Source organism: Crotalus tigris, unplaced genomic scaffold (assembly GCF_016545835.1).
Source record: "Crotalus tigris isolate CLP2741 ecotype Arizona unplaced genomic scaffold, ASM1654583v1 scf7180000020085.749154, whole genome shotgun sequence".
Classification (NCBI taxonomy): Eukaryota; Metazoa; Chordata; class Lepidosauria; order Squamata; family Viperidae; genus Crotalus; species Crotalus tigris.
In genome coordinates, this window is record NW_024097852.1 from 515,665 (window position 1) to 627,846 (window position 112,182).

General features: G+C 39.0%; 2 protein-coding genes and 3 long non-coding RNA genes across 5 annotated transcripts; 1 reads left to right on the forward strand and 4 right to left on the reverse strand.

The window, feature by feature from the left end:
- Nucleotides 1-4,106: 4,106 nt before the first annotated feature.
- On the reverse strand, nucleotides 4,107-9,401 carry LOC120318159. Its single transcript, XR_005559426.1, has 3 exons — nucleotides 7,690-9,401; nucleotides 6,413-6,592; nucleotides 4,107-4,940 (listed from the first exon to the last, which is right to left on the reverse strand). It is a non-coding gene; the product is annotated as an uncharacterized LOC120318159 (long non-coding RNA).
- Nucleotides 9,402-14,523: 5,122 nt separating this feature from the next.
- On the reverse strand, nucleotides 14,524-24,752 carry LOC120318161. Its single transcript, XR_005559428.1, has 5 exons — nucleotides 24,127-24,752; nucleotides 22,679-22,699; nucleotides 18,088-18,230; nucleotides 17,317-17,455; nucleotides 14,524-15,183 (listed from the first exon to the last, which is right to left on the reverse strand). It is a non-coding gene; the product is annotated as an uncharacterized LOC120318161 (long non-coding RNA).
- A 639-nt stretch (nucleotides 24,753-25,391) lies between these two features.
- LOC120318162 lies at nucleotides 25,392-68,333 on the reverse strand. The gene is made up of 4 exons (XR_005559429.1): nucleotides 67,829-68,333; nucleotides 51,049-51,146; nucleotides 36,762-36,803; nucleotides 25,392-25,803 (listed from the first exon to the last, which is right to left on the reverse strand). It is a non-coding gene; the product is annotated as an uncharacterized LOC120318162 (long non-coding RNA).
- An 8,657-nt stretch (nucleotides 68,334-76,990) lies between these two features.
- On the reverse strand, nucleotides 76,991-82,175 carry ZIC1 (Zic family member 1). The gene is made up of 3 exons (XM_039365503.1): nucleotides 80,078-82,175; nucleotides 78,803-78,966; nucleotides 76,991-77,750 (listed from the first exon to the last, which is right to left on the reverse strand). The coding sequence occupies exons 1-3, from the start codon at nucleotides 81,060-81,062 to the stop codon at nucleotides 77,553-77,555; spliced, it is 1,347 nt and encodes a 448-aa protein (XP_039221437.1). The 5' UTR covers nucleotides 81,063-82,175; the 3' UTR covers nucleotides 76,991-77,552.
- A 12,757-nt stretch (nucleotides 82,176-94,932) lies between these two features.
- LOC120318158 (zinc finger protein ZIC 4-like) lies at nucleotides 94,933-101,492 on the forward strand. Its single transcript, XM_039365504.1, has 2 exons — nucleotides 94,933-96,292; nucleotides 101,038-101,492. Exons 1-2 carry the CDS (start codon nucleotides 95,086-95,088, stop codon nucleotides 101,490-101,492), a joined length of 1,662 nt encoding a protein of 553 aa, XP_039221438.1. The 5' UTR covers nucleotides 94,933-95,085.
- The last annotated feature ends 10,690 nt before the right edge of the window (nucleotides 101,493-112,182 follow it).

Consider the following 112,182-nt stretch of genomic DNA (forward strand, 5'->3'; position numbering starts at 1 on the left):
TGCAATGGCCAGCCGGGGAGTGGGTGATGGCATGGGGGAGTGAGACTGGGGTAGTGACCAATGCTGGAGGTCTCCCTGAGCTCTAAAGAATGGTCACCCAGAAGAGAAGAGGAGGAAAGGGGAAAGAGAAGATATAAAAGGAGGAGGGTTTTTTATAAATATTTTATTAATTTTCTAGTTTTACAATCATAAGTACTTAATAAACAATGTGTTATCTGGGTCCATTAGTAATTCAGTGGTACATATTAATTTCTTCAATCTAGACCCAATATTACACCATCCAGTGCTTCTTCTCTTCTTCCAGTAGTACACATTTTCCCACACTAGGCAAATACAATTCTTGTTGCTGTTAATACACATACAATTGAATATCAACATCTTTGTTACGGTTTCCTAATAATATCAATAATGTCAGTTTAAAATATATTTTCCAACCAAAATATATCTTAATTGCATTTGCACTTAATATCCATTTATTCAATTAATATCCTGTTTTTCATGCTTTATTTTTAAATTTTAATTTCCCATCAGTGTTCAAAATGTCTCTTTCGCTTATAATTTCTCATAATAAGTTATATTTGTGTAACCAAAAGCTTCCCTTATACAAACCCTCTTAGCATTTTCATGTTTCCCTTCTCATACCAAAATATAATATTATAGTTGCAAATCCTATCTTTCTAGTTATAATAATACTTCTATTTCTAACAATTACCTATTCTCAGCCATCTGATTAATGGTATAATATTCCATCTAATGGGTCAAAACCTGTATTTTCTTTAGTCTTACTCTAATTTTCTTTCTTTGCCAACTAACTTTCCAAGTCAACGCATTTGAATCATCAAGTAATTCTTCCTCTATTTTTATGTATATTGTTTGGAAAAAGAAAGACAATTTGATTAAAGTATTTTTGGAAGGACGCTCAGCCCATTGATATTCATTAAACAGCCTCCCTCCTTCTCCAATTTCCCCCTATTCTCCTACAGCTATATCTTCCATTCAATCAGCTTTTCTTTCTTATCCTCAGGTGTGTTCTGAGGTCTTGACAGGTAAGATATCTTTTCCATTTCCAATATGATCTCTGTCTTCTAATTCTTCATTTGTCTGAGTGTGTCTGCTAGTTCATTTCTTTAGGTCCTTCATCTTTGGATCTGCCTCCTCTGATTTTCCTTCTATTTTCTGGGTGGCTAGTTCCTTCTTTGTAGTCTTTTTCTGAGTTTGTAGATTTAGATTAAAAATTGTTCTTTTATCTCCTTTGTGTTATTTTTGGTCTCATCATGAACTTTCCCCTGCTGGTTTGGAGGGCTTCCTCAGATCAAACGGAAGGGCTGCCATCCTCCCATGATCAATGAGGGTCCCTCTTTCTCTATCGCCTCTTTGGGACAACTTTTGACCCTTTTTAAGGTTCCCAGTGGGGCAAAATCGAACGTGGAAGATGGAGCCCCATCTTCCTGCACCTATCACGCCACAATATCAATCCAGAACACCTTAAAAGGATGAGGTTTTGACAGGAGAGGGATAGAAAAAAAAATGACAGGGAAAGAGAAGGGGACAGAGAAAGAAAAATGGAGATGAAGAGAAGTTTCTATGAGATAAGCAATGCGGAGAAAGAGAAAGAAAGGAGAGAAGAGGCTTCTGTGAGACAAGCAGATGAATCAACAGAGTAGAGGCTGTAAAAGAGAGAGAGGAGAGAGAGAGAGAGAGAGAGAGAGAGAGAGAGAGGCCAACAAGACACCTGACCACCAAGGTACTAGTGCATATTAATAAATATTGATAAATCTATCATACATTCGTCAGGGCAAAGGGAAAGTGATTCAACAAAGGAACCACCACTGAAGAAATTAAAACCAGCACATTTTTCACTTTTTGGGGAGTCATCAAGTTTTTGACACCTTGCTAGGTATTCAAATATTGTCATGTCTTAAAAGTGGTACAATCTGTGAAAAGGTTGAAAAGCACTGCAATAATAAATTAAAGTACTTACTTTAGAAATTACATCAGAGTAAGGAGGATTGGTTGGTTGTTTGGCTTCCTATTTACAGCATTTCTACTTGACCTTTGTATGTGCACTTGGCTGAGCTGTTACTGATATAGCATTCTGTTCACAGATTTCCAAATGGGAATTTCCTAGGATCAGAACTAGGATTTTTCTATGCAGACCAGATCAGTATATTCATAATTCTGGATCTCTTTAATTAAGACTTAAAGTCTAGACAAGACCCCCATTTTGCAATAACTACCAACAGTGAGTATTATTAGAAAACTGTGGTAGAGTGTAGCATGCTTCAGTATGAAAAATGAGGATAATCCCAGCCAACTGAGTTACTTCTATCTGCATGATGTGTGGTTTTAAATGCCCCTGGAAAAGTAATGCCATTTCTTTCTTTCTTTTTTAGCCTTTTTTGTTCTGTGTAATGTTCCTAGAAAAGAAATAGAACTCACATTGTTTTCCTTCATAGGAGAAATGTAGAGTTTACAAATGTTCAGCTAAATTGAAAGAGGGAGAATAGGGAAAGACAAAAGAAACATCTTGGTCAAGTTGGTTGGCTATAGAACTTGAATAAATAAATTTCTCTGAAGTAAATGACAGAGAAGAAAGCAGAAAAGGAAGAAACAACAAAAACCACAGCAGTTCAGCTCATCTCAAAAGGAATTGCACACCGTAGCTGTAATACTTTATTTATTTTTAATTTAATTTAGGGGAGTAATGAAGCCTAGGTAATTAATGGAGGGGAAATTGATTTTGAAGAGGAGGCTGAATTCTATGGTGAGAAAATAATTGAGATAATAGATACAAGAACTGATCTGAGTGATCAGAAATGGGATGTAAATTAAATGTATAATTTATATTGGGACACTTGTGTCAGGAATTAATGTATTCCATGGACCAAAAGTCTTCTTAGTATATATTAATGCTTCAAAACTTTAGTTCCACAAGAGGCAAAGACCTAGTCAGGAAGAGCAGGATGTACATATTTTTGCTTTCAGTCATTTCTGATGTCTAGTCATTCTAGTGTGAAACAAGTTTGTCACAGGGGATCCTGATACAAACTCTCACATGGCACAGGGCCCATTAAGGTCAAATATCATACATTGTTTCCAAACTAGCTAAACTAGAAATGAAACACAAGTACTCTGTGATGACATAAATGATCCGTGCCAAAGAAACTGATTTCAGCTTCAGTTTCCAGTCAACATAGCTCCTAAATTACTGTCAGGTCCCTCACTGATAGCATAAACCTGCTTATACATGCACTTCAGCAATATCTGGAGGGCTACATATTCTTCCCCTCTGTGTCTGTTACCATACCTCTGAAGGCTGATGGGCTGTATGCTTATTTCCCTGACTGTATTCATTGTCCAGTTTTCATAAAAATCTCCAAACATTTGGAAATTCCAAAGATTGTGCATTTTTCCAAAATGAACGTATTAAAATGGATCCCATATTCTCCTTTCAGAAATCTCTATATTTGAATGGATCATGTTGAGTAAACAAGGCAGATTCAGTGCATGCTTCATTTTTAAAATTACTTAGGTTTTTAAATGCTCCAATATAGTAACCACTCCCCAAAATTAGTCAGATTATGACCAATTGCCATATGCAGTTATTCTAAAGATGACTGGAGATCAATAAATTGGGGACCAGTCAATCATTAAAAGTTGCCATAATAATAACAATCTTGGATTTTACAGCAAGCAACATATTGAGCTAATGTGGTGTAGCAGTTAAGGGATAGACTAGGAACATGGGATCCAAATTCTAGTTTTTGGCCACTGGGTTTCATTGGATGACTTTAAGCCAATTGCTCTTTTTCAATCTAGTCTCAGTCATAGCATTACTGTTATGGGGAAAATATACTATCCATAGATATACTAAAAGCATATCTATGCATAGTATTTTTGATATATATATATATATATATATATATATATATATATATATATATATATAGAGAGAGAGAGAGAGAGAGAGAGAGAGAGAGAGAGAGAGAGAGAGAGCGCAAAAATACTATTAAACCTAATATTGGTTTTAAAATATTAAATATTCATGAAAGAGATTGAAATAGCTAGTAGCTATTTAAAAATGGGTTTTAATCTTTATGATTTCACAGGCATGGTCATTCAACCATTTTCTTGGCAACATTGTGGAAGTAGCTATGTCCATTTTGGCAGCAATTGTCTGAAACTCTCCTCAATATGATCCCAGAATTTTAAATGTTCCCACTTAGCCAAATAATTGCAACAGATGATGAGAACATGAAATATAATGATTGTGGGAATAATTGTGATTTAAAATATTATATTTAAAAGTGCAGTTTTTTTTAAAATATATATAGAAAAGCAAAGCTGGAGCAAGGAAAGATGGCAACGAGTTGGACAAGGAAGTAGGAAAATCACTGCAGTTAATGATGCCCAACCTGGTAATACCATGTGATGGATTCCTTCATGTCAGTGTTTGACAAGTCCCTGCAGTTTTCTTGGCAGTGGGCTTTCAAAAATGGCTTGCCATTGTCTTACTTCTAAAGTTGAGAGAGAATGACTGGCCCAAGTCACCCAGCTGGCTTTATGCCTAAAATAGGACTAGGATCATAGTCTCACAGTTTCTGGCCTGGTGCCTTAAGCACTACACCAAATGCATCTCAAGACATGGTTAGGAGTATTAATATCATTGGTATGATGTTATGTCGGTATTGTTTCTTCTCTGTCGTAGCATCGGCAAAATATCAGTACTCATGGTTAATCATACTAGCTGCCTTCTCTGATGGTGGTGGAGAATTATAAGTATCAGGACTGCTGCAGGCAGGAAAAGAGAAATCCATATAACATGCAGCCCTGACCAAATAATACTTTTGGCTGAAATGATTCTCTACAGTGGGTTCAACAGGAATCTTTTTTCCTTTTCCAAAGGAACCACAATGACTGCCGTTGCAGGGGTCCCTTTGCTAAAAAAAAAAAAAATCTTTATTATGTCCCATCCTTACCAGATGTAATTTTTTTAAAAAAAAAATACACATTAAGTTTCTAGCCCTTTGATGCCTATTCAAGAACCGTATACACATGACCACAAACACACAGATGCATAAAATATGCAAAGGAAGTTAATAGCCAATCTTCATTTACTGCAACATGCACTACATGCTTGTACATGAACTCCAGGGAAAATGTGATCAGCCACAAGCATTCCATTCCCAGCATCCAAGCAGCAACAGCCTTTGCTGCCAGCTTCTTATATTGCACTTATCAGAGTGTGAGAAATCTCTCAATGGAAGAGAGTAAAACAAGAGTCCACTGTTTCTGCAGTCCAGTCTTGGCACACTCCATCTCCCTTGCCTTTAGAAAAACAGTTCTTAAAAAAAACATAAACCCACCAAGGGCAGATGGCCCCAAGGTATTAGATACATGTGCAATGATTAACTGACAGCACTATTTCACTCAGTCACTGTTAACAAGAAGGTGCACCCGATAAAGAATTGCTTTTATTTTGCTGAATCCCCAATCTCACTGTCTATTTTAATCAATATTATGTGGAAGGTCCAACCAAGCAACATTTGGGAGAATAGAAGCATTTCTCAAGCTGGTGAAACAGCAATACATTCTCTTTTCCAATTTAATCATTCTGCATTATATAATAGCTTAGATTTTTATTGTTTGTTTTGCCCTGAATTGCTTCTTCATGCATAGCAAAGAGTACATAGATCACTAGATTTTATGTAGAACACAGAATTCATTGTTGCAAATAAAAGATTATTATAATCAGAACCAGCTTCTACTATCACAGTGGAAGCAAAGAGATCTGATGAAATGCATGTGCAGAATTACTTATAAATGTATAGAACTCTTTCCTTCAATGAACATGGTAAATCAATAAATGAGTAACAGCAGCCCAGAAGTTTAAAAAAATCGTAATCACTTTTATATAAGATGTTTCACAAGACACATGCCTGCTGTTAACAAAACCTAGGATTGTTATGATCTAAACATTAATATCCAACTTTTAATAGGATAAAATCCAGAAGTCATGATGTGTGTCCACAAAAAAGTACACACTGTAGTAAAGCACTTGAAATATATGGGATCGCAGGGAGCTCACAGGACATTCTGTACATTGAGAGCCTAAAGAATGTTTGGCTGATAAATGATAATAACAGTCTAAGGGGACACATTAGTAAGCAGAGAGTCCCTAAACACAGCTGCTGGGAAAACATAGTTAAAGGCAGTCTTGTAACCAAAATAAGATAACAACAATTGAATACATGAAGAAACAGGGTTTTGACTGATTGCCTTGTAGTAGAATCATTGTCTTGTTCAATATTCAGTTTGTTTAAAACTTGCCTCTCTGAGCTGTCATCAAAATAGAAGGATACTTAAGACAAAAGATATTGGAAATCTGGCTACATGAGGTTAATAGTCTTACCTTCCTTCTCATTAATTAAACTTGGACCCTTTCCCTCAGGAATCTATGTTACTGTCCAGATAGTGCTCACAACTGAATATTTTCCAGATGCATTGGATGTGGAAAGTATAGAGTCCAACTAATACAAAGATCATCAACAGAGAAGTATAGCAGAAAGAAAAGGAATCAAGGCAGTTGTTCCTTTGAAAAAAAATAAAATAAAATGACCTTTTTTTTATGCATAACAAACTTATATAGGACAATCTTCAAGCATTCACTGAAATTTCCTATCAACAGCAAATTTCTGGAAACAATTTAAGTATACAAATAGGACATCTTAATGATAGTCTTCTCCAATACAATAGATGGATTGTGTTTAAATTATAGTATGTATTTATAAATGTGTATTTATGCACTATTATTTATCTAAATCCATGCTTTATCTAAGACTGTACTATGACTTTATTATTTAGTAATCATTTTCTTTTGTATGGTTACCGTATATGGGAAGGTATATCTGATTTGTCATCACAGGACTGTATGAGATAATAGGAGCTGTCTCCTGGGGCAGTAGCCTCAATAAATGCTCCATAATGTTAATTTTTGGCTTTACCATTTGTCTTAGTAGCAGAACATTCCAGGAGCAGTAAGGTATTAGTGTCATATGTATTCATAAAATGTATGTTGAACATAATAAGATAACCACCAAGCAAACAATCTAGCTTTATCTAGCTGCAGCTTAACTGTAACTGTAGCTAAGCTGTAGCTTAGTTCCAGCCTTAGTAGTGGCATACCTTTGAATTCCCTTTCACATATCCTGGAGATATACTAGCTGCAAAAATCCAATACTTAACTCCAACATGTCCCTCCCTCCCATTTCCACTCTATATTATGCATTTTAACTATAGATTCCGTGTTAGCTAACACAATAACATTATATACTATATGAACATGATAATGAAGACAGAGACCACATAACTAAAATAAAGATGTGGCTAAACAACAAAGCAACTAAACAACAAAGCCTATGATGCCTATGAGATGGATAGATTTATTCTTACTAAAACAGTTACTGCATCTTCTCTTGAATATATAAGATACCTTCACAATAGCTAATCAATGTATCTGTCTAAGAATAATGAAGAGTCTAGGCATACTTAGAGAGTTGCTATTGTCACCTACATTCCTACATGTATCCCAAATTATTAACAGTATTAAGGGTATCCCATAAAGAATCAGGACTATTTAAGGTTGGAACACCTCATGCTCCCCCCCTTCCCCTTCCAACACCTACTCACTTCACAAACAGTTCCTTGTGAGGTTGGGGGGATCTTCTTATCTCTTTTATCTGGAGTAAATCTCAGATTCATGATCTTCCAATGCCAGACTTATTGCCTCAGAAGAGTGGTGGGTCTGAAACTACAAAGTGTTTTAGACAAGTTTATCCTTTTTAAATAGGATTCATATCTGAGCATACAATGGCTGCTTTGGTGGGTAACAAAAAGGATCATACAAAATGGGCAACGTGTGCTTATTTTGATCCTTTTTGTCCACCATTCAAGGTAGGTCAGGTCAAGAAACAGACATCACAAGAACGACTCTTTCATTATAGGGTATAATAAGGAAACCTCTATTGTTATGGAGGCTACTCATCTAATCATTGGGCAATTATTAATCAAGTGTCAAACACAAAAATGGCTAGCCCATCAAATCTTGCTCCCATTGTTCAGTAAATGTTGTTCAGTACCCAAATACAGTACTACAAGTACTTGTATGTAACAGTGTTGCTTAAAGCAGAAGCTTTTCCATCTGAAATACATTAAGAGACCCTGGACAAGTTAAGAATCTTGGCAGAATGTAAATAAGTATAAAACTAAGTGGGGGTTTTTTCCTTAAAAATTGCAAATATTACTGCACAGCTACATTTTATAAGAAAAGAATTGTGGAAACCTACAAATAAAATTATAATTATGATAATGAATGTATAATTTATGCAGAGAAGATGGGAAATATGCAAGGTATATACAATATATCTCTATATTCTTTTATATCTATTGATAGGTTATAAATCTTTGAAGGATGCTGAAACTTTGCATTGGTTTGCATTATTTTCAAAGAGCAATGATTTCCAATTTTTTTCTTTTTGTTTGTAATTAAATTACATTTTTCTGCTTTGCAATGCCAAAGAAGCATAAGGAAATATAAACTTTGAGATGTTTCTGATTTATATGGACATCAGAGCATTTTGCTCCTGCGTAAACATTTCTGGTGACATGAATATGGATAACTTCAAATCTTAGCCGAGTTCATTACGATAGGTAGCATATGTTTTTGACTCCTGAACCAGGAGGGAAAATGAGAATACCCAGCTTTGCCAATAACCAATTTGCCAGTAAATTGTAAACAGTTGGTACCCCCGTAAGCAAAAGACCAAAATAATTACTGTAGCTGTGCCTTGAAGTAGCCAGCTCATTTTTATGTTTCCTTTCTGTTTGCTTGCCTTTCATTCTGCTGATTTAATGTTCTGCAAGTTTTGTAGACATGGGCTAAATATAAGCTTTAGGCTTGCTTCTTTGTACTTTTAAATGTACAAATGTCATTCTGCTAGATTCCTAGAGCAAATATAGCTATGAAAGAACCATGCATGTAAAAAACACAATCACCCCTTGGTTAGTTTTCAGTCAACTCCTACTTCAATTCCCAAACCATCCACACACACTTAGCTTACTTAACAAAACAAAACAAAACAAAATCTCACCAAATGGACACTTACTTTCAGGCTTATATGTGCCTGCTTGGAAAAAAATATATAAATGCGATAATAGGATTAAATAAAATTGTTTAAAAATATTCTAAAGTAGGGTAATAATAATGCCTAATGATGCAGAAGAGACCTTCCATGAAGTTGAGCTTGAAGGAAAGTAGTCTATCAGGCATCATTTGAGAAGAAACAACATTGGTAGATGTTTTGTTTGCATACAATGAATAAGGGTCTGTTTCTAGGTTTCTCTGTTTGTCTGTCTTTCTGGCTAGCTGGTTGGCTGGCCGCCTGTCTCTGTCTTTATCTCTCTCTCTCTCTCTCTCTCTCTCTCTCTCTCTCTCTCTCTCTCTCTCTCTCTCTCTGTGTGTGTGTGTGTGTGTGTGTGTGTGTGTGTGTGTTTGGCAAAGAAAATTGTCAGAATTCAGGAAGGTCAGGGGTTTTTTTATGTTCTTGTTATTAGAAGCATATGTGTATTCCTGTTCAGGAGGTAGGGAGCCCACAGTCCAGATCTAAAGGAAAGGAAAGAAGAAAGGAAAATAATAAAACAATTGAAGAAATGAAGTTACTTGAGAGCCTGCTTGTTATCCTACATCTCAGGACAAAAAAAAATATTTCAAAGCTACTAGTGGTGTGCTTCCTAAATAAAATGAGCACATGATATTACAATGCTAGAAATACTATGGCTGCATGATTATTTATGGATATAATAAGATCACTGCTGTAGAAATCCAGACATTAAAGAAATACAGAAAACTAAGTCTGTGGATTTTAGCAGTTCAGGTGTAGTAGCCCTAAGATCTAAAAGTCTAAACACAGAAACACAATACAATACATACATATGTACATACTCGCATGATAGTCCTGTTCTATAGAATATACTGTAGAAAAGGTAAAGAAACAGTAAACCAAAGAAATTAAAATTATAAGATTAAAAAAAAGAAAAGGGAGCATAGGTAAAACTAGATTAGGCCAATACAATTCACCATACTTGTCTATAATTTTCTGTCCATACAAATCTCCATTGCTTCCACACATCTACATACTACTATATGTACATTGCTTTTTGTTCTTTAAACTTACTTCTCTGTTTGAAGAGTTTCATCAGCTGCATTGAAACACATGCCAATTTTATTTTTCTATTGACTTATTTACTTTTTCTTCATATATTTATTTTTCAATATTCATTTATTCTCTCTGTATGATCAAACTATTCCAATGTATTTCTTTCATACTGTTGACTTATTTTTATATTAAATCCTCATTTAGTCATCATCCATTATTATTGATCCTAGTTTCTCTTTTCCATTCTCATAAGTTAAATATCATATTCACACTTTCTTTTTTTTAAATTTCTGTCTCTATTAAGGTACTCAACTTTTATTTCTTTGTCACAAAATGGGCCTTCTTATATACAGGGCTTTTTTTCTCATAGAACGCCCAGAATGGAGTTCCGACACCTTTTTTGAATGGAGCCTTGTAGGGTAGGCAAGGCGGGTTGTTTGACGTGTGTGAATTCCGGCACCTTTTTTTTTTTAAAGCACTACTTATATATATAAACATTGTAACTCTTTACTATACATACAAAGATTTATTATCCCAAGAGCTGGATTGTATCCCTGACCCAGCTAATCCAGGAATCTGTATTCAGTTTGGCCAACCAACTGCACAATGAAGACTTTTAGTGTTGTAACAGATTGAATCTCACTGCATCAAGTCGAATAACCATTGATCTACATGACATCAGTGAACCAGTCCAACCCTAAAAACCTATAAATAACTTGTATCCAAAACATTGTTGGAAATGTTGGATCATGTTTTCATACTTGGTAGCAATGTTATAAAGTTCAACATTTTTGGAAGGTGATTCACATAGAATTTATCAAATCTTAAATATCAAGTTTTCTTTTCTCCCAGTTGTTTTTCTGCTAATAATTCTTTATATTTCTATACAACTGCTGCATGGAATTGATTCTGTATATAACAGTTGCAGGTTATTGTATGCTTCTTATTGAAAATTACATATGGTTCTATTTAAGCTGGGAGAATATGCATTGATATGAAAAATAACTTTGTATTTAAAAATGAATATAATTTAGCCTGGAAATAATTTAGAGACTGGTTTTCTACATGGACTTGTATGTCATCCAAGGTTTGAGTTTCTCTCTACATAAGGTTTTAAAATATTTGTTTCGCCTGCTTTGTTATAATAAGGATACATTTTTAAAACAAATTACAGAGAAACTTATTTATTATGACTGATTATTTTTATTATATTGGTTACTTGTGTTAATATAATTCAATTATATTTAAATGATATATTTAATATTCATCTGTTAACTTTGAAAGTTTTTGCTCAGATTTAAAAAGTCTGTAAATTTATCTTTTTTTGTTTTTAATTTTTTTCTTGATAGTGCTTCTAAATAAATGATACAATAAAATAATATAATAAAAATATGAAAATAGTCTCCAGACTAATGATTCTAGCTTGCTTGGAATAACATCAATATGCTTCAGATAAAACCAGACTTTGTAGCATACTGTCAAAATATGCCCAAACTGATCAGTATTACTTTCACCATTAGCAAGGATTACTGTTTATTCTAGTAACCAACTCTATATTTTCTCCATATTATTAAAAAGTATTGTGTGAAAGCCTATCTCAGGATACACCCGCATTGTCATCTTATACAGTTCAACTTATTTAGCAGGGAACTATTAATGTTTTATTAAAAAATAAAAGAATTTGGTTCCCCAAATATTACGATTCTAGGTATTGATCTGTTATTAATTTTTGAGGAAAAGTGAATGAGGCTGAGAAAGATGTTTACTGTAAGATAACTGATTTTGTTTCCTTCCAAAATAATTCAAAATGTTCTTTTTATCATGCACTTTAATAATGATTATATCCATGGTCATTGTACTTGGAATTCAGTATCTTTAGAAATATATTCAAACATATAAAACCACTGGAGCACATCCTATTTACAAAATAAATCAGAAATCCTAATATATTATAATTTTGCTTCAGGCCTTTCTATACTTGTATGTGCAATAAAAAGTGCAATTGTTGTTAAATAATTGTGCAATATTCAAAGATCTTTCCATTAGCTATCACATCTGTTATAATATCACATCAAGAAACAGTATTTTCACAGCACCTAAGCAGCGATATTTTGTTAGTGGGAAAATGTATAGTTAGTTATCCATATTCATGAGATGTCCATTCAATTAAACTATATCCCTTAGCAAGATGTACATAATGTTTGAGGCACCTCCTTACAGGCACCTAGCTAATAAGGAAATAAGCTGTTGACCTCATTTATTCCTATACCATATAGGAATAATATACTTATTCCATACAGGAGTAAGTATTTAAAATACTTAATAGTATCTAAAATACTTAATTTTAATCTATGATATATCTTAGTACAATCAATTGGCATTCCTCACTGAATGTCAATAGTTTCAGACAGCAGTCATTGCAGATGTACTGTCAGAGACTGGATTTCCTCGTGAACTGAACATTGTTTCTGAAAGCAGTCATTGGTTAAAACAGAGTACGTCTCAAAGTAGAAGGTTATTTTTTTATTTAAATGTGTAGTACAAAATAACTTTTCCAAGACCAATAAACTAATCCATCTATATTTAACAGGGACTTCCATTTTCTCCCGATTTCCACTCTTGGTTTTGACATATAGCTTCCTTCTGTTTCTTAGCTTTGGCAGTTTCTTTTTCATTCATTCATGGAGAACTATTATTTCAATCCATAATGATTCTGTATTAATGAAATTCAAAACAATTCCTAATGTTCTGCTTGAAAATGGTAGATATAAGCTCAAGATCATATCCTAAAAGCTGACAGACCTTGATCTTCTGCTTTAGTTTGAACTAGGTATTTGCATATGAGTAGGTTGTGATTTGTTCTACATTTAGCTCTTAGTAATGTATTTGCTGTTATAAATGAGCTTTTCCACATTGTTGCATCAATAATATGGTCAATTTGATTTTTGTAAATGTATGTATGTAGGCATTGTTTTGGTTACATGAAGACTGTGTTAGCAAAAAAAAAAAATCATTAGATTTTCAGAAATTGATCTCTTTTCCTCTTTCATTTCTGTTTCCTAGGTCATACAGTCCAACTACATTTTCTTCTTTCCCAAGTTTGGCATTTTCTATTGATTTCAGATTAAACTTTAAACATAAAGTATCAATGTGAACAATTCATTTCATTTTTACTATGTTGAACTTTCCTATGTCGATGCTTCTTATAATCCATGTTCCTGCTGTCCTTCTTTCTTTGCAGCTTTAGATTTTTTTTTCCTGCATGGCAATATCAGCAACTGGACATCCTGAATGTTGTAGCCATAACATAAACTCCATTAATATTCTGAAAAATTCTGAACTCTTTCTGAGCAGCATGTTGAGTGCCATGAGCTGAGGAATACTTCATTGTCAATTACATCTTAGTAAAGTACATTCCTGTATTTTATACTTTGGCATCCTTTACTCACCTCTCTGAGGAACATCCCCCAATAAATCACCATAATGAGGTAGCATAGCAAGACTGGAAGGTAGATGTAGACACACACATACACTAACCTGCTGTAGTGGTTAAGTGTTGGTGTTGGACTTAGTCTGATCCACAATCAGCTAGAGAAGTTCACTAACTGATGTTAGCCTAATCTTTCCTAAAGTTACTGGTATTGAAAAACAAAGAGTCAGAGAAGATCATAGTCTCAAAAGGCAAAATACCAGGGTGATGAAAGAAACACATTTTGATTGGAAATGTGATTAATAATTTAAGGGATATCCAGCATTTTACAGATGTTAAAGCTACTATTAATTTATTAGTTCTTTTTTTAAAAAAAAAAAAAATTGAGATCCAGAATCTTTCAAGAACAGAACAGCATCTGATTTTAAACAGCGAACTGCCTATCATATACAGACACTTATATATTCATATATTTGTTTCAGGAGATCCTCTATTTTTATTTCATACAATCTTAAAAGTGAAACCACAAGTATTACTGTCAGGGCTTTTTTTCTCATAGAATGGCCAGAACAGAGTTCTGGCACCTTTTTGGGATGGAACCTTGTAGAGTAGGCAAGGCGGGTTGTATGACATGTGTGAGTTCCGGCACTTTTTTTTTTTTTTTTTTTTAGAAAAAAAGCACTGATTACTGTTAATTTAAAAGGATGCTCATTATTAGTAATCAGGAGCCAAATCAAATATAAAAGAAAATACAAACTTGACCTGAGATTAGAATTTTCAATGACACACAACATTGTGTACAAACCTCCAAGTGACTCATGCATCTACACAAAAAAGGTTTCATTGTTTCTAAGATAAATATTAGTAGAGTCCAGTATGTGGAAGACAAATGGTGATTCCTTTATTAACTGTTTAAATCTGCAGAAAAGGTTGTCAGGGTTGAAGCAATGAACTGAACTTTGAACCATAATATAACTTGCTTCTTTGGGCAAAGAAGGAATCAACTGCAAGTAAAAGATCAAACAGCAACAGACCATTGTTCTGACAGCAAAGAGTGTAACATGGTCTCTTTGTTCCTCATTAGTTCCATGCAGTTCTCAAGTAGAATTTGTTCCGGTTTTATTCAAATATTATTATGTGAATTTACTAAAAGAATGAGAACACAATGATAACTCAGAAACAATTGAAACTTTTGTCTCTTTCTTTTTTCTCTCTTTTAGCCTTCCAAGTAGAAACAGATACCAAAGTAACACACAATCTTTACTCACTCTTTTACAACCTGCTGCTGTTGTAAAAGACAACAGCAGGCTATCAGAAAACAAAAAGGATCTAATATAAGAATTAATGCAAAATATGTAAAAAAAAAACACTTCAGTATATATCTTCATAAGTTTTCACAGGAAATACAAGATTAACTGTTTAAAATGCAACTTTTTATATTTTATGCATATTATGATTTTTAGCATATATCAAGTTTGTGTATACAGGGTTTTGCTGTTGAATATTTTCTGAGCAGGAAAGAATTCCATCATCCATTGCCTGAAAATAGAAAACAGAAAACAGAGGTTAACCATATAGTAAATCCTTGCTCTAGTTAAGAGAACTAACAATCAAGATTTAGAAAAAGACCACATCCAGTAGACTAGTCAATGTTGCTTCTAGAAGTACTTACTCAAAATGTTGGTGGCTTTAAATTCTCTCTCTAGCCTTCCTTCTCTTTACCCAGTTCTCAAGGTTTACATCTTCTTTCTATTCTTCCCTCCATCATTCATGCCTTACTTTCAAGTTCATGTCAGTTGTAAATGAAATGGCCACACTGTTTTCATATTCAATAGCAGAAGTTCTGTTAACTTTAGGGCTAGCACACATGAGCTGCAACAATTTGAATGAGCAAGAATGGCAGCAAAGAGTTAACATTTTTTGTATCTTTTTCCTCCTGCCAAGTATTGGTCATCTAGATTTTGCAACCATGATACAGGAGCTGCAAATTATTTTTATTATATTTATTTCCCCCTCCCCATCTCATTTTGAAGCAACTCTGGGCAACTTAAAACATTAAGAAATCTTAGAAACTCAAAATCTGCAAGTGATGTTACTGTAGTTCATCAAATAGTCAACCAGATTTCAGACTGGATTTGGCATTTTTATCCACCTTTCGAGTCCTTGCCATGGACCTGGGATGGGCAGATGTGAATGTTTGATGATGTTACAGGTATCACTGCAGGATGTAAGCTGTTCCAAGTAAAGTGACTTTTTGCAATTGACTGATGATGATTTTTATAATATCAATTATGTTCAAATAGTGTTCCAGTTGTTTTAAGATTGCACCCAAGGGGCCTATTACTATTGATACAACTATTATTGTTGTATTTTTACTCTGCCCTTTTGGGGGGTGGGAGGTCAATTCAAGGCACAGAACATACTCAATATTCCTGCCTCCTATGCAGTGGGTTGGGTTGAGAGAAAGTGACTAGCCTAAACCCATCCAGGTGGCTTTCATGCTTATAGGAGACCTAGAAGTCACTGTCTTCTGATTTCTAGGCCAGTACCTTAACTATCACTCAAAGTGGTGGTACACAATATACAAATTGCATTATAAATATCTCAGATATTTATAATGTAATTTGTGTATTGCATTAGTTTTTAAACCCTAATATACATTATTCTGATCAAATTCTGTAACTTTTTGTCAGATGTATGCAAAACTCTTATTTTATCTGATTAGATGTCTTCCAGTCAGTTTTAAACCATGAGAACCTTTTCATCACTATAATCAATGGATTATATCTGTGTGTGTGTGTGTGTGTGTGTGTGTAATAATTACAAAAATACCAATGGAGGTAAAGAAGGCAGTTGTGGTTTCATATACTAATGATAAAAACTGGAATGTAATACAGCAGATTCTTCAGTATTTTTCTCTGTGAATTAAAGAACACAGAAGTTTGAATTGGTGAAACTGAGCTTCATCTTATAGAAATTTAGATTGTTTGACTGATTGATGAGATATAAAACAAATTACATTGCAGCAAATTGAAAACAAAGCCAAGCAAGTATATGAATATAAGAAAAGAGTACTGCTTTAGTTCTTAATTATAATATAAGACCATTTATAGATAATCTGTTATAGAAGTGGGATTTTTTTTCATGCTGTTGACATTATGAGAACCCTTATTGTGTCTCCTCATTATCCTACTTTTATAATGTGACCTTTTAGTTGCATGTACTCTTTTGCTTCAATAACAGTAGGATGAAAGGAAAATACTGCATAGGCCCCTAGCTGCTGTATAAGCTCACCTATAGTGAAGGAGGATGCATAGTACTACATATGCCCATTTTTTAATACTGTAGTTATAAGTAACATAGATATTTGCTTATAACATATCACAATCATGGAAAATCAAAGCTCCAGTTTTCAAGGAACATTCTGAAATCCATGAACTCAGGTCGAATGGAACATGAGGTACAATCTCATGCAAACAGTATGTAGACTTTTCTATACTTATGATTATAGGGCAACTTAAATAATAAAAACATATTTTCAATTAAAAAATATCAACAAAAGCAATAATAAAATCTGTGGCAAAACATAATTATAACTAAGAAATAAAGTTAAACCAGAGAAGAGAATAATATATGGATGGAATTCTCACTGCCAGTGAGTTGCAGCCTTACTTGGAACACCTTACATCTTGCAATGAGATCTTTATGTCATCAAACAACATCTGCCTATTGCAGGTCTGTGGGAAGGACTTAAAAGGTGGACAAAAATGTCAAATCCAGTCTACATGTAGCATTTGATAACAACCACAAACTGTTGAAAAAGACATGAGATATGCATTTGCTTAATGATAAATTATACTTGCAAACCTTAAATAATATTCATGACTATAACCGCTAATTACTTAATATTTTAGCTGTAGTCAAGCAGATTACTAGGTTATATTTTTAAGACAAAGTAGTCCTGAATGAAAAGGTTTTCAAACTCTGTCACAGTAATCTTTCTTCAACCTAATTCATAAGACAGATAAATAGGGGGGTGTGTGTGTGTGTGTGTGTGTGTGTGTGTGTGTGTGTGTGTGTGAGGGAGGGAGGGAGAGAGAGAGAGAGAGAGAGAGAACAGTAATAAATAGTTCAGCTACAGAAACTTTCATTTATGTCCTTATTTTAAGAGCTTGCAAAGACAATCTGTTAGGAGTGAAGGAATAAATAGATCAGTCGTTCTGACAGGGCATGTTCCTGCCTTCCAGAGGTGGCTTAGATACTGAGCAGCAATGGCAATGAAGCTCAGCTTCCCATTCCATCTCTAGTTATTGACTCCTCTTGAAGGACAATATTCTTCTACACAACTGAAACTGAGTAGTCCTCCAAAGCATGCTGGGGATGTTACCTCAACATCACCATTAAAGCCATTTTAATAATTAATCTGCCAATCATGTCCTTAACTCAGAGTTTTTGTGGACTGCAGCCTTAATTCTTTTCCAGATTTCAATTATTTTGTCCACTTTCTTCATAAAGGAGTTCTGATCTTCTGTTAGGCCACATTTACTATGGTTGACAGATTCCTCTTCTTCTAAATTGGTTGAAGACTGGAAAGAGAAAATAAAAGACAAACATTACAATTCTGCCATTTTTCTTCTCCTTTTCTTCATTAAGGAGAAAGATAGGATTGGACCCTTCTTTTGCTGTCCACTGGTCCATCAATTAAAAAGTCTATTGTTTTTTGTCCCATCAACTGTAATTTCCAATTCATAAATCTATTGGTGAACTTTGAAAGGAAAAATGGTGGTGAATGTCAGTGATTGCAGGGCAGGGGATTATTCCTACTGGATTCAATAACCAATTAGAATGAAGTTTTGTTCACAAAAAAATGAAAAGCAGCATGAATTCATTATTTGAATTAACCCATCCAATTCACCTATAACTAATTCCACTGAGTTCAGTGGGTCTTATTTCTGACCTAACGTGCATCAGATTATCCTTGCCATCAGCGGTTTTTATCCCAGCATAGTTTAAATTCTCATGTAATCTTTTAGTTTTCATCTTCAAATTATTACATCAGTTTCACTAGTATATTTTAGAAATATTGATATAGAGATATTTAACTGCTTTTACTGATTTATACATTCATAAATGCATATCTCTGCAGAAGTTTACTGTATTTCATATTCCGTTAATAATAAAACTTAGCTAACATATGTTTTTGTCAATCTTCAAGTTTCTAGAGTTACCAGCCTATAAAATCTTGAATGATTAGACTGTCATATTCTCAGAACGTATGCATTTTTGAGCAGTTATGGCTGATGACCTTAAAACTGACTTCATGTAAAAACAATTTGCCAAAGTATATTTAGATCCATTTTTGTCTATTTGCCAAGCTGAGTAGGGAAAATGACATGGAGAATCAAATGAATTATAACTGGATAATAATTTTAAATGTGTGAATGGATAAATAGGAATAACTGACATATTATTAGGAAATGAAGACTTTACCAGTCTGTGTTTCTGAAACTGTAAAATGTCTAGATACAATTCCTTAATCTCTTTCATCTGGTTCCTGATTCTGATACTAAACTTCAGTTAAGATTTGGTTTAAGTTTTGTTTTTTTTTCTGAAGAAAAAAAAACCCTAAATAGACATGTAATGTACTAAGATTGCATACGTGTATCTTTTCAAACTTTATTATTATTAAATGGTAGATCGTATTGCGAAAGTTTTGTTAGAAGAGCAGCCAATAAATTGTCTATGTTATTATTAATTCAATATTGTTATATATTAATGCTAGTTATAATTTTAAGGGAAAGTTTTATTATTAAGAAGCAGCTAAGGATATTTGAGCTGGATGGACCAGAGACAATGACCGCAGTGGGTAATGGCGGATCTGAAGCCATTGTGGACTTTTTGTAAGTTAATTACAATAACAGATTGCTTAATTGCAGGCTTTGAAGTTTAGTTTTGCTGGTGGGAATATCTGTTAACTTTTTTTTCACTAGATAGATAGTAGGTCAAACTGTTTGGGTAAATAAAGTTGTAGAAGCTTATATATTGCAGATCTGTTTCACAAGGTGGGAAACCACTAGTGTTGAAATATATTTACCAGTATTCCACTGGTGGGGAATATGTGTATTTTTTTTTCTTTAATGCACATTTCTTTTGTTTTGTCCTTTGGTTCTTATGTTTTTGGGTTTTTTGGGAGGGGGAAGTTTGTATTTTAACTTCTGGATAAAATAAAATAAAAATTTGACAAAACATGTCATTACTAACTCATAAATGGGCAGAATAACTTTACAGCAACCTGACCTCATCTGGATTCTGGAGAACAGAATATAGCCAAGTATTTGCCCCTGTTTATTCTTGCTAAAATGTTTTCTCATAGAGCTTCATTGAGCTATGGGCATAACTATCTCAGTTTCTAGGGACATTAATAATTTATGGTTCAGAATTACATGCCAGTGTGCCAACTGAACATTCATTGAGACAATGCCCTACAAAATAAGCAAGCCTGTTGGTGAGGTCAATATCACTATGGCAGATCGTTACCCAATGCTTTTCTGCAAAAGGTAAGTAATGTGCTCTGCTTGGCACCAATGTATCCATGAATCTCCTCTTGGCACCTGCCAGAATCCCTGGCCCAAATGTTTAAATTCTTTTTAGATTCTTTTGTCTTAAGGGAAAGTGGCATACTGCAAACAGAATGCCAGCCTATAGCATCATCTTTACTTTTATCCATGCCTTTGGGGTGAAGGTTCTATAAACTTTCATAGAAAATAAGAAATGGTAGGTGGTTGTCTCTCAAAGGAGTTTTGCAGATGTGCTACCTGCTTAGAAAGCAAAAAAGGAGATGAAATGTGAAGCAATAGAAAGCAATACAGGAGAACAGGGAGGGGGAAATTTTTCAATAAATTTAAGTTAATTAACTTAAATATAAAATTTAATAAATTTTAATAATAGGGATTTTGGGATAAACCATAGCTACCATGGCAGCCATTTTATGGGTAGGCAAACTTTCCTATAACGGCCATTTTATGAGAGCACTCACAAGATACTTTTAAACCAAGCCAAAAAAAGTTATATATTTTTTCAAAATAAATGCAAAACTTTAAAAGAGTATGCAAATGTGGAAAATTTGCACAGCCAAGAATATTATCATGAAAACAGTTCAGCCCCATCAGGCTACCTAACATGAAGCACATTTAACTAATATTGCAATGGTTTTTTGTTCCATGGAAATTTAATTTCATTTGTCAAGAATGTGACCATATACATGAAGGAATTTTCTGTGAAAGAAACTGATGGATTGCTGTAAATGTTACTACACAAAATAATGAAAATACAAATATAGCTGTGGATTTGTGATACAAAGAAATGTATCAGGAAGAGACAATGTTTCCTTGACAAAATAGTCACATCACATTCTTATATCTTACAGAATTAATGAAGGCTAAATTCAATAGTATACAATGAAATATAAATCCAATCATTATTTGATAAATTATTTAAATAATTGTGGTAATTAAATTACTAATCATTAAGCACATATAAATATCAGTATAACATTCAAATAAAATAAATATAATTGGGCTGCCGTAGCCCCATTTTTATTGAATATTGGCTAAGTTATTTCACTGATATTTATAAAAACAAATTCCAGAACAATTTGAAAATGTGATGGGCAATAGAAATGCCATGCAAATAAACTAATTCCTTTTCTTAAATGCAAAACACTTTAATCTTTCATTAAGATTCTCTCTAGGTAAATAGATTTGTTGAAATTATAGTGACCTTAAAAACTATCATCAACATTTTTGACCTTACTTCTTCATGGTGCTATTTTAACAAAAAACAAACAATGTTGATAGAGGGAAGGAATGCTGAAGAGAACATCTAATAAAAACAATTCATTCTGATGAAAAAAACAAAAATAACATTTTTAATCCATAATAGCCCACATTTATTGTCCTATTAGTTCTAACTCATCCCTTAAATATAATATCTGTATAAAAATATAATCATAATTGATTATAATCAATTATAATATAATGTAATCATAATTGAGCTCCTTTAAGAAATATTTATTAATTGCACCTATGATCAAAAGATGCTAATTTTTTACTTGCATTCAATAGTTGTTTCAAAATGATTAGGTGACTAGGAGGGAAATGTTAAATAAAGTCTTATGGTATATCAGAAGTAACAAGTATTTTGAGTCCAGGAACTGCCCTATATATTCCAGTCCTTGATGGCAAGAGAAAGTTGTCTGTAAACTGCTGGTATTACTAGAGAGGGAAGCAGGGCGTTAACTTCTGATTCTATTGCTCTATTGTTTCTGAATCAGGAAATGCCCCACCGTGACCAATTTGCAACAGTCCACTCACCGCAACCAACTCACTGCTTGACAACTTGCCATAGCCAACTTGCTGTGGAACAACTTGCCGCAGGACAAGAGTTACACTACCATGAAAAAATGGTGGAATAAAATCATTAAAGAAAACAGGCAAAAGGAGAGATAAAATGAATGAATGACAAAAATTGTAATAATTTTTAAATTATTTTAAATAATTAAATTGAATTGTTGAATTGATCCATAGCAAGTTGTCCTGCAGTGAGTTGGCCATGGTGAATTGGCCATAGTGAGTAGGGAGCGGTGAGTTGGCTGCAGCAAATTGTCCCATTTTGACCTAAACTCCCTTTATTTTCTGGAATGCCACCATGTACACAAGGAATCTTTAGATATAGTGGGCAGAATTTCATTATCATAAAGAGGAAGAAGAATCTTGTCCATTTCAAAGACCCTGAACAAGTGGAGTCCAAAGTACCAAGAATTTTTTTTTACAAACAAATTGATCTGCCAGCTACTGTGCTCATCATCAGAGGTTGTTATAGTTAGGGAAGAGGTATATCTCTAGAAATAAGTCAAGTGTGTATTTGTTATGAATGAAATACAAGCTGAATTAATCTTGATGTTTGATATCTCCACATTATGTCATGTTATTCATTGGTTTTCATATACAGTAATGAGCAGCACTGATGATGTTACCTTGTTTGGACAATGAAATGTCTGCAAGGAAAAAAGAGAGAGAACTCAGAGAGCTCAGAGAACATCAAGGACCCCTTACTTCAACCTGAGCTACAAATATTCTTCTTTATTGGTATCTTATTTATGTATTATATATGATCGTAATCCATTACATTTATACTATGCTTAATGTTATATTTTCCCAAGATGTGTGGTATGAGGGGAAATAAATACTGTATTTTTTTTAAGGCTGAAGGTTATGCAAACAAAACATTTTCTTGCATAGATTTTGCTATTCATTTCAAAGCAATGACAATCTTTCATCCTTCCTTCCTTCCTTCCTTCCTTCCTTCCTGCCTTCCTACCTTCCTTCTTTCCTTCTTTCTTTCCTTCCTTTCTTCCTTCTTTGCATACTAAATATGACAGATTTACATTTCCCTGTAGAAAGTGAGAATCTTCTGTGCATATAATTGAAATTTGCTATTATGAGCACAACAGAACTTAACATAGAAAGAAAGATAACATAATCTCCTCTTGTATTGAAATATGTAGGAGGAGAGACGTTATAAACAATGTAGGCTTTGTTTCTTTTCTCCAAATGTTTTAATTCAGTAATGTAGAGGTTTTTAATCTGCTGTGAAAGAAATGGTACATAAATGTATTGCACTAGATCCAGAATTAATGGAATTTAATTAATCCCGTTAATCAGAGGGATTTAAATTAGTCCTCAAAATATGACTCAAGGCTCCTCCAAATGCAGCATTTGCACTACTCCAGGGTGGGCTCTGTATTTGTATAATCACATTCTATCTTCACCATTGGGCTATAGAGACGATTAATTTCTGGTTCATCAGCACTGCAGAAAACCTAGCTGTAAACAAGAGTTCTACAACTGAAACATTGGAACTCTGACCCATTGAGAGAAGGTCTCGGTTCACCCTCCTCTTGAGTTTTCATCTTTCCTCCTTCTGTGCAGGGATAAGGCACTGCATCATATGATGTCTGCTTTAGTCTTTTTAAGTAGGGTGTGTGGAGTAAGGGCGTGGCATTGCAGCCTTTCTCACAGTGGCAATTTTTTTAAAAAAAGATCATATGAAAACAAGTTTAGGACATTTAGGACGATGGTGAGACACAATCTGATTGCTGATTTCTGTGCTGCCCGATTGGTTAGCTCAAAAAAGCCAATGAGATGAGATGGAGAACAATCTGGGTGTGATTCATTGGTTTGTGAGAGTGTGGAAATGGCTAAAGTCCGGATATAATGTAGATTTATGAGATGGTATTATATCTGAAATCATTATTTATTTCTAATAAATTCACTAAGATTTAAATCCATTTTCTCTTTGCTTATAACCATATAAGAACCTGATCTACTTCTTTTCCACAATTTCCTAATATAACCTGTTTAGTTTATATATTTCTTTATATATATATAAGGCTGGTGGTGCTGTGCTTGTTGAAAAACTTACCCAGTTGTTCCGATCTTATCTGGAAACAAGGTTCCATTCCCCAGGAACTGAAAGATGCGTCCATTATGCACCTCTACAAGAGGAAAGAAATCGACAAGTCTGCGATAATTATAGAGGAATATCACTTCTCTCCATCGCAGGCAAGATCTTTGCACGAGTGTTGCTAAATTGCCTGACTGACCATCTGGAACAGGGCATGCTACCTGAGACACAGTGTGGTTTCCGCAAAGTGCATGGCATGGTGGACATGATCTTTGCAGTTTGACAGGTCCAGGAGAAATGTCAGGAGCAGAATTGTGAACTATACACCACCTTTGTGGATCTCACCAAGGCTTTTGACACAGTTAGTCGTGAAGGATTATGGTGCATTATGTCGAAGTTTGGGTGCCCTGACAGATTTATTCTGATGGTATGGCAGTTCCATGATGGCATGGCAGCTCATGTTCAGAGTAACGGTGGAGCCTCAGAGGCCTTCCCTCTCACTAACGGCAATAAACAAGGCTGCCCTGTTTAGCAGGATGTTTTCAGCCATGCTGTCAGATGCCTTTTAGAACAGCTCAGTGGGAGTTAATCTGAGGTACAGAACCGATGGGAAATTGTTCAACCTGCGAAGACTTCAGGCTGTCACCAAGGTAAAGGAGACTGTGCTACGAGATTTCCTCTTTGCTGATGACTGCGCTCTTAATGCAGGATCGGAGCAGGAAATGCAAGCCAGCATGGACAAATTCGCAGCTGCTTGTGACAACTTTGGCCTCTTCATCAACACAAAGAAAACTGAAGTGATGTACCAGCCAGTTCCAAAAGCCCAATATCAAGAGCCTACTATCACAGTAAAGGGACAAAAGCTGCAAGCAGTGGACCAATTTACGTATCTTGGTAGTACCCTCTCCCGTGCAGTGATAATTGACAATGAGGTCAACTGTAGAATTGCCAAGGCAAGTTCTGCATTTGGCAGATTGCGGACTAACATGTGGGACCGCCATGGAATAAGCCTTGCTACTAAGCTTAAAGTTTACCAGGCAGCAGTGCTAACTACCCTGATGTATGCTAGTGAGACCTGGACAGTGTACAGGAGGCACGTTAGGCAACTGAACTACTTCCACATGACTTGCCTTCGTAGATTTCTGAGGATTCGATGGCAGGATAAGATACCAGACACAGATGTCCTCTCCAGGCCTATCATCAGTTTACACTCTGTTAATGAAAGCCCAGATGCGCTGGGCAGGCCATGTTGTAAGGATGCCAGATCATCGCATCCCTAAACAGCTCTTCTATGGTGAGCTGTCTCAAGGAAAACGATTGCACGGAGGACAAAAGAAGCAATACAAAGACATGCTAAAAGCCTCTCTTAAGTCCCTGGACATTAACACCATCTCTTGGAACCATGGCACACCTTGAGTTCAATAATGCAATCGTCGATCTCCGGGAAGAGTATAATCTAGTTATTTATTGTTAAAACAATATTTAAAACAATAAAAACAGTTATATACAAAGTTAAAAACAACTTAGCTTTCGCTGATCCTCTGCCAGCATCCTCAGAGTGAGGCTCAGGGGGTGGAGAAGTTTTTTTTATACCCTTGCCGATCTAACTGCTTGCTCATTGCTCGTGTGATAGGGCCACTCTTCCACAGACAGAATCAGCAAGATCCTCCACAAACATAACATCAAGATAGCATTCTGCACAAACAGAAAAATATCCACCATCCTAAGAAACCCCAAAGACAAAATTGAGTTAGAAAATCAAGGAGTATATGAAATCCCATGCACCGCTTGTCCTACCACATACATCGGACAAACCAACAGAAGAATAAGTGCATGCATTGAAGAACATAAGAACTCAGTCAAAAAAGAGGTACCAACTTCTTCCCTGGTCCAACACCTTAAAGCCACAGGACATGAAATTGACTTTAAAAAGACCAGAACTATCGCCAAAACTGAACACTTTAATAACAGAATAATTAGAGAAGCCATTGAGATAGAAAAATGCCCACACAGCATGAATAAATGAGATGAAACCTCCCACCTATCAGCCATGTGGAAACCAGCCCTTATTGAAAAACGAGTCCCCAACACAAAGAAGGACACCAGACCCACACTCATGAAAACCACACAGGATGTCACCACCAAACATCCATGCAAAAAGCAAACCCAAACCCACACCGATGATGAGGCACGACCACAAACCAGAAGCCAGACCACAGCTGCATCATTAGCCACTTTAAACCCTTCAATCCATACATGAAGCAAATTGACACCCGCCATGAAGATGAGGCACGACCACGAATGTGAAGACAAACAAAAGCAATGCAGCTCAGCATCTCACATCCCCCTGCAATTCAGACTAACCTGAGCACAACAAAGCCCCCACCCAAACAGAACACTCCCCCATCCAATCAGAGTACAGCCAACCCCCCATCCAATCAGAGCACAGCCAAGCTTCTAACCAATCAAAACACACCTCCACCCAATCAGAACACAGCCAGGCTCTCACCCAATCAGTTCATACCCCCACTGGCAGTTAAAAGGAAGAAACAGCTACGATCACCCATTGCTCCTAGAAGCATGAAGCCGAAAACACCAGCCTGAAGATGACGAATGAGACTTCGTTGAAACGTCGCCAAGACACTTCCAATTTGACGCGGGAGAAAACCCGAATAACCAAAGACCTACATAGAAACACCCGCGAAAACCTCAGAAAACATATATATATGTTTTCTGAGGTTTATATATATTGTTCAATAACACAATCTTCGATCTCCGGGAGAGGTATAAACCAGTTGTTTATTGCTAAAAAAATATTTAAAAAACAATAAAAACAACTATTTACAATGTTAAAAGAAACAACTTAGCTTTTGCTGGTCTCCTGCCAGCGTCCTCAGAGTGGGGCTCAGGGGGTGGGGAGATTCTTTTTATACATCTTGCTGGTCTAACTGTTTACTCATTGCCCATGTAATAGGGCCATCCTTCCTGATTAACTGTAATTGCCTTGGTTGCCCCGCCTTCTCTTTTTTGCACTCTAATTCCACACTTTTCCCCTCTCTCATCCTTGTCAATCTCCTCCTTCCCAACACCATTGCTGACGGTGTGCTCTCTAACCGCTCCCTCTCACTCATTCCAGGCTGTGCAGTGTTCCAAAAGGCTTGCCATCAGAGCTCCCTTCCTTTCTGGCCCATTGGTCTGCACGCTGTTCCTGCCTGCCATCATCCATTCCTGTCAGTCTTTTTTTCTCCGATTTCCCTCCACCCCAAGGTGTGCACATGCTCCATCTTGCCTCATCCTTCTGCTCCATCTGCCCACAACTGGTGGGTATGCCTATTGGCTTGCTCTTAGGCTCAGCCCCTCTCATCCTCATTAGCCTTATCTTCCCCAATTTCCTTTCACACCTGGATGTGCGTGCGCACGATCGTGTCCTGTCTCTCTACCTGTCTGCCTATGGTCAGTTGGACTATCCAACCTCCCCCCCCTTTTTACCCCTTTCCCACTCCTTCCCCCTCTTGGCTAACCCTGTCCTGTTTGGTATTCCTGCCTTATGTGTTTTGGGTCATACGGTCAGGTCCGGCATTCCCAATGTCCCCTCATTGTCACCTCCCCCCTGGGACTCTTCACCATGCTCACTTCCTCCCTCCTTTTCACCCCATCCATCCATCCGTGATTCCAATATTTCACCATCCATCCCTATTGTCCCTATTCCCTCCAAATCCTTTCTTTGCCTAGCCATGAGATGGCTGCCTTCCCCGGTTCTGGTTCTGCCTCTGGTAAGTGCCATCCGCCTCCTGACTTGCTCCTCATGTATTTTTAATGTCTGGTATGCCAGGGGCAATTCTATGCATCAATTGATTGAATCCATGTTGGAGAGCCAGGCCTCCTTCAGCAGGCATCCTCCTTTGGAGGCATCCTGGGTGATGGCTTCTGCTCCCTTGAAATCGAATGAGTGCCCGGATGCCATATGCATCCATATTTGGGAATACTGCTCCTGCCTTCTAATGGCCAATATGTGTTCATGTATTCTGATTTTTATCCGTTTGGCCGTCTCCCTCATATAGTTACATTGGCAATCCTTGCAGTGTACCCTGTATATGACCGATGACTTTTCTTCCTTTGGTAGCGGTTCCTTGGGATGTATCGCTTTCATCTGAAGTGTTTGGTCGGGTCAGTGAGCCACTTGATGTTATAAGGCGCTAATATGTGCGCTGTTGCCTCTGCTACTCCCTGGACATACAGTGTCGTTGTCCAGGATGTTTTCCCTGGGTCATCCGATGCCCTGCGGGGTTCTTGGTGTTTGCTGTATCTTCAGATGAAGCTGGTTGGGTAGCCATTCCACCTACACAACTGATGGAGGCGGGCACGTTCCACTTGCTTGGCCTTTTTAGTGTTACAGTGCATGTCTATGCGTGCAAATAACGTCCTAACGCATGCGATCTTATGGGCTGCTGGATGATTACTTGTGTAATGCAGTAGCCTATCAGTGTGAGTGGCTTTCCTATATACTGTCGTTTGGAGGGCACCATTGGTTTGGCGTGTGACTAACACGTCCAGGAAGGCCAAACTGCTGTTGGCTTCCTCCTCCGTCGTAAATTGTATGTCTGGGAATATTGCGTTCAATTTTTCCATAAAGGCAGTTTTTTTCGTTCGTTTGATAATGGCGGACGTGTCATCCACATATCTGGCCCAAAACTCCGGTTGGTAGTCAGCCATTGCTTTAGCCTCCAGGCACTGTAGGACCGCCTCGGCGATGACCGCCGAGATGGGAGATCCCATCGGCGTGCCCTTAATCTGCTCATATATTGTGTCCTGGAACGTGAAGCGTGTTTTTAGATATAATTGTAATAACCTGACAATGTCCTCCATCCTAAGGGAACCCTGACTTCGCAATCCCTTTAGTTGTAATAAATCCTTTATTGTTGAGACAGTCAGTTCTTGTGGGATGGATGTGAATAGTGATGTCACATCAAATGAGACCTTTTTGCAGCTATCAAGGATATATATATATATATATATATATATATATATATATAAACTTTTTAAAGTTTCTTTTGTTTTCTCCTTTAGCTTCAAGGACACAATGTCTGAAACAAGGTCAGAACAATTTGTTGATTACAGCTTGTTGACTAATTTAATCGTAACTTACCCATTTATCTATATGATTTCCCAAAGAAGGGAATATCAGAAAAGCAGCAATGTGAAAATAAGCCATCCAGGAATGATTAGAACTCCTACAGCTACAGTTATGCTTTAAGTGGAACACTGGCAATCATGCATTTAAGGCCCGTCAAATCAAGTGTAGACAAAGCAATGTTGTAAAGTTACAGGGCTATTTTTGGCAAAATTATCTCTTGAATATTTTTAGTCCTTTGGAAAACTTCAAATAATATAAATAATAAATCTCTATTATTTATTATTATGATGAAATTACAATTATGATTACAAGAGAAGCCTACTTTTAATGTAATGTTACAATTTATATGCCATTTTACCCTTGCAGAATTTGTTGATTTTGACCACATGCCATATTCATGACTTTATTTTCTCATTCTTTTCTCATAATAAAAAACAATATTAAGTGCTCATTATAATTGCAGGTATCCTGTTTGATAACCATTTCTAGGTGATCTCATTCTCAATTTTCCCTTAATATTAAATATGTACAACAGCATATATGTTGTCATATGATTTCTCATATTCCTAGGCTGGCTCTTATAATGTTTCATTGTAAGTTTAATTAGTTCTGCTTAATTTTAATAGCAGCAGCAGCAGTGGTAGTAGCAGCAGCTGCAACAAAAAGAACAATAATATTTTTTTAAAAAATGCAATAGCAGTAGCTATTCTTTCAGTAATAGTGGATAAAATGTAAATTTATTGGGCAACTTTTTTGTCATATTAGATATAATTTCAAGGTTTAATGGTTCAGTTACAATCTCTGATTTTCTATATGTGTCATTCTGCCTTTATCTAATTTATAATATACAGTATTATTTCCATTCTCCAAGGAACTTACAAGTGAGAGATATCAAAAGAAGAGAACCAAAAGTGCACAAGGTTAAACAGAAAAAGAGCATATCATATTTTTAATCAATACCTAGGTTTTGTTAGAGCAAGAAAAATAGATGGCAGTGGGAAAGTGAGCTTAAGAATATTTTTGAAGAAAGCAAGAACTATTACATTGGGGGAAAAGGAATAGTGGAAGAAAAGGACATGCTACTGAGCCCAGAAAAAAACCAGAAATAATATATCAGGTAGCTATATGGGAGCCTCATACATTTTGATTTTTAAATGCCCTGAAATACTATTTCCAATTTTCATTTGCATTTTCTTCCTGACTGGACTTCTATTACCTAATTATATTTTTAGTTTGCTATTATACTGCCAAACTACTATATTGTATATTTTTACCATGCTGTTCATAACATACAGGATTTTCACAAGTGTTAATCAATGGCTACATATGCAATCTTATACTATCTTCTGAGTATATTCTGAGCAGGGAATGAATAGAACTTAAAGTTCATTTACTAAATACTTTAACCAACTTTGTTCAAGAATGTAGAATACCTACTTAACAATCTTTCTTGCATGAAGTGCCGGCATGTATCTGATCTATATTTTAGGTTGTGGTTGCACAGCTAATATCTCAGTGAATCCTAGAAAAATTCTTCAATAGACGAGTTTCATAAATCACCCTTTGCTGTACCAATATAATGACTAGTAACATGTTGCTTGATTTTTTCTGTCTGTCTTGAGTAGCTAACCAAATTTATTTTCATTGGTAGGAAACAGATATAATGATGACTGATGAATATCCTGCATTTCTTATTTTGCCAAGATTACCAACATTTTATTAGAGGAAATGTGTGTTTGATTAAGGCTGGACTGAACATGTTAATAGATCTTCCCAAAAGTGGGGTGGAGGACGCAATCACAATAACATTTATACATTGGTTCTGTGAAAGCCAAAGCTGGTTGTTTTGCAGTATAGTGGGGAATCACCATTAGGCTACTTAAACTATGAGCTAGGGATTGCATAGGGCCAGTATTATCCAATCAAAGGAGAACACTGAGGCATTCTAATGTTGATGTAAAATATGTAAGGCATAATTAAATATTGTCTTGGCTTCTTTCAAGAGTGGGAGGGTGATAGAAAGAACATCCTCACACAGTAAGTAGTACATATGATTCTGTCACTCCCCAGATCAATAATAAGACTGACAACCATTTTTGCCTCCATTGTTATTACAAAATAGAAAATAATGTTGATTGCTTATTACACAGAATCACATTGTTATCCAGTGGAAGATTAACACAATAACAGAGTAACAGAATAAAGATTAACAGTTGGAAGGGACCTTGGAGGTCATCTAGTCCAACCCCCTGCTCAGGCAGGAAACCCTATACCATTTCAGACAAATGGCTGTCCAGTCTCTTCTTAAAAACTTCCAGGGTTGGAGCATTCACAACTTCTGGAGGTAAGTTGTTCCACTGGTTAATTGTTCTAACTGTCAGGAAATTTCTCCTTAATTCTACAGTAGGTTGGGTCTCTCCTTGTTTCATTTCCATCAATTTATTCTTGCCCTACCTTTAGGTGCTTTATATCTTCTCCCTCTTCTTTGTGGCAGCAATTGGAACAGGGCTATCATATCACCCTTAGTCCTTCTTTTCATTAAACGATACATACCCAATTTCTGCAACCATTCTTTATATATTTTAGCTTCTAGTCCCTTAATCATCTTTGATGATTAATATGAAATTATCCATAATCTACATTTTAATTAAAGACATAAATGTGGATATATGTTCTGTAAGTATTGAGAAGTACTAAAGTGTTGACATCAAATGTGTTTAATATTTTATAAGCTTTGTATTTAATTTTCTCATTCTTTTAGTACATTTTGTTTGGATTGTTCTTAGGAAACTATTCATCCTCCCACTCTCTGACATCTAGATGATATTAATATGTACTTTTGTGATATTTATGTAAGTACTTTTTTAAAAAAATCATAGCTTGCTTTGTCAATGTAATTTGATGGTTATAACTTCAACAAGTCTGTAAAAAAAGTTGCAAAAACTGGGCAATTCCCTCCTAAAATTAATCTTTAGGATAACATGCATTCATTAAATGTTATACCTTCCTGTACATTTCTAGAGATGAAACTAAAGTAAAGCATTTCTATCCCCTTTCATTTTGAGAGCAGAGTCAGTTTAGGGAATTCAAGATAGGGTTAAAGTGGTAGTCTTTAACTTAGGACAGGTAGTTTGGTGTTTGTCTGAATTTACAATGAACCCCCCCCCCCAAAAAAAAAAGTTGATGTCCTGGTTCTAGAGTTACGATGATAGCACACAAACAAATGACCACATTTCCTGATCAAATGGCAAGTTAATATCTGTGGACCTATCTCACAATGACCATGGCATATAAAAGATTTGGGATGTAAGAAGATTAAATGGTAAAAAGAATTAATAGTTATTTAATAAGAAGAACAAAAGTTGCTTTATTAATCTAATCAAGGAGATATCCAATATAGAACTAAGGAGAAATTTCTTGACAGATAGAACAATTAATCAGTGGAACAACTTGCCTCCAGAAGTTGTGGGTATAAAAGAATAACAGAGGTGGAAGGGACCTTGTAGGTCTTCTAGTCCAACCCCCTGCTCAGACAGGAAACCCTAAATCATTTCAAACAAATGGTTGTTCAATCTCTTCTTAAAAACTCCCAGGGTTGGAGCATTCACAACTTCTGGAGGCAAGTTATTCCATTGGTTAATGGAAATCTATCTTTAGTTCTAGGTTGCTTCTCTCCTTCGTTTGTTTCCATCCATAGCTTCTTGTCCTACCTCCAGGTGCTTTGGAAAATAGCTTGACTCCCTCTGCTTTGTGGCAGCCCCTGAGATATTGGAACACTGCTATCATGTCCCCCCTTGTCCTTCTCTTCATTAAACTAGACATACCCAATTCCAGCAAACATTTTTTATATGTTTTAGCCTCCCTAATCATCTTTGCTGCTCTTCTATGCAGTCTTGCTAGAATGTTCCAATACTGGAGGTTTTTAAGAAGAGATTGGACAACAGTTTTTTCTGAAATGATATAGGGTTTCTAGCTTGAGCAGAGGTTGGACTAGAAGACCTCCAAAATCCCTTCCAACTCTGTTATTCTGTTATCTGTGTATTTATATGGCTACAAGAAGGATGGATTGCAAAGCCAGAAAAGAATGGAAATCTATAGTAGACAATGTTGAACTAAATTAGATTTTAAATAAAGGCATCGTTATTTGATAAACTTTATTATCAATCAAGAATAGTAAAATACCTCTTCCCAGAACAGCTATGGATTATTTTTTATAATTAGCTAATGTTTCACAAGGGGATGGTTATGGGTGGGTCAAAGTTCCGGCTGGAAATGGAAATCAGAAACATATCTAGCATACCATAGTTTTAAGTTTATGTCCAATATGTACAATATTTTTCTGGCTTTAATAATGTCAAAAATGTGTAAATGCATCCACTCAATTATTATTCAAAGTTTTAAGTAGCGTTTTCTAATAGTTTGACTTTCTTATCAAACTCTTCTAGTCAATTAAATAGTGAAAAATAGGTTTCTGTACAAACCATTAGCACTGTGTAGTACTGTTAAATATGATATGCCAGCCTTCCATAACTTGGAGAAGTTTATATAAACTCAGTTATAATTGTATCTAACTCTAATAAAGATTGCTCTAGAAAGGACAAAAATTTAGGATTTACATGGTAATAGCTGTACATGATATAGTCTTATTTAAGAACTATTAACCATTCCTATGAAGTCCAAAACATGGATCGTGTGATTGTGACTTTCAGTGCTTATTTTAAGCAATGATAATATTATTATATGATGCATTTATTGGTAAGAAAGCCCCACCAAGCACAAAGAAATTTGTTCTGGGTCCATTTAGATGAAATACATCTCAAATGTCTGATTTTCTTGTATTTAGAATACTACTTTGACCTCATCTTGTAAATTGCTATTGAAATGTTTGGCAGTTAATTATTATAGTTATTATATGGATTGTTAGGACATATTTAATAACATATGGATATTATTATAAGCAGTAAAATTATCTCATTCAGATCAATTTTCAAAGAAGTTATTAATATAATCAACATATAACGTGTTAAGTAGAAATTTATTTCTTACTTTGTGGAATGCATATTTTCGTAAAAATATCTAGAATGTAAGTGAAAAAGAGATCACTTTTTTAATTTAGAATATTTGGCCATGAACTCAAGTAGATTTCAAATGGTAATAATACAAAAATTATGCAAAATATTAAAAATGTATTAATTATACTTTTCTAGTAAATTACATGGACATGTATCTGTCTTTACTTGCTGATTTGATTTTCAGGATATTAAAGACCACATTATATATACTCTGGAATATTTTTAAATAGATGAATGCTATATAAAAAAAATTCAGAATGGAACTAAATATCTTTTAGAACTGGGAATTCATCTCATTAGCATGGAGGGATTTCAGCCTACAGTACTAAAATTGCAATTACAAACACGTATTGCATGAACACAATATTAATATTAACTGAATGTACATTGTTTTATTTCATGTATTGATTTTACCTTTTTACTTCCAAGTTTGTAGGGCAATGTCTAATATTATTTATTCAAGACTGCAAAGCTGCACTAATGATCTATGTTTGTGAAACCAGAAGACAATCTTAAAATGCTTTAGGTTATTTATTTATTTGGTTAAGTTAATACAGCTGAATTAACAAATAAGGATTATAGCAATAGCAACTCTAATGAAATTCAGGATGGAAAAATATTCTTCTGGGGCAAGAATGATAAGTTTGAGAATTATCTTGCTGTAGTAGAGTTTCTTTTATTTTTCATGATCCTTGTATACCACCCAGATTCACTTATATGAGATGAACAACCAGATTACTAAATAAATAAATAAGCAAAATAGTTTGTGCACATGGTTTTGGCTGAACACTTAAAAAAATGTTTTGCAAGGGAGAGGGCAGGATGGGAAGAACAGGTTAACAAGGGCAACAAATTGATCAAGATACTATTAAAAGTTTCCTTGAAGAGCAATTAAAATGTTAATGTTATGCACGATACAATTAAGTGAACAGAGGGAAATTGTTTTCATTTTTCTTACAATAATAGAAGAGTTATCCAGTACAGCTCAGCAGTGAGAGACTGAGGACAGACAAAAGATAGTGCTTCTTCAATAGTGCTTTGTTATACAAGGTAGTGATGAGCAGAAACCGTAATGGCTTCAAAGAGTAGGAATGAGGTCCATAGAATAGGTATTGTGATTGAAAAGACATGCCTCCTGAGTTCTGCCATGAGATAGTGTCTCATACAAGGGACCCAAAGCATGCTCGTCCTACTAGATCTTATCAGATAAGCAGTTCAAGATAGTTCAAGACAGATGGTTTCACAAACCATCCAGCTTTATGTCAAGAAATGCTTTATGGATAATAACCAGTATCTTAAATTGCATCCAGAATTCTATAGGGAATCAGTGCAGCTCATAAAATACCAGTATTGCATGGGCATACCAAGGTTCACCCCTACTTATTTACATTGCTTTATTTTGGACCAATTAAGTTTCTATGTGGTTTTCAGAAGCAGACCCATGCAAAACATGTTGCAATACCAAACTGGAAGTAACCATGGCCTGAGTGCCTGTGAGCAGGCTGACTGAATAACAGACACAACTGGCACACCAGATGGAGGTGTACAAAGATCTTCCTAGCCATGACCATTCACTTGTTCTACCAGGAACCAAGAGTCCAAGAGAAGCCCTAAATAGTACACCAGTTCTGTCTGAACAACTGTAACCCCTTTATATTATTGTTCAGCTACCTGTTGTTGAGATACTAAAGCACGTATCCTGCTTCCAATATCCACCTAATTGGAAACATAGTTTACTTGCATAGATCTTTGGTCTGACCCAGTAGAAAACCAACATATTTATTGTTCCTGTGGCTATACATGCTTTTATTCAAGAATGTTCTGAAGCTGATCAGAAATAGTTGTAAAGGAGAATTATACTATCAACATTCTTCTTTAAATCCTCCTGTTAAAAAAGTGATGCATTCTATGTGATGTGTCCTTGATCTACTTTTTTTGCAATAGATAAAGTGTGAAGGCTAACTAATGAGAGGAGCAGAAATCTATCACTATTGGAGATCTGACTCTCAGCAGTACTGACAGCCAGTACTGCCTGTGACCTTGAAATTATAAAATGCAAGTAGTCCTCGACTTACAACAGTTCATTTAGTGACCGTTCAAAGTTACAATGGCACTGAAAAAAGTGACTTGTGACCATTTTTCACACCTATGACCGTTGCAGCATCCCCACTGTCCTGTGATCAAAACTCAGACGCTTGGCAATTGACTCATACTTATGACAGTTGCAGCATCTTGGGGTCATGTGATCCTCTTTTGTGTTCTTCTGACAAGCACAGTCAATGGAGAAGCCAGATTCACTTAACAATCATGTTACTAATTTAACAACTGCAGAGATTCAGTTAACAAGTAGCAAGAAAGATCATAAAATGGGGCAAAATTCACTTAACAACTGTCTCATTTAGCAACACAAACTTTGGACTCAATTGTGGTCATAAATTGAGGACTACCTGTAGCTGGCAAGCTGGTAGGGCCATCTGCTGGAGCTTGCACTAAAAAAAATAAAGATAGAAGTTGTTTAATTTCATATTAAAAATTAAGGCACTGCTTTCAATTCTCATGAGATTGTATGCATGGAATGAGACTGGTATGTATATGGAAAGAAACTATAATTCTACTTTAAAAATGGATCAGGGCCAATATAAGTATAGAGGTATTTGGGATCTAGCTGTCATCCACTGTTTATTGGGAAGAAGTAAACCCATGATGATTCTTTCGTAAGACAAATTCCATATAAAGCATAAAAACTGAGACTAGTAATTATATCCCCATATTATTATTTCAGTTCAAAATGATATTAATTTCATACTGTGATCCATATCATATTTCTACAACTTCATTGCAGAAATGTATTAGGCATGCCTAAATATTTTGATATCAATGCAATTTTGTTCCTAGGGTTAAAAAGACTATAGGATTAATTTAATAACAATTAATTGCCAGCTTTATGGATAACGTATTATATATATTCATCTTTTTGCCATGAAATATGTAGTTCTCTGTAATGCATTCTAATTTTTAACTGCATAAGGTAATATCCTTCTTAATTGCTTCACAAAACTTGCAATATACTAGGTCAGTCTTAAAGCTGCTCTGCATAATACAGTGAATAAATATGAGAGCTTATATTAATTTCCATGAATGATTTAAATGCTGGTTTCCCCCCCCCCTCCTCCTATCTAGCTAGAATTATGTCATAGAAAGAGCCATAAAAATAAGCCAGAGTGGTATCAGGAGATTGTTCTCTGTCTAATAGTAACATTTTTCTAATGGTTTGCTAGAGGAAGAATAATAAAGGAGACTGTGGTTACTGCTTTAAAAATGAGAGATTTTTAGTTACAGAAATCATACCAGTGACTAAAGTCTACTAGATTAACTTCTAACATATGGTAAGTATTGGCTATCTGGCGTGCAGCCTTGCATTTCATTGTTGGAAAAGCATAGAAAACTGATTTTAGTAATGCCTTTGCTCATAGCAGCAGGGTATAATCATTTTTTTTTTAAAAAAAAAGAATACGGAATCAAGGATTAGCATACCGTGTAAGTTTAGGATTTATGGAAGGATGTCATATACCAGATATGTACATTGCTGTTAGATATAATAAGAAATCATCAGTGCCACACGTCACTCTTTTATAATTTTTCTGTGAATGTTAACAGTAAACTCGTTTGAATAGGCATCTGCCAGAGATTTATTTCTTAAAAAAACATTTAGAATTTCTTGACTATCTAACCATATGATTCCATTTATCATTTATTTTATATTATTTTACATTATGAATTAATTTTACTCCTTTCTTATATCAGTTCATCCTAAAATGCAACTGTCTTATCCACATTAATGTTGTCTGAAGCAAGGGCAGGCAGCATTTCTTCAGGGCTGAGGGAGAATTAGTTTTTGTTTATAAATTGTCCTCTGAGACTATCAGCAGCGACTTCTTGAGAGGGATATGGATGAAGTTATTGGCTTGTAGTGGGGGAGAGGGCTAAGGCACCTGGGGAAGTTCAATGCAGAATAGAATATTGTGCAAAGCAGAGCTTTAGCATGCCTATTTTTATTATTATTTTTGTCCAAAAATCACACTGCTACCAAATTTAGCCACATAATCATAATATTTCAATGGATTGCTCATTCTTGCTTGGGGGGGGCAGGGAGAGAGAGAGAGGGAAGGGAAGGGAAGGGAAGGGAAGGGAAGGGAAGGGAAGGGAAGGAAGGAAGGAAGGAAGGAAGGAAGGAAGGAAGGAAGGAAGGAAGGAAGGAAGGAAGGAAGGAAGGAGACAGTGAAGTAAGATGTAAACCTCAGTGCAGACTGAAGGGTTAACTGTGTTGTCATATAGCATTTAATAAAGTTAGGGGAACTCATCTGCTAGCTTGCAATTCTGGGTTTCAGCCACACAGATAACCCAGATAATTTCATCACAGTCTTCTTAATTATAATTGCTATACCATTATAGAAAGGAAATCCAATCTCAAAGGAATCTTGTGTCGCATTTCCTCACTTCTCAAGCATCACAAAGTTAATATTTATTATTCATTCATTCATTCATTCATTCATTTGAGTTGTGTGCCACCCATCTTATTAGAAGTGAACATGATGCCCAGCGCCTCTCTGGGAAAGGAAACCAACCCTCAGAGGTCTCTCAGATCTACAATTACATCAGTGGTGGGATTCAAATATTTGAACAACCAGTTCTCTGTGTGGATACTGCTTCCTGAAGTCCATTCTGGGCCTGGACAACAAAAAATTAGCTACCAGTTCTACCAAACTGGTGTGAACTAGTTGAATCCCACCACTGAATTACATTATATTAATAGTGCTATTCAATGCATATCTATTCCGAGGTAAGCCTTCTTAAATTGAATGAAACAAATTAAACCCTGTGAGAATTCTGAGTAAACAAGTATCTGAAATATTTTGGTCACATCAAGTAGTGCTCTTTTAAAAGAAACTAGTTACAGTGAAGTAGATTCAGAGTGCAATCACGAATATGGGGAATCAGGGGACATAGAAACCATGGCTCATGAAGAAACATAGACTTTCTAAAAAGGAGATTGGTGGAAGAAATGACAAGGTCTTCCAGGTAGCTGAAAAGCAGCTAGAGCCCCATGTATCTTCAAACTGGTCATTTCATAAGCAGTTTCTCCAATTTCTTCCATTGATGTTGTTTTCTCTTTGTCCTTGACAGCATTATGGCTCCAATATTATACTCACACTTGTAGCATTATGTGCCATTACCACCCCATTGTAATAGATCACCCTAAGTTAGACCACTTTAAACTGGTGAAAGAAGGTATAATGAAGTTTATGTGGGTCTTTCTCTGTTCCCAGCCTGTCAACCTGTTACAATCTGTTTCCATTTTTCTGTGACAAATTCCTGTCTTTCTAGAGTATATATGGGTAAGACAATGTGCTTCCCTCAAACTAAGTCTCTTGTTCACTGGTTATTTACTTGTCTCCCAAACTTTCCTCAAGTAATTTATGGCCAACTAATAGACCATGAATAGTGCTTTCTCTGCCAAAATCTCATTTCGAACTGCATTTATTGTCCTTTGTGTTTTCTACCATTTGAGACTTAAAAATGTTTTAAAGCTGAAATACATTCCATAATCCATCCAAATCAGTTTGCTATTTCCTCTATGGCTATTCCAAACTGTTTAGAAGAAATATATAAAACAGAGAAAAGGTAGAACTCTACTATATGGTCCCACCAGGAACTTGTTCAGTAAAGCATTTGCAAACAATTCAAATCACACAAATAAATATGAACATGAACTTGAATCAGGCCTGATATCAGTATTTTGGAGTGCAATTTTATTTTTAAGCATTATGATATTTTACTACTATTACCCTACACTTATTCTCATTGGATCATAAGTTTTTTCACAAGTGGAATAGTATTTCCAGTGTTATGATGGAACAAAGCATGTAAAATTTCACTCATGTAGTATTACATTAAGTGTCATTGCTTTAAAACTTACTGTCTTCTATTTTTCCTAGATCTGTCCTAACGATTCTTGCTAATGGGATCCAAAAAATCCAGGCAGCTAATTCATCACACTCAAGGTAAGCTCTGAGATTGTATTGAAAAATTCACTTCATGGGAATCAAGGAGTTAGGGGACAAATAAATGTTAAATGTGTATCACAATATTGTGATGCAAACTCTGCCATTTTGTACTTGCATTGAGACATCACAAATAGATCTGGAAGGGATAGAACTCAGATCATAACATCTTAGTTCCAGATGCACAGGCCCTTGTGTATACAATATAACAATGTATTGTCATGGTGATGCAGTGGTTAGAATGCAGTATTATTACAGGCTAATTCACTGCTAACTGCTCAGGAATTCAAGGTTGATTCAGCCTTCTCTGATTGTTGGGGGCAATATGTTGATTCTAGAGAGGGCTGTGAAATATATAAGTCTAAGTGCTATTGCTATTTCTACTTTAATTCATTACACTAATTATCATCACTCTTGTTTTATTATAGGAATATAGGAAATTCCCATTTTTAATGTGGAATTTAATATAAATAGCATTGTTCAATGATGCTTCTTAGAAATAATTCACTACCAATTTCACAGAGGATATGACCACAAGAGTTCAATAAAGTATTTCAAATGCTGGCCTGATATTAATTTTCTATCCAAGTTATATTTTTCTTTAAAAAAAAAAAAGATTCAGAAGCTTCCTTAACTTTTTGGAAAATTCTGATCTCTTGAAGTAGGGACTACATTTCTTGTTTTACCTTAAATAAATAATATTACATGCCTGACTTAGGAAATCTTTGATTTCTCTTGTATCATATCGCTTTATTGATATAAAACTTTTAAATTAATTCAGTAATAAAATAATTATGCATGAACATATTGCTAAATAGGAAAACAGGATGTTTAAGATGTTATAAATTGATTTTTGCACTACTATTAGTTGCAAAAACCTTTATTGACCTCTTCCATAATATTTATTTTCCTGATTCCTGGGCTTTTCAAAAAACTAGTTGATTTCTTCAACTCTTGTGATCCTAAGAACAAACCTGTCATAAAAATGTGCAATCATCTGTACTATAGGTCTAAAGTACACAAATAGGAGAAAGAAAAAGAAGGACATCTCCTGAACCTTTTTATAATCGTTTTCTCTGAATAAATATCTTGCTGGGTTTCAAACCTGGCCACAGTTCTCTGTTTATATAAAAGATGTAATTTCATTTACGCACAAAATTTCAGAGCCCTGGGTGAAATTGCAATTATTTGAAACAAAGGAAATGTAAAAAGTAGTAACTCAAATGATAAAATATCCTGATTATATAGCATTATACAAACTCGCTCTATTGAAGAAATGTTTAGCATCCTAGTGGTTGCCTAGAGAGAAAGTGTTTTATGAATTATGTAATTGCAAAGGTCAAGTATAAGCAATGCAGACAACCTGCTGATAGGTGTAGGATGGCAGGGAACAAAATGGTTCAATAGTTGAAGAAGGAAGTTACAGAAAGAAATTGGAATAAACCAAAGAACAAGTGTGTAACAATGATTTCTAAATGTATTTATTGTCCTTGTCATGTTTCTATGTGAGTCATATCTACTGAGTTTCCCATTTCTGCCCATAGACCCCCTTTCATGTCACATAGTTCTAAATCTATTTCTTGTTTTGGTTGTCCAGTTTAATTTTTGTATTGATAAAAAGTATGTGATCCATGCAAATATAGCGCAATAGAGATCCATTTATTCACACAATAAATAAGTATACAAGTCATACAGCTAGTGGAGAGACAGAGGCAGACATCAATTCAGATTTAAGTTCTTGTCCTTTTTTCTACTTGAAAAGCCATTAATATTATTATACCTTTTTTGCATATTTTCGTAAAGCACCAGTGACTGGTTTGCCAGAAAAGAAACTATATAAATCAAAAAATAGTAGGCCAATTATCCTATGAATCCTTATATATATGACTATAGATGAAGATGTTGTTGATGAAGATGATGTTCCTTTCCCTTTGAAAATTCCTCCAGGTAAACAAAAAAGGCTGCCAAAGGAATGAGGTGGCACTATTCCAGATAGACACAGTGTGCAATCTGGGTTCTTTATAGGTTCACAATTTATACTCAAGGAATAAGTGGTAATCATGGATAGGAGGGCCTTTGCACAGCTTCATGTTGTAAGCCAGTTGTACCCTTTTGACACAGTCCAGTTTCTATTTCACATAATTAGTAGTCCAATAAATATTACCTTATTCCTTATTTTATCTAAATGTGTAAAGCACAAGAAAATGGCAAATAACGATTAGACGTTAATCAACTTCAAATATGCCATTTCAATGTATTTAAACTTTTCCTCTAATTTCTGCTGAAATTGAGACCGATAGGATAGACATAGTACATGCTTCCCATGCATCTTAGAGACTATCAGTTTATTTATTTATTTATTTATTTATTTATTTATTTATTTATTTATGAGATTTATATACCACTTTAAGTGCAAGCACTCTCTAAGCGGTGTACACCAGTAAGCAATGTATATATTTACATTGTCCCCAACAATCTGGGTCCTCATTTTACCTACCCCAGAAGGATGGAAGACTGAGTCAACCTTGAGCCGGTGAGATTTGAACCGCTGACCTGCTGAACACAGTCAGCTAAAGTGGCCTGCAGTACTGCACTCTAACTGCTGCGCCACCTCACTTAAAATCTGTGAAAAAGATAATGATTGTTGAGTGCTACAAGGTTTAATAAGCATTTTTGAAACCTACAAATATGTTCCAAAAAGAAAACAGAAATGTGTGTCCTTAACATGTTGAGCTTTACATTTCATTGACTTTTCCTCAAACATATTAGAGTCACATTGCATTTTCTTTGGCCATGACAAGGAATTCTATCTAGATTCAGAGGCTTATTGATTTGTGGTATTTCAATAATGAAACAGCAGGATTGAAATCTCATGATGAGGAATATAGTTAATTACCTGTTAGATGATAGATGGTTGTAACTTGGCAGTGCCAGTCATTGAAAACAAAACACTTTTAGATATCAATCACGTTTTTGACAAATTTCATTTTCAATTTACCTCTATAAGCTATGAAGGTGCATTTTATTTAGGAAACTGCATAGTATTGACTTGTAGCTTTCAAATACGCATGATGAGGTATTAATAAACTGGAGGATTTTTAAAAAGTAAATTATTTTGAAAATATCTGATGAATTCATATTTTAACTCAAGACTGAAAGACGTTACTTAGAAAATATCATTCTCTAGTCTCTGCAGTTAAACTGGTAAAACACAATTTGGTTTAACTTAAATAAAATTGGTCATAACAATTTTCAGGATTCAGCCTAGTTCTTTATTTTTTTTATAGGTTCATGTCTTTTACAGTCCACAGTGCAAAATATTTAAGCAATACTAAAATTTTAGTAAATCTATGACTTACTTCATAGAAGTTAAAATGGAAGAAAGCCCTGACACTCAGCTCTCTGATAATTTGAATTATAATTCTTCCATCTCAACAGTGTAACAGTTATTATGTGACATTTTTTAATGTTTGTCTGAAATCTGTTCATACTTATTTTCAGGAAAATTATTATGAGGCTTCATTTTTGTTCTGTTTTAGGAAAAGAGGCACTGAGATGAAGCAACAAGTTCCAACAGTTCTCCTTTATTGCAACACCAACAGAACAGATTTTAAAATGGTGTGGCCCCCTTTTATAGCCCCCTGCACAATACCTTGCTGGCCAATCATTGCAAAGGATCTTTTCCCGCTATGTGTGTGCACGCAAGGCTGGGAGCAGCCTTTCTTGTCCCGGGCATCCACATGATCTGCCCGGGCCAATCGCTGCAGCCTGTGCCTGCCGACCCAGGACATAACAATTTTGGTTTTTGCACTTCCATGATTGGAATGGCAGACTGAAGACAGCAAATAGAGGAACTGGTGAATGATCCGATCCTTGGAACTCTTCTCCATATCAAGGAAAGGACAAAGTTCACACATAGGTTTGTTCCATATAGAATCTCCCTTTGAGGAGACTGTAAAATAACAGTTTCTAATGGGTTTGACAGTTCTGAGAACTACAAGAAAAAACATTTTGCCTAAGTCACAGTTTGGCACCTTTAAAGAGATACTGGATTCATCCCCTCTCTTTACTAATTTAGGAAATTACTCATTATTGATTTACTAGAGGTTTAGAACCTTTTGAAAGATTAGTCTTATTATGCCAGGAGAATCTCCTTCTATCCTGGATGAAGGAAGCTCCATGTAAGTTTAAGAATTAAAAATAAAAGCTTTAGTTTTTGGAAAACACTAAAAGAGGACTAGAATGTGGATTTTAGAAAGTTAAGGGGCTAGATCAGTGGTTCTCAACCTTTTTAATGCCGCGACCCCCCAACCGGTTGTAAGTTGAGGTCTACTCAACTGGTGCAGCACCGTTTGCAGAATGGGACTTTTGGCGGGCTCAGCAGGGCAGATATAGCCTGGACAATTCCTATTGGCTTTTGAAAGCCAATAGAATTAGACTCTATTCAAGAGAGTCTATTCTATTGGCTTTCAAAAGCCAATAGAATAAAAGGGAGTAGCACAGATAAGGAAAAGGGGGGGGAAATGGTGGACTGCGTTGTTTGGCGACCCCCGTGAAATGGTTGTTCGACCCCAAATGGGGTCCCGACCCACAGGTTGAGAACCATTGGGCTAGATGAACCTGAAAGAATATTTGCTGTGGGGTATTTAAAATTTTATAAAAGAATATATGAAGACTTTGAAATTAAGAAATCTGTAAGAAATCCTCCTGTGGGAAAGTTTTAGTGATAAACAGATAAGAAGGGACATTGAAGGATGACTAGAGGGAACCAGAGAGAATTAGATATAATTAAAGAAGCAACCCATTAATACAATGGAACAATACTATTTGACTATTGAAGAAATGAAGGCTGTTCAGTACAATATACTCAAAATTATTTAAAAGGTTGTCTGATACTATAAAAGAGAATATAGAACAAATAGAAAAAATAGAGACTGAGGCTGATTTGAATGTGGATTTGGTCTTTAAAAAAATATGGGACTATAAAAATGATGTGGAAAAAGAAGTTGTAGATCCAAAACTGGATTTTAAAATTCCAGAATATAAGAGTGACATGGAAAAAGATGGCATAATAGATTTTAAAATGAAATCTTAATAATTAAGGGAATATGCCAATAATAAATCAAAAACATGATTTGGAAAGATTTACAAAAGGTGTGTATTAAACTGTTAAAGCTGTTCCTGAAAGAAAACAAAGAAAAAATGATAATTTGGATGGCACCAGGTTAGAAAAGCCTGCTTTGAAAAGTATATAAAAGTATTGAAAGTGCTCTTTTTCATTTTCTTCTTGCTGAAAACAGTGAAGAACTAGAGTACTAATCTGTGTACTTTGTTAGTTGAACATCTCTTAGTGAGTAGATAGAACCAACTAAGTTAAGAATTTGGAAAACTTTTCTTGTCATAAATAACATATGTGTGAGACAGATTCAAAGCAGCTTTTAAGTACTATCAGATATGGAGAGGTTTACTGTAGAATAAAAGAAGAGCAGCAAGCAATACAGAGCTCAAGCCAAAACTTTTTTATCTCCTCTTGGTTGCTAGGCAACATGAACACAAAAAACATGAACACCAAATACAGAAATTCATTTTTGCACCCAAGAATGATTCCTTGCCATCATTATTCAAACTAGATGCACATTAGGTGGTTGAATTTTCAGCAGGATGTAAATTCTAGGGATTTTGATTTTATTGTGGAAGTATGCAAGATTGATGTCAGCCCTTGGAGGTAATCCAGACAAGAAATACAAGCTGTGAGTACTAACACTACCTTTATTGCAAGGTTACAGTAACAGACTCTTGCAAGTCTGAAAGCAGCTCTCCTCCCCTTGCTTTAACTTTCCAGAAAACTAGAACAGGGCTTTTCAACCTTTTTACCCATTCTATCACTTTTAGGATATGGCAACATCCGAGTACCACCAGTCACCTAGCAAGGTGTCAAAAACTTGATGACAAAAAAAAGGAAAAAAGTGATAAAGTATAGGTAAAAAAGTGCCCCCCAAGGCACAGCCAAGCAAGACACCTGCCTGCCCACCCGGCGGCACTCTTCCTCCTGTCCGAGGTTTTCATTGTTGTGAGCATTTCTGCTGAGGATTGGCAGCTGGGGTGGGGGGGTTGGTTTTTATTTCCCTCATCTGCTGGGTGGTTGCAGCAGGTTTTGGTCACTTCACATGACCCTGAGACACTGTGACCATCATAAATATGAATCAGTTGCCAAGCATCTGAATGTAAATCACAAGACCCTGGAGATGCTGCAACATTCCAGCTGATCGGTGCTTCTTCTGGGCTCAGCTGAAGCGCTAGGATCAGCGCTGAGCTCCAGCTGGAGCCTGGCGCTGATTCTGGTGCTTCCACTGAGTCCTAACAGCCCTGCAGCTGCCACGGGTTCAGCTCATTCCCCTCCCCCGCTACCACTTTTCTAGGATGGTCGCATACCACCTGCCAGGTGCCAATGTACCACAGGTGGTACCCGTACCCGCCCTGAACTAAAAAAGGTCTCATCTTAGGTTGTTTCCCACCCTTCTGTGGATTGAGATACCTTTTTCATGACCATTGCCTAGGCTGTGGTTTTTATTCCTGTCTCCCAAGGTCATTTCTACAAACCATTACAGAAGTGTGAAGACTTGGAAAAATGAAAAAAAAAATCCAGGATCTTAATTTTCATTTTCCTCTTCAAGACATTTATGTTTTGTATACATATGTATTGTTTAAAAAGAAAGAAAGAAAATGAAGAGTAAAGACATTCTAACAAAATGTTTCCTGTTAGAATTATTAATCCATTAATATAAGATATACATATACTGCCAGTTTGTATTTCCAAAAATGTTTTATACTAACTTGTAATAAGAAGATTGAAGAGTGAGAGCACAAGAGTACTACAGAATCTGTACACAGAAGACATATCTCAAATGCAAGACAAAAGATGCATTTATGCTCTCTCAAATAGATGAGAGAATTCTACCATTAAAGGAAGGAAAGAAATAGGATTCAAGGTCTGATTAGCTTGGGGCTTGTTGACTCTTGACTTTTAAACTAGAAATTAGTTAAATTTGACTAGGCTCAAAAAAAAAGACACAAAAGAAATATTTTAAAACTTTTTAAATTTAATTAATAATTAATGATTAAATTATACTTTGAATAAGTGAATAAGCCAGGTTAAATACATTGCATTTCATAAAATATTAGATCACAAAAGGTTGGCATGATTATTAATGGACATACTTTATTTTCCCCAAATTTCTGGTGTTTTTCTACTTCCAAAACTGACTTTACACTTTTCCTTATAATCCTTATAGCCACCCATTTTAGTCAGCATTTGTTAATGGGGACCTCAGAGACTGCATTTCTTACCAATTGGCTTCTTAATTTTCTTCTCATTTTAACCTTTAAATCCCTTTATGGCTTAGCACCAAATTACCTTCAAGACCACGTTTTTCCATTAGAGACACTCAACCAATTTGATCTTGCCAGGAAGTACTACTTTTGGGAGCTGAAAGAAGTTGAGGCTTGTAGATAATTTTCAATAATAGCCCCAGGCCTTTGGAATACCCCCTCCCCAGTAAAAATTAGATGGAGCCCTACTTTGTCTACCTTCTGGAATCAACTAAATACAGAGCTTTTATGGAAGACATTTGGCACATAATGTTATCTGTGCTGTATATTGAAGGCTGCTGAATTATTGAGAGGTTGAGAGGTTTTATGATTTTTAAAAAAATAATCTTAATTTTTGTGAAAGTTTAAACACTTTAGAATTATTTCAGACAGAATGGATGGATGCATGCCATGTTGTGTACTGTATATGAAATAAATGATGTCCTATTTCTAGTTCTAAAAGGTATATTAATCTTCATTTCAGTGCAAGCAATCCTGAGTTATATTATCAAACCAGTCCAGGTAATGGCAATAACCTTTAAAGAAAGTTCAGCTAGGAAACCCAGATTCAGTTTCTGATGTCTTTTGTTAAATGATGGTAATAGAAAATCATCAGCTGTCAGTTAGAAGAGAAAATAATCCAGATCACAAATGGTCACCATGATGATCAGCACACAGCATGCAGACAAACAACTCCAGAAAAACCTTGGCCATTTCACCCTATTACCCAACTGATCTTTTTTCCTGGACTGCTTTTCACAGTAGAAAAACAGCAAATTTGGATCAGTTTTCTAGGGAAGAATGTCTGGCTATGTTCCACAACATATTGATGTCCAAAAAAATAATCATGTTATTGAACAAATGAAAGAGTGTAGTTAATTTATGGCTCAATGTGTCAAAAGAGCACAGAAAACTGGACAAACTGAAGAAGCCATGATTATGTTAATCTTGGGTCCAATGTTGTATATAAGATCACTACCACATAGTCTAGCCATCATCAATTGCATATGGATGCTTGGGTGCAATGATGGAACCCTACTTTTTATAGTGGTATAGAAGAAGAAACATTGCCAAGTTCAAGAACCTTGGTTCTTATGCCTAACACAGCACTGACCAAACTTATGCTCACTTAAAAAAAAAAGGCCACAAGCCTCCCACTAACTATGCTAGATTTAGATTTTCTATCTTTTTGAAGCAGTAAAATTACTACCAAATGTAATAGGAAGGAAGGAAGGAAGGAAGGAAGGAAGGAAGGAAGGAAGGAAGGAAGGAAGGAAGGAAGGAAGGAAGGAAGGAAGGAAGGAAGGAAGGACTCCAACTTCACTAAACAAATAATAACCCCAAATTTATTTATTTGTTTGTTTGATTGATTGATTTTTATCTTTTTTAGCTTTTTGCCTTTATTGCTATATAAGTAACTCTAGGCAACAAACATATCTCATACTTTCCTCCTTCTATTTTACTCACAACAACAATAACCCCCTGAGGTGGGTTGGCCTAAGTGACCAGCCCAACATCTGCCAGCCTAGGAGAACTCACAGTTGGCTGGTTTCTAGGCCAGCACCTTAACCCCTACAACTCCATCCATTCATCTTACCCACTTCTGTCCTTTGCAATTAAAACTTTCCTTATGGAAAGATATCTTGATTATGACCTAAAATTTGAAATGAAACTTAAGCATATAGATGAGCTATCAAAATATGGATCACCACTAGATGGCTGGAAAGAGGTAGAGAAACGTTGTTAAATCTAATGGTCACCCAGAATTTATAACCCATATCAGATAAGTCTGTAAATATCATGTAACTCTTCATAAAGGTATTGCCTCAATGTGTGTGTTTTTCTCGTGATCATCCTACCTTCTTTATTAGTTATTAGATCCTTGTGCCAAGTGTACAGTGAAGAAGTACATGCAGAATATATTCAGATTCCAATAAGCAAGGAGAAATATACTTTTGCAGAAAATTATTTATTAAAATTTTCAGCCTTGTTAAATGGCAAAACCTTAAACCAAAAATATTAAAGGGCTACTCTGTGAATCAGGTGAAAAATGTTACCAAGGTAAACCTAAACAAGTTAGGATATCTTTTAAATCTTTCAGAATATGAGTTGAAAATACTATTTTTTTTCAATTCGTGCAAGTCTTTTTTGAACTGAAATCATTTGTTCATCAGATATGCCACAACATTTAAATTCTAATCGATTTTTGTCATCCATAATGTAAATTTCTCTTGTAGGGTCAAGGAGGTCAAGAAACTCTCAAAGAAAATTAGTTTCAACCCAAATTTCAAGCAGCAAAGCTACGTATGATTCTCTGTGGAAGTGAAACTGAATTTCTGTCTTAGCAAGGGGTTGAGAACACACTGGGAACTCACAGCAAGGTCCTTAAACATTTACATTTGATGGCTTACAGAACAGCCAAATTATGGTAATTATATATCTGGGTGCCATAAGCCAAAAGGCTCGTGACCTTTGCTCTATAGATTTTTATTGCAGCTGTGGACATGATTATTACCATTATGATTTGCATAACACCGAATAGTAGTTGCAACATTATATGTCCAAGCTCTTTTAGTAGCTGCAACATTATATGAACAGTCCTTAATTGTTCATTTTTAATGGCAATGCTTGAAAAAAGGCTCTGCTCTTTGAATGCATTAGACTGATCATTGCAGATATCATCAATTTTCTAGAGTGGTGGAAAGTTGCATGTCTTTTGGAGAACATAACAGTTTTTGTTTTTGTTATGTTTTGAAGACTTTTCTCTCTATAGAAGAGAGCTAGTGCTTGAAGACAATACCTGAAGCCCACTTGAGCTGTAGAGAAGAAGGCTATTTCCTTCACGTGCAAAAGAATTGAAATAGGTTCATTGAAAGACATTGAGATTTGAAATTTCACTTCAGACAAAACTTGCACCAGGGAATCTATTGGAGTTGAAAAGGATAGGTGACAAGATGGATTCTTGTTTCATTCCTTTTCACTTAGAATTAGAGAGAGAGAACAAGATGCTCTGGGGAGTTGCATAGAACCAGTTCATGAGATGTTATGAACAAGGTGAGGCAACCCTAATTGATGAAGATGGCAGGCAATTTCCTCTATAGCCTGTTTCTGAGAATCAGACTGAAGGTTGCCATTAAATTAATAAAACAAACATAACATTTGACCCAAGAGGAAGAAGTGCCCCTTTTTGTTATATAATGAAGAACCTGTCATTGATCAAGTCTTGACAGTTCTTTCCTAAATATTGTTTGCTCCTTAGCCAAAGCAATTTACTAGGAAGATATCTGGCATATAGCTTACTTACTGTGCTTGACAAGCATATTTGGCAGCATTTGGATGGGACAGTCTTGACTCCTCTCTTACATAACAAGACAGTGATGCATCTGTCCTTATCTTCCAGATCTGAAATGAGACCACTTTGTATGAACAAAAACTACATGACTGAAAGAAACCCAGATACTGCCCTGATGCCATCAAGATGTGTAAATGGGAAAAGCTACATCTGCAGTTCTATATTCAGAAATACAACATCCAAGAGTTTAGGAGCCCTGACATTAAAACAACAAAACAAAAAAAGATACTGGAGGCACTAAAGCAGTGGTTCTCAACCTGTGGGTCGGGACCCCATTTGGGGTCGAATGACCATTTCACGGGGGTCACCAAACAAGGCTGATGTATAAGTGGTTGGGGGTCACCACAACATGGGGAACTGTATTATGGGGTCGCGGCATTAGAAAGGTTGAGAACCTCTGCACTAAAGAATGATGTAACTTAGGGTCTATGTCAGTAGTTGAAACTTAGCTTGTCAAGTCAGTAGTAAGATGAAAAGGGAAAAGGTTGCTTATATTCACATGACATCCGTGAATTAACATAGCCAATTATATTAAATCTGGTGAGTTACATGAGCCCAGTCTGTGTGATTAATTTATGATTAAGTATCTTCTGCCAGCCTCAGCAACTAAGTTCATTGAATAAAAACATAATTAAGTAAAAATGGAAACTTAATTCTATTATTTGGGCAATGGATTCGGAAGAGTGAACCTTCTTCAAAGCTGAGAATGGCAAATGTCAGGAAGTCACTTCCCCTTTCACTCTACGAGAAGGAATCATACTAGCCATGACTCTAGAACAAAAGGAAGCAATGCTGGTTTTATAGCTCCTGTAAACCTTGTACCAGAGGTTACAAACCATATAAAAACACATGTGCAAATGCATACACATGCACACACACACACATGCACACAGACACAAACACTGGGTTGTTTTTTTTTTTTTAATTTTGCCTGCTGTGCAATATTAGCTATAGATATAATAATTTTTATTCAAGGGTTCCTAAGGGCTAAAATTATTTTTTACAATAATTTTGTTAAAGTTTACAAAATCTAACAGAATCTAAAGAAAATATGAAAAGTGAAAAAGAAATGGAAATAAAGAAAAGAAAAAATAGATATATAAAAATGACTACCCCCGTCCCTCCAGGAATAGCATAAACAATTTGGATGACCTAACACCTTCTCTGGTACTTTAATTTTAAAAAAATATTTTCTTCTCTTATTTTATCCCTTATCAATAACCATACTGCAAAAAAAAAAAATCAGTCCAGATCAACAAAAATCTATCAAGACCTAAAAATTATATCAAGGCTTCTTTCCAGGTAAAAAAATTGAGAAAGGCTGCTGTGGACCCTGAGTACAGGTCAAAGGCAGCCAGCAGCATGTCAGCATCTATGGATTTATTTGCCTTTAGATTTGCATCAGGGATAAGCAGTTTTTTTGGGAAATAAAGCACAGGTAGTCCTCGGCTTACGACCTCAATTGAGGCCAAAATTTCTGTTGCTAAGCAAGACATTTCTTGCTTAGTTGTTAAGCCGCAGTTGTTAAATGAGTCACTGCAGTTGTTAAGTTAGCAACACAGTTGTTAAGTGACTCTGGCTTCCCCATTGACTTTGCTGTCAGAAAAGGGGATCACATGACCCCAGGACATTGCAACCATCATAAATAAGAATCAGTTGCCAAGCATCTGAATTTTGATCATGTGACCATAAGAAGGTAGGTCACTTTTTTCCAGTGCTATTGTAACTTCAAACGGTCATTAAACAAACTGTTGTAAATCAAGGACTACCTCTAATACATTTGCAAGAAGTTCCTGAAAGCCATAGGCTTTGGGTTCCTGATCCAAACTGTATAGAATTTCATCTCCCACTTGGACAGGGCTAGGACTTTTGGATAGGGTTGGGATGATTTGAGCAGGTTCTTGTTGCTAAAATGCTACATTTTGGGGTGATACATTTCCTTGACATTGTCAAACAAGATTCAGGGACTGCAAAAAGAAAAAAAAAGTAGGATGCAACATTGCACAATTCTGATTTAAATTATGTGGGGTCAGGATTTGAGGTGACAGAGGCTAACAGTCACATTAATTTTATAGATTATTCCATAAAGCAGTGACATCTTTATTCAGACTGATATGGAGCCAGAAAAGTCAAGTTTCTGTAATTAATAGCTGTGAAGCGTACATTGGGGCAAAGTGCAAAACGTTTTTTCCAGAGTCAGTTTTGAAATATGCACAACCCTAGATTTGCAGATACAATAAAATGAACAATAAATGTTGTACAGGCAAATGCTGTTTCTTCAAAATAAATCCTGTTAATTTCAATGGAGTTTCCTCACATATAAATGTACATGGGATTACAACATGCCAGCATAGATACTGTTTGGTTCACTGGGGATGAGCTGCAGATAATATTGTAATCAGATAATTTTATATCTCATAACAAAGGGGGTCTGATTCCAACTGTTCAAATTATGAAAACTCGCAGAATGTAAAGGGAGAAATACAATTTATCTGAATCCAATGAGACCTCCTAACTAAATGTACAGAAGACTTCAGCCTGTTTTAAAATGTGTTCCATCAAAAATAATAGGACTTGCTTTCTAACAAATATTGATGTGTTTGGTATCAACCTGTTTCTTATAAACATAATAAAAATAGCTTGTAGGTCTGTCTTGGACTGCTTTCTAGGAGGGTCTTCTCTGCCTTTGTGACGAATTGATTTAGCTGCAAAGTAATAAGCCAATCCAGATATGTAAGCAATGCTATTGTATCCTGCCATCCTGCCATGTCAAGGTAGCAACTACTTAATTATATTTTACTAGAGCAATAAATAAAAGTTAAATGCTCTTCCCTCCAAATATCAGGAGGCATGTATACATCTGTATAAATAATATGTCATTTCCAATTTATTTCCATGTAATAGGGTTGCAAGTGTCCAATTTGTAGCCTCAGTGCACAACTGCGATAAGGTCAGGCCCTGAAAAATTGTTATCGTATTAGCCCCCTTTCCATACAACCTTGTAAAAATGACTCTTAACTCAACATGTGCTCTATCATGCAAGAAGTATGGCCCGCCAAATGATTTAATTCAGTTGAGGTTTATATAAAAATGTCTCGCTTGTGGCACTGAAATGGTTCCATCTTCTTTTGTGTGTATTTTTTAAACCTAGTGTTGTGTTTGTTCTTAATGAAGATAAAAATATACATTGAAAACTTTTATGTTCTCTCTGGAATTCAAGAGAAGCAGTAGACAATGTGCTGTTGTAACTAAATAGCAGTGGAGAAGATGAGTAATTCCTTAGGATGTTGTTTGGAAAACAAGGCAATAATCCTGAAGTGTGTTAGCTTCTATCTTTCCTTATAGAAACATTTGGTGTATGAGTTTTCCAGCAATTAATTGAGCTAGCTACATATTTTGGAAGCAACTTGTAAAAATAAGTTTGTTGGGTTATAAAGAGGAGCGTTTGAACACTTACTAGGTAGTGACTATTAATTCTGAAAAATAATGGGCTTAAATCATTCTGTTCTTATATGTTTTGTCTAATATGTATGAAAATTCACCATCATTATCCAAAGTCTTTACAGAGCATATACTATAATGACTTTGTAGAAAGAAGAGATTATAATAAATACAGTGTACTAAAATGGTAACAATGGAACCTATTTTTTTAAAAAAAAAAAAATAACATGCTTCATCTTCACGTAGGATTGAGCATTTGGGAATGGAATCAAGAACTATGTGTGAAATAGGTCCTAAAAGAAATTTAAGTTACGGGTAGTATCAATTACAATTAATTCATGTAGAGCATAATAGCGTTTCTCAACTTCAGCAACTTTAAACTGTATGGTCTTCAACTCAAGCAATGCTGCCTGAGGAATTCTGGGAGTTGAAGTCCACACAGCTTGTAGTTGCTGAAGTTGAGAAACACTAGTGTATCAATAATCAGCCATTTGCTATGACTTCCTGTTAAGCCTGATTTGGTATGTTAGTATTGCTACATAATTTTACATTTCTTAGTTTTTTGTATGCTACCGCATATTATTATATCCTATTGCAACTATTTCAATCACTCAAGTGTTTTCTTTTAGTGGCTCTATCACTATATATTTGAGTAGTAAAAGAATGAGGACAGATGTTCTGGTCTACTATTTTTAAATTTTCTCAGTTGAACCCTGGATTTTGGTTGTGTTAGTTGGAAATGCTAGGAGTTATATTCTCAACCCATATGGAGAATGTTAGGTCAGCAACTACTGTTTTTAAGAGCCATCAAACCCTGGATAAAGCTTCACAGAACCCCCATTATTATTTTTAATAGCAAGAACTTAAGAAGCTATTGTAATATACTAGTAACATGTGTGGAATTCATACATTAATTATTTCATATAATTATATTAATTAGTTTCAATAATTGGGTGCCTATAAATCTGTATCTCTCAGCAAAATTAGACAATACAGAAAAGTAATTGTTTTTTCAGAATTGGTGGGTTTTCTATATAAATAAAAATGTATTTGTGTTTTTAAGTTATTTTTAAACTAAGCAGTTCTTCAATCACCTTCAGAATCCATGAGAACTAAGGATCAACTAAGGATTGGGAAAAAAGTAAGAGTAGTATGACTATTTAACCTTCTTGAGATTTTAGCAGCTTACATTGACTTAGAGGAGTGATCAGAATTATGGAAAAATACATGATGAAATAAAAAAAATCTTGTTCTTTTTCTATATATGTTGTATTTATTTACTAGAATCATTCTGATTGCATTATATAGAATTCAAATTCAAATTCTTGAAAATTTAACCAAGTTATATGAAAAAAATAATGTATTTTTTATAATGACCGTATTTATACATCCGGTCACATTGGATTGTTTATATCTTGCTGTCTAATTTTTATCCTAGGGTCCAACTTTAACTGTATTATGGGATATAGCAACATAGGTGAATTGTTTTCAGGACTTGATAGAGCTTCAATATAAAGCAGTCAAATATCTTAGTTGCAATCTGCCCCATAGAGGGCAAACTGAATATTCCTGGAAAAATGGATCAGTGTGATGTCTAGAAGAAGAAAAGGATCTTATTTTAATTTAAAATGAATGAAGCATCGTCAGTAACAATTAACCTGTGTCTCAACAATCAACACCAATTTCAGGAAACTCTGCAAAATGTGGAGGAGGAGGAGGAGGAGGAGGAGGAGGAGCAGACACAGACGTAGACGTAGACGTAGACGCAGTTCATTTTATCATTTCCACTCTTTCTAGGTTCAGATATAATTCCTTCTCCTTTATCCTTCTGCTCACAATCTCCAAACATTCCTTCAAATGCTTTAGAAGTTTTTCCTCACTCATTCACACAATTGCATGAGTTTACAAAAAAAAACACTAGATGATCTGCTCAAAACAAATAATTTCTATCTACTTATTTATCTAACTCTGTAATAAGCTTGGTCAAAGACATTCTTTAGAGACAAGGGTGAATTAGATTTAAGAAATGTGGTCTATAGCTACAGCGGATTATAAAAAACCCATGCACCACTGTTAAAATGCCAGGTTTATGAAATGTAAAAAAAATCAGACCAAGATAAATCACTTCAATTTTTTTTCCACCGTTAATATAATTATATTATATAATTCAATTGAAAAACAAACTGAAATCTTTGAGAGAGAAAAATAAAAATAAAAAAACATACAATAATGAGGTTGCATAAGTGTGCACACCCTCTTATAAGTAGGGATATGACTATGTTCAGAATTAACCAATCGCATTCAAGTTGATGTTAAATAGTAGTCAGTACATATTTGCCACCAATTAAAGTAACACTGATCAAGCCCATAAAGTTCACCTGTTATACCAGGATTTTTCTGACATTTACTCAGTTGCCTCTTACAGCAAATACCATGGTCTGAAAAGAGTTTATAAAGTAATAAAGGAATCTCATTGTTGGACGGTATCGGTCAGGAGAAGGCCTTAGTGGGATTCAGCCAGTTCGCACCACTTCGGCAGAACCGGTAGCTAATTTTTTATTGCCCAGGCCCAGAACGGACATCCAGAAGTGGCATCCACCAGAGAACCGGTTGTTCACATATTTGAATCCCACCACTGGGACAAGGGTACAAAAACATTTCCAAGGCATTGGATATACCATGGAACACAGTAAAGACAGTCATCAACAAGTGGAGAAAATATGGCACAACAATGACATTACCAAGAACTAGGGATCCCTCCAAAATTGATGAAAAAAACAAGAAGAAAACTGGTCTGAGAGGCCTACAGCAACATTAAAGGAGCTGCAGGAATTTCTGGCAAATGCTGGGTTGTATACATGTGACAACAATCTCCCATATTCTTCATATATCTGGGCTGTGGAATAAGGTGGAAGTCTTTTCTTACAGAGAAAACATCCAAGCCTGGCTACATTTTGCAAAAACCTACATCAAGTCTGACAAAAGCATTGGGAAAATGTGTTATGGTCTGATGAGAGCAAAGCTGAACTTTTTGGCCATAATTCAAACATTAGTTTTGGCACAAAAACAACACTATGTATCACGAAAAGTAAGCAGACTCACAGTGAAGCATGTGTGATGGCAACATTATGCTTTGGGACTGCTTCTCTTCAGCTGGAACAGTGGTTTTAGTCAAGGTGGAGGACATTATGAACGGTTCCAACTATCAATCAATTTTGGCAAAATCAGGCATTTGCTAAAATGCTGAAGATAGAAAAGAATTTCACCTTTCAACATAATAATGATCAAAAGCATACCTTCAAATCAACAAAAGAACGGCTTCATCAGAAGAATATCAAAGTTTTGGAATGGCCCAGCCAGAGCCCAGACCTAAATCCAATAGAAAATCTGTGGGGTGACCTGAAGAAGGCTGTGTACAGGAGATGCCCTCACAATGTGACAAGATTCAGAGCAGTTTTGCAAGAAAGAGTGAGCAAAGATTCCAAGGCAAGATGTGTCATGCTGATAGGCTTCTACTCCAAAAGATAGAGGATTAGTTTAAGAGTGTGCAATTTATATAACCATATTATTGTATGTCTTTTTTTTAACTTCCCCCTACCCTAAAACATTTGAATTTATTTTCCAATTGAATTGTACAGCTTATAAGTTATATTAAAGGTAGAAAAAATTCTGAAGTGATTTATCTTGGCCTGATTTTTCTCAAAAACTTGGCATCTTAATAGTTGTGTATAGACTTTTTATATCTACTGTATTCCAAATAAACCATTTCTTTAAAAATACAAACCAAACTGTTTTAATTAAATATTTGTTGCTGATGTTTTTAAAATCATAAGAGCCTTGGTGGCACAGTGATTAGAATGCAGTGTTGCAGGCTAACTCTGCCCACAGTCTGGAGTTTGATCCTGACAGGCTCGAGGTTGACTCAGCCTTCCATCTTTCTGAGGTTGATAAAATGAGGACCCAGATTGTTGGAGGCAATATACTGGCTCTGTAAACTGCTTAGAGAGAGTACTATGGAAAAGTATATAAGTGCTATTGCTATTAAAATTGTAACCGCAGAAATGAATGGTCTTTTTTAAAAAAAATATACAGTTCTATTTCTGTGTGTGTGTGTGTGTGTGTGTGTGTGTGTGTGTTTGTGTGTGTGTGTGTGTGTAGTAATGTGATTCCTCACTTAACAATACAATATGTGAAATATTGTGGGACACAATCTTTAAAAGCCCATCCAACATTTACAGTGATGAAAGATTTTCCCTCATTATAATTTCTTGTATGTGGCTGTCAAAAAATTCTAGTTATCTGATAAATATTTTTAAAAAATCAAACCTTTGAATTATGAAGAAGTTTCAAGTGCTTCAACATAACATGATTGTTGTTTAATCATTCTGGTTGCTTAGTCTTCTTTTCTAAGTTGGGGTTAATCTCTTAGTAGAAAATGTGTGTTGTCATAAATTAGAAAATCCCTTTGCCAATCTTCTAGTTCTTTATTATTTATACACAAAATGTTTCCATGTAGGAAATCATATATCACAATGACTTGCTAGTGTATTTAATGGAGCTATTGTTGTATAAATTGGAATTAGGCTGCATTTATCTTGAGAAATAAGTATCTGCCCCTATGGAGTTATATAGCAACCAATATCTGCTTAAGCAAGGTTCAGCAATTAAGCCTATTGAATGGAATCTAGCCAGAGGCATATAGTATACAAATATTTGTTTAAAAAATTAGCAAAATCAATTGATAATTAATCATGTTATATGTAGATTATTGTAAAATTCATTTTGATGGTATTTAATTTGCTTGGAACTGTATTCTTAAAGATTAGTAAGGTTCCAGTCATTTTTTTCATCACATAATAAATAATTAGATATGGGGAAGTTTCCTTATCTTATGCCAGAGGCAAAAATGAAACAGCATTGTATGCTTATGTAAAATTTCCACTAAGATACAGAGAGCAAATTTTCATATTCCTTCAAAACATCACTTTATCTTCTGCCCATCTTCAGAACTCCAGTATCATCCCAAAGTCTGGCAAAATAGGAAGAATTAAAGTGGTAAATGAATCAACCCTCCCCCTCCCCAGTCATTTAAGAGGAATTGCTTTTATTTCAGTTCAATGAACTGCACTGAAATAAAGTAAGTTATGTCTTGAGCTTTCAGTGAAGAATTTAACTGTTTTATGTACAACTTGAAAATAAGGATTTTAAATTCCACGCTGGAAAACCAGTCTCTTTTGTTTACTTGTTGTTTACTTATTACACTGCAATATTCCCTCCTGGGCCTTGTCTATACTGCTGCTTTTTCACCTCTGCCTGACTCCGTGCTGGCTCATAGCTTTATAGAACATTTCTCCTGTATTTAAAGCATATCCTGCATCTGCTTATGTTGAGTGATTGAGTGACTGGGTTGTCACTCAATGCTTACGTGATTAGTTTGGCTCTGCCTGTTATTATGATTGTGAGAATCACACAAATATATATTTATATTTATGCACCACAGTGGCACCTATTAATAAATGGAAGCTTTATTTTTATTAACATTTTCAGCAGTGCTTTTTGTCAGACAAGTAAATTAGGATGCATCTAGGGAATCTGGGCAACTGCAAAAAAAATGGGGGAGGAGGATGAGACATGACCTCAAATATTGGGAGCTATGTCTACAAATGGGTTTTATAGCACTTTTATTCAAAGAAAAGAACTTTGCTTTGTTTCTGAGTAGACAGATGTAAGTCAGGGAAAAAGGTATTGTTCTTTGATCGCATTGATGCATGATGGAGGCTGTGCCCCAACTCAGTTTCCCTTTATTTATATTATCAGCATTTTGTCCTTTGTAAGATCACTATTTGCCCCATAGTTGACAAGGAAGAAAAAAAGGCACAAGCAATAAGGAAGCAACGTGTGGAATGAAGAGGAAGACAGAACCTTCTGGTCACAACCTGGCAATCTAAATTCTCCTCTAAGCCTGTATGGTTTCCAAGATAATAGTTTCACTTTCATGGCAGAATATATTGTTAATCACAGATGTATTGCATATACTCCAAATAACCACTTATTGCCCAAGATAAATTTTAAAGAAGTATCTGTTGAGTCTTTAAAAAAAAGAAAAAGTCTTTTCCTGATAGCCCCTGAAAAAGCATGTGTGTTCCATCATGTAATCCAAGAACATTGTCAAGCTCTCGATTAAATTATTAGGGGGAAACATGGGCAAAACCCTGAACAAAGATGTTGCAGGAAGCATTTCCGTCTTCCCCTAGATTTCCCTTTGAAGTGCCATAAATATTATTTTCAAAGCAAGAGAATAATGAGATTTTGATTTGAGGTTGAAGTAATAATAAGGGTGTTGGAAAAAGCACATTCCAAAACTTGTTGTGCAATCCGTGATTGTCAATGAGGTACTGAGAAACTACTTTATTAACTGGACGATTAAATGATGCTGTGCATAGCTGCACACCATGTTGTCACAACCCTTTTGTAAATCTTCACACATTTACCATGCCATATGCTGAAGCAATAGAATCTAATATTTATATTATTTCCTTATTTTTGGTTTCCTTGGAACAAAATTCTTGGACCTATCTAAAATACAGCATGGTGCGTTAGAAATAACAGAAGGTGTTTTTAGGATTTATAGTTGTACACCAAGCATAGATGCAATGTTGCCCTAATTGCAAGCTATCAAACAGCTTACACAGTCTTTATTCGAAAGATGGTATCATTTCTATACAGCTATTTAGAGAAATTGCACTGCATGGTTTAAAAGTTATCACTGCAAGAAGCAGATAGGTAAAAAAGAAAAAACATATTGAAATACATGCAAATACGCTCTATAGACCAGGCTGTTATTATTATTTCAATTTATTCCCATAAATTCTGCATGCAACCTGCTTTCTAATATAGAATTTGCCTTCCTTAACTCTTTTACTTTCCTTTTTTTTAAAAAAATCACCTTTTTCATTCTTTTCTCTACATATATATTATACTGCCCCTTAATAAAAATATTTGCTTTTAGTCCCATACAAGTTTTTTAATGGATGAAAAGAAGAAGGAAGTCCACATTCTGCATATCTGAAAAAAATGACTTCAGATACTGAATCTGGAATAAAAACTATGTTAAATGAATGTGTGGGTATATATTTATTCAAGTACATTTATTGGGGAATGGGGTACTATATACATTGTGTATCTCTTCATTTTATAAATTTTTAGCAATCATTATGGCACCTATGGTTAAGGACATTGATTATAAAATCTCTTATATAAGTATTCAGTGTGTAAAAGTACAATCCAGTCTAAATAACAATCTTTAAGGATTATTAGTTTTATTTACCCTGATATGCAATTAATGTATCAATAATATCTATTAGTAGCGACATTAGTAGTATGTAATAAATGGTCCTCCGAAGGGGCTTGATCCTGATTATGTTTACATAGAAGGAAGTGCAACTGATACCAATGCAGCTAATTTCCAAACAGAATATGTGCTGAAGTAATAAATATTGGTTATTCCTTCCTTCCTGATGTTGCATCTCAATTTTTCTACCTAATATTCTATAATAATCTACATAGATTATTTAATTTTGGCCATGATGCAATACTATTGACCATATTTAAACTTGTTCCTGACAGTGGATTTAAAGCACAACAGATTCTGTGTGGGACAAAGACCCATGAATAACATCATGGAGCTATCAAAATATAGGATCCAAGATATGTCTGTGTGTTTGTGTATGTACTTAGACTGACAGATATGCAGACAGACAGAAGGAGACATATCTATAAATATATATATATATAGAGAGAGAGGTTTAAACATATATTTTAAATTTACTGCTGTTATTATAAAAAGAAATAAAATTGTGCCTGTCTTTATTTCATAATCCAAAATGTATGGAGAAAATAATGAAATATTACTAGAAAACATACACACCAACATACCAGTGAAATCAGTGGCAATCCCTCTCAATATTTTATTCCTTTGTCTATGCCCTTTGTCAAAAGCAATTGTGAGATGAGCCAGAGATATGTATTTTTAAAATAAAAACTATTATTGTCCTTAATACTCTTTCAGTGTCATTCTGAGAAAATGTTGTTGAAATCATTGAGACAAAGGATATTTTAAGATTGTAAGAAATGAAATCACCATATAGAAATACTTTGAAATTAATTACAGAATTTGATTTTATGACGTTAAAAAGAAAATTATAAGTATTTTGGATGGAGATTATTTCTTCATAAATACATCAAATGATGTTAATTGTTTGGTTTTAGCAACCTTTCATTCATTCTATTAAATTCTTTTTAAAAGAAGGTAGGTAAATGTGATTTCATTTGTTGATAATGCAACTAAAACATTACTACAAAGCCTTTATCCTTTTTCATGCCTTAATTCTTTTATAACTGTGTTAGTCATTTTTTTGAAAAAAATCAACAAAAATATTAAAAATTATGCAAATATTGATTTTAGAATTGTTTTCCCAATAATTATTTAAGGGTTCCTTTGGCCTGTAAAATTGAGGATTAGAATCATAAAGATGCTGACTAAAGAGAATGAAAACAGTAGGACTTACTTCTGAGTAAACAGCAATTCAATAGTTCTTCCGAATTAGAATTAAGTATACTTGCTATTTGAGATTTATTTAATATTTATTACAGTCACTTCTCATTTCCCATTAGAGGAGACAATTATATTTCTTAATTGAAATGTTTGGAACTGAAAATCATTATCAACATCATCATTATAAAGTACATATATTTATTCCAGGACAATTCCCTCTCTCTATATTTTTTAAAAAGCGTTAGGTTTGTTGGTATTTTACCAATGACTACCGAATTGCAGTCTAAATGCTCAGTTCAAGGAAAATAGAAGAATCATCAAAAGCATTTCTTATTCCTGAATTCATTTTACCAGCATCTGTGATTTATTATCTGACCTAGAGCCCAGTAAAGCAACAGGAATGTCCCAACTGAGGATAAGGAAGATGGATGGAAGAAACCTATGCATGGAACCTCATTACTAATAATATGTTAATACTTTGTGTGGGAGAGGGGGGAAAAGAGCTTGTCTGTTACTCCTCTTAGCTATCCCAATCCATAAACCAATTAATTCAAAGGATATCCAAGGGATTTCCCTAAGTCTATGGAAATACACCTTCAAATGTATCTACCATTCCGCCTTTTATGCCTTGCAGTTAGGAACATTCAGCAATAAGTGAGAGCAAAGAAAGCCAGGAGAATTGATTAAATAGGAAGAATGCTGGTTCAGACAGGCTAAGCTGACTGTTCTACATTTCGTGGGGACAGTGACATCAGTGTTGCATCAGATCCATAACTTCACACAATACTTTCTTCCCGTTTCCAGATATAAACAATAGAATTAACTAATAGGATTAGTTCTGAGTTATAGGATGACCAGTGTTCGTTATAATGGTTGTCTCCAATAAAAGGAGAAAGAGAAAGAGAAGAAGGAAGAAAGGAAGTTGATCTTCCAATAAATACACAACCCCTTTTTTGTCTGATCCTAATTTTAATAGGCAAAAGAAATTCTGTTGCAATGGATATGGACTTTTTTCAGATGCTAATACAATCAACATTAAGTTTGTCAGTGAATATGAGGTTAAAGGACATTGTCTATACCCACACAGAAAGAGACGCACACTCATTTTACCAGTTCCCACCTATTTAATGATCCTTTTGCTCAAAGTCTGGATATACCATACCCATAGGGTGATAGTGCTGCCTTAGGATACATACTTCTGCCTTACATCAAGCATGCTAAAATAGAAATGAGGAGTGGGAGGGGGGAATGAGAGAGAAGTAAACAGCCTTTTAAACAGCATTTTATGTTGAGCGATTTTGCTTTCCATAAACTGTGTGTTCCAGACAAGAAAAGAAAAATGTTGGCATGATTAATTAACAAAATGTTCTAGAGATAACAAAGCAGCCTAAAAAATGACAGACTGCAGAATGCAGATAGGACAGGAAGGATTTATAATCAGCTTTTATGTGAAATTTTGCAATTAAAACCTGGTTTGAAACAGTTTAAGTTATTTAAACCGTTTAATTTATTTTCAGCCTGTGCCTGTTTGCCAGATATTATCAGCTGGAACCCCCTTTTTGCAGCAGAAGTTACTCTATTAACACTTTTTAAACTTGCCATGATTTCTTCCATTCTGACACGCTACTCTTCTCTTGTAAAAGTAACGGACTCATTTATGTTCTGTCTGCTAAAGTGACCTCTGATCAAACTGTATGATCTTTTGAATTCAAGTCTTTGAATTTGGCAAATTTCAGATAAGAAAAGGGATGTAAGAAGGGCTGATAACACATTTAGGATTTGTTCTCAATACAGTACAAATATTTTTTGGAAGATCTGTATCACCATCCGAATCCCTGAGTACAGTCCCACTTCTAACTGGCCTCCAGAGTTCATTCTCATCGATGTCAATGGGATTTGAATTCTTGCAGAGGGACAGATTCGATTCAGACTGGCATCCTATCGATTCCAAGCCTATTTAAAACTACCTACGTGAAAAAAAGATTGGGGCCATCGAGCTAGTAGTTTAAGCACTGTTTCATGGTAGGACTAGCCAGCCTTGAGATACTTTTTCCAATGCCTCCAGGCTGAACGCTTTTTTTGGGGGGGAACCAAGTTGATCTCTCCGGTGTTGGAGATTAAATGCCAAGGTGAGTCAACGGAATGCAGCCACCGGGGCCAAATCCCCTTAAAACAGAGCGAAGCAAAGGTCTGCTAAAGCAAATCCGCTGCTGTTAGGACTGCACTTCTCGCTTGTCTCTTAAATATATTTTTCTTGGACCTGCATCTTTTTCATTCGCCTTTCCTTTGGAAGGCCCGTCTTCCAAAGAGACAGTCACGTTCGATTTGCTTTGTCTAAAACAGTGTAACTAGGGAATTGGGGAGTCAACAAAAGCAGACTTTCCAAAACTTTCACGGGAGGCACCTCTCTCATTTCACAGAGCACAGAAAATCCAAAGCTTCTCTAGAGGAGATTCGCAGGAAAGGGCGCTAGAGGCTTAGGGCCATCCTTTACCCTTCGGCTAATCCTCCTGGATCATGAGACCATCCATGCCAACGTTCTTGGAGTAAGCAAGCAAGCAGCTCATGAAGGGCTTGGGGCGAAACGGATCGACCCCATCCCTGCATTCTCGGGAAAGAGTGGTTGGATAATATATGTATTAGACGGCTGGCATTTCTTTCCAAATAGGAAGGTGTAGAAGAAGGAGGAGGAGGAGGAGGAGGAGGAGGAGGAGGAGGAGGAGGAGGAGGAGGAGGAAAGTCCGAATTTGGTCAAGGGGATAGATTTTTGGCATCCCACAAACTGCCTGGTCTTCGCAGGTAGTTCGCCCCTTCCTTCACCTTTCTTACCTACAGAGGAGCCTTTCCTTCCCAATTCCAAAAGACCTGAACCTTGTGCAACATCGCTTAAGGCGCGAGTCTCACCGGTGTGAGTCTGGGAGGAAGAGCACTGCTAATTAAATGCCAGGAAAGCATAGACTTGATGAAACTCGTGTTCTGGCTCCAGAGAAAAACTTGACCAAAATGCTGGGAGGGGGGGGAAGGGGGGCTCCTATTGAAAGCAACGCGCAAGGATTGACCTATTGTAGAACTTGCCGGTGTTGGCCCGATTTCATTAATTTACTAGGGTTGAACAGGGCAGGGGGCAGGTGTGCGCGAAGACTTGGGGGGGAGGCGTCCTCTGAGGTCCCACTGCCATATTCTAGCCTTCTGATGTCCAGCCTTCACCCTTCAGACCGTGGGAAGTCTGGTACCGCTGCATCTCTTTCAACAGCTTCATATTTTACATAATACCCCTCCTGCGTAACAGACATGCGTACCAGGACTTTGTTAAACTTATAAGAACCATCTCACAAACACCGGTCAAGTTTTAGCAGCCCCAAACCAATCAGAAGGAGAAAGGAGCCGGGATTTTTTTGGGGGGGGGGGGTGTTGTTTTTTTGGCATTTGCTTTGAAAGCGAAACGACACCTTCCCTCCGACCTTAACGTTCCCACCTAGCCAAGCTCTTTGTATAGCCCTGGGAGCTGCAGTTTCAGACCCACGCTCGAAAAGGTTTTCGAGGAATGCGCGTGTTGTCACCTTTTCCCCTGAAGAAAGTCGCACCGTTTGTTAGCACCCGCTTTCACGCGCTTGTTTTCGTGCTTCGAAAACCACCGCGCCGTAGGCTGCTGTTACCGTAACTGCTCTCTATTTCCCCCCCTCCCTCCCCCCAGTGAGAATAAAGCTAAAGCTTTCGAAGAACGGGAAGTGCCGTGAACTTGAAGGCGCCGCGGCTGCTGTTCGCGCTCTGTAGTCCGGAGGAATAATAATGTTCTCCCCCTCGTGACTATCAGGGAGATTCCCGAGAAGCTGCTCCGATTCCCTTGAACTTTGCTGGACTTCCAGACCTGGGGAGCTCAGCCTCGGGCGAATGTCATGGGACCTGGCCGAGCACCACCGAAATTCAGCTCATTCTTCCACCCCTCATTTGCAAAGTGTCTTCCACCCAGGGGTGTCAGCCAAAGGTCAACTCTACGCAGCAGTTGGATTCACTTCTCCATACATCCTAGAAGGGGCGCGGGGGGGGGGCAAGGTGAAATTCAAAGCAGACTCACCCTTAAATGCCTATAAATTTCAGTCAGCCTTATAGTTGAAAATCACCTATGCGCTCGGAAACCATTTATGACCATAATGTTAAAAGGGTGCCTCAGGCTGGGAAATGCTAGGTGCACACAGTGTTGTAAATGCTTTGTAAAAAGTTTTAAGGGTTTGTTTCCGCCATAATAATTATTAAACTTATGGGTTGTCTTGGAGGGAACTTTTGACATTAAATTTCAAATCACTCCGCAATGCTAACCAATGATCTCAGAGCCACCCGTGGCTGGCAGCTGCCTGTTTTGTATAATTACGAGCCTTTGCAAACAGCAAATATTAAGGTAAGACAAAACAGCGCCCGACGCAGACGTAACAGCCGCCCCAATCGCAACAGCGGTTTCACCAACCGGCTTCAGGGTTGCGTGTCCCGAAAGTCCGTCCGAGCCCGCAAAGAACCCTAGCGCTGATTTCTAGTGAGATTTCAGACGCCACCATAGTTTAACTCGGGGCTGCTGGACGCGAAACGACACGGGTTGGGCAGGCTCTGTTCGACATCAAACCACATTCACACACACACAACACACACGCACACACACACACAAACCACCCACACTTCTACGAGGTACATGCACGCAGCCAGCTCGGCAGCACCATCTTTGCAATGGACCGACGTCCCACTTACCAAAACTGGAGTGTAGTAGGTTTTCGGCAAAAGACTGCCAGTGGGCTTGAGGAGTGAATAACTGAAGGAAAAGTTGGACGAGGAATGCCCCCCCCCCTTTTTTTTTTTTTTTAAAGAAGCTAGGAGGAAGTGAGAGCACAGCGCTGCCTTGCTCTTTCTGGCCGCCGCCGCCACCGGAACAATGATCTGAGAGTTAAGAGAGCAAGTCCTTGCCAGATCTATAGACAGAGAGGGAGCGGGAGAGACGGGGGAGATTAAACTCAGGGCCAAATCTCAGTTTCACATTCCCTCCAGCTAGCCAAAAGGGTTAATGCTGGGGGGGGGGGAAGAGGTAGAGCGCAAGTGAGGCGAAGGAAAGACGGACAATAAATAGCATTTTGTAGACAAAATCTTTCCAAACTCTCCGATACGTGTGTGTGTGTGTGTTTTTGTGGCGGGCTGGGTAGATTTTGTTTTGTTTTCTTTTGTTTTTACTTTTAATTTATTCCCTAAGAAAAAGAGAGAGATGCTTATTCAAATAGGATGGCCAACCGACGGGGAAGGGGGAGTTTGCAAACCTCCCCAAGGGGCATGTGGGGTGGCTTTCCCGCATTTGTAGGTGCGTGGATCTACCTGTTGCCCAGGCTTTTTTTTTTTTTAATGTTTTCTGCTCAAGGAAAAGCTCTCTAAATCGCTTCCTTGTGAAAAATTCACCTGGGAAAGTGGAGCGGCCGGTAAACATCAGTCTAGTTAAGTGCAAATAAAGGAGGCGGGTTGGCAGCAGTTATTTAGAGCAGGCAGGAATTGTAAACAAGCTCGGAAAGGAAGAGGTTCAACAATGGTGGAGCCGGATGTTTTCCTCGCCCACCTTTTGAACGAAAGTAAATCTGTCGGAGGCTGACCGGTCACGTGACCACGGGGTGTGTGAAAGCGCGCGCGCGCTCGCGTCTCACTCCGCTTTTCAAAAGTCACCAATCTCCCTTCGCCTTCTCAGCTAAATAATATATTATATACGCTCACCAGATTGTAGGGCTATAATCAATCTGTTAGTTAGGAGCTGCACTTTAAAAGAAAAAAGAAAAAAAAGTGCAAGCCATTTTTTTATTATTATTTCTTCAACACGGTATTTAGAGAAGAGAAAGTGGTCCTTAAGTTAAGATCCAATAATCAACCGTTCTCGTACAAACCTCGCTTTGGCGCCTCTTTACATTTAGGAGGCAGGAAGAGAAGTTTCTAGGGTGCCAAACTGAAAGCCAATGGAGTCAGAAAGGAGAGCGTTTGTTTTGTTTATTTGAGGGGGTGGGGAATAATCTAGGTAGCGCCTGATTATTTGTCATAAAGGAAGAGAGAAAAAAGGGGGAGGGAGAAAGATCCACCTTGTAAAAGAGGCTTGGGTCTCGTCCCAGGGCCCCATTCACAGAGCTGAAGGCGAAGGACTACTCAGCAAGGTGAGCAGTTCCTGAGCCATTGGAGGGAACGTTTGGGAAGAGGCCACTGAAATGTTTTCGGAGGGCGAAAAAGCCAGGCTGCACTGCCCTAGCTGGCGGGACATCGCCCGCGTCCCGCATTACATCCCAACCGAGAACTAGGAGAAACTAAAACAGCCTTGAGATTTAGCCCCAGGCGGGGCCCTCTTATGACTTTCCTGGGTCTGCGTGGGCTGAAATCCAAGGGCTTTGGCTGAGTTGCCAGGCCGCTAAACATAGGCGTTCGCGACGGGTAACCTGCGGGGCGATTTCCTGCCCCTAACAAAAGACGAGAAAACAGGATTGCATTACAGGCGTACGTACATACACCACACGTTAACCCTGTCAGAAGTACGTAACTCTTTTTTTCTGTCGTCATAAGGCGTCTGTTGTTGTTGCTGCTGCTGCTGTTGTCAGTATTCCTATTCTGAGGATTTCCAAAATCTCTTCCATCAAGATCTCTGGCTCCCCTCTAATTCCACTTCGATGCCTGCTCTAGTTTGCCAAGTGCCCCTTGCCATTCAAACGACCAGACAACCTGGTAGGGAGACACTGGGGGGGGGGGGAGAGGGGGCTGGAGCTGGTCGCCTGCGTGGGAGCAGGTCGAGGCAAGACCATTAAGGTTCAGGAACGTCTCACTTAATTTCTCTTGCGCGTTTGCCCCCTCAGACCTTCGAAAGCCTTTCGACGGAGCCCACCTCAAAACCTTTGCAACGCTGAAGGGCCGCGCGCGAAAGACCCCTTCAACTATAGCAGGGTCGGGGGAGGGGGAGGGGGAAGAGAGGCGTGGAATCAACCGGAGGCAGTCTGGCAGACAAACCAGAAGCGAAGCCCCCGAAGAGAGATCCCTTCCGGGCCTGGATGGATGGATCTTCCCCATGCACTAGAAATCATTGGCTAACCGAAGGGAGGGGACATGTGAAGCCCGCACCAGCGTCGTCGTAACTAGCTGCTTGAGAACCGCGCTGCTGCTGCTGCTGCTGCTGTCATCGGAGGGAGCCTCTTCCCTTCCCCGCCCCGCCTCCCCGCCACTTGGCGTTGTTTGCTATGAGCCAGCAAGGTTTGCTGAACCTTCTGCCAAGCCGTTTTTGCCGTACGATCTCACTTAAACCACCGCCGATATCGGGAAACAAGCACGTGCATATTCCTCCCCCCCCCACGCCCACCCCCACCCCAACTGTTTCGGGAGCCACGCCAGCGGTTTCGCGATGATTTAGGCTCTGTGCGGTTACCTTCTCCAGACAGTTTAGGAAGTGCTGAGTTATAAATATTCAACAGCACGTGGAAGCTCTGCCCAGGGGTGGGAGAGGCGCATGCGCGGCGCGCTCGAACTCTAGCCCCGGGTACCGTGTGCGCGTACTTAAAGCGGGGGGACCTGGCTGCGCGGGTTGCCTTTGGAGAGCTCCAGCAGATTCTCGGCGCGGCCAAAAAAGCAGAGCGAGGCTTCTGAACATGCGGTCTTATCTCGTTTTCCAAGAATTGCTCCTTAGCGGGAAAAGGAAAGCCTCTTGGCCTTCCCAGGCTTCTTTGTTTACCTTTCGGTTCCTTTATCTGTGATGGAGCCAATCTGGGGGGGGGGGGAATCAGCAGACGGCTTTGCGAAAAAAGAAAGTTTTTCTTGTCGTTTCGTTCCATGCAATTTATTTCTGTTTCCGTAGCCATCCCCTTCGGCTCCACAAACACACGTGAAAAGCAAGCCCTCTCTTTCCCGCACGCGCGCGTCTCCGGGAAACAACGGAATGGAGTGACTTGCGCTAAAAATAAAAAGGCTTTCTAGAAATTCGATGGAAGAAAGAGGTTATTTCAATGTAAACGTTCAAGGTGGGTGTGCAGTACTGTTCTGCCTACGATATACTGATATAATTGTTTACTACAGGCCATAACATCGAAGAGATCTCTTTAGAAGAGATTCATGGCAAACGTACGCTTCAGATTCGCGCTGATACAAGGGTGGCTTCCAAGTGCTTAATTTTGTGGACCCAAGCTGAGCAAACTTGCCATTTCTGTGTATTTCAAACAGGCTTGGGTGCCGCGTTTCACAAGTGAGAACTGTCGTACACACAAAGATCTGGGCCTCGCTGATTCTCCCAAGATCTCTGCATAAAACGTGTGTTTTTATACACATATATTGCAATTAACTTCATTTACTATTATTTTAAAGCCCCTTTCCAATAGGGCGGTCATCTGGAAACTTCATGCTATTTTATTTTAGCACTCTAAAACTGAAATGTTACCAATTGATGACAGCTTCCAGCTGCATGGTAAAAATAGCCCTCTGGTTTCACACGATCATGTTTCTTATTAAGCAAAGATGCAGCAGATCTGAATTACAGAACCTAGGGAAAGGGACAGACTTAACACTGACTTTATCATGTCAAAGGATTGCAGTTATATATATACATGCACATGTAAACACACATGTATAGGCACATTCAACAATAAATAGAGAAGGCTCAATTCTGATAATTTATTTTATGTTGGTATATTCAAGTGTACACAATATTAGGTTAAAAAATGGGTGCAAACTAAATAGCACCCATTGTGGCAAATGTCTGGGATGGACAGTTAGATTTGGAAAGAGAAACAAAAATGGGAAAGGAAAATATCATGCACTATGAAACACACACAGGAAAAAATGTAAAAGTTTTTATTAGAAAAAAAATAGGTAACCACAGAACTGAGTGTTAATGGTAAGTTTATGAACACGAATGTGCTCCTGACTCATTAAATGTTTGTATTATCTGTGGGTTAATTTTTTTTTTAATGTACCCACTGTATTGCAAAAAAAAATCATATGTGTTTATGTGCACGCATGCACACACACAAAATAAGAGCGTGAGGCAATGTAAGAAATCTGCCTGAATAAATCATGACTTTTTATGATGGTTGCCTTCTTTAAAGCAGTGACCCTGTTCCCCCCAAAATCCTTTCTCTATAACTGACCATCATTGCTTTTACTAGCCAGTCCTAATCCCATCTTGTTTGGTGGCTTCATTGTCTTGTCTTCTCCTGTGCCCATCTTCTTGAAGATGCTAGAGCTTCCTTCCTTACTTTGTCTTCCTTCTTCTCCTTTGCTGCCATTAAAGAGTTGCCTCCAGATCTTCTATTTTTACATCTACAATGCAGATTATATCTACCAGTATGTGTAAAAACACTGGTATGGGGGGAGGTTCATGCGTGTATATACATACACCCATTCACATGGCTAAGTGCAAACAAATCCTGTATGCTATGGATACATCAATAGGTACATCATCGATCTAGGTGAACAAGATGTGACGAAAAAGTTATGGTCACTTGCATTAAAGATGGATGCTTTACTTTCTTCTAAAAGGCACCAACTGTTGTACCAGTTCTACAAATCACTCCTTAATTTGCCTCGTTTAGTAATTTCTTTGAAAATGATGGTTCATGTTTCATTTCCATTCCCTGTGACCTTTTCTTTTTCTTTTTCACATCAAAAGTCAGAAAAGCCTCTGACAGGAATGCTTTTATATCCAAATTCAAGAATAAATATGCTGAGATGCAGTGTGGGGAAAGAGCAAATATTCCGTGAGATTGCCATAAAATATTCAAAATGCAATTTCATTTTCCATCCACGACTGAAATCCTAACAGGAGGTCACTTTTCACTTTATTTAAGATCCAGGTGTAAATATTCACCAAGGCAAAACAAAATTTAATAAACTTCTTGTTGTGAAATCTGCAAAAAGTTAGCTACTCCCAATATGACAACATCTGCAATTTTCAATATTCCAGCATGTTTTAGCCATTAAATAGTTTTTTTTAAATACAGCTAAACCTTAAAAGGATAGTTTGGGATCTACTCTTAAATCACATTTACTATTAATGCTTTCTATCTGTTTCCTCCGTTTTTAGCTGATTTTTAACGTTATATAATTGGTTTTCTATACACAAAAGTCCATTTAAAAAGGGGGGAGAGAAAGGCTTGATAGCATTGCGGGAAATATAATTCGGTACCGAATTCGTCTCTGAAACTTTTAAGACCCACAGCTGTTGTGGTCTGGTATTTGCGAAAGTAATACGGTCCGATGCTAAGTAAGGTTTCTAAACTCTGAGTGGTGATCTCGAGCCTTTTTTTTTTTAAAGGAACTTTGTGTCCTGTTTGGGATCGCCCAGAAAACTAACGCAGTTACGGCTGTATCCAGACCCTTTGCCAGGAATCTGGGTGGTGGTCGAAGACTCCCCCTTGCTTATAACCTCGTCCTGCCCTTCGCAGAGGTGGAAAGGCTACAGCAAAGCAGCAGCAGCAGCATCTGAGCTGCAAGGCGACGGCCTTCGTAATCCAAAAGCGCGACTCCGCGCGCTCCACCAGCCCACTTGTGCATTGTCTGAGTCTCCCGCTGAACAGACGCCAGCAATGCCTATTTCTCAACCAGCGTTTCCCGTCTTTCTAAACCTAACAGCCCACGAAGAAAAGTATGAAAAATGCACCTCTCGACGCCATTAAAAGTAACCGCGCAATGACAGACGGTGCAAGAAGTGTAAATGGCCGTTTAATGCAAACTCTCGATAGCATCCTTATACCGAGTCTTTAAAAATAAGGGAGGGGGGAGGAGGAAGAAGAAGCAGACAAAGATGACGGTGTCGTTGAAGATGATGATGATGATTTTAGCCAGGTCCTGATTCCTTATATCACGGTACGGTTAATTAAGCATTCATATAAGGAACAACAGTTTTCTTATTTTATAGAACAAAGTGTGTGCCTCTCTGTGTGTAAACACAGATGCATGCACATATACACGCATGCCTGCATGCATAAATTTAAAACCTGCTCAGATCTAAAAACACAAAACTGCTATATAGTTTTACACATGCTGTACCTTCTCCCTCAAGGTCTTTGCTTGTATAGCAGGAGAAAAATGGCTAACTGCTGATTTTGAGAAGCTTGCTTATCCAGTTAATAAAAAATTATTTAAAACACACACAGAAGCAGACACAAAACCACACAAACCTTAAACAGAATGTAGTGGAAACCATGTTCTAATCAACTGGCTAAAGTACACTATGAGTACTCATAAAATTCAGATAAAACCACTGTTTCTGGACCCACACAACGTGGAAGAAAAAGACTGAGAAATGCACAGCCCAAAAAAAAAAAAAGTTGCATTCCTCTTTTAAATGTTATCTAAGCATGAATCAACCAATATTTTAAAAAAAAACTATCTGGGTGAGTATTCAGAGTGGGAGTAGGGAGGAGATTGCTATACCCACTGACTCAGAATTATTTCCCTTTAAAAAGAAAAGAAAAGAGCGCCATCCCCAGCACAAAGCTACTACATTTAAAACAAAATTAAAAGGCTAAAATGCTAATTTTTGTCAGAAGATTGCATTTCTTTAGAGCTCAGTTGATTCCCAATGTGTCTTTCGGGAGCTGTTCTCTGTGTTTTTGCCTCTATTGGTAGGTTCTCTGCTTTCTCTGCTCTCTGGAAGGAACTTTATTCAGTTACTGTAGATCTATAAGGTGGCGCTCTTCACGTTGAAAGACTAAATGAGTTTATGGCCAGAGTAGCATTTTTTAGAAAGCATACTTAAAGACAGACAGACAGACAGACAAGGGAACCAACTTGGCCTGCTTGCTTTCTGATCTTTGCTATTGAAAAAACGGCAAGGGTGTGTTTGTGTGCATGGGCATAAACATACACATTTTGTCCTCTCTGCACTTTATTTCTTCTGTGCAGGCCTATCTTGGCTGAATGAAGAATACAAGCCCATTTCTGTTCAAAAGCAAACCTTACTGCATTTAGAACTATTTCCAGGATACCGTATATAGGATTGCAGCTTTAAACATTCAAGCAAGAGTAAACACAGCATCTCCTTCCCCTAATAACATTTATTTTTAAACAAACACAATGAATACCCCATTACAGCACTGTATTGCAAATAGTTAACCGATAAAAGCATTAAGCACTGGAAACAATGAATGAATCCATACCAAGATGTTTGCCATCTCAAATCTTTCTCACTCTAGAAGTTAGAATTGATTGATTGAACTTAAAAACACCTATCACATGCTCACATGCATACACACACACACACACACACACACACACATGCATACATACCTCCTTGAACTATGAAGAGGTCACCAGATGTAATTCACTCTGTGACATGATAGCGGATACACAGAGAGTTTTAGCCAAGCTTGTGATCTGTGTTGTCTTGTTGAAATGTTGTCTGCTTAATGGGGCGATCATGCAAGCTACATCCAGGAACAAAGCCTAGCAATTTCTACAAGCGTCACTAAGTTAAGCTTGCAAATCTATCAAACTAAATTGCAAAGAGAAGCAATCTGATCTTTTTTTACAAAAAAAAAATTGTGCCACAGTCATTATGCACGACTAATATTGATTCACACAGATATAATTTTTTTACTGCATTACTGCCAGCCAGTAGAACAGATTTCTTAACTAAATGGGGAGAAAAAACAAAAGAGATAAAGTACATTAACTCCAACCAGCCTTCCTTAGGTCAGTTTATTTTTGCTATCATTTCTGTAGGAAGCTTTTAAGGTTGGCATCATGATAGAGGGAAGGGAGAGAAAAGCTTTATATTTGGGTGGTTCCAAAACGATGGTGTAGTCTGAGGGTTTGGAAATGGGGGGAGGGGCGGAGAAATCATTACAAAGGAAGAACAAGATGTCACTTGTGGCCATCTTTAATTATTTTAAATAAAGTGTAGCCAAAGCCTCTCATGTTTTGTTTTGTTTTAATCCTCATATAAATTATTTCAATCCTTACTGACTGCAGTAGTAATTCCCTGGTCAAGCATACATTCTGGGCATGTTCTTTCTTTCTTCTTTTCTCCAGATGAAATTTCCTTCTGTTAATCTCAATAGGCCAAATTCAATAAATAATAATATTATTCTATGCTTATGATGGCTAGTTAAATTATATTGCAAATGAAAACTTTTGATCTATAGGTTTTAATCTAATACTAATTAAACACTGCTCTGGTGCCAGTGGGGAAACTATACGTGCATTTATCACGTTGCTGCTTTCCTGACGACACCATGGAAGAAAAGTGAAGACCAGGAGGAGGGGAGAGGGGTGACTGCCTAAAAAGTTAACTGCCTAAAAATCTAAGTTGCAGCACCCCAACCAAAGCAATAAGGATGCCTACCACAAATTACAGGATTTCAGAATCTTTAATAATGTACGAAATGTTACCAAACAGTTCTGTAAACTAAATTGTACATACCAATTCTTCTAGCCATAAATATTGAATATCTGTAACATGTATAACCAGACCTTTACATGCGGATAAATATGGAATTCGGGAAATATATACAATATGTGGTTGTATTTGTCAAAAGCAAATAGCTTATAGCTTTTTTTTTCCTTTCTTTCTTCTTTTTTTTAATATCACTTTACATACACAAATGTAACAGTTTGACACGCAGATCCAGGCTTGCACTATACGAATTATTTTGACAGGACATGTAACAACATTTTACTGCACTACTTAGACTGGACTTTGGAACGAAATGCTTGCACTTTATACAAAAGAAAAAGCACATCAATAATATTCTGTTAGGTTGACGTTTAGACTGTAATAATACAAAGTAATTCACATTTTGGTACACATTTACTAGAACATCCTTGCCATTCAGTACAAATAGTTGATCTTCTACCACCCCCTTTCCCCCCCCTTTTTTTTCCGCCTCCTCCCTCTCCCCCTCCCACCCCACCCCCAGTATATGCAAAGACCACCGTTTCACCATATCCCCTTATTTCAACGTGGTAGAACTATTTACAAAATCAAACAGTACATTGTAAGCTAGTATTTCTGTATTTACAGAAAACAGGGAGGCTGCTGTCCAGAGAAACATGCAGTTGTGAGAGATCCAGTCAGTGGTTCCCACTTAAAAAGCCCTGCACACGGACAAGATGGCACCACAAGCCGGCCATTCTCTCATTCCCAACAGAACCCTTTGGGTTTTGCTCTCCTAGCCTTTGCTCCCCCCCCCCAACCAAAACAAAACAGCAGAAAAGGGACCAGAGAGGGAGGGGAAACCAGACGGGGGGGAGGGGAGAGGGGGGGAGAGGGAGAGAGAGAGAGAATTCTTGATTTGGTTCACTCCTGGGTCTATGGCAGCATTTAGATAGATTGATAGATTTATTTATTTATTTATATAAAAAAACAAACAAAACACACACACCCCAAAAAAGATTCATCGATTTCAAAGTGTTCGTTATTTTTTTTTTTTTTTTGAGTCTTTTAAATAGGTCGCTTTTTTGCCCCTGTTCGTTTGTTTGTTTAAACGTACCATTCGTTAAAATTTGACGTGAGCGTACTGTGGCTGGACGTGTGATGGACCGCTGAAGATGAGGGGGATAAGGAACTCGTGGTCTGGTTTTCTGTGGATGGAGAGACGATGGTTGGGGGAGTTGAAGATTCATAGCCCGAGCTGGCAGCGGGGGAAGGTTGGGATCCCTGGGAAGAGGATTCGTGGACCTAGAAAATAGAGAAAGAGATAACAAAGAGAAGAAGTTGACGCGGGGGGGGGGATATATGTATGCATGTTCATTTATATACTCTGTGTGTGTGTGTGTGTATACACACATACACGCATACACACACATCGCTTAAATATGCACATACATATATACATATGTATATACATACATACATATGCATACATGAATATATATATATATATATATGCATATATATGAACACACACACACAACATAAATGCATATACACACATACACAAAATGAACACTGCAGAGTTAAATAGTTGGGGGTGCCTAACTGACACACCAATGTGCCTGTGCACTATCTCGCCTAGTTGCCGCAAATGCTAAGCCCCTGGGCTGAATTCACTTGATTGAACTCTATATGCCAGAGAAGTGGGGGAGGGGAGGAGAGAAACGCGAGAAGTTTGAAATCTTGCTTTGCAAATCGGGATGCTGGCTGATCACAGAGAAACGCGGAGTTCTGAAGTCTCTGCCAGCTAGCCTACCTTCTGTCAATTTCACAAGATGGCCCTCTGTGTAAGAAAAATATGGGCCTGGATCACACATAAAAAGATTGCGCTCTTAACGCAAGCCTAAACAAGAAAGCGGGAGGTTTCCATGCCCACCTAGGTTCCCTCAAAGCACCACCATCTAGATCTTGCTTTAAATCCTCCCCCGCCCCCGCCCCCCCACGAAACAGCGCCTAACCCTAGATGAGTCTGGAGCGGGACCCCTTTTTCTCAGGGCAAAAACCTGGAGCTGTTAGTTGTTTTGAACCTGGGAGCTGCTAGGAGTTTTCCCTTTATCTATCCTGTTAGGAGTGGCCCTATCCTTGGGGACAAACTCACTGTAGATCTAAGCACCCTTGGCTAAGAAATAACCTCGAGACTCTCCACTCTTTTCTTCTCCCCCCCCCCTTCCGAAAAGCACGTAGCGGTGAGTTATAATCAAAGTCGGTGATGGGACAGGGGAGGCGAACGACAGAGAGCGGAGATCCCAGCAAGGAGTGACTCAGAAGCATGGAAAAAGCTGAAGCGACCATTTTACCTTCATGTGCTTTCGTAGGGAGCTGGGATGCGTGTAGGATTTATCGCACATTTTGCAGAGATAAGGTTTATCTGACGTGTGGACATGCATGTGCTTTTTACGATCGCTACTGTTGGCGAAGCGCCTGTCACAGCCCTCGAATTCACACTTAAAGGGTTTTTCACCTATTGAAAAAATAAACAAGGACCTTCGCATTACAAATCTGGGAGTTTATGCGCGCTAATTTTTATATAATATAATATAATACACAAACACCAGATCATTCCGACTCCAAGAAATATCGGGAGAGAGAAACGAGAGAATTAAATGAAATGTTTACTGAATTTCTTTTCTTCCACTTCTAGAACAGACCCCAGGATTTCACCAGACGTGAACCTGCTGTAGCAAAACTGGCAGTCTCTGGCAAGGGAAAATTCGCTGCCACTGTTAAAGGTACTCCTCGCCTTAGTTTACTTTCCCTTTTCCTTATTCAGCCCATGTCTACGCATAATCTGGTAGAACTTTACAGTTATCTCACTTCCTATGCATTGCTTTGATTAAACTTCCAAGTGATAATAGTGCCAGCTTCCAATTCTTGTATACACTTGTATGATGGAAGGAAGGAAGGAAGGAAGGAAGGAAGGAAGGAAGGAAGGAAGGAAGGAAGGAAGGAAGGAAGGAAGGAAGGACCGTTTTTAAGGTGCTGTTCATTTACGATATATTACAATAAACCTTTTCCAAGGCTAGCATGTAATAACACATAAGCCTACCTAGCTCATATTACTTACAATTGGCTCACCTAATTAAATATTTACAAAGAAATAAAAATGATAGCAAGAAAAATTGGGATGAACAAACTATATATTTAGCCCGATTTCTCAAAGCAATGCTGTCACACCAATTAATTAAAACCAATAAATTCAGATCGCTGCCATTTTCCCTTCAACTCCTACTCCCACCCCCCTTCCATCTCCAGCTGTCAGAGCCTCCGTTTCTGAATTTCCTTATTTGAAAATATTTTTTTAAAAAAAATAATCAAAAATTAAAAACTCTAGAGAAAAATACTGTTTGTCTCTTGTTCGCTTAGCTGAACTTCAACCCGAAATTCAATCGCCTTCTTCGGCTAGGATCGTTCTGGCCACGGCCTCCTTAACTCGCGAGGCCTCTTCCCTTCCCGAAAAGACACTGTTGCGAACCGGCCCTCTTGGAACTCGCCAAGGCAAAGTGAAGCTTGGCCTCTCGCTCTCTCTCTCGCTCGCTCTCTTTTTTTTTTTTTTGGTTACTCTGGAGACATACCTGTGTGCGTCCTTTTGTGGATTTTGAGATTTTCCGACCGAGCGAAGACTTTGCCGCATCCCGGGAAAGGGCAAGGGAAAGGCTTCTCCCCCGTGTGGACGCGGATGTGGTTGACCAGTTTGTATTTGGCCTTGAAAGGCTTCCCTTCCCTGGGACACTCTTCCCAGAAGCAGATGTGGTTGGACTGCTCGGGCCCGCCAACGTGCTCCACGGTGACGTGAGTCACCAGCTCGTGCATGGTGCTGAAAGTTTTGTTGCAGGACTTTTTAGGGTTAGCCAACTGCTCGGGCTCGATCCACTTGCAGATGAGCTCTTGCTTGATGGGCTGCCTCATGTAGCGAAAGAAGGCCCCCGCTCCGTGATGGGCTGCCATGTTCATATTCATGTGGCCGTAGCCGTGCAGCTGGGGGGACGCGTAATGCTCGGAGCGCGGGCTGGTCACCTGCCCGTACTGCTCCGGTCGGCCGTACATGTCTCCGGAGAAGCCGAGGCGCATCTGCCCGTTGACCACGTTGGGCGACGCGTGGCTCGTGGCTTGCTCGTGGAGGCCCGGGAAGAGGAGATGGCCCGCCGCCTCGCCATGCCCGTGGGGCCCGCCGAAGCTGCCGGCCGCCGAGGCGAAGAGGCTGTGTTGCGCGCTGGCCGCCGCCTCCCCGAAGCCCCGGTTGCGAAAAAGAAAGTCCCGCGTGGAATTGAAGGCGGCCGCGCTGGAGTAGGAGCCGACGTGGCCCGGGTGGTGGTGGTGGTGTCCCAGCGCCGCCGCCGCCGCGTAGCCCGGGGCCTGCGAAGTGAAGGCGGTCTGGCCGGCCGAGGCCAGCTCGTGGCTGCTGGGGTTGAGCTTGAAGGCGCCCATGCCGGCGTCGGCGAAGGGGTTGATGCCCAGTCCCACCTCGCGCTCCGTCACATCGCCCGCGGAGTGGTGGCGAGAGGAGCCGAAGGTCGTCACGCCGATGGCTGGGTACTGAGGTCCCGCGTCCAGGAGCATTTTGTCCCGCTTGGCGGGCAGCTGCGGCAGCAACCGCCGAACAAAAGTGATTTATCGGGGGCCGCGAGGGCGGGAGGGGGGGGGGAGAGAAAAGAAGGAAGCAGCCGCCGACAAACGGCAGGAAAAACGGGAAGGAAGAGCCGCCGCCGCCGCCGCCGCCGCTGCCGCTGCCGGAGCTACCGTTGCCGCCGCCGCCAATCCAACCAGCTTCGCCGAGCCTTTCTCTTGCCAAAGTCCGCGCGACGATCAGCCACTAAAGCGACCGCATCAGGAACTCCCCCTTCGGCACCCGCGCACCAAAAACACACACGCAGAGAGAGAAAAAGGAGAGGGTGGGCGAAAGGGTCGGGTGCGAGGGGGGGGGGAGAAGGCTGGGGGGAAGCGCCGAGGAAGCAGCCGAGAAGCTGCGAAAATAAAAGAAGAAGAGTACAAAAAAAAAAAAAAGACCTCGGCGCGCGCACAGGCGAAACCGATTGCGCCTCCCCCCCCCCTCCTGCCTCTCGGACTGCACTTTTCGGGGTCTTCGCGGGGAGGAGGGAGAGACTTCAGGAGACCCCCGCTCTCAAGTAACAATAGCCGAAAGAGACGAGGAAGCGAGGGGGAAAAAAAGTCAAAACAAAAATGAAACTTCCTTAGTTCTTTCCTTTCTGGATTTTTTTAAAAAAAAAAAAAAAAACAGAAGCTAGAGGAATGTAGAGAAGTAGCGAACAATTTTCTCTTCTCTTCCAGTTCTTTCACTCTCCCCCCTCCCCTCGTCTCTTTTTTCCTCTCCTTTGGCTTTTTCCCCCCTTCACTTTCCTTTTTCCCCCTGCTTTGTTTAAAAAAAAAAAACGGCGCAAATCATGCACAATATTGTCTTTTGCGGTTTGTCTTCCTGGGGAGAAACTTTCACCTCCTCAGCCGGGCGGTGAACGCGAGACTGATAGCGGCAATCATTCCTGCAGATAAATGAATTGAAAAGACGACACTGTTCCCCCCTCCCCCATGAATGGGAGAAGGGGAGGAGCTACGTGGAGGCCGACGTCGCAGACCATTGGTGCCTCGCTATTCCTACTTTCACTTACAACTCCCTCCTTCCTCTCCAATTAAGGGTGCACAAAACCTCTGCTCTGTCCTGATTGGTTCTCCCCTCTCATCAATCCCAGGTATTGTGAAGCCGAGTGACATCGCGTTTGACAAACTGCTCGTACAGGAGTAGCAACTTTTTATACCAAAAATATATAAAACATATTAATTTTATGCTGGAACCTATTTCCAAAGCTTTTCTCCAGTTTTGTTCTGGAAAGGTAGATATCCTCCTGTGCTACGTTTTGCTTTTTTCTTGGGAAGGTGCTCATGGGTTGGTGCTGAAGACCTTTGAACAACACTCAACAACTTTTTAAGGGGCTTGACCGTGGAAATCCTTTTGTCATTTGCCCCTTTCCCACTTGCGCTTACTTTTTCTTCTTTCTTTTTTTTTAACCTCTAAGGCTCTCCCCAAAGTTTGTGCTGACTTGTTTAGATCTTGTTTTAAAATAACAAGTCTAATATCAGTGGGAAAATGGCAATAAGGCGGTCGATTTTTTTTTCCCCAGAAAACCATGTGTAGCACCCATCAAAAGGCAGGTGGGTGAGAGCACTTCAATTTTCTTTTGTTTTTGCCTTGGCTTTTTTATGTAGCGGTTGTGTTGCCTCTTTTTTTCATACTTACTTCGTATGTTTTTCCCCTCCCCTTTCTATTTTTTTTTTAAAAAACTCAACTCTTTAATTCAAGATTTTTTTTAAAAAAAATGTGAATTTTCCCAAAGTTGCTTTTGTCTCTTCTATGCTGCATGAAGTTCTTGGATCCTGGGGTTTTATAATGCATTTGAAATCCCCTCTAGATAGGAGCAGTATAAATTTTCTGACGCTCAACCGTTTCTAGTTCACAAATCAGTCACCCTTGTCACATTTATTGAAATTCCTCAACTTGCCACTCCAGGACGGTGGAAAAAGCAGGCGGCGCCTTTGTTGCTGACCAAGCTTGTGATCGCCAGAGAAAATTTACTTACCTTCAGATGAGTGAGCAGAAAAAGAAATAACACTCCCTTTGATTTAGTTAGGAAAATGCAGACATTTGGATTCAGTGCAAACATACAACACTTGCTTGTTTTCTAGATGCAACCCCTCGATTAACCTGCCTTTCCCCCAACTAAAGTCTATTGAAGAACTGCGGATAGTTCGCCTTTGTTCCCGTTACAAAGAGGCATTGACTATATATTAAAATGATTGTCGAGGTGGAGAAGTATGGTTCTTAAAAACTATCTTTGTGGCTCAGTCATTTAAGAATGCAACTTCTAGACCTTCCTCCTTGCAGTTCTCCAAAATGTACTTTTAAAAGGAAAGAAAGAAAGAAAGAAAGAAAGAAGAAAGAAAGAAAGAAAGAAAGAAAGAAAGAAAGAAAGAAAGAAAGAAAGAAAGAAAGGCATTAGTTGAGAACCTCTTTTGTTTTTAATTCGGACCATTTTTTCCTCAATATCCAGACATTTAGAAAGGGGGGGGATAAAAACCAGCTAAAAGAATCTTTGGGGGGAGTTTGTTGAACCAATGGGAGCTTTCCCATAAAAATGCATCTTTCCAATTGCCTGGTAGGCGCGATGAAGCAATTCCCCTGGCAGTTCTAGGTGTGTGATACAATATTCAATGTTTTAAGAAGGGCAGGGGGACCACATGGCAAACAGATTTCTTTGTTTCTTCTTCTTCTTCTTCTTCTTCTTCTTCTTCTTCTTCTTCTTCTTCTTCTTCTTCTTCTTCTTCTTCTTCTTCTTCTTCTTCTTCTTCTTCTTCTTCTTCTTCTTTTAAGAAACCTTTTGCTGAGATATGTAGTGCAAATGAATGCTGCAGATATTCTTGCAGATTCAATACAAGGGAAGGGAAGATTTTCAGAGCTGTCTGGTCTATAGGATTCCTAGGTTTTCTCTCCCTTCTAAGCGCTGGTGTTTGGGTGAAAGTAGCCTTGCAAAACAAACCCATAAAGCAAGACTCCAGCATCTTAAGCAACAGGTTTGAAGTATCACATCTCGGTAAGAAATGCTTCTCACCCTGCAAGTATTAGATCTGGCCTGAAAGGTGAAAGGTTACTACTGTATTTAGCTTGGTTAATTCCAAGGCCATCAACAAGAGGAGAATCTGGAGGATATTTTGTCCTCCGCAGAAACCTGCGCACCTTTGCAGCTAGCAGGAGAGAAAGCAGGAGAACTGAGTCTTCAGCATGCAGGGCAGCCACTTAAAACCCACCCCAAGACTTCACCTGCATGGAAGAATGCGGCCTAAAAATGACAGCCTGGTTGCTTTGTTTCTTCATTTGTTTATTTCTCCGGGGTTTGGGGGGGGGGAAGCGGCTGAGCTAGAAACTCCATTTGTGGCTGTGTGCATGTGCGCGCTGTGTGTGTGCAAGCATTGTAGGTCGTAGAAGTGATCAAAAGTGGGATTTGTGGCATGTTCTCTGCAGGAAACGAGAATTGCTCCAGTTCAAAGCCACATGCACCAACGTGACATATAAGCCATTAAAATACCGTTTTATTTCTATTTCATCATGCATTTCCTAACTATTTCCAGAAAGCAAGAAATGAAGAAACGAAGGGTGAACTTTCCGGTGAAGCACCCAAGAGGACTTCTGGTTTGACCCACCCGCTGCCCACCGACCTAATTCTCTCTCTCCCCCCCCCCGCCCAGCCTCTACTCCATCTCCCTGTTTTTCCGCTCTATTATTATTACATTCTCTTATATGTTGTCAGTCTGTGCTTGGTAGACAGAAATGAAGGGATCCCGCTTTCAACAGGTGGAGTGGGGTAAGTGATTAAGATGGAAGAAGGGGAAGAAGGGGAGATGGGGGAAATTGGGAAGCACGGATTCCAATCAGCTTCTGTCAGATCAAGCTGGGGGGGGCACTTTTCACTTTTCAAAGGGTCTGCTTGGACAACACCTGTGTTTAGGAAGCTTCTCTTCCTCTCCCTGTCTCACACACACACACTGACACACCGACACAGAGAGAGATGCACCCTGGAGTCTTGACCATTCTCGGGCACGTGGGTTATGGGTTTAATACCAGTTCCTTTACTGGAGACTGTTTTGCAGGTAAGCTACCCATATCCCTACAGCCGAAGGCGGGGGGGGGACTGAGCGGGGGGGGGATTGGAATGATATTCTTTTCCCATGGGCCAGATGATCAGGACTTTTTGAGCGAGGCTTTTCTCACGCTGCCTTGCCGCGGGAGCTGGCGCGTCTGGTGCTGATCTCCAAAGACGCCTCTTACAGCAGACAATAAAACCGGCCGGTTGCGGTAGAGCGGCGGTGGCACTGAAAAGCCGGTTCCTAACGCTCGGAAATGCCTCCTTGTGCTCTTTACGGAAATGTGGGGTTTTCTGATATCGGTCAGCATCTCTCAGTTTTGTCTCGGGCTGGAAGGGCTTAGGAAATCAACAAGAGACTGACATTGAATTGGTCAATCCAGGCTTGCCCTTGGGAGACTTGGCACCGGCTTCTCCCGTTCTCCTGCACAGGGAAGAGGGACTTAACCCGATCTGCGGGGAAAGGTCTAGCGCCTTTCATAACCGAATCTTCCACTTAAGGCGTTTTCCTTAAGGGAGCGCTGAGCCTTTAAGAGAACTAAAACAATGACACCCCTCCCCCCAATGCATACACTCTTTCAACCCAGACCTCCTTTGGGGTCTGGCCTTTCCTTCCCAGTAGCGAGAAAGGTGAAGTCCGCTTCATTTCCTTGGCTACTGTTGATCATGTAGTTAATCAGTTTGGATAAGTGTTGAAGGCTCAAGCTCTTGAAGTGGCCGGCTTTGGAAACACCCTGGAGGTTGACCTCTGACCTGCGACCGGGAACATGTGCCAGGCCCACAGTATACGGAACAATGACTTGAGTGTGCAACCTCGGGAAGGTGGGGGTGAACATTGACTTGCTTTTCCTTTCAAAGGACTAGTCCTACCTGATTTCCTAACCAGCCTTGGTAGAAGCAGCTGCTGAGGGCACTCTACTAGTTTGCAGAGCTCTTGAAATATGGGTCTGGACTTCCTTCCTTTCCCCTACAAGACTAATAAAAATTTCAAATTAGTTTGATTCTTACCTATACCTTCTCTGCAAACTGTTTTTGATTTTGCTTTGCTTCAGTTAGCTCTTTTTTTTTTTGAAGGAAATTATCATTTCAAAAGAACATGGGACATCTATAGGAGCTGATACTGCATTTATACTGCAGCTTTCCCAAGTTGTAGTGCTGCTGTTTAAGAGTGAATTAGCTAAGAAGGAAGAGAAAGGGAGGAGGGAGAAGAGCAGTTTCTCCTGAGGTTCTAGAGGTTCGGTGGAATCTGTAATAGATTTGCAAGAGGTTTATTGGAATGATTGGCTACATCACGAATCAAGTTACCAGCAAGTATTTGCTTACAGCTAAACTATTTTTAGTATGAAAATAGAAGTGGGGACTATCTAGCCCTTAGTAGAAACTACACTTATTAAACACATGTGTCATCTGTGCCAGAGACCCAACACACATGAACCTCAAGTCTTACTTCATCACATTTTCAGAATTTTGGTCAAAGTAAAAAAGAAAACAAAAACTCAAGAGTAACAGCAATCCTCCTTCATTAAGAATGAAAATAATGCATTAGAAACTCTTTGTGGGTGAAATTCTGTTACAAAGATCCTCAGATTAAGCCCTCTTTTATTTTGGGAGAAAAGTGTGTTTGAAAATTAGAAAGTGAAGTGTTAATGAATTAGTGAAGGGATAGTTCAGTCTTCTTTTAAGTACCGTAATGCACCTCCTTTACTACACCCTTTTTAGCCTTATTTTAGCTTTGTCCACATTATTGCAAGGTTAATTATAATCTTAACTTTCTTTTGATATTTGAACAAATTTAACTACATTATAGCTTTAGGTGTAGTATGATTGATGTTTTCTTCTACATTATTCCACTGCTTGTATAACTGATTACAAGTGAGCTCAAACTTAGAAGTTTGAGAAAAGCCTTCTAATTAAAGTATCAACAGTAGTATTGGTTTATACTATTTCCAATACAGCACTGATCTTTTTAAACTATAGGGCCCCCCCGCATAGAAACCTGATATGTCTTCTTCATATATGTGATTCTGATAAAATAGCATTCCTTAACTTGCCTACATTTTGCCTCTATATTCCATATCTACAAAGAGGTCTTTCTGTAGCAATGCAGTCATGAAGTCATGTCTTCTAGCCATTTTGTGTGTGTCACTATTGCATGCAATTACTTCTTCATATTTGCCACTGGTGATAAACGTTAGAATGTGTATTTGAATTTTTTTAAAGGCATCTCTTAAATCTGGGTCTTTGCAGTTGAAGCCCTGTGCCTATCACAGACAGCCATTGGTTCCCCCTTTCAAATGTCGAGACAAGCGGTAGCTTTAAAGTACCTCAGCCATTTTGATGGCATTTGATTTAAACCTGAGAGAGTATCATTGATTCAGAGGGTTTTGCAAATGAGACCAAGTTTAATATTGGCCCTGAAAAGTCCATAAACAATGTAGCCATGTTGGTGGTAGGGCTTCTTAATTTTCTGCCAGGAGGAATGGATCAGATCAAAGGAAAACTGGAAAAAAAAAAATCTCCTTTCCTATTTCTCTCTAAATCATTCCTAGACCTGCTCTGTAAAATATGTTCAAACTTTTGAAATGTTTAATTGTAAGCTGGTTCTCCCTCTTCCCGCCCTCCCTCTCTCCTTCCTTTATTTCTGCCGTATTTTGTAGACACAAAGACTGAGTTCCAAAACAATGTGAGTCTTTTATTCTGGGTGGGGGAAAAAAGGAGATTTCACGCCATTCTCAAATTATTTATCACTTGCACATAAGACAGCCAGTTCTTCTTTTTCTTTCTTTTTTCTTTTTAAAAAAATTCTACTCCTCTTTCCTAAACAGGAACCAAATCAGAAAATAAAGCACAACGTTCACCTTGAAATGAGGAAAAGAAAACGATTTTACAGGAACCTTCTGGAACATTCAAGTAAGTTAAAATATGATTTCTTATACTTGCATAAGCATAACTCAGCTGCACAGTATCCCACCAACTCTCTTTCGGTACATTCAGATGTTCTAGAATGTACCTTTGGTCCCAGTTAAACTACAGTCCCTCAGCCTCTGATTGTACTGTCACATTATGCTTTGACATATTCATCTTGCATTCATTAATGGATGATTTGATTGGAATGAGGTTTGACATGTATTTGGATCTTATTAAAAAAAGAAGACTTTGATCTTGGAGATTGGCTTTACACGATATATATCATTGTTAGCTGCCACATCAGCCTTCCACAATGTGGTAGCTTTCCCGTGTCCACCATGAGAGGACTTAAGTAGAGTATTGACTGACATTTTATGTGACAGGAATACTTTAATCTGGAGGGAATGGATTAAGTATTCTATTTGAAATTAGCATCTGATTGGGCTGGTCTTGGTTATTTCAGCTGAAGGAAGGAAGGAAGGAAGGAAGGAAGGAAGGAAGGAAGGAAGGAAGGAAGGAAGGAAGGAAGGAAGGAAGGAAGAAAGAAAGAAATCTCTATGACTTTCCCAAGGGAGCAACCATCTCTACCTGACTTCTTCATCCCTCCTTGTTGGCCCACTTAGATATAAAAATACCCAACAGTAATAAATGGGAAAGGAAAAGAGAGAGGAGAGGAAGCTTTAACTCTCTCTTTTCTTTCCAAAAATCTTCTTCCCTCAATAAAGAGTGGACCAGCATTTCCTCCCATATTATTTCTCTGCCCTTCTAAGGCCTTTCCAAAGTCATAAAAATCCTCCCCACATACTATCTTCTGGTGAGAGTAATGGGGTAAGTTCCTGATCTTTCTTACAGTCTTGCCCAGGAAGCATGGATTTCCGTCTGCATTGTGTTCTTAGAACCCACAGCAACTCAGTTAATCCCCACAGAACATGAGATTTAAATGGGTTGCTACTCTTGAAATCATTGGCATGACATGGAGTGTTGAAAGTAGGAATTTCCATTGAACTGAGTTTGGATTCAGTTTACCTTTATTTTATTATAAACTCTCACATAACAACTGGGTAATAAAAGTAAAATTTCAGGAAAGGGAGGATGCTGTGATTTTAAAGGAGAAGCGAGCAGGGGGTAGGGATGGCAATGCTGCTTGGAAATTCTTTCTTCACAAAACTTTCCTTCTTCATAAGTGATGAAGACCTCCACTGAAAAGGTCACCCCTTCCCTACACAGATTCATTGACCCGTCAGAGAGACAGATATAGAACTGCGGGAAAAGTTTCTGAGGGTCTCAATTGCCCAGAGAATCTGGCTGTTTTAACCAAAAGTTAAAAGGTCAAATCCTGCTAAGCAGCTACAGCCGAACCAGCTGCCTTTAAGAGATGGGGTAAAAGAAAGCACGGAGTCTCCATATTTCCAAAGCTGCCTTCCTTCCAATGGGAAAGACAACAAGGTCACAGAATAAAATGTCTCAGAGATCTAGTGTTGCTTACCAAAGAGAGCCTGGGCAAGTGAGAGCCCTTGAGTGACTGAGAGAACACCATTACACAAAACTGCCAATGGGCTAACTCCTTCCTCCCTGCCCTCTGCCACCCTCTTTGAGTGGAAATGCAACCTTCTGCCTCTTCCAGCTCCTCCAAGGAAAAGGAGAGAAGAGAAATGGGAGACACTTGGGGGATAAGGATTGGGCTTCCCTCCCTTTTCCCCTCCCCCCCCCAACGGTGATCTTTGCAAACTTAAACTGAACCCTGACTTGAAAGGAAGAACACATCTTAATCAGTTGATGACAGAGGGGGGAGGGGGAGGGAGAAAAAGAATTCAGTCCTCTCCCGCAAACCTACAGGCCTCACTACAGGCTGTGTCAGTGGACGGGGGAAAGCCCTTCACGGCCTACTTTCTTAGGATCTAGGCGAATTCCGAAGAAAGCCGCCGAAATTCATCAACTTTGTAAATGGTATCTGTGGCCGCGTCTGTTATTTCATTTTACACCAGTTGGTGTACAACCCACTGGAAAGACTTTAACCGAGCCCTGACTCTTGATCAGATAACTTTTGCTTTCCAGATATTTTGACTCTTTGCTACCCACCACCTGGCAGGGCAAAGTAGTGTCCGCGCCCCGCACCTCTAGCCACTCAGCCCCGGGGCGCGCCTTCAGTTATTCGCAGAGATCGCCAGGCTGCGCTTTAGCCGGAGCAATTGCCGAATAACTCCCCCCCCCGCCCTTCGGTTGTAGCCTTAGTGGGGTCGGAGGGGCGACCTATCGGGAGCTGAAGCAGCCAGCAAACGGAGCCACAAGCTTCCCGCTCTCCTTGCTCCTTTCTTGGAGGCCCTTGCCAAATGTTAAGCAACCGGGCCGCGACGAAAGAGAGAAGGACGCCTGCGGAAAGCTGGAAAGAGGCGAGGATTTCTTCCCAGGGCCTCTCGCAGGCCTTGCAGCTGCGCCCCTTCAGTGGGAAGGAAATGAATCCGAACTCACTGGAGCTGGCAGCAAAACAGCCGGCTTGCCTTGGGGATATTAAAATCCTGCTCCTGGCTAATGGCCGTGATAACGCAACTAGGCGTTATTCTTGGAAAGGACGGCTCTCCTTGTCATCAAGTTCCTCCGTTCCAGTATTTATATTAGAAGCGGAATCTCTCCTCTCAGGGCTGTGGAAGTCTTAAAATATAGGCGGGCGGAGGAGGGGGGGGGGGAGAAACCTGCCAACCGGATTTCTGTAATTGTGTGGAACCTCGAGCTCTTCTGCGGCTCTTAAGGTCACCCTAATTTCTCCGGTTCAGAGATAGATCGGCCACACAATTGCAGAGCTCCGTCTTTGTCTTCGGCATTCTGCGGGATAGCAAGGCAACTTTGTTCAGGACCTCCTCTTTTGTTTTGTTTTTTCTCCGCCTTCTGATCTTGTGTACCACAACCCTCCCTTTCTGCTCTCCTCCCCCCCCCCAACACACAGATATGTCTCCCAAGGTACACAACAAACGCTAGGAGTGAGAGCACTAACTTCACCTAATCTAATGAGAGATACACCGTGGGCCATTTCTTTTCCATTGGATTCACGGAAGGCGAGGGGGGAGTGGAGGGGAAACCCCTGTGAGAAACCTCGGGGTTTTAAGTAAGAGCGGATAAAGCCATTAGCGTTTGACAAGAAGCCATGCCAATATTTTAGAATGGCCTAAGCCAACCGATGGTAACATAGGGGCTGTTTTTTTAAAAAAAAAATTGATAAAGTGTTCCAGATGTTTTCTCTCTTGACTGAAGACTGTCAGGATTGAAGGATGTCAAGTATGTAGAGATGAAGTGATTTTAAGGAGGGGTGAGAAAAACAGCTTTATTTGGAAATCCCACTCAGTATCTTTGTAAGTAACCAGCCTACCAGAATCTTGCTTCCTGTAACGTTTGGGTTTTTTTGCCGCAACCTTATTCAGAGACAGTCAAGGATGGGAAAGGAAAAACGTGAAATGTTTTTGGCTTAAGGCAAAAGCGACTATCAAAGGACAGTTATCTTGAATGGCTGGGGGTGTTAGATTGTCTACGTAAACATGTTATGTAAGGACAGTTAGCTGAATCCAAGGCGGGTAACTTTTCAGTTCCTTGGGGCATAAAAGTGTGTGTGTGTGTTTGCATTTGTGTAAAATATCGATTCTGCTGCCTTTCAAAATACCTGGAGTTACAACCAGAACAAAATCGGTCAGAACAGAACTATATCTCTGCTTTAGATGAAATATAATAAAAACAATTCTTCTCAGATTATTATCTGTGAGGACTTCTAACATTTTAAACTCAGAATTTCCAAAGATTCTCAAGAGCCTATTAGAAAAATTTTGCCAGGAAAATATATAGAGGTATTTCCTAATTTGTTTGACCGCTTACCTGAAGGTAAAAATCCCTTGGAAACAAGGTGCAAAAACAAGCTATCAGTTCTAAAATAGCTTTAGATATATTGGAAATCTGTGTTTTCAACTGAATGGCTGGAATTATTTCACAGTAAAGTGAAGCATTGTATGATTTGTTAGAAATATTTTAAACATTGTGTGATAACATGTTCATGGTACCATGGTAACTAAAATTTCCTTCATCTCTACCACTATTATTTTCTGTTACTTGAATTTAATATGCTTTTTATTATTTCATGAATGGATACTATCTTGGGTGGTGTAAGCTTTGGTGACTTCGTTGAGAATGTAGTTGACCAGAAGTACTTTCACTGCAGTTCACTCGAAGTCCTTGTTGTTTGGGGGGGGGGGAATCCCGCTAAATTCAGTGGAAGTAACTCGAGTGAATATCAGGATGGCATTTTAAGAGTCATTCTCACTGACCCTCAGGACATCTGCACAAAGGAGCTGAGTGAACCGTGGGATTATCAGAGAATTATTTTAAAATGTTATTTAAATGTTATTTATCCAGAACAGGGGAGAAAGCGAGGAAGATCACATTTTAAATTACATATATCTTACCATTTGTTTTGAAATGCGAGATGGATAAATAGGGCTCATTATAAGATTTTAATTGGAAATTCACGTACCTGAGTGTAGAGGTGTAGAGAATCAAACGTGTTGAGAAATGCAGATAGCTGAGCTGAATTTAAAAATATAGAGGGGAGGGGATGAATCCCTTCCATCTGAGTAGGCTTACTCTAACGTAATGGTCACCTCCTCGATTTGGGGCTGTGAAGTTAAAGACAGAATTCTGGAAGCATCTTGATAAGGACAGCGGGGGAGAGGGGGAGAGAGATCCTGAATTGAGACAAATCAGGATAAACATTTCTCGGAAAGGTTCCAAGGCTTTAAAAAGACAACGGCATCCCGGCATTTATTATTTTCATCACAGACCCAATAACATTACAGTCATTTTCCGACTCTCTTTTGCCAGGAGGGTATAGTAAGAATAACTTCTGTCTGCAATCTACAGGTTGCTTAATTTCACAACTCCCTGCTCCATTGACACGATTATTGTTATTCCCCTAACTAAATGGGAGCGATTGCCTATAAGAGAGGGGGGGAATAGATCAATACAAATTCCGCCCCCCTCCCATTTCCAACCCACACCAGTACTTCAAGGGATGGATATTGAAACTTCTTAAGTTCCAGTAAACTTCCAGAAACGATCCACAAGATTGGACTTGACTATTGCTGCAGTCACTTGCAAGTAGTGGCTCAGTTTAAAAATAAAGCAAATGATGCCAGGATGGAAAACAGGGTGCCTGGGAAAAAAGGCTGCGAGTATTGTTGTTACGCTTTTTTTTTTTTTTTTAAAGATTCGGCCCTCTGGGCTGCCAACAAGTGTTAGAAATCTAAATAACTGTTTGCCCAGCTCTGCTTCTCAGAATAATTTCTGAATGCAAAAGCCTGCCTTTTCCTCATTGTACCCATTTATGTTGGGAACGGGCCCCCCTCCATATCTGTGTGTGCCATAAATTATCGGTAGTCAGTCTGGGGGTGGAGGGCGGGGGAACGACCTAAGTTTGGAAAGGATCTTCTTCTGATTTAAAGCATTTTCTGAGAATTGCATAAAATCGCCGAGTACAGCCTGAAGATCTAGCACCTTCTTTTGAGGTGCTATCGCTTATCATCCCCGGTCTATTGGGGAATGCCGAATCGGAGCCCGTTGCCCGAAGCCATTTCTAATCGGGGCGGCTCTTGAGCAGAGACAGGGAGCGGAGGCGAGCTTCTAACGTCTGGCGAAGCCTTCCCGAGGCTCTCTCTGTCTCTTTCTCTCCCGTATCTCTTTCCTTGCGGTTTGGCCTGGCCCTGATTTCTTTCCCACTCCAGCCCAACAGCCTCAGACCCAGCGCGGAAGTTTTGGAAGAAGCCGCGCCGCGCCTGGCTCTCTTCTCGGTCCCCCTCCGTCTTTGTGGCAGGAAAGAACCGCGAACTACCCATGAAGTTAGCCTGGAGCCAATCAGGCCCTTCGGCCGGGAAGGAGACTCCGCTCTCGGCTCTCCATTAAACCGTCTGCTGGTTAAGAGGCTGACTGGGGATAGAGGCCTGGCGAGCGGGGAGGGGGGGGGAACCGTGAAGACCTCATCTGCGGGCGCAAAGGAGAACTGCAAAGGCTTGAACCTCGCTCCGAGCAACTCGGGGGGCAGGAAAACGGGGCGACACTAAGCAATGGATCGGGGACCACCAGCGGGGCTCAGGAAAAATATGGGAAAGACCAGAGCCCCCAGCCGGCCACCAGGCAGCCTCGCCTTTGCGCACTCGCGGCCGCTGCCGTGGCACTTTGCTCCTCAACAATTGCTCAAGAGCGCTGAACGGCACCGAGACCCTTTTTGACTTGGGCCGGATACGCGTTCCGGTCACTTTTATTCTGTTAATTAAAACGCAGATGAAAACTATCTGCGGGGAGGAAAACACAAACAGCAGACCGGCCGGCGGAGCCGTGCAGAGCGGAGGAGCAAAGAAAGAGGAGGGAGGGAAAGCGCGAAGGGTCTTTTGGAAATTACCCACCAGCACCGCGCACGCGCAGCTCTCCTTGTATCCTCTTCATCCCTCCCCGCCCTTTTCCTCCCGGCTCCCTCCTAAATCTTTTCAGACTTCAGAGGGAACCTGTCATCGCTGACGTCGCTCAGGCAGCTCCGGCCAATCAGCGGCCGCCCTGATTGTTTAAGCGCCTTGGGTTGGAGCTGAATCTATGAAGCTCTATTCAGTAGCCTCCCAACGTCTTGCTGCTGCCTCTCAAAGCATATGGGATTCCACGTAGGCATTAAAAAACAAGAAAAAAAATCTATTCTTTCCTCCCCCCCCCCCGGAAAAAAAAGGATGGGGAAGGGAGAGCGGGAAAATAAAGAGAGGGGAGAGAAAAAGAAAGGGGGAGCGAGAAGAAGAAGCAAAACCCAAACAAAGCCAAATAGTGGAGACCGAGAGATTGGGAGGGAGGAAGGGAGAGAGGAAAACTTTCGGAAAAGTTTTTTTTTTTTTTCCCCACCGCTGGCTTTCTCCCTCTCTCCCTGCTTTTCAGGCGCTCTCCCTCGCTCCCCCCTCCCCGCTGTCAGGTGACTTTTTAGAACTGTAGAACTAAGTGAGCTTTGGGGGAAGCCAGGAATGGGGTCGGCGGCACTTTCCAAGCGGAACACCGCGCTGAAATTAGTAGGCTTGGCAGGGGATCCTCATCCTCATCCTCCTCACCGCCATCACCATTCCCCTCAGAGCATGACAGGCTTCGCCGGGGATCCCCATTCCATCGTTCCCACGCGCCCTGGGGAGCACACTGGAGAATCCCGCCTCGGTCTGAGTCCATTCCGGTCAGAACACATGGGACACCACCATCACCATCTTCATCACCATCACCACCATCACTCTCCTCCTCCACCACCACCTCATCACCCAGCGGCCCTTAAGCTCTGTGCTGACCCTCAGCCTCAGCCTCGCCATCCCGTGACAGGCCAAGCTGAAGTGGTCCCGCGTCCAACTGGAGCGTTGGGCCCGGCGCAGTCAACAACAGTCCCTTATGCGATCCCTCACCCAAGCCAGGCTCTCACGGCAGGTAGAGATTTATTCCTGCGCGGGGATCTGACTGCCCCCGGCATGCCAGGGTTCTCTTATCCACACTCTGCTGCTCCAAGTTCTCATCACGGAATATTTGTCTCAACAACAGGTAGCTACCCCGGACACCATGCTCCCCACCACCACCACCACCTCCACCATCATCACCACCACCACCACTCAGAAGTCGGGACTCATTCGCTCCTTACTGGACTCCATCACCATGAGCAACCTCCCCATGGACCTCCAGCTGGCCATCTGAACGGACAGATCAGGCTGGGACTACCTGGAGAAATGTACGCCAGGTCTGAGCCTTTCACTCCAGGACCAATCTCCCGGACAGATCCTTTCGCCGCTTCCTCCTTCCACGGCTACAGTAGCATGAACCTGAACGTGAATATAGCGTCCCACCATGGCCCTGGGGCTTTCTTTCGCTACATGAGGCAGCCCATCAAGCAAGAGCTCATCTGCAAGTGGATTGAACTGGATCAGATTCCCAAGAAATTATGCTCGAAAACTTTCAGCACCATGCACGAGCTGGTGACTCACGTCACCGTGGAGCACGTTGGCGGGCCCGAGCAGTCCAACCACATCTGCTTCTGGGAAGAGTGTCTCAGGGAAGGGAAGCCTTTCAAGGCCAAATACAAACTGGTCAACCACATCCGCGTCCACACGGGGGAGAAGCCTTTCCCTTGCCCTTTCCCGGGATGCGGCAAAGTCTTCGCTCGGTCGGAAAATCTCAAAATCCACAAAAGGACGCACACAGGTCAGTATAGGTTGGTCTTGCTCCATTACTGTTGAGTCCAGAGATCTGCTGATGCACGTGCACGTCTTCCTCCTCCTCATCCGCGTCTTCCTCCCCTCCCCTCCCCTCCTTAGCTTCCCTCTAATTATACTTAGAATTAATGAAAGCTACAGTAGTTCAGTAAACCCTGAAGAAGAGTTGGTTTAGATTTTTGCTTTGTTTTTGCAGCATTTGCATGTGTGTCCTTGTATGTGTCTGGAAAGGAAGGAAGGAAGGAAGGAAGGAAGGAAGGAAGGAAGGAAGGAAGGAAGGAAGAAGGAAGGAAGGAAGGAAGGAAGGAAGGAAGGAGGGAAGGAAAATCCACAATTTAGGCATTTTTTTTGTCGTTAGGGAGGAGGGAAAGAGATTCCAGAGCCCTTGGAAGAAAGTAAATACATCCAATCTTGGTGCAAGAACTTGCAAATTAAGAACAAAGGAAGCTGCAAGTTGTCTAGGCAGTTGTGAGTGATGTCCCTGTGCCTTCCTTGTGAGAAAAACACAGCTGCACAGTCCAATCTTTTTGTTTGGGACAAGAAGCCCTGAGGATAGTCCCCCAGTGCACTTTACTTCTTTAATGTTTGTATGTTTGGAAATATGAGGTGGTTCAGTTTTGGAACCTGGGAAGTTGGAAATGATGGCAGGGATGTGCCTGGACTGAGGGTGGTGACGATTCAGTGCTTCTGGGCTGCCCATTTGGTCACTGGACAGCATTCTATGAGAAGTCTACATTAGAAACTTCAGGAGTTTTTCTTCCTCTGGTTAACAGGAAAAGGCGAGATGTCCAAATGAGACAATCTTGCCCTATTTATGTTTGATTCCAGTCTGCCACAAAAGCATTTAGAGAGAGTAAATTGAAACTTAGAAAGTTTTCACACTTCCGGACCCTCCCCCGTGAAGCCTTACACTGTAAATGAGATTGGCAGCCAGTGTCTGTCATTTTGCTGACTTCACCTAACTCATTTTTTTTCTCTTGCTCTGGTTCAGCACAAGATATCAAATAAACCTTTTTGGAAAATTTAATCCTTTTCAGGATATAGTTTTACACACACGGTCTCCCATGTGTTTCCCTTTCTGCTGGGCAACCCCACAGAAATGACTAATCCTACCATACGATTTTCTTACAACTGGACATTGCCAGGTTCTTCCTTCCTTCTGTTCTGCCACTGTAAAGCCTCTTTGCTTTAGCAGTTAAATGGTTTTGCTCTCCTCTTCTTTATTCCCAGCTTATCATTTAAAAATGATATTTTTTGTTAGAAGATTTATATTATTCGGAATATTTAATCCTCAATAATGAATAATAATCAAGGCATCTTCGTGTGGGTAGGTTGGAAACCATTAAAGAAAATACTTTATTCTTCAATTGTGGTGTCTTTTTAAATAAGCAAACTTTTAGTGCCCTTTCACTGCCTTCTCTTTTGAAGTCTCTGAAGCAGAAAATGCTCAATTTCTTGTAAATTTGACCTACATCAGTGCAGTTGAGCCCATGAGAAAGATGCCAAGTTATAGGTTTATTATGATGCAATCTTTTGCCTGAGCTTCCCACATAATTTTCTTTTAAAGAGAATGGTGGTGTAACCAAGGCCTGATTGCAGAATCATACTTTATGCTGACTATCCTAACTTGAAATTCTCAAACCCAAATATGTCTAAAATAGTAATAGACCTTCCAGGAAATTGTTCATGGAGAAAATTCTGGATTTGCAAGGGAAAAAAATGCTTTTGTCCAGTATTAACTATGTTGCATTTCCTAGCACGGTAGAAAAAAGCAGATTTCTGGAGCAGAGGGGAAGAGAGGAAGAGAGAAAGAAAGAGAGAGAGGTGGAATTAATTCCCAATAGAGTGGCACAATGAAAAAACAAACAAAAAGAGAAAGCAAAAATCACTTCCTTACCATTAGAGCTGTCCAGGGACATTTGTAACCAAGGAGGATTTTAGGCCACAGTAAGGAAGGTCTGTTTTAACTTGTAATTTATAGCAGTAAGCCTGGCAAAATAGATCTTCCTCCGCCTTCCCTTCCCCCTCGAGAATTTTGCAAAGACTTTAATCCAGTCCCAGTGTTGGAAGGATTATGCTAAAATCTCCATGCTGTACGTCTTGCACTCAGCAGCCAGGCCTGTGAGAGCTACAAGTGGGGGTTAGAAGATGGCGGTGCAAATTCCATAGAGCTTGCATGCATGCCTCTGTGCCCCCAACTTCAATGCTCTCCTTCTCCCCATCCACCACCAACTTGGAAAAAGGAAGCTCTCAAAGAAAGGCCAGAAACGGATTTTTCTCTCTTGTTTGAATAACACATACTTGTGTACAGAAAACAGTAGTTTATTTTAGTCCAGAGCATGGATGCTGGCAGACGTGTTTGTGGAACCAGTTGTAGCCTGCACTAAGATCCACTTTTTCTCACATCAGCCCTTGTGTTCAAAGCCAGCTTTTAGTTTTGGTTTTGGTCTCAATTCACAAGCTAGAGGAGTGAAGGAAGGTCGAGGAAGGCGAGCCTTACCTGAAGGCAACTCATTCTCCCTCCGTTGGCAGGAGGGTTTACGGCAGAGTCATTCCCCTGGGCCTCTTAACTTCCAGCTTGCTTGCACGGCATTACATGGATCTCCTTGATTTGTTATTTCAGCTGAGCAGGGGAAGGTCAAACTGTTTCTGTACAAGGAACTATAATTAAAATGCTTAAAGAGCCATCAAAATATAAGATCTTTCTTTTAATTTCTCTCCCCTCTTCTCCCTCCCCCTCCCCATTCATCGGCACCAGGCGAATACAAAATTCATGAAAGGGAGAAAACATTTTGTCAAGTTCTTCTTTGCAAAAGCCATTATTTTCTCTTATGGACCAAGAATATTATTACAATTTTTACCACTATTCTAGATAATCAGCAGCCCCAACAGTTTGATGCTGGGAATTTTGTGGTTATTTTCTTTAAACCTTGCAATCATTAGAGCCATTTTGTTTCAAAAGGCAAATGGGTCCTCAGTGATTTTTTTCCATGAACAGTTGTTTTAAATACCAGTTAGCTTTTTATATTGGACATTTAAAAAGGATTTCTCATCTTAAATGATGCTTTACATTGAAGTCAAAATACATCATCTCAACTCTTTCAGAAATTATCTTTAAGACATGCTGTAGATACACACAAACAAACACAATCATGCACATATCACTAATTATACTTTTAGAAAACAGGATCTGGCTTTTCACCCCTTATTTCAATTATATTTTTATTAACATTTTCTGCCCATCTCTACCTGCCCACTGTCAAATGATATATCTATGCCCAATGGAAACTTCAGAGCACGTGACTGCAACATCCTGGACTTTCTATTGCTCACTCAGTTTTTTTGTGCCTAAATCAGTTCTTTTCCAGGGCATTGGTCTTTCCTGCCATCTCTCCTTCCAACAGCACTTTCCCTCCATTCATCCAGTATATGGTATTTAATATTACTATCCTAATACTGATCTGCTGGGCTTCATGAAAGCTTTGCATTGCCCTCAATGCTCTCTACCATCCCCTTCCTTATCTAAGGCATATATTCCCCATGCTATTGTTTATAGCAGGTCTTCATGAAAAACTGAAATCTTGGCCTAGACACCCATACTGTGAAGTTCATCTTGGCTTTCAGAAAAATAAAATAATGCTGTAGTGAGCCCTCTAGATTTTTGGGCATTGTTATCTATTAAAGTGGCAAAGCAATCAGAAATATCTCATTATTTGTCAGATTCTAGAAAATGTTTCACAGCCTTCAGAGGAATTAAGAGAAGCCAATCCTGAAGAAATTATACAGCCTGATTTTGAAGACGGACAACCCTCATTATCCAGGAGCAGCATGCCAACAAGCATACATACTTACACACACACACACAAACACACACACACACATTTGTAGGAGGCACATAAGCTGTTCCAAAAGGTTGGGTTTCCTTCTGGCCTTTTGTCAGTACAGTATTGCATCCCAAACCAAATGTAAATTACACTTTCCAGGGAAAGCCAAATATTATGTTTCCTGTCTGATTGTGAATATATAAGTGCATGGCTGGAAGCATATGGGGTTACTTGGTGGAAATGTGAAAGGTGAAAGAGAGGCATACCACCTGAAGACTGTGTGATCTTTCTTTATGAATTTGGGGTATGACCAGCTATGTACTGTAGCTATTTCTAAAACAATAGAAACCTAGCAGAGGCCATTTGTAAGGGCAACTAATTGTGCATTTGGGAAGGAAGGCTAGAGGATAAGGGGATTCTGGAAGAGATTAGGATCTGCAAACTCGGTGAAAATAGTCAGCCTGGTTGCCTTCAACACACTGTGTTGCCACCATCTTGACTTTTTTGACTATACCCTGCCAGCATGTAACTAGCTGTCCTGAAAGGGGAATTGTCTTGCTTCACAGCAGCCCTTTCTCCGAAAGGAGAACATGCCTACTTCTTACGGGAGGGAGGCACCGATAACCCCGCAATTCCACCATTAGAGGGTCCGGGTGGTTTTACAGATCTCCTTGAAACCCGGCAGGCACGAATTTGCACCGGAACATCCGGCGCCTTTTGCAGAAGGGAAAAGTGTTCCCCGAAGCTCAATGGTTGAAAAGGACTTGAAGGAAGTGGGGTTACCGCAGTAAATAGTCTCTTTCTACCCCCCCCCCCAAAAAAAAAGATTATGCCTCCCCTCTTTTCCGGACGACCCCTTCCCTCCCGGGCCGTTCTGCCAAGTCTCCTAAGACTGCCTCTTTCTTTGCAGGCGAGAAACCCTTCAAATGCGAGTTCGAAGGCTGCGAGAGACGCTTCGCCAACAGCAGCGACCGGAAGAAGCATTCCCACGTGCACACCAGCGACAAACCCTACAACTGTAAAGTGCGGGGCTGCGACAAGTCGTACACCCATCCCAGCTCGTTGAGGAAGCACATGAAGGTCCACTGCAAATCCCCACCTCCCAGCTCCGGCTATGAGTCGTCCACCCCCTCTCTGGTCTCCCCCTCGTCCGACTGCGGCCGGGACCCCCCTCAGCCGCCGCCGCCCCCGCCGCCCCCGCCAGCCCCAGCGGCCTCCTCCACGCAGGGGGCAGCGAACCTGAGCGAATGGTACGTGTGTCAGAGCTCCGGGGCCAGCGGCATCCCGACGCCACCCAGTAACTCTCCTTCGCCCCACGCAGGAGAGGCCGCCTTCACAAACTGCGACCCCGGCCCCAATTATTAACGCCGCCTTGCCGTAGGACTGCCCGCCGCCAACCAGACCGCCGCCTTCTTTCCGACCTCTTTCGGGACTTGGACCAGGGTCTTGGAGAAGGGGGGGGGAAACCGATCCGAGACTGGGGACCCCCCACCCTCACCCCTCGGTCTCCCCGTTCCTTCTTTCCCCTTCTCCCAGGCACCTTTGGTCAGAATTGCTGCACTGGCCACCGGAGAGAAGACGCACTGTGGGGGGAAAAATAATGGGGGGGGCGGGAAAGACCTCCTCTCTGCTTTTGTATTTATTATGGTGCCAAGCTCACAAGACGGCAGCTTCCCCCCTCCCCCTGACGTCTTTTCCCACGACTTCATGGTTTTTGTTTGTTTGTTTGTTTGTTTGAATTATGAGTATTTTATTTTTTCACCCCATTCCGAAACCTGCTTGGATCGCTTTCATCCCAACGTTTACAGAAAAGTCAGAGTTGACGCAGCTTTTTTGTATCAATGAACCAAAGTGTTTTCTTACGGATTTCTAGCTGTACAGTCGCGATCTTCGGTGCTGGTACCCTCGTGACAGTGTTTTTCTTGGATTCTTTTGTTCCCCAGTGGTCTTTATTTTTATTTTTTCATTTTGACCGCGTATGTGTGTGTGTGCGCGCGCGCGCGTGCGTGCGTGTGGCGTGCGTCTGCTTTCTGGGAAAAGGGTTATCTATAAATGTTATTGGTTAGCCAACTGTACACCGATTAATTAAATACTTTGATTAATTTACCAGCTCAGTTGACATTTTTTGGGGAGGAAAACCCCTCTTTACTGCCCTGACTTAACCAGTCTACCCTGCCCACTTGTTACTAATAAAACAGACCCAAGGGTGGCTTAATGATTTGTGGTACATTTTAATTTACACAAGTAATGGATTTTAAATGCACAAACACATTCTCCTTTGTTCCCCCACTCCTGCTCCCAGCGTTATTTCTGTGAATTCTTGCAATTCCTTAGTGAGTGGAAAGTGAGATCCATATTAAAACAAGAGGGAGTTGTTATGAGTGACGTCATTGTGCTGATTCTTGGATTGTCCAGAAATTCAACATGTAGATTTCCCCCCCCCCCAAACGATGGAGTGGCAATTTTGTTTTGAAATGCACAAAGGTTATGTAAAATTATGCTGGGTTTTTTTTGTAATGATAAAAATAAATGTTTTTTTCCCGAATCTCTAGCATATGAAGACTACTTCTGAGTCCTCCTTATTTTTTGCCCCTTTTTCTTATTTTCCAGCTGAGAGGGGCAAGATGGAAAAACAGAATGCATTCCAGTTTGAGTATAGGGACAAAGCATCCGGGGAAGGTTCAGTTACTTACACCAGGCCCTAAGGCTATCAGGTCATCCTAAGAGCCCTCTATCATTTGCACATGATGTATTGTACTTCCAGTAGGGTTTCTGGGCTGTCCAGTTGATTCTGATCAATGCTATGAAAGCAGGGCTCATTTTTCTGAAGGTTCACACACTAGGATTTTGCTGCAATAGTTTCCATATGGACTATTCCCTCCATTATGTAGTAAAGATATAAATTATGCAACCTTCCTCTGAATGATTCCTATTAAAAGCATCTGTGTTTTTCTACCTAGTGTCAGCAAAAACATTTTTTCTGAACTTTTCATTTTGGGGTGCAGCCCAACAAGTCCTCTCGAATTCAGTGGGAAATCCTACAAGAGTGTGAACATGTAGGGCTTATATCCAAAACCCAGACTGGTGTAATTTACATTTTTGCATTCCTACACTTTCTCAGTTATTCTGTTTTCAATTGTGGCCTGGGAATCCAGGAATATATGATTCCACAATAAATCCACAATATTATGTTGCCTGATTAAAAGCAATGGAAGAAGCAATCCAATAACTATATTATCCTGTTTATCAGTGTTTAAAACTAAAAAGGATATATTCAGTATTTCCCACAGTTGTTTTTCTTCCTATTGTTGTTCAATTCCTCCGAGCTGTTAGTGGAGGCAACCCAGGAAAACAAAGCTATGGAGACCTTTGGCAAATGGAGAAGATAAGCTCTACCTTGCCTGGAATTCTCAACTGAGCCTTTCGGGCTTCCCAACGCCACCTCCAGCCCGCATCTTTTCTTCCTTATTTCTTTCTTTACAGAAGCTGTGGTTTTGGATGTGTGGGCTAATCACCTTTAATTTTTCATTTGCTTGTTACAGATGTCTATCTCGTTGCTCTCAAGGTAATCTAGACAGAGGCAGCTGAAAAGCTCTGCATCTTATGCCTTAGACATCAAAGCAGGCTCTCACAATGAAAGTATTTCTTCACAACGGTGAATCTTCATGGTGAGTTAAGATTTCTATAGCAGTAGGCAAGTCATACTTTAAAAGACTGAAAAGAGAAGTCTGGAGCCCATCTAGCCTTTTCACAAGAAGGACATAATATTTAGGTCTAAGAGATTCTTCCTGCCATCACTCACCCCAGTCTCTGATTTTCTAACAACCCTCCCCAGCTGGCCCAACTTGGTCTTTATTGATTTTGTTTGAGCTTCCAGTCCAGTGCATATGTGTGTGTGTATATGTATCAGAGAATGAGAGTCTATACATCTATTTTTACCTCTACCTTTTTCTCAATCCTTTGTGTGTTTGTGATGGACATGGAATTTCCTCTCCTGTCCGACCTTCCGGGGCAAGGAAAACCCCACGCGAATGGGAGGCCTCGTTCCAACCCCATATTCAGAATGGATAAGAATGTCAGAAAGAAAAATGGGCCTGCTTGAATCACAGCCCGTCACTTCACTTTTGTTCCCCTTCTTCTGGGCCCTCATCAGAGGCGGCCTTTGGGATTGGATGGCAACTTTTCTAAAGGCGAGGAAATGGGTTTGAAGGAGAGGGAAGAAAAGGAGAAAGGTCTAATCAAGACCGGTCTTGTTCAAAGGCTCTGATTTGAGGTGGGGTGTGTGTATGTGTGTGTGTGTGTGTGTGTGTGTGTGTGTGTAGTGATGATGGGGGCTGCGGGGGTGGAAAGTGTGAGCTTTATGGTGCATCAACATGCCACGTTAGGATCGCTATGGTAATGAGCAGTGCAAAAGCAGGCACCCTTGAAAGGAAGGCACACTCCATTCGAGACAGTCTATTAAGACACATTTGTGCTGACCTCTGGTTTTCATGCTAGCTTAATGCATTCAATCACCTCTTCCTCCATCTCGTCCCCTTCAGCTTGCCAGCTTGCCCTCTCGAAGGAAAGCCTTTGTGGCAGAATCTTGGACTGCTGTGATTAAGAGAAATGGGGAGGGGGAGGAGAGAGCTATCGAAGAGTTACCAATATTAGATGGATCCTTTGCAGCCACAGAACTCGGTGGCATTATCTCCAAGGCAAGGCCTTTTAAAATCGGGGACACAACTCTCTGAAAACAGGTTTAAGGCAAGCCCCCCCAGGCTCAAAAAAGAAGACGGTTGCCAGCAAGTCTGGGGCAGTTTCAGTAGGGAGCAGGAATTTTGTTCTTTAGTGAGCTCACATATTTCTGCTCCTTTATCCCCCTTTTGAAAACCTTTTCCAAGTATCTTCCCACCAGTCCTGTTAATGTTTATTGTTTTGTCCCTGGAAGTAGGAGACTTGATCGCTATGTTTGGGCAATGATATTGGAATATTGTCATTTTCCCATATTTAGGTACTCTATCTCTTAAATTGTTTGGGGATTCGGTTCTGTTTAGTAGTGAGAATCTTAGAAAAGATGATTCATCCCTAAATGCATATACTGATATAGCTATATAAATTCCATATATCACTGGGTATCAGTATATAGCTCTACTATGTTGAAGTAAAAGTTAAAACAGAAAGAGATGCCTCTTTGTTTTACCAACAAAGACTATGTGATCTTTAGAATGCCTGGCATTTTTTTCGTGGAAAGAAGCAAGTAAACAAGTAATAAATCACAGAGGTGGGTTTAAAAGGGGGGGGGTCCTGTTTTGCCAGGCTCCAGAACTTGACGTTGCCAAGTCTGAAGCCATGGCAATGGGTATATGATCCCAAGAAAGTTAGAAGTCCATGTTCCGGTAATTGTCTCAGTGTTTATTTTATCCAAGTACTCCAGTGAATAGGGGAAAAATAAACACGCTGGGAGGAGGGATACAAACAGTTGAGTCGTCTTTAGTGCTAGCCCTTGTGGCTGAATAAAAAAGGATGGTCCAATTGCTATTGAGCTGAGAAATCTTTGAAGTGGGAAGTTATTATCTGAGGAATTCCTTTTCGTTGTCCTAACAACGCTTATGAAACGTAAAAAGGTCCTTTGTCAGCGATTTGTTCTCCCCTCTGTCAATGTCCCTCTGCCCCGTTAGCTGGGACCGTTTCTAAAGAGATGAATCCAACCTTCTTTTAAAGATAACTTTGAGATGGAGACAGCAGACGTCCTCACACACAATCACATACCCATGTCCAGCTAGTTCTGTCTGCCACTCTGTAGGTGGAAGGATCATGTGGCTCAAGGGTGTGGAAGATGGAAGGAGGGGATAAAGAGGGAGGGGGACAAATACTCCTCATTCCCCCCCATCTCTCTCATACACACACACAACACACACACACACACACTGAAGGACACATTCTTTTCCATTTCCATTTTAGAACTATTTATTTATATGAATGATATCCAGGCCCCTGTTCTCTGCACAGTATTTAAATTTTAGTAAACAACACCAGTCTTTATTATTAGATCTATGACCTTCTACTGTTCCATCGGTCTAGTGTAATAGCTCATACGCTTTTTTTTTACACAGGCTGCCTCTCGGATTATGCTGTAAATTCTGGCCAGAAGAACGTTTTTTTTAAACAACACCTCACGAACAATAGCCATGCCTTCAAAGCAAAGGCTTTCATAATTTACAATATTTTATAGTTAAGCAATAGAGAAAATTTTCATCTGGACTCCACTTGGCACCTACTCTACAGCTGAGAAAAGCAGCAAGTGACAGGTTACATTATTGACAATTGATACTCACCTGCAAGCCAAAATTCAACAAATTCACACACTGCACATTTGGTAATTTGCATTTACCAAAAGTAATCTTGAGACTTTGGTTTTAAGACTTTGCAATTTAAGATGTTGGTTCCTTCCTTGTCCAATGAACCTGACTAGGAGCTTAGTAGCCTTGCTGGATTTGTGCCAGACCAATAGCTGAACTATAAGGAAAGGATTAACTGGTGTGTATGAATTAAAAGATGTTTGGCTTTGCTTTATGGATGCACTTGGGAACTGTAATTCACAAGCAATCCAATACATAACTTAGTGAAGCTGATGGTTTTCAGATGTCAGCCATTTGTTCTACAACCTCAAATCATAAATGGAAAGAATGAGATTAAAATTGATTTCATCATTTTCAGTATTTAGGCAGTTGTGTGGAACTCTTAACAATAACAACAGGAACAACTCAAAACGCTTCTAGTTAAATGAAAGACATGTGGCACATGGCACATATTAAAAACTTTTTATCAAAAACAGGAAAAGCTGGAAACACAGCTGGGAGATCTCAATCCATGTGCTACTTTCAACTCATTTATAAACCCAGATTGCTTCAAAAGCTTAGATTTTCTGGATTTGAAAGTTCCCCATGATGCCATTTTTCTCCCCCCTCCCTTTTAATCATTTCAGTACTACATTTTAAGAACTTTATCACTATATCTCATCTTCCTCTCCTCTCCCTTTTGCTTGGGGGCCACTTCCGGAAATATGCCTTTTGTTGGATTATCATCATCTTTAAGGATAATGACTGCGACCTGATACACCCTTATCTGGATGGACGTAAGGTCCACTGGATTCAATGGAGTTCCTTTTTCCAATAGACATTTAGAGAATTATGCCTTAATAGTCCCCACACTAAACATCTTCTAATCTACACTGTAAGGATGTAGGTTTTGTACTACGTGTGAAATATAGGTAATGAAAAGTTTGTATTGGCATAGAATAGAGGTATTATGAATATTTAAAAATAAAAGCAAATGCTGGACGAAAACGTAATTTACAGTCAATCATGTCTACAAGACATTTGTACTTTTAACTTGTAACAAAATAAACCTCCGCATGAGAAAAAGACAACTTGCTTCCTTGTCACTTAATTTGTATTTACTTCTTTCTTTTTCCTGCCAATTGACTTTTGGGGTTTTTTTTATACAAATAAAATTCAGTAGAAACTGTTGTCACAAAATTAGGTAATGGTGAGCAAGGAGCTCCGCTTTTCACAGAAAGGCTTCGCTTAAAACTCTTACAAGGTCCTGTCCCTAAAATACACTGCCGAAACTGAAAATCACTGAGCTGAGTGAGAATGAAGCCACATATATTAATGTAAAGAATTAATCACGGCTCTTATTACATCACTCCCGCATTCGCACACACGAGACTCTAAGGCCAGCCGACCTGTGAAACCTCGTCTCGCGGCTGCTCCAACCCTCACGTTGCGCATGCGCAATGGCTGGCCAAGAACTTCAAAGGCGCTGCTCTTCAGCGGCTCGCCCCTTAGCTTTTTCCTACTCAGAAATGCTACTTGTGTAAGGTTAGAGCGAGTCCCCTCGAAATCAGCAGGATTTACTCCACAGGAGGCATATCCGGGATCAGACTGCCTCCGCTTTACCGGGCTCACACAAAAGGAAGTTCCACCAAAATCATAATGGATGCGGAGTGATTTGAGGGGGGTGCGGAGGGGGGGGGGAAGCGAGCGAACAGCCTAGTTACAATCGACAGGTGCTTTCTTGGTGAATGGGGGTGGGCTGCATACTTCATCCGTGGTTCGCGCTGTTTTCTTCACATCTTTGGTTTAGCCTCTCCAGAGAAACACAGCCGGCAACCGTCCGGATCCTAGGAGATCCAGGTCATGGGGATGTGGAGAAGGAGCTCACGGGAGGCATAGTGATAAAGGGGAGAAGATAGGCTGTTCCGTGCTAAGCCAGTTCGACGGGTAAGAAGCGGAGCGACAAAGGGTTTTTCAACCTCAAATGCTCCGTGGAGAGGCGTCCCCTCGACCCCCGGCTGTAGTCAGCTGGCCAGAGAAGGTCCTGTGGGTAGCAGGGCAAGAGGCGTGTGGACCTTCTTCCCCGCTCTTTCTATAGACCCTGCGGCCTTTTTCTTCTCTCAATGAAGCCAACTCATTTCAGAGGGCTTCCTCTCCTGTTGCTTTCCTGCATTGGTCCCCGAGCGCAAGCCCCTGCATTGTGTGAATGCATTCATTAAGGGCCATTCATCCCTCCCAAAGTCCAATTGTATCTTTAGGAAATGAAGATTACGAATATAAATCGGGGCGGCCGAGCCCGTTTCAACTCCTGCACATTGTAGCTGGGGCCGGCGGGCGGGAGTCCCAGACGAAGAATGAGCTGGCTCTCCCGCCTTCGCTCTCTCCAGTGGGTGGGTGACTCCGCACTCGCAGCTTTCTGGCCCCTTGCGCGGGAAGATGAGAGGGCCGCTCATGTGCTCAGCTGCGGGCAGGGCTTCAAGTCGCAGGCCGGTTGCCTTTCCACATCCACAGAACCACCGATCCCGTCCGGACTTAAAATCTGGCATCACAACACCGAGGGAAGGCTCTTCTTAGGTGTTCCCGGAGTCCCGCTTATTCCGAGGTGACCTTAAAATCGCCAAGATATTGAAAGGAACGAGAAAAGATAGGCAGAAAGTCAGATGTTTTGTTTTAAAATACAGTTATATAAAAAAGGCAGAGTCGATTAAACAATTCCTGAGCGAGAAAGGGGTGTAAAAAAGATCTACTTCGGAGTAAATGGGTGGAATAGTTAAATGTTATTTTCTTTTCTTCTTTATCTTTCGCTCGTTTGATGGTTACATACCATTCAATATGACCTGCGTTTCAATGCTCTCCAAAGGAAGAATGAAATGAACTGCCAATACCGTAATAAATTAATATATCAAATACAGGCTACAGTTTGTGTTCCATTGATATGGATGTAAATATCATGGAAAATTGTTTCCGGTTATTTCCAAGTCATAGCCAACATCATAAAAAAAGGGAAGCTGTGCTATAAATTAATAAAACCAGAATCAGGAATTCTGAAATAAACTTAAAATGTCTTCACCAAAATCTTGTTTGATATGTTTTGTCTGTTTCTCCAGACTCCTGACATAAATCTCCTCATTTTCTTTAATATCAGTTCATGTTATCAGACTTACTTTTTGGTTTCTTTGTACTCACGTAGATGTAGGCTATTTTTCTGTGAATTTATTTTCTAAATTTAGATGAAATTGGATCAAGCACATTAATGCCTTTAATCCACATTGCTCCATCCAGCCAAAATAGTAAATGTTTTGAAGATAACAATGGATTGCTACTTAAAATGGAAGCTTAAAATATTTCCTTTTCCAAAAGCATGGATAGACCTAGGGTGTTTTTTTTTAACCTACTAACAGTTTTTAAATTCAGGGTGATTTAGTTGTTTTATCAGAAGGACAACTATTGATTGCAATTACTGCAGTTTTCCATACACACATAAGAGCTACATGGAGACCAGATAAAATGTGGTAGTGTATAACTTCCATGTACCTTATTGTTATATTTCAAAGATCAGGTTTTTTTAAAAAAAAAATCTGTATTAGTAATGTTCTGCTTTCACTGACAGACACCAAAGGATCTATTCAAAGTTCAGTTCCTTGCATTCTGAATTAACCTTTGAACTTTGGCTAAATCTTCAACAAATCTTACACAGCTAACTTTCAAAATGCAGTTTTAATAAGTTCAAATCAGATCACTTTTTGAAAGCTGTTACTAATATTTCCATCAGACTAACTTTTATTTAGCAAAAAAAAAAAAAGAAATAACCCTTTCAATATTTCAAAATGTGACAGATCTGAAAGGGCATTTCTCAGGAAAGATCTTCAAAAATGTGTTTTAAGTTATATTAGTGGTGTTTTCTTTGAAAACAGATAGGAATCAAGACACAACATTTATTCTACATTTTCACCCCAGTCCCAAACCTGGAAAGAAGTTGACATTTTTTTAAAATATATAAGGCTGCAGTGCTGAATATACTTACCAGGGAAAAATTCCTGTTGGTCATAATGGCATTTATTTTAGGGTTAGCCTACATGGGATTTATGCAGTGGAAGACTTCTATCTATCTGATGATGTAGCATTTTTCTCTGTAACTTTCTCCAATAACTCAATACATAAGCAAGTTAAGCAAAGAATATCACTGGGCTTAAGGCTTCATTTCCAGGAAACATCAGTTGGGTTAAATTCAGATTATCATTCTTGGATGTTAAATTAAAAGCTAAGAACCATTCTTCATTGAAAATTTTCCTTACTGGAGTAAAGAAACCCACATTATTCCAATCCACACAAAATTAATTACTCTGGAATATTTATCTTGCTTTACTGGCTTAGACTAAATCCATGTAAAGACAACTGAAAATATATTTTGGAATTCTATACACTATTCTTTGTTTGAAATGTAAAAATTGTATTTCTGCTTAGCATTTTCTTCCTTTGAACAAACTACTATAAACAAGAACATTATATTTCTTAGTGGTAGCATACTGGTAAATTTGATCTCAACTGCAAATAAATGTATTTTTCCTATATCTGAATCTGTTCTGGGGAAGGGTGGTGGCAAGCCAGTCACATTGATAAGAAAGAAAGAATCAGATTTTTTTTCCTTGTCCAGGAAGTGGATCAACCTAAAAAGAGGGAAAACAGTTTAAAAAATTCAGACATCCTTTTAGTGTGAAATATCATTTCATTGTATAAAGTTAAAAAGAGAGTCGGTAATCCAACTTCCGGAAAGCATTCTGAATTATTTCACAGACTCTTTTAAAGGGGATTAGCAAGGCTTTAGGCCTTCTGTTTTATTCAATCTCTGATTTTATGTTATAATTACAAGATGTAAAGCCTCTTGAATTAGTATGCAGCTGAAGTCCAGACATTATGCAGGTGCTATTCTAATCATTCAGCTTTTAATTAAGGGACGAGGTAAGAAAACAGAATAATAAAAACACTTTTGTGAGAGCTGAGAAAATCGTGAGCGACTGCATGAATGAAGCTTTTATACCTTCTCCTGACAGGTCAGACACCAATTGCCTGACTTACGACCTTTTCTTGGTGAAACAAGGCTGAACAGCTTTCTCACCTTGTTCCCATTATATGGCTTTTATATTCTTGGAGAACTTATGGAAATGCCAGTAAGATTCTTGCTGAAATTAGAGGGTGGGGGAAGAGAGTAGCCATAGATATTTCCATGATAAAGGATAGTAGTTTATAAGAAATTACTTCCTCTCTGAATGTTCACAAATGGGTGGCCAGCGTGTGTATAAGTTGATGGCCACATACGTTCATTATTTGTCTTTTTAGAGTTTTTCTAGGTAACCCTGTCAAAAGGCATGGGGATGGAGGGAGAGAGCAAAGGGAAGGGTAAGTGCCATGGAATTAGCATTTGTGGTGGGATACCACAATATGTTCAAGGAAGATTTGCATATCCCATAACTGTAAATTATGGAAAGGAAGTGATATCATTGTTTGCAATGCACTGAATTTAGGTAACTCTGCAGAAGGTTGGAGCATGCAATCAAGTTCAAAATTCACTCTAACACAAGCCAATCTGTACACTTTTTGAACAAAAGATTATTAGATCAGATTAGATTACTTACTCATCAGTTAGTTCTTTTGCAATGGTTGAATCTGATTTTTGAACAATTCAACTTTATGCCTGTTTATTCAAATGGTACGTTTGGAACCCTTGTCCAGGACCT

What these genes read in the sequence shown, in the direction of transcription:
- LOC120318158 (XM_039365504.1), top strand. Translation starts at nt 95,086, where the DNA reads ATGGGGTCGGCGGCACTTTCCAAGCGGAACACCGCGCTGAAATTAGTA. An exon ending in CCACAAAAGGACGCACACAG is followed by an intron (nt 96,293 to 101,037) that starts GTCAGTATAGGT and finishes CTTTCTTTGCAG; the next exon opens with GCGAGAAACCCTTCAAATGC.
- ZIC1 (XM_039365503.1), bottom strand. Translation starts at nt 81,062, where the DNA reads ATGCTCCTGGACGCGGGACCTCAGTACCCAGCCATCGGCGTGACGACC. An exon ending in CCACAAAAGGACGCACACAG is followed by an intron (nt 78,967 to 80,077) that starts GTATGTCTCCAG and finishes TTTTTTCAATAG; the next exon opens with GTGAAAAACCCTTTAAGTGT. An exon ending in CCCTACGAAAGCACATGAAG is followed by an intron (nt 77,751 to 78,802) that starts GTAAAATGGTCG and finishes TCTATTTTCTAG; the next exon opens with GTCCACGAATCCTCTTCCCA.